We start from the raw sequence: 144179 nt of genomic DNA, 5'->3' as shown, positions 1-144179 counted from the left end.
TAGAAAAAAAAAAAAAAAAAAAAGAGAGATTGAGAGAATGGTGGATAGTCATGTATGTTTCGAAGTGAAGCGAATTTGAGTGTGGAATAAAGTTTATACACGTTATAAAGAAATATATCACTACAACAAAATAGATTTTTAGTGATATTTAATATGACTTCTAGTCGCAATAAAAATTGCTACAAAATCTTTTACTGTCATTTTCACATTAGCTATTGTATGCAGTGTCGCTAAAACATTTAGCCGCAATTATTTTAAATACTGGTAAAATTTTTTATAATGGTCGGATGTGAGACTTGTAAGATAAGGATTGTCTTCTACTTATATATATTTTTTAATTACCTTATTTCTAGTTGATATGTAAAACTTGTAAGATGAGGGTTGTCTTCTACTTATATATGTTTTTTGTGGAACTTGTAAGATGAGGGTTGTCTTCTACTTATATATGTTTTTTAATTTTCTTATTTTTTTAATTATCTTATCCATAGTCAGTCCCCTTAAGTTTAGGGACTATTGAGTTTGATAATGGTGAGTAATCTCATACCAACTTAGAATGGTAAGTTATAGGTCTAACCCAGCCTTACAAAACAAACTTGTAAGGTGAGAGTTATTATCCATTTATATACTCTTTAATTATCTTATTTCTAGTCGATGTGGATCTAAATTTTTTTTAATAAATAATTGTCGCTAATAGTAAATTTTGGTGTGATGTTAATACTTTTTTAATTATTACTATTATATATTAGTTATTAATATTTTTATTAAATAATAAAATAAAAGTAATTAATTTATTACCGTTAAATAATTGTCAGTAATAATAAATTTTATTGTATAGTGTATATTGTAATAACTTTCGTTGGACTCCATTTTATTTTAAGATATTTTATATTTAAATTTTTATTATTTTTTAAATCAACAACTACCATTATTTACAGTGTTTTTTTTAACAATCATAGGAAATTAAATAGAAGTTTCTATGTTAGATAAAAACATTAAAAAAAATTCATTATACAAAAGATTCTTAAAAATGTTAATTCATGATTTGGTATGAAGAAAACATTATTAAGTTATAGGTTTTAACAAAACTTTACCGTGATATATATTTCAATATAAAGTTATTAAACATACAAGATCATATGATAGTTGAAGGTATCCAAAAAAAAATCGTGATAATTGACTGTAAATATATTGTTTTTGAAAATAAAATTATCAAACATATTTTATAGAAAAATTAGGAATCCTATTCATGATAATAATTTATATTCACATGAAAAAATAGTTTAATTAAGAATGAAAGACTTATTAACCAATCACTACCTAGAATAATTTGTGTGCTTCTCAAGTCAGGACAAATCATATCAATCTAAGCAATGACGTATATAGATGGATTCCATATCACGCATCAATAGACATCCTATATTCAATTTCAAGTCACAAAAAAAAAAAAAAAATCTAAATGGCTGCACCTTTTTGTTTTCTTTACATTTTCTCCACTCTTCTACCTTAGTGTGACATTATATTTTTAATTCACAAAAGATGTTATTATATAATGTAAATGTAGTATACAATAAGTACTACACATTATTAAGCAGTTTTACATTATACACACATTAATATATATTTGAATTTATTTATATGAATAAATGTATATTAAAATCATTTTCGAACCTATTATTACTTGTACAAGAGACCAAATTTACCGTCCGAATGAACCACTTGTTGGTTAATGAATATAATATGTAATAGTACTATTCAAAGAAAAAATTGTATATTTCTATAATTAATGAGTACTTTTATTTTAAACATAATACTTAATTAATACTATTTCATTAATAATGTTATATACTCATTATTAATTGTGCTCAAGAATATTTTACTTATATCGATCGAGTCATACAATATCGATCGAGTCATACAATAATTACAATTATCGTATTGAAAAGCTAATTAAGTGGCTGCACCTTTTTCTTTTCCTTTTCTTTTTCTCCACTCTTCTGTTACTCCAACATTTTTTTTTAATTCACCAAAGATATGTCTTTAAGTACGAGATAAACCATCCTTTAAAGTACTATATATAATGTGCGGTCCCTTCCAAATCAAAGTCGTCTCATAAAGCTTCAGCATGCTAGCTAGTCCCTTAACTAATTATAGGTTACACATATATATGAAATTTAAGTCATGACAATAAAAAGAAATTATATAAAGAAGACAAAGTATAACCAATTCTAATTACATATGAACAAAACGTACTGTAAAATAATAAAAGTAAATAATATAAAATTACGAAAACCCTAATGGACCACACTATTACCCTATTATACTTGAACAATATACCACAACCTTAATTGGAACAACTAATCCCAATCTATCATGTGTGACTTGTCCCTCATAGCCAGACACCATATAAATATAAATACATGACAAATCAACGAATCTTGACAATTTACGAGATATATGAACCATATATATGTATATGTACACACATAATTAATTAACATAACATAAGACATTTTTATAGCAACACCATGTTGTTATTATTATTATTGTTATCGACCTCGAATCTTATTGCGTCCAAGTTTGATGCGACGCCATCTTCTAGTTCCATGTCCCACAAGAAGGCATATCCATCATCATGAGGTTTGCAACTAATTTGAGTAGTGTTGGTGCGAGAGAAGAGCAAAGAAGTGCTTTGGTTTGGGTTGAAATGATGATGATGATGGGTTGGCATGGAGGAGGAGAATCTGTTGTACCCACCAGGAGGCATGGTTTGGTTTGGTGGAGATGACGAAGCCAAAGTTAGGGACGAAGGTGGTGTTGTTGTCTCATACATGAGTTGTTTGGAACTGTTCTCTTCTTTGCTTTTGTGGAAGACTCTGCACAACACCCAGTCCTCCTGAAATGTAATCAACAACAATTTGACCTAATCATTTAGCAAAACTACAATGTGAAATCCAACTATACGCGTAAAGAAACTTTATCCTCACGCCAAAAATACAGGGCAAGCACAACAAAGTAAACAACACTTTAATTCTTTTATTACGTCACTCACTACTACAATCATTATCTGAATTCTGTATAACATGCTGCAAGCCAGTTATTTGATGCATTCTATTTATTTTCATTTAGGGTTCCCTTCTTTTGGACTCTTTCATTTGGAGACACCCGTCCACAGGACAACAAATATTGAGTCAACCAAATATTTTATTTTTAATTTTAAAAAAATAAAAGGGATGTTACAAGAGTGTTTTTATCTGGTGTTGCAGGTGTTTATAAAAGGTTTTCGTTTTTAAATGTATTTTTTTTCTTCTAATTTTTTATAAACGTGGATTTATTTGATTTTGGTTAGGGATTAAGTATAGGACAAGTTTATCACCTAGCTTGTTCACATTAACCTCAAGCCAAATTAGGTCTATTTGCTAAATAAGTTAAATTAAATTATTTTGAAATGTTTGTTTCGTTAAAACGAAATCAAACTTCAAATCATTCTTATATAAAATTCTTTTTAATTTAACAAACAGTTTGTTTAAATAAATATAAATAATATAGTGATAGTAATATATTGTTATAATTTCTGTTGTATTAAATGTTTATTATAAAATTTTGAAATTATATATATACTTATTAATCTATTAAAAAATTAAACTAGTTGGCCTACATATTAGTGTAAATCCATTAATTAATACGGTATTTGAAGGTATGTTTGTACGTTAGGCATTTAAACAAACTTTTGAGTGAAGACATAACTTTAATGGGAATGGTAAGACCTTTATGAGGCTTTGAGTAAACAATAAATTTTTTTATACTTCGAAATCATCATTAATGTAAAATCATAAATTTTGACATAATTCTTCTCAATTAAGAATCATAAAAATCTATTTAGTTGTTTATAAATATTTATAAATATTATTTAAAGATTTTTAATATATTAAATAAGTAAATAAAATAATATAATATTTTTATCGCATTGAAATTTTATTTTTATTTTAAAAAAGTTAATTTTTCATTTCTCCATTAGAATAATTTTATAAAAAAAATTATACAAAAATAAAATAATAGTTTTTAAAAATAATATTTTCTTAAATAACAAAATAAATATAAAAACTAACATTTTTAAGTCTCTACATCAAATTTTTTAATAAGAAAAAAAAAACTTTTGTATATCAACTCTCTGTTAAGGATCTATATCAAGTAAATAAGCTTGAGTTTTTGGCAAGTCAGACTCCGATATTACAAAGATTAATATTATTTAGCTTGTTCCGTATATAGTTTTGATCATTTTGATTGTTTTATAGTTGATTTTAATTTTTATAAATTTTAAAATTTCATAAAATGATATTTATGATCACTTTGATTATGTTACATTCATAACATGTAATAATGTGATGACATGACTAAATATATATATATATGTCACGTCATTAAATTAACGATGAAATGAATCATATAATTAAAAAAGTAAAATTTATGATAATTAAATGTAATATATATTTTCTTTATCTAAAGAACAAAAGCATCTATCTATATATCTCCTCTGCCCTTCCCCACCCCCTATTGCTAATTAAAGTGGATCAGATCCACGGATCCAATGCACGTGAGGGGAAAAAGAGATTGGAAAATTTGTCATGTCTTTTTAGGGAGAATCTATTCCCACTTGTTCATTCATCAACTTTCACCAACAAGGTCTGTCGAGTTGAGCATATATATAGACATCCTTCTCTACAATTACAACTAAATTCATTAATTACATGTGTGTGTTGGTTTGCTAATATGTTTTTTTTTTTATTCTAAAGGAAATATTAGTAAGTTGTGACTTTAATTAGATTTGTTAAAATATTTTTTACGGGTGTAATATATTAAAATATTTTAATTTTAAAAGTAAACTATAATGTCTTAGAATCCATGAGTATTAATATATTATTAATATTTGGGAAACACTCTTTGAGTATGCTTGTAACTTTCTAACATAGGATTATGGCTTTCTGAATTTCGTTACTTTTTTTTTGTGTTCTCTCTCACACACACACACACATCCTGTGCAACATTTTTTTTTTACTAATTTGATTCTGAGAACAATGCAATATAAATTTTGAAGCCATTTTCGTGTTTTTAAATTTTAAAATTTTTAATAAAGTTGTGGATACCAAACACAACTTATTCATGTGTTAAATATGTTTAGTACTTATACAAAGTTCTATGCACGAAATATGATTTTCTTTTTTCATATTACATGAACAGATAGCTCATGATCAACTTTTACAACCTGGAACCAAATATTATTAATTAGCATGAAAGTACTTTGATTACAAATTTTAAAGATGTGGCTATCACCAATAAATACAGTGTTAATTAATTATAAATGATTTCTGTATATCTTATAATGTTGAAAAACATTTGTTTTATACCTAAGGCAAAAAAAAAAAGTCATTCATTATTGCTCAAAATAATATCAGCGTTACCGTTAGGAGATTAGCTTCATTAATATAGTTTTTGTCTAATGAAAATCAAATTATTGGTGATCTATAGTTTATACTGACAATATGATGAATTTTAACATTTGATGTACTTCCTTCCAAAAAAAAATATAAATAAATAAAATTGATGTACTAATAAGATAAGATGTACTCCTATGTAGTGAGAGAATTTTGTGAAAGTCAAATAAATAAACGTTGACTTCTAATTTTTATCATTAAATATCAAAATTAAAACACGAGTGATATGATCATTTTAAAACAATTATGTAACCTTGAAAAAAGAAAATCTCGGCCATTTAAATATGATTGTAGATTTAAATTTATTTCTTTTAATTTACTCTTATAAAAAATAATTTCCTCACTGGATACATCTATTACTTATATATAAAATGATTTATTAGTAAAAGATATCTTGTTATTAGTACAAATCATTAATGTTTATGTTAATATTACTACTTTCATCCCTTTTTAAACAGTTATTTAATGAAACGTAATAAAAAAATTCTATTTTTTCATACAATAATTTTAATGTTTCTAATTATGTTTTTCTTCATTTTTGTTCCATAATAAATACATGTTAGTTGTAAGTGTAAATTAATTAAAAATTAAGTGAGATATAAAGTATACTAATTGACAAAATAATAATTAATGTAGTATTGAGCTTTGAAAATGACAGATAAATATATAAACAAAATTTTCCTAAAAAATCAAAAATTAAAAAGGAACAAAAGTAGTATGTTATAAACAAAGTAACACTACTAATTTTATATATATAAAAAATAAGTGAATAATTCATCATAATTAAGTTAGATCAATAAAAATAGTTAAATTAATCAATTTTAATTAATAATATTATAAATTGTTTTATATCATAAATATTCATAAAATTAAATAGTTTAAGTAATAATTGTATTTAATGATGTTATTCATAATTCAAAAAATAATTTTTATATTTAAGGTTGTGAGTTATACTGTTAATAGTTCAATTAATGTATCAACTTTCATAATAAATGAGTGAATATATCATTAATAAACTTTTCACAATAAATGAAAAATATAAAAATTTAATAATTAACACATTAAAAAGTGAGTTTATATTTTTTATAATTAAGACTAAAAAATATCTCATTTATTTGTTATGTGAAAAGAGGTAGTATTAAAATAGTATATAGGTTATGTGCTTGCATATATAGAATTATGTCTTGTTATAATTAATTTAAATTATTTTGTAAAGAAAAAAGTATATAACTCGTGTACATAGCAAGCTTTAATCCTTACACATCTAATATTTGTAAAACTGCTTGCGAAACATAAATAAAGGATTTTAAACACTAAATAGGACAAATAATCTTTTCCTAGCTTTAGTCACAAATCACCTCCAAGTTTTGATCTTTAATTAATTACATCAATCAAACCAACCACATCAAAACACTTTAATTAATTTATTTTTTTAAAAATTTATATTAATAAACATTAATCAACAACAAATCTTTACTAAGTAACATTTATTTTCGTAGTGATTCATATTGAAGTAACATTATCTACCATTTTCTACATAGAAAAAAATAAGTAACATTATAAAAAGTAAAGTCATTACTAAAGAACATATTTTCTTTTTAACAAATCTCAAAATAATATTTTTAAAAAAAAAATATCATGTTATAAGGTTAACTTTATAAAAAAATTACACCATTCCAAAAATTAAAATTAAAATTATACCAATTAAGTTGGTAAAAGAAAGGAAACAAAATTTAAGTTGCAGCCCACGAGCGAAAGTTAATTAAAGGAAGGAAAGTAGAAAGGAACCTTTGGAGGCATGTGTGGGGTCTCCAAGCGGAACTCATGCATGATCCACCCCGTTTTGATGCCATTCGGAGCTCTGTTCCTGTAGAACACCAACGTCTTCCTCATCCCTACAACCTCTTGCGTGGCTGGATCCATCACCGTACGATCCTTCCCCGTCGCTTTCCAGTATCCAGATGTCGTTGCCCTATTGGTCCGAAACCCCGTCGCATATTTGCGGTCCCTGAAGCTGAAGAAGTACCACTCGTTCGCGTTCAGCTTCGCCACCTCTACATTGCGCATGCATCAAAACATCACTCGTCAATTTTTAAGACAACACATGACATACACATACTAAGGTAAGGTAAAATACTATTAGTACTATGTTCAATCAATTGTGTCTTAGAATTAATAAATAGTTAGGTCATCATGTGTCGGCTAGTTCATTAATGACATGAATTTTTCAGGCTCCCAATCCTTCCAGAAAGAGGTGACAACACACCATAGTGTTTGATGACACCAACATGTAGTAGTGGTTGCTACTTAGAAGTTTCAACGTATTTGCCTGTTTGCTATATATGTGATTTCGTACCCTCTTTTTACTCTCTCTTCTTACCGTCTTTCATAGCTTCCCTTTCACGATATAGTGCATGAAAAGAGAGCACTAAATATTCTACGCAAAAAAGATCATGTATGTCCTTTCATGCACAAGAAAAAGCTTTTCTTGTATTTCACATACATATGAATAATGCTAATAATGAGTAAAAATCAACTAGCTAGATAGCGAGTCATGTCCAACAAAAAGGTAATTAATATGTATACACGTATGTCTGTGTCGGTGTATATTAATTAACATGATCAGTGTTGGTTGCTTGGGGAAAAAGTATTGCTTTGTAAACTTTGTTATAATAAATACTAGTTACTATGTTTGATATATATGTATATATTTATCCAAAGCGTAAAATTAAAGGGACAGTGTAACCAAAAGAAAATGATAAATAAATGAAGGGACACGATTATATGCATGAATAATCGAATAAGCTGCCAGCTAGGGCTCTATATTGTATTAGCCTGTTAGGGGTTGGTTTGGGAAACCTAATGATCACTAGCAGAATTAGTAGCAAACGAATCCAGCTATGTACAATGCATATTCTAAATATATAAAAATATATATAATAATTCTAAAAATATGGCCCAGACTGACTCATCATGATGAAAAAGAATTAACTCAAATAAATTCTATATGAAATGAAGAGTACTACGAACAGTAGGGTGGATGTGCCTTGTATATGTGTGCATATATTTTATGTTTGATTTGTAGCTAGCAGCCATTAAAACTGAAAGAAGAAAATAGTAGGAAAAAAGGAAGAGAACGGGCTTATAAAAAAAAAAAAAAACAAAAAAGGGGAGAGAATGGATTGCATGAAGAAAAAACAGGGGAAAAAAAGATAAAATAAATTAACCTTTTCTCTAATTAGCTAAAATCGATGGATGTATAAATTATTAAAATTAGCTTTTAGAGAAAATTAATAAGAGTTTCTAGTATAAGCTAAATTTAATTTATTTTCTTAATTGATGATAAGTACTAATTAATAATTATTTAAAAGTTTGTACAAATAAGGCCTATATATATTGCCTAGTAAAAAAAGAGAGACTATCGCCTAGTTTTGGAATTAATTTTTATTTCACGAGAACTTTTATATTAAAATGAGTATTAATTTGATTCTTAATTTACATATGAAAGTTCTTATAAATTTAAAATTTATAAAAAGTTAGATGAGAGCTTCTCAATTTTTTTTTAAAAAAATTAACTTATTTGATAGTTTAATTTCATTCATTTTATTTTCATCTTCCGTACGTAGTTATTGAAAAATTTATGCATGCTAATATTATAAGTAGCATATAGAGCTCAAAAGCATGGTTTGGATCTTCATTTACATACTAGGCCAAAGAAAGAACATGTTTGGTATGTGCTAATAGGGAAGGAAAAACGAAAGACCCAACTATATATACAAAAGACAAAACAATTATTCCGGCAAATATATCAAGTGGAATATATTAATTACATAAATAAATTATGATATAAAGAACTGGATGTTTTATAGTATAATTTATTAATAGAGGCAGAGTATTCATGAACAAGTTGGCATTGCGTTAATGATTAAAGAACTGAATGCATTGTCGTGTCTGTTAATGTGATAACCCTCTTCTCTCACCCCACCCTTTCATTTTCTTGCACTCTCATCTCTCTCTCTACTCTCTTATGGAATCAAACAAGCGTGTTTGTCACTTCTCCGTATTAATTTGACAATACATGCCAGACATGCTTGTCTCAGCATATGTTTATGAACGTAGCTTTAGACACAAGACAGGTTTATGATCAGAAAAGACTTTTTGTGAATGTGGAGCAACCCCTATGCATGAAATCATTCCATTTCTTATAACAAAGACATGAACACAAAGGAAAACAACAAATTTTAGAAATGAATATGTATATACCAGGAAGTTGCCATGGTTCGCATATGTGAAGGTCAATTTCAACCAAGGTACCCTTCAGAACTTGCTCATTTGCGATCTTTTTGTAGAGGTAGTGACACACCAATTCCTCATCACTCGGATAGAACCTAAACCCTGGAGGCAGTGAAGCACCAATGTCTCTGAGACCCATGATTTTGATGTTTGAAGGAAGCGAAATGAAAGGAGATCTAGGATATGATATGACAAAGTTGTGTAGAGAAAGAGAGAGAGGAGAATCTAATGAGTATTTTGTAGATGTGGATAAAGCTAGCTAGGAATGTGGATAATGTATATAATTGAAGCTTGGAGGGGTTACTCTCTCTTGGTATAGAGCCACAAAGGTTGGTGCCGCTTAAATATATATAGTTACAAAGATATCAGACTTTGCCGTTTCATTAGAGTTTCTTAATGCATATTCCAGCAGGGGCATGCTTGTGTAAGTGGTTAGTTATAATAGGAAGCTTCAAGAAAAACCAAAGTTACAAGAAACCTTGACAAATAAGGGTAGAACAATAATATAACTGACAGACACCTTCCAAAATGCCATGCCCCCCTTTTCTTTATTATTGAAAATTGAAATTTTTTCTTTTCTTCCTTATCTTCCCTTAATTAGAGGAAAAACTATTACATAGCAATAACTAATCAGAAGCTAAAGATAGTAACTTTTCCTTCACACCGTTTCACATAGAAAATCTAATCCCCTGTTCTCATTTCTTATCTTATTTCAGGTTCCTCTTATTAAAAAATATATTTCAGAATAAAATAAATGATCAGATCAACATGAAGTACGTGGATCAACCGGTGTAAAAATTTTCAACTCAATCAGTAATTTCAAATTCGATCAAAGTAAATCCTCATTGAGAACTGCCGTAATAATCTTATATGCTCAAACATGATTATAATTATATAAATTTAAATTACACTTCTGTACATTTTTTTTTATAACCTTATACTTGTAAAAACGTATATACCTTTCTATGATACAGTTTCCCTAATCCAATACTTTTTCAAAAACTTTTCTTTTCTTCTCTTTCCTTAAACAAAGTTCATTAATTTCAGCATCTGTGTTGTCTCACTTTAGAAGTACTTTTGAGGTGTTTTGTCCAAATTCCTCAAGCTAGAAGACCTCGTTGGTGGTAGTCCAACACTTAGATAGTTTTGGCTTTTAGGTTGAGTATTAATTTTTTAAAGGGTACATTGAATCAAGATTATTACTTGTAGATCGTCCTAAAATCACGTTTTTCGTCTTCTTTTCTCATGAGTACTTTCGTCATGCACTCTTTTAATATTTATGCTGTGTCTTTCTCTGTGGTGCACTTTTTTAATTTACTCAAATTCACAACGGACAAGTGTGGTTGTATATGGTAGGTTGCAAACAAATAAAAAGCTTCACAGTGATGCCAATCAGGGGGCATAGTAGAAAAGTTTGAGAACTGGTTTATTAATTTAGAATCATCCATATTTGTGTGCCCTTGATTATTGCTTTTTAATAAACTATTAAAAGTCCCAAGATTGAATTGTACACGCACGTGAGGTAAGTTTAATTAACATTACACGGACAACTCTATAAAACAGGGGAAATAATTTCATGTAGCTGGAAATAGAATTTAATGCCAATCATGAACTTGGGAAGTCCCATCTGTTCCGTTTTGGATCACAAAATGATAGTTTGGAATGATGCGAGAGTGTGGGGCAATCTGATTAATTGTCTTCCATATGGGGTCCTCTTGCCCTTGTGATGGAGGACCCAACAGTGAATTATATAATAAGGCCATGTTTTTGTACTTTGCATACTAATCTGAAATGGAGTTTCTAATAGGTGATTTGTTTATGATGTTTCTGGCTGGTTAATGAGGGGTGCAATATTGCAATAATAATGTAGATGAAGACAAAATGAATATTTGTCAAAACATGTATCATCTAAATTATATAATAATTAGGGGAGGCCTATGTGACAGATGATGACTACATTGCGATTCCTCCCCCCGATCTTTTCTTCCACTATTTGACCACACATAACAATTACGAGTAATAATATTCACATTTATGTATTCCATTTAGTTACTCTAAACATTTTTATTTACACGTTGTTAGTTGTTATACTTTTTTTTTTTCTTTTAACAGGCCAAAGTTTTGTATGTGTTCTTTAATATATGTATAAATCAGGCACAACGTACAAATTAGGGGTGAAAACTCAAAATAGATTTTAGGTATTTAAGTTTGATATTAATTATTGTTATTATAGTTCATCTTATTGATATATAATATGTAATAGTTGAATTGTCAAATTAGTTCGACCTGATTCATTAAGTCAAGTTTGAAGAATGAGTTTGTTGAATTCGATTTGACTTTTACATGAGTTTTTTTTTAATTTTTATTATCAGTAAACTTTTATCAATTTTTAGTTTTAGAATAATTTTTTTATAGTTTTAATTCCTAAACTCTCTTTTGATTTTCACTTCTCATTTTTGAACTTTTTTTTTCTCCTATTAACAGCTTTGGTCTAAGACATCAAAATATTTGGTTCATAATTTTTTTTTAAAGACTAAAATCAAATAAATTCTGTTTAATGACTAAAAGCATATTTAATCTTATTTTATTAATTTTACGTGTTACTTAAAAAGAAAAAATATTTGATCAAATAAACTCAATACTCTTTAGATCTAATTTTTACTTAATCAATTTAACTCATCAAGTTGGATCAAATTGACCTAATCTTCTTCAAGCTTAAAAATAACTAGCTTGACTTAATTTAATTTGGTAGATTAATAGATAAATTTGACATATTAAACTAATTTTGACAGTTGTAATAATATGTATAAGGATATATATATCTTTTAATTATTAATACTATGTTTCTTAAGTAATTAACCTCTTTAATTTCTTTAGGGTTATGCAAGATAAATTAACTCCGTGTACATGAATCTCACAAAAGGGGAAAAGGGACTTAAAATCTTACATTAATGTCTAACCGAGGAAGATGTATATATACATACGGGGATTACTTGTAAAATTGGTCACTTTGCACATTCAGATGATGGGCCTCTTTCCCCATCGCAAGAAAGGGGAACTGATCAGTGCGGTCCCATTGTGAAGTTATATGTGGCATGGAGGATGAGACAGTTATTGATAAAATATTGAGAACTTGCTCATTAATCCTTCAATATGACCCTGTCGGAGAAACAGTGATATTCTTGTAAGTGGGACTCACCACTCGGCCCAATCAAATAATCATTTTGGTTAGTCTAGTGTAATTAATGATATAAGCTACAAAAATTAATGAAGGTCTATAAATGTTACTAATCCATAGCTATATGTATAGTTAGATGTATCAACAGTACATTGATTTGTAAAGTTTGGCTAAATCAAGATTTGTCTTAGGTCCAATCCAATGCGAAAATGACCGAGAGGGCTTGGTAGGGAACACATAAATATACCAACAGTAATTTTTGTTCTTCACAATATATTTTGTTTGAAATGGAAACCCTAAATCAACGGGAGATGAGGATTTGGAGGACACATGTAATACGAGTGGCATGATACACGTCATGGGAAGGGCGTGACGTAGAAGATTATTATTATAAAATAAAATTATGACTATCCTTACCAAAGGAAAAGATAAAAATACAAATGATTGCGAAGGTTAGGGATTTAGTCTAATGATGGAACTTTTGTTGGGTAGAGGAGAATGATGTTGGAGAATGAGTGACGGCTTAATATTCCTCTCCTCTCTTTAGGGCCAATAATTTCATGCAAGGTGTGTCTTTTAAGTCTTTTTCGCATACCAAGCTAACTAAACTGGTTAATTTTACCTGCATAAGTTAATTTACCTATGAACAAATGTGGAATCTACGTTGCATTAGAATCTAGCTTTGTAAATTAAAGTTAAACAATGTTTCATTTTCTAATTAATTTGCATGATCATTTACTGATCTATTTGATTTCTAATGGGGCCTGTGATTATTATTGATCAGTCTCGAAGTTCTTTTGTTTTGTATAGGCTAGCCCACAAACAGTAATCAATCAATTCGAGCCAAGTAAGCATGAAGCTGTGCACATACCCACGTGGCATTCTCCCACTTTTATTGGCCTACTATTTTCTTTCATGTGGGATATATCATTATCAATGTCACTTCTCCAAGGTCCCACAAACACTGTTAGTATGTTATTTGCATTCTATTTTAACATTTTAAAAACTATTGCCAACGATTGTCCTAAGATTTGCGTGCCAAACGATATTATTTCATGGGCTTGTTAATTATTATTAATTAACAATTACACTCTAAGGCGGCATAGCTGAAATGAAATAATTAGCTCTCTCTCTCTCTCTCGAATCTCGATCTCCACACATTTAAAGCAAAAGTACGTATGGTTCTCATGTACTTTTCTAACATCTTATTCACATAAAGAAAAAGATTAATGTATTTATATAAAGCTTATGTTCTGTGGAAGTTGTATTTTTACACTCGCAATGATTCTAAGATCATATTCAGAAGAAAGATAGGAGGAGATGATAGTGGAGAGAGACAAGAGGGACAGGATAGAAAGATATTTCACTACTTTTTGTGGCAACTGCATCCGAAATAGGAGCATGCATATATATCCAATTCAAATATAGCAAACTCATTTGTCTATAGGTTTAGGAGAAAATAATTTACATTAAGTTATGAATTCAAATATCATATTTTATAGTTTCTTTGTTTTTTCTTTAAAAGTAAGAAGCTATTGATGAGATAGTGTCGAACCGGAATGCGTATATTAATGAGATAGCGTTTCCACGACAACTTTAACCATAAAAATGGCATTTTCAGCACTCCAATTCCAAAACCCACTTTTTAAAAAGAGAAATATATATCTTGTTCACTTTATATTTGACGCTTTTTGAAAATCTTGCTATTTTGCCTGATTAGATTGGGAATTCATGAATTGCCATTACTTTTACCCTACTTTATCATAATGAAAGTAACTTGCTTTCTTTTAGAAGAAAACTATCCAATATAGTTTGTTCTCTCTCGCGGATTAACTTACAGGATTTCTTCCTTTTTCATGTTTTGCTTTGGCTCATCATATCAATTGCACCTTTCCATGAAGAATATCTGATTGGCAGGGTTATTTAAATTCATGAATGGAAAACTAAAATTCTCATAATTTCATGCTGAAGATTTTTCGGTCCAACAATGATACTTATATTTCAATTTATGATCTCTGTAAAGTGTTCAAGTTCCTCGGTGCTAGCCCATTTTGAGTGACTGGTGATGGTTTTTAAATACTCATTTACTCAAGTTAGAGAAGATAACCCATATTTATTTTCTCTCATTAATATCTCCATTTAAAAGTATATTCTCACATTATATTGTGTGAAATTGAAAGCTCCATCATTTTTATTTTCCTCCACCATGTATATGCGTAATTTAATCACTGTCTTGTTCTAATTTAAGAGATGTGTGAATCGTACTATTAATTTATATAATAATTTTTTTATAACATTATTTATTATATCTTATATTTCTTTTAATTATAGAATTTACTGTACAAATTATTATAGAAATAACGTTTCTCGTAATTTAATCAAAGAAATGTAGTCTATGAAAGGCAGGCTAGCCTAGATATTCTACTTTGTCAACAAAGCTGATGCAACGTCTCCTTTGTTAATTAATTTTTTTTAGTAATATTTTGTAAGGGTGTAAGTGAGTCTAATGAATCCATGAATTTGGTTAAATCAACCCAATTCAACTACATTTTAACGATCGAGTTAAGTCATTGAATTGGGTTAAATATTTTTTTTATTTAATCAGTTATAATTGAGTTGAGTAATGAATTAAAAAAATTTATAATCTGACTTAATTCAAATATATTAATTATTTAATATACATAAAACAAGACATTGTATTAGAGACATACATGATACAGTAATTACGACTTAAGTTAATAATGTAATATGTATTCAATTCTATTACATAAAATTATAAATATAAATGATACATCAATTAAAACCTAACTTAATAATATAGTATGTATTTATTATATTATTCTTGTTAATTAGTGTTGTGTGAAAAAATATCATTTCACACATTATTTGTAATTGTTGTTAATAATTGAGATATGTATTAGAACTTGAACTAATTATGTATTTAAAAAATACACCTAAATATTTTAATTAATCAATGAAATTATCAGACTCAATCCGATTATATTAGATCGCTTAAAAAAATAAAATCTAATCTAACCTAATTATGTTTAATTAAATTAGGTTCCCGCTTTCACCACTAAATTATTTTGAGGAAGTTTATTATCATCTGAATTTCACGAATATGCTCCTACAAACTACAATAACTGGTGATTTGAGAATGGGACTGATGGCTCTCTGAAATGGATAAATGATTCGTGACCCACATTTTAAGACTTTATGTCATTTTCTGTGTAATAATTTGGTATAATTTAAAAATGTAGATGAACAAAAAATTAAAACAGAACCTCATTGAAAGATTCTCGTGATAGCTTGAAAAAATAGGAAATTGATTTCTACAAGCATAAGCATCGTCAATCACGTACAACGACCTCAAATATCATTAAGAAACGTGAGCACCATATTTTTAAAGGAAACTAGATAATCGTACATAATAATTATAATTATAATTATACAATAACAATATACGTTTAGATTAAATCCAACCTATCTTAATTAATTAGTTAAAAAATTGGAATCACGGGCACGGGGCATGGGAAAGTACGTTAATCATTTGCTAAGCAACTTGTTTGACAACTCGACGAAAGACGCCACCGTGTTGAAAGCTTACTATAGTCTATAGTGGCAGGCCGTCGTAATTAAATTAATAAATGATAACGAGAAAACAGAAACAAAATAATTTAATCAACAGGAATTGACAAATAGTGTTGGGTCTACATATGTCCATCAAAAAGATAAAATAATTTTTTTATAAAACCAAAAAATAGTAAACTATTTTATAACCTCACTTTATTGTTCATCTTCATAACCTAAATAATTCATAATTCAGAAATTCCATACTCGGATCATAGAGAATATAGATAGATAAATAAATAAATAAAAAAGAAAGGAAGGGGTAAGTAATTTACTTACTTCACTCAATAATTCAAATTTTAGATTAAATTTTAACTATTTAATTATTAAATTAAAAAATTTTAATATACAGGACAAGTTTACAGTTTTTTTTAAAAAATTATAAACTTTTTTATACTATTTCAAGTCCCGTCAATTAGAAAAGGGTCACCTACCATTCATTGCTACATGCACCATGGACATGAGGGGGTGTATTCAAGTCCCGCCAATCCTAGATCATTAAAAAGGGTCACCTACCATTTATCCACGTACCAAGCCCAATAGTGATGGACGTGAGGGGGGTGTATTGAGAAAAATTCAAGTCTCACATCGACTAGAGATTAGGCAATTAAATAGTATATAAGTGGAGAACAACCCTCACCTTACAAGCCGGTTTTGTAGGGTTGAGTTAGGCTTAATCCACTATTCTAACATATACTTCATTTTATTAATTCATTTGCAACTATAGGTTTTGGTCGTAGGAGAGGGGGTTGGTTGCACACTCTTAATGGTTGGCGGTTGGTCACAACAATTGGGGGTTGCAACTACATGTTTTGGACATCAGGGTGGAGATTTTGGTTGCATAACTCATTTTACATATATTTTTTGAAAGAAAAAAAACTATTTAATTGATTTCTGGTAAGTATGGGGTAGGGGTGTGCAAAAAATCCATATTGATCTGAACTGATTCATAACCGATCCGATCTGTATTGAAAAATTCGATCCATTTCGGAAAAAAAATCCTATATATAATATATATATATATATATATATATATATATAATGTTTTTTATACACAAAGATAAAAAAACTAAACAAAAGAAAAGATTAACAAAAACTTAAGTCCTACTATACTCAATTGCCATGTGTAACATCTGCCATGAGAATGTGTTGCGATTTGTATATATAATAACAATTTGGATAAAAAAAAATTTCAATCTAATAGTGATTTTTTTTAAAAAAATATTATCCAATTAAAAGATATTTAGAGACATAATAGTTGATTAATATATATATATATATATATATATATATATATATATATATATATATATAGTAAGTAGACTATTTTTCATGTAAAATTAAGAGAAATAAATATTGACTATTAAATCTCAATGAATGGTCAAGATCAAAACATACTTTTTATATCTCTAAATAAATATGAGACTTTTTTTTTACTAGTTCATAAAAATGTTTAATTTTCGAATATTAAAGAGATTTATAATAATTTACACGTCTTGCTCAATCAAAAAATTGAGTTAAATCCCTTAATAAATTGGTTAGTTTAGTTAATAATATTAAATTATTAATAATTTATTTTTTTCAAAAATATTCTTAAAATTATTGAAACTCATCATCTCAATTTTTTTACTTAATTATTATTTTTATCTAATTAATGTGTGCAAGGCATGGATATTCTTAAATCCTCAAAAGAGTGAGAGAATGAATTTATCTTATTAATATATAAAATTTATTGTAAAGTAATTAACAGTATTTTAATAAAAGAAATAATTGATACAAGAAATGAGTTGAATTTTTTTATAATAAAATTAAATTAAATGTTTTACATATAGTAATAGGGGAGCATAGAGTTATATGTGAATTTTTTTGAAAAAATGGATATTATCCTAAATAGCAATTGATATAAATTTTGTCCATCCATATAAAATTTTATGATCCAATTTACTAGCCAGTCTCACGTAAAAATAAAAAAATTCTCTCACTTAATATAAATAAATAAATAAATAAATATATATATATATATATATATATATAGATATTTATTAACATTATGTATAAGGACAAACGTTTATATCAAATTTTATTTTTTTAAAATTTTTTATATAATACAAAATTAACCTATTTAACCGTTAAATTATGAAATTTATGTATATCAAATTTTACATAATTAAAATTAATATATGTATTTAATTATAGAAGTACATAATGATGAGGTTTGCTAAAATTTCATCCTAACATCTTAATTTATTATCCAATTCCTTTCAAATTCATGTTCTTATTGATCTTTATAAATTTCTCATGTGATAATTAAATAAAAAATCCCATGATATATCTATTAATACAATTATAAATATCAATTAGTGTTATATATGAAACAAAAAAGTGTATCAACCAAATTCCTATGGATACGACAAAGCCCGCTAATCCTATTACATTGAGACTTTTGTATGTTTGTCAAATGATCGACAAAGTGTTAGAATAATCATTCATATATAAAGAAGTAAAAATAAAAAATAAAAAAGGCGATTGTTAGCATTGTATTGCATTTTATTTCAAATTTGCTAAATTATAAATTTGACACATATTTTTAAGAGCATATTTAATTCTCAAATTTTCTTTTCATTTTGCAGCATGAAGAAACAAGCAGAGTTCTAATTGTGATGAATCTTCAACTAAAAACAATGATTGAATAAATTTAAAATTTAGATACTAAAAACAATAAATCTAACTAAAAACCATAATAAAAAGAAAGAAAAAAAAAAAGATTTTGCTCGAATTAATAAGCTACAAGTGGTTTGTGTTCAGAAGTACCAAAATAAGACAAATGCTTTGCATCACCACTATGATTTTATGAATCTGCGTACAAACCCATGAAGGTTTGCTCATTGTTTCCCAAAGCTAGATGTTAAAATATCCAACACTTGGACCTACAACAAATAGCTAGTATAAAAATCATTCTCAGTTAGGATTACCTCTTGCATGTGTTTTAGATGACACCAACTCCTTCAAAACTCAGACACTTGTAACATTATCAAATAAGAGTAAGATTCATTTAACATGTGTTACATGAATTTGTCAACAGTAGGCCATTTGTAATAAAAAGCCTAATTATAATTTTATTGTCAAGTATTATAATTAAAATATAATTTCTAAAAAAAAAATAATGTGGTTAATAATTTATTTTTAAAAAAATAATTTGCAAATGCTAAGTACAAAAAAGAATGCAACAAATGTTATTTAAAAAGGAATAAGAATAAGAAAGAAGAAAAAGATCGATAGTACATATATGGGGAGAGATTACTCAATTCGGGTCAATTATTTTTTGTCAATGGTAAATATTTTTTCCTTGGTAAATATGTGAATAATCGTTTAAAAAGGAAGGTTAGACACATATATTATTGATGAAGTTTGTAAAAGTCATTGAACTAGAAGAAAAAAAAATAAATAAAAATTGAGACTGGCCTAATTCTTTAACTAATAATAAAAACCATGCCGGCAAGAAAGTGTTGGGAAGGTTATTAATGTCACTTCACGCATCCAATTAACGACAACATTCAGTTACGTGACCTATGGTAGAATGTATGGTTTTTTCTTACATTGGGTATACTTTAACACTTTGCATTATTTGGTTGGTGAGGTTAAACGTCTAATTAAGCCCACTCAACGTCCTCCTACAGTTAATTTTGTTAGTACTCGCCCGATCCATCACAATTTGGATTTTGGACCACTATTTCAAGGTTAAATTTTTTTAAATCAAAGTTATGCATTAGGTATTAGGTTTTAGGGTGTAGAGTTTAAAACTAACTTATTTATAACTAATTTTTAAAAGATTTCTCGTATTAAGTTTTTCAAAGTATATATTTTTTAACCCATCTGTCACAACTGAGATCACGACGATGTATAATAAAATATTTTTAACTTATAAACAAAACTTATTTCATTTTTCTCTCTCTTAAAAATACTTATAGATTATCCTTTAATTAAGTACTTGATGTACACAATATGAAGTACTCAATAAAAGATAACTTGATTTTCTTATGGGATACGTGCATAACTTGATTTTGAACCATACTCTTGGACTACAAGTAGGGATGACAAATATACCCGTACTCGCGGGTAATACCTGAACCCGTTCTGACTTTGACGGGGAATACCTGTTGGGATTCATCCCAAGTCCCACATCGGTAAAATGAAGGAACATTGGCTAGTTTATAAGTGTCCACCATTCCACATAGTATGAGGCCTTTTGGGAAGGAGCCCAAAAACAAAACCGTGCGGGCCTAGCCCAAAGCGGACAATATCATACTATGGTGGAAGAACAGGTGGACTATCAATCTCCCCCTCAGCAATTGCCCCGCTGGGTATCGAACTCATGACCTTGGCTCTGATACCAACACTACTACAATACAAGCTATCTACATCGGTTCTGTATCATCATCTACATCGGTTTTAGAACCGATGTAGAAGAGGGTGACGTAGTAAATGTATATAAATCTACATTGGTTCATTACAACCGATGTAAATCTATACCCCTCTATCTGCCGCCGAGAACTGCGTCGTCGCCATCACCGCTACCTTGTTGTAGCTGTAGTTGGATACCTGAAGAAATCAACATTCACCAAGATAAACAAACAAACAAATTAACGTTACGCGACTTGGATCTTTTCTGCTCCGTCTTCGGATCCACCTCCACCATCATCCTCCAAGCCAACACCAATCTCCAAAGCCCCAACAACACCTTCCAATTGGGCCTCTTCACCTTTTCTCCATCCCCATCCCCAAGCCCATCCAACTACGACGTCGCCATCTGCCACACCTCCCTCCCCAGCCCAAACGCAATCTGGGTCGCCAACCGCCGCACCGCTGCCCCGACCCAATCCCTCTCCTCCCTCCATCTCACCGCCACCGACCAACTCCTCCTAACCCACAACAACACCACCCTCTGGTCCACCCCCAATCACACCCCGACTCTCACCCTCAAGCTTCTGGACTCTAGGAACCTAGTCCTCCTCACCGCCGACGGTGTCATTTCATGGCAGAGCGCTTCAACTCCCCCACCGACACCTGGCTCCTCGGCATCAACCTCAGACGCTTCAACTCCCTCACCTCCTGGCCCACCCCAATCGACCCCTCCCCAAGCCCCTACTCCATCCGCCTCAAACCACCCACCTATGGTCAGTTCCAGGATGCACGAGTGACGCGAGGCAAGGACCTTGGAGTCGCAGGCGCCGCAAAGGAAGTTGAAGTGAATAAGGAAGCTGAGGAAGGAAAGGGAGGGGACTAGGGTTGCTCACGGGGTTCTATACTTTAAATAATTACAAAATTGACACCGTGCATTTAAATCTACATCGGTCCAATTAAAAACCGATGTAAAATTTCAATAATTACATCGGTTTTGTACATAACCGATGTAAATTTGCTTTCATATTTACGAATATGCCACCGCATGCAGTTTTTACATCGGATCTACCTAAACCGATGTAAAATTGACGATGTAGAATGGTCACTTTCTAGTAGTGCAATTGTTGGATCGAACGCTTACCACTAGACCAAAAGCTATATAGCTAATAGTCAGGGCGCAACTCTTTTTACTTAAGAGCGCAGCAGCCCAAGCGCCATGATTCGAGAGTGACTTGGCCCACCTAGCCTCCGCCACGGGACAATTGATGCAACCCGCAACAATACCCGGTTTAACCGGGTACGGGTACGGGTACAGGTAAAACCCGATATTTTAAATCGGGTACGGGTACGGGTATGTACTTACCCGTCCCGTACCGTCCCCGTTCTCATTTTTAATTTAATACTCACTTTCAATTTAATTATATTAAAAAAAATTAATATTTTTTTATGTGTGATTATTTATTATAATATGAGATAAAGAAATAACCTAATTATAATTATAATATAATAATTTTTTTTTAAATATCATTTTTTTTACAAAAAATAAAAAATAAAAAATTTAACGGATACGGGTACAGATATACCCGATACCCGACGGGGACGGGAATGAGAATGAAAATCTATACTCGATGGGTATGGGAACGGGGAGGGAGATGGGTTTAACTCACGGAGACGGAGACGGGTATCATGAAACCCGTACCCAACCCGCCCCGTTGCCATCCCTAACTACAAGCTTGTTTATAAGTATACTTTAAAATAATATAACACCAAGATGAAAGCAAAAATTAAATATGTGATATTTAGATTAATATACTTATTATCTTATATTTATGGGCTATCTTATATAATTATTAATATAAATTCAAAATATTATTTATAATCATCTCAAGTATAGTTTAATGGGGTTATAATTAGCAACATTATCAAAATTTAGAGGTGAAATTTGAAAAAAAAATATATATTTTAGGACAAAAATCGTTACAAAATAAAAGTTTTTGAACACAAGCTGCAATTAAGTTTAATTTTCTCTCAATATTTTGTTTGTATTTTAATGGACAATTGATGAAAGAGTACAATTTCTAACATTTTTAAAGTTTGGAGACAAAAATTATAATAAAAAAAATAAGTTTAAATATAATTTTTGTCTATGTAATTTATTATTTTTTTACTTTTATTTCCCAAAAAAAATTGTTTCATCCCTAACCTTTTATAACATTTAAAAAATAGTCTATGTTGTCAGCTTTTGTTAAAAAATTCTATGTGACAAATGAAATACATATTATATTCGTTATATTTTCTTTAACCATTGTCATGTAGGCAATAAATTGATTTAAAAATTTCTTTTTACATAAAATTTCAAAATGCATTTCACTTCATCATACTCTTCACACACACCTCTCTTTGGATTATGGAACGCTACATCTTACTATTGTCGGTGGTAAAGCTGGACTACTAACCTCCCTTCTCTAGTAAGATGTCTGCTCATTGTTGTTGTGACAATCATGATAGATGATGTCGACGATCTTGATGGTCTTGAGCCAATTGACATAGTTTTTCCTAGTCTTGGAAGAGACAAGATTAGTAGTGGCGCCAACAAAGTGATGAACGCTACATGAGTTCCTACACAATAGAGGAGTAGCTAAGCGTGAGGTTGAACTCCTCCATTGTGTGGTGCAATTGCATGTGACCTCTCAGAGGTAGTGATTGTTGAGGACAAACTCAACATTATTGTTAAGATCGTGGATCGTGAGAAACTACTCTTCTTTTGGAGGATTGGATGGCTTAGGGTTTGCGGTGTCAGTTTTGGATCGAAGAGGAGAAGCATGATCACGAGAATGAGGGTGAGGGATTTGGCTGCCGCAAAATGCATTTTGAAATTTTGTCTAAGAAATTATTTAAAGCATATTGTATGTGTACAATAGTGAATAAGTGAAATATAATAAATATAATATGTATATTGTTTGTCATATCAGATTTTTTTCAATGATACTTGACAATGATGACTATTTTTTTTAGATGTTATAAAACATTATGAATGAAACGATAAAAAAAATATAAAGGAACTAAAAGTGAAAAATGGTAAATTATAATGATGAAAATTATATTTTTTTAAAATATGTAGAGACAAAATTCTTAATAAATTGAAAGTTGGAACACGGGATGTAATTAAGCCTTTAATTATAAAACTAAATTAAGAATATTTATATAATTTTTTTTCATTTATTAGACATAGAGTTCACATACATACACGTCTCTATTGATATGATATTATTCATTTTTGAGTCTAAACTTTCATAAATTTACTTTTAAACATCACTTAAAAGAGCTCATCTTAATAAAAAATTGTGTTTTATAAATTTGTATTTCTCCTCATTTCTTAATGATGTGGGGGTTTCCATTCTAATATGGATGAATTCGATGTTTCATGTGTTTCACTTAATAAGGTCATACAATGAATTATTTTTTCCTAACTTTTATCTGGAAGAATTTGTTTATGAGTTTTATTTTTTTAAAAATTCAAACACATTTCATCTAGACTTAAACAGTTATGATTTTGTTTGTAAGTTTTAAAAATTCAAACACATTTCATCTAGACTTAAACTGTTATGATTTTGTTTGTTATAAGTTTTAAAAATTCAAACATTTCATCTAGATTCAATATAACCGTTATGGTGTCTTAATTTTTAATCATGCTTTTCGTCATTACTTTTTGATAGTTATCATTAATTTAGTTGCAAATTGTCATATAGCAAAGAATTAATTAGTAATATGATCTAAATGATCCCAGAAGTACGTTACTATGTATTTGGACTAAGAATTAATTAGCTGTCTTTCACTTCAGCGTAAGTCATAGCTGAAAATTAATTGGTCTAGGAGATCTTCCTCGCCAGGTTGATAATCGCCAACTTAACTACCGACATGTGTGAATATGAACCCAAAACGAGTATGATATGTTTACTATTATTAGAATTTTTGTAGGTTATTAATGGAAGAGCCTCATAATTAATTATTATTATTATTTTAATAATTATGTTATTGGTCAATAATTAATTTTTATGGGAGAGTTTGATTGACCATCTTTAATAGAGTTTTTTTGAATTACATTTTTTTTTTCATGTATAAGCCTCAAATTTAAGACCTTTCAATAACACTTGTACAAACTAATTGTTTATAATTAATGATTGATTTGACTATGAGGCTTTGGAGGTATATACATTATTTAAATGTGCTATCGTATGAAAATTAACCTCTCAATTCATGTCTGAATAATGGAGATAGGTAGGTGGAACAAGCTAGGGTTGTTATCAGAGAGTGATGGGAAATAGAACCCGTGATCCATAAGTTAGGAATTAGTGAGACGGACATGGCATGCAATGTGTAAATACGCAGAGAGAATTGAAAGAGATAGATATGCGTGGGTTAACTTAACTAACTAGTTCATATATCAATCTAATTGTACGGTAGGACAATATGATCAGTTTACTAACCATAGTTGGAGAGGATTTGTGATGATGCTCATCAGTGCTCACACACAGTGTTGAGTTAAGGTGTGGTGTTGCAAACTGACTCGTATCAAATAATTATTGGCAATTAATCCACACTTTTTTGACACGGGTTATAATCAATCATCAGATCAGATCAGAGCACACTCAATCAAGGCATTTCATAAACTCATATTAATTATTAGTGGCGCAATATCGCATACAACGGGTTAATTTCGAGCTTAATACTAGTATTATATACAAGCCTCCATAATTATTTGATTGTGTGTGTGGATATATTGTATTGATATGTTAAATTTTAGTGGTGGTTACGCATATGCATGTAACATTTTAATTTGAAGAATTTTTTTTTCTTAGACATTTTTATGTAATCTGTTAAAATTGATAATTAAGAATTAATTTGTGTTTTATAGATATAATTTTTTCTAACAAATATTATTTAATACAATTAAAAATTGAATTTAGAAAATATCTCAGGACAAATATTATAACCATTTGTCAAGAAACTTGGTTAAATTTAACACAAATATATATTGATGGGTTTAAATTTTTGTTATATAAATAACTTACGTTGTAAAAGATATGAATAAATCACCATATTTAGAATTAGATGATTTGTCGGTCTTTAAAGGAGATAGTAATTAGGTTAGTTAAAATATTTTTAAATTGACTGGAACATTGCTAAATCACGAAAAAAAAAATGTAAAATGATAATATTCTAATTATAGTTAATGACTAATTTCTTTTAAAACATAAAGATAATAGAAGTGAGTCAAACACTCATAAGCATGTCTAAAATTTATTTATATGTATTAACTATGTTGAATCTTGTTAGTATGTTTCTATTTAATTAGTTAGATTAAAATAGGATTTAATTCCACTAAAATAAAAGATATAATCACGTAGAAGAGAAAATATAATTATAGTCACTAATTAATTAAAAACATGTTATTAAAATTGTAATAAACTATAAATACATATATAACTTCAAATTTATTATAATTAATAATCATAATTATACTTTATCTTGTAAATCTCATTTTATTACTTTAATTAAAGGAGTCGTATATATATATATATATATATATATATATATATATATATATATATATATATATATATATTTGTATATGATAGTGTGATATATTTCCTTTAATTTTAAAATGACATTTGTATATTCTTATTATATATGTACACGTGCGTTTATCCTTACCAAATAATAAAAGAAAACCATATGAAAAGTGACAGTGCAATTTTAATAATTTTTAAAATACTTTATTATGATATACAGTTTTATTTAATAAAACTCAATTTTAACAGACATGAAATATGCGATAACCATATTATACTTAAATTTCAAAACTAATATGTGGTGATTAGTATCATGTCGAGTTATGTAAATTATTCACCAAAAAAGTGTTAGATTATAAATTGTTAAACAAGTAAAGTATATGTAAATTTTATTAAAAAATCTAATAAAATTTATCATTTAAAATAATCTATTAAAATTTATATGTTTTTGAATATTAACAATTTTTTTAAGTGAAAAAGAATCTTAATTGAATAAAATCAGATTTTGATATATTCCTAAAAAAATTATAATTGTTTTAATTAAATATCATCATATTTTAACGTGTTCTTAAAAATTATATTAATTGAATATTATATAATTTTTTGTATTAAAAATATTTCAAATTAAATATCACAAAAAAATTATAATAAAAAATTCTTTTAAAATTATTTAAGATTTTAATCCAATATATCCCTAATAATATCGATGTAAAGATTCAAGGATTATGGTAAGAGTTTTGAATTTTCGTTCTTAATTTTTGCTTTGTATTAAATCTCATAATTATATTGATAGAAATTAGGATCGATGATTTTGAAATCTAATTAAGAGTACGTCATATTCGTGTAGTATCTATGCGACATACGTAGTGACGACGTAGAAAGTTTATGTTATATTATATTTTTATTGGAGCCTCTTTCTAGTTTTTTTTTTTAATTATTAACAAATATTTTTTTTATAGGAATGTTCGGATCAATCCAATGAATCTCATTATCTAACCTAAATCAATTAGATTGATTTCAATTTTTTTTAAATCAGCCCTAAACCAAATTAATTGAAGTCCGATGTTAATAGTTTAGATATTGAATTTATATTTTTAAAATCTAAATCAAACCAATTGTTAGTTTTATTATTTTTTATTGGTTAACATAGTAAATATATAACTTTGTGTAGTTGGATAATTAGGTGTATGTCGGTAAATTTGATCACTTCTAATAAATAATGGAGGTATGTTAAACACTTTGGCTTATTTTTTTACATTAATTGGTTAATTTTCTTTTTATTGTATAGATAGAGTAGTATAGTGTAATCAATTATTCATGAGTTATTATTATTATTTTTTTATATAATTTGTGTTATTATTAGTGTATCTTAGTTATGTATATTCATTTACAGTGAGATTATCTATTAATTTTGACACAAAATTACATTTATTTTTTAATTTTTTGAAAATATTTTTTTAATTATATAATCAATTACCAAAGCTTAGATTTAGGGTTTAGAATTTTTTACATTAATCAATTAATTTCCTTTCTATTATTATAGATAGAGTAGTATAACTTAATCAATTATTCATGTGTTATTTTTTCATTATAATTTGTGTTATTATTAGTGCAGCTTAGTAAGGGTCATCATATTTTTTCCAATCCACCCGAACTCGAAATCTCTAATGCAAAAAATTGAGAAACTTATGGATTAAAGCAGCTTAACTATTTTTCAAGTTTAAATAATTGGTAGTTGTGGTAGGCTTCAGGTGAAGAAATATGAACCAATCGATATCCAAAAAGGACCAAATAACTAATAAATTTGTTTTTAAAAAAATCCTACCTACAAAAGTACCTTCATAACTTAAGTGCTTGTTTGTTTTTGTGTTAGGCATATCAGGATGTGAATCAACACAAAGGCAACAATACTTGTTTTTCTGTCAATTTCATATTTTGGATGTGAATTTGCTAGAAAATGTAGATCGTTGGCTCTAGTCCAAACAAACACTAAGTAAAAATGGAACCCTTGATCTAGTGCCGTTGTTCATTTTCTCAATTTCTCTTCTACTCTGAACTTTCTCATCTCCATTCATTCCTTCTTCCTTCCTTTCATCTTAAACCAATCTTCAAGGTTGGTTCTTTGATATCTCAACATAAAATTCTTCTGTTTTTTATATCTTATATTAGTATACTAGTATTTGTGCTAAGAGGACTATTTTTTTTTCATACCTCCCATGCCTAGTTTTTATTTTTGTTTTGTTTTCTTTCTTATTTTTCTATTTTTAGCAAGCAGTTTGAGACAAAAGCATGTAGAAGTGTATTGTAGAAACTTGTTACATGGATCACTTCTCAATAGATTTGAACCCACCATTTTTAAGGGCTTTGAGAGTTTACTAAGGGTATTGTGAGGTTTGGTTTTGAAATTCAAGTGAGGTCACTGTGTTGAAAGAATCTATTGATTAATCTGAAACTAACCTAACCATAGACATGATTTGTCAAAAAGAGACTTAATTTCATAGGCTACAAATCTTTGTAGTTTGGCTTTTTTAGACTCAAAACCTATGGAACTCGTCTGTCGATCAAGCATACACCTTAGTTACATTCAAATATATAATTTATATATATTATGATAATATTATCTATTAATTTTGCCATAAAATTATGTTTATTTTTAATTGATTTAAATATATTTTTATTTCCGTATTAAATTTAAGGTAAAAAAAATTAGTTCCTTAAATTTAAAACTAAATTTTTTAATTTTTATAATTTCAAAAAAAATTATTTTTATTTTTATACTCAAATTTTATTAAAAATTTATCAATTATTATCACATAAAATCTAACTGTTAATATGTATAAGTGCATAATTAACTTAATTTATCATTATCAGATGTTACTAATGACTTAAAAAAGTAAAATAACATTTTTAAAAATTATAAATAATAATTTAAATTTGAGAAATAAAAATAAATTTATTCTAAAATTAAGAAATTAAAAATATATTTAATTATTTTAATTTTAAAACTTTTTTTATTAACTAATCAAAGATTTAAACCAAATCAATTCTTACAATATTAAGTTGGGTTGTTCCAGATTTTATGTTTTCCTCATATCTGAACGAACCCGACATTCCTATGTTTTTTTATTTTTTCATCAATTTACATCTGAATCCTCAATCTTTTTTTTTTTTTTTTTATGTATAAGACTGTAACTGAATCATTTCGGAATTATTTTATTTTTGATGCGACTTCACACCTACCAACATCGTGGGCCTGATTTTACAGCGATTTTCGGCTGTCAATTATTGTTGATCGTTTTCATCCAAATATTGAGTGACTGTACTAAACTTAATATTTCGATCTTCGATTTTAGTATATTGCCCTTCTACACAATAATATAACAAATTAAAATAGTATTATCTAATTTTTACATGTAATTATTTAAAACAGTGTCAATTCCCCCTACTATATATATATATGCCTAGCAATCCACTGCATATTGAAGTATTTACTAATTTGTTTATTTCACATAATAAAATTCAAAAAAATAGTTACAACTTATAACTTATAACATGATTTATTTTATTTTTATTCTTATAATGGACTATAAAAAAGTTATATTCTTAGAAAATTTGAGAAATTATTTTTAAACTCACTTCTAACTCTTATTTCAACTTTAATTTTTATTTTAATTAGTTTAAATTTAAAAAAATCACCAAAAAATATTAAAATTCAACCATATATATTTTAAAATTAATATTCTTTGCAATAACACATTTCTAGTAATAATATTATTGGAAATGTGATTCTTAATTGAAAAAAATAGTACCAAACCTTGAATTCACATATTAAAATATTATTCATGATAATACGAACTTAGGAATATAGTATTTTTATATTTTTTTTGACAAGTGCACCATCGTACATATTCAATTGATTAGACAAAATATATTTTTTCCAACAGACTTACTCTATCTAGGGTTAAAAGACTATTCAGATTTATTGAGAATTAAAACAAAACTTTAATTTAAAGAAAAACTTGTAAATATTTTTTTAAAAGATTTTCAATTAATTAAGAATGCAAAAAAAAAAATTATGACAAATTAATATTGATAAAAATATTGGGATTTGATTTCTTTATATTATCCTTACATATGTCAAGCAATTCATTAGATTTTAATTCAAGTTAACCCTAATAATTATATTTAAACCTTAATTCAATAACTTTTTAAGTAAAAGTCTATTTCCTTCTATTAATCTTTCAATTTCTTATAAAGGTTAATCAATCAAATTATATATTAAAATTAGATGTCATATATAACTCTCACGTAATAAACCTTACATTATCCATAGTTATAAGTTTTTATTAAATTTTTCTTCTAATTGGTGTTTTTAAAAGAGCTTACAAAAAAATATAATTATCAGTAATAAAGTAATAAATAAAGTGTTTGAAATCAAAAAATTCAACATTAAATAAATTAACTCATTAAATTTCTTAAATTTATTTATAATTTTTATGAGTTTAATTTCAAAGAAAGTTAAAAGCATAATAAACTAATAATAACTGTCTGTGTATGTTTACAAAAATAAATCATATATAACAATTATCAAATAATTATATTAAATAAAAACGTTTGTAGGTAACTTATCAAATAAATGTAAAAATAACATATCACAAAGAGAGTCTATATCAATTGATCAAGCAGTGCACGTAAGTTATTATAAATTCTTTGATATTCAGTTTAATTTCTAAAGATAATAGATAAAAGTAGAAGACAAATTAGGATATATTAATTTAGGGATTCTAATTAATTTATATCTTAATCTTATTTCCTTTTATTTTACTTATAATAAAAAAAAGGATATATTAATGAGTTTTGAAAGCAGAATATACTGAAGAATAAATTATAGTGGCGGCTGGTGACAAATGACGATGGAGTCATTGCAGCTTGTTCTTGAAGCTCAAGATATTTGTTCCGTTTGCACTTTCTTTTTCATAAAACAACTTTGACCTGCGAAACTGAGGAGTCTATTATACGAAAGAACCAATCAATGATGAAAAAAGACTGCACTGAAGAATAAAGATAGAATCTAAAACTTCATCTGCATTATTTTCTAAGTTGTAACACCAAAGGAGATTGCTGAAAGGAATATTCCTCCTAAAAGATTCACAAATCAGTGTGGTAACTAGTAAGTTAATGATACCCAGTGTGTTTAAGAATCATATAAAATTGAAGTGGAAGAAAAAATTTATATTCACAAATTTTATTTTTTTTATTTTTATATTAAAAAATATATTTCTTTTATTGAACGTGGTTTTAGAATGATATTCAAATGCATGATGATTGTGAAGGTTATGGTTTTCTTTTTTTAATGAAATGAAAGTTGTGGTTTTAATGGAACAATGAGAAGCTATGACGTGCTTACCAAGTTTCGTTCTTCACTGCAACGTACGTCTTCGCATGCAAAACTATTAATTCCTTAAAATGTGCAGTGGAATTATTTTAGTACATTGACCCCTGTCCTCTCTCCAACTGTTATTACCTATGTATCAACAAAATATCATATTTAAATATGTTTTTATTTTTTGAATTTTTATCATTTTTTTTTATTTTTGAATAAATTTTATTTAATTTTAGTTTTTGAATTTTTTTCATAAACAAAAGGCTTTTAATATTAAACATCAAAATATTAATAGAAAAAAAATGTTAAAGTATGTAAAATGTGAGAATCAACCAAAAAAAATTTAAAAGACTAAAATAAGTAATTTTTTAAAGGAATAAAAATATTATATTATGTTGTCAAAATAATATTGTAAAGATAAAATGTTGTATTATTAGTATATAATTATTTAAAAATTTATAATCTTTAAAATAACATATAACGTTATATTTAGGAGAATTTGAAGTATAACTCAAAATCATTCTCAAAAGCTCAAAATACATTTAGTATAATTTCTTAAATTCAAAATCCTTGAAAGTCCCACAGGTTGAGCAGAGTTAGTGGAACAAATTAGGTCACAAAAATCGTTAGAAATAATAATTGAAAATCAGCCCAAAAATAACAATAAATTTATTTAATTATCTTTTTTTTTTTCACTTATTTAATGATGAAAAAAGTTATTTAATAGAAACATAATATTACAACAAATCGTGGATGAAATTGATGAATTTTTTATTTAATGAAATAAATTTAAACAGATTCATGATATATATAATTTACAACTGTTGTGTTGAATCCATGTTGATCCACATATATGTAGGACTAGTAGTTTTTCTTTCATTTCTTAGAAATATAAGAAAGTGGAGAAATGATAAGGTGAGTAATGGGCCGAGGAGCTAGGAGACCCAATACCTTGTTGTAATATAAAATTGGGAACTATTGTATTGAACCCAAAAGAAGAAAAAAAGTGGGGCTGGTGATAAACACACCTCCACTCTCATATAAACACACCCCCTTTTTAAAAAAAAAATATATAAAATGTCTAAATTACCCTTTAAAAAAAATGAAATTCTTAAATTTACACCTCCCTTCCCCCACCCTCCTTCCCCGCACCCCACATTTCACACCCCTCTTCTTCCCAAAACATCTTTCCGCTCAATGTTATTAAGCAATATACTTTTACAGTCATTCTGAATAGAAAAAAAGGACTAGTCCCACCATAATCAGCATAAGAAAGGTTCTTTTACAGTCATAGCATTTCGAAAAGTACTTTTACAGTCATTAGCAATCCGGAAAGTACTTTTCGGAATAGAAATTATTGTTCATATAATTTCGGAAAGAACTTTCCGTAATAGTAACTTTAATATTATGGAAAATACTTTCCAGAATTATATAACAAAATATTTCCGGAAAATACTTTCCGGAATAAGAATTTAATATTATGGAAAGTATTTTCCGGAACATTTTTATATAATTCCGGAAAGAACTTTTCGTAACAGTAAGAAGAAGAAGAAGAGGAGTGCCAGAAAGAGAAAGAAGAGGGGTGCGCAATGTCGGCAAGTGATTTTGTATGAGAAAAACTCTTACTTGTTATATGAAAAGAAAGATTAGTACAAAAATAACTTTTAAAATCGGGGTTTTAAAATCAGTCATAAGGTAGCCATTTTAAAAGTGACGCGGTGGCCTGTACTGCAACAGAACGGCCCCAGAACGGCCCTTGCTGCAAGCAGAACGGCCCTTGCTGCAAGCAGAACGGCCTGTACTGCTTGCAGAACGGGCCGTACTTCTTGCAGAACGGGGCGTACTGAAAACAGTACGGCCCGTTTTGCTGAAGAACGGGCAGCACTGAAAACAGAACGGGCCGTGTTGCAAGCAGTACGGGCCGTTCTGCTTGCAGTACGGGCCGTTCTGCTTGCAGTACGGCCCGTGCTGCTTGCGGGGAAGGGGGGTGCGAGGAAGGAGGGGTGTAAATTTAGGAATTTTTTTTTTTAAGGGTAATTTAGACATTTTATATATTTTTTTTTAAAAGGGGGTGTGCTTATAGGAGAGTGGAGGTGTGTTTATCATGAGCCAAAAAGTGGCTAACTCATTTGGACCATAAAAAGGCTGCAACCGTCTCTAAACTGGGCTGGAAACACGAACACAGCCCATGAAAACCTTTGGACAAAAATATTAACTTTAATGATCAAATATTCCACGGGCAAAAAAACAACAAGTGCTCAATTGTTTTCATTATCATTCTCCATAATCAGTGCGTGTTTGCGTCGGCTTTTGGACGTGAAAATTCACGTTCATGAGAAGCAAAAAATTGTAACTTCCACGTAAATTTGTTTCAAAACGTGGAGAGAGAGTGAAAAATTACGTTTATAAATTCAAACCAAACACACACTCAATTGTTTCCTACAAAATCGATTTTCGCATAAAACTTTTTTTTTCTTATTTACCTCTTTCCTTTTCCCCCCTCTATTTCTCACAAATTAGACATCCTTAAATTTGGCCCTATTTTAATCTATTTCACACACTCCTATTTTCATCCACCATATTTTTTTCCCTACTAAATACACCAGTAATATAGGGCAAGAAAAATCAGGTTTAGAATGCCATTTGAGGGAACCAATGAACTTTTAGCACACATTTGGTATGCTAAATTTACAAAGAAAATATTGCAAGATGATGAAAAATAGGGCGCTCTCCTTTTCTTCCTTCCTTTCAGATAGTGTCTGACAAGGGGAGAAGAATTTTCAAAACAAGCTCGTCTACTATAGCAATCTACCTAATTTGGGTAAAAAAGTAATGCTTTTTTTATTATAAGAATAATAATACCCTTGTTTATGTCATATCTAACTTTTTATTTGATGTATTGTTACTTAAGGTATTTATGTCATTTTGTACACATAATTTTCTTTCTTTCTTCTTTCATATTCTTGTTAAACAATTTAAAAATCATCTTGAGTTTTTTTGTTCACTCCTTTTCTTTCCTTTTTTTTTTTTCTCATTCTCCTTCTCTCATAAACCAAATGCACCATCAATGAAGTATTGTGATGTTGACCTTGAAGTACCAGTTTTGAATTACTTGTGTTGTGAGTTTCACAAAAATTTAAGATGTCATTGCATCGCTAATTCTATAATGATAATTTACAATGATTTTTTTCACTTGTTGTTTAACAATTAATGTAGGAAATGATGCAATGATATTATTTTAAAAAATTGTAACGTCTTCACACCAATTTTATCTGAATTTTTATAATAATTATACGAATAACTGATGTAAAAATATTTTTTTTACATCGGTTATATGTATAACCAATGTAAAATGTGATTTTAAAATACTTTAAATTTATTTTGTATTCATGCAAATTTAAAGAGTTTCTCTTTTTTCAATAATTCGATATTCCAACCTTTGTGTAATATGAACTATCGTTGTCTCTTTGCACTTCACGATCTCCAATTCCAATAACACCACCAACCTAGTCTTTATTATGTCCACCATCTTATCTCATTGTCATTGTTGTGCTAGATTAGTGTAATGCCTGTGTCGAATTAGAAAAATGTACTCACATTTCAGTTTTGGACATGTCGATGCAAAACTTACATGAAATTAACATTGTTTTAGACTAATATCTGAAAATTTGATAACTGAGATTTAAGTTGTTTTGAATTTTGTCGTCATTGTCATGCTTGAGAATTGCTATCTTTTTTTATCTTAAAAGGTGAAATCTTAGTTAAGTATTGAGACTATAATCTTGCTGTTGTGAATTGTATGAGGTGAATTTGGGATTCAAGATTATATCTGGTAAAAGGATTTTTGAAACAAATTTAAAATTTTTATGCCAATTTTTATAGAACTAATTTTAAAAATTAAGACTTTTTACGATAGTAATGTCTATGTCATTTCAACAATAGACATAAAATAGTCATTCTAACCAATATAAAAAACATGTTATGTAGTGGTGCATAAATTTAAAAAAAAAAAAAAAAAAAAAAACAACTAGAAACTAGAAAGTTTACTGGAAAATTCCTTGTTAATAAACTTTATTTCACATTCTCTTTTCTTACCCATTAACAAAGGTTGTTTTTATACAAGACAAACTTGTTCGGAAGCCCTACTCCTTCTGGTAAACATGGCTGGAAACGTTTTACCAATATATTTGCCAAGAATCGCAATGATAATGATATGCCACTTTTGATTTTAATTTGAGGTATTGCTGTCCTTGCCATTCCTAGGAAACACGCAAGTTTATTTTATGGCCAGAGGTATGCACTGCATGCAGTATACTAGCAGCAATATTGCAAAAATATATTTGTGAAGTATATAAATAATGGTTTTATTATTATTTTACACAAATAATGGCTTTGTTATTAATTAATTGAGGATTATATATTTTTATTCCATTTTTTATATTAAACGATGACATAAAAAGTCAATGTTAGATTAAAAAAATGACAAGTCACAATTAACAAATAACCTAGATAAAAATCCATTATGATAAACATCATTTAATGTAACTGAAAAATTGAGAAACTGGAAGAAGAAAAAAAAATAAAATAAAGAAAAAAGACTTCGATGGAAAAATAAATAAATTGTCACATGGTCAAATGGGCCCTTGAAGTTGAGGGGTTCTCCATTGTCACTACTATCTCCCATTCTCTGAATTGAATGAAAATTTGAAAATACTCGGTGCCATGGTAGTCGGACCTACCCTATTTATGCACCAAATCAAGGCAATGCACTTTGTTGTTAAATTTAGGTAAATAAATTTTTTTGTGTAACATATGTGATTTTTTTTTTCTGAAAAAGAAAAGGAACCAAATACCATGTATTTCTAAAACAAAGTCTTCTTTTTATGAACAAAGTTAAATTATAAAACCTTTATCAACATATTTATAATAAATTCAATTATCTTGTAAGTGTGTGGATTTTTTTTGGTATAATTACAAAATTTATGTATAATTTTTAAAATTTAATTGATATTATTCTCTAATCAAAATTAAAATTATATATTAATAATATAAATAAATATATATTAATGAGACTTACATCAAATATAAATATATAATATCAAAATATAATTATGATCAAAATAAAATTATGAATGAAAAAAAGAACTGCACTTAAAAAAAAATATGTAGTTGAGTTTTGTTATATTATTATATTATATTATGTGATGTACCATTAATTATGTAGATGAAAATAGATAAAACTACAGTAGAGTTCCTTGAGAAGGGCCTTGTGCTGTGTTTTAAGTCACTTTCCGTTGGCTCCTACCCTTTTGGGGATCCCTACACTGACGTCAGTAGCTGGCAAGTGGCACCTGTCGGCGATTCTCTTTCATCTTCCTTTCCTTTAAGTTTTTCCCACTTGCACTCTTTCTATCACTTCCTTGTTCTTCCAACCAGTGAGCCACTTGCACTTGCTTCTCTTAACTTTTTTCAATATTATTACATAGATTTGGTTTTGCTGTGCCTTTTTTTATTTTTATTTTTTATACTACTATCATTCTGTCAAAAATACTTTTTCTTTTTCAAATTAGTATTAATGTGTGTTTGATTCAACAGTGATGTTTCTTTTTTGAGGGATGTGCTGCAGGTCCCACAAAGAGCTAATCATGTTTCTGACATGCTTATTCTTTTGGGCTATTTTGTTTCAGTGATTTTTTTTTTCAACTTTCTGTGCAGTTTTTGTTTAGTGGTTCTGAGTCACATAGGTTCCTTCCAGGGGCATGAGTGAGTGAATTTTGACCAAGTAAGTGTTGTGTGAAGATTTTGTATCAGCTTTTGATTTTTGATGTTGTGGCAGTTGAAGTCATACTAAAAAGGTGATTCTTTTGCAGTGGCAAGCATAACAAAGGGAAGAGCAGATGTGAACTCAAGAAAAAGATTGGTCATAACTGTGTTGGTTTTGGTGATTGTTGGTGCTTTCTTCTACTTTTATTCTCAGAGTAATGATTCATCTGAATCTCCTGTTGAGTATGGTGATAAATCTTTAAAACACTTTGGTTTGGGAGGGGACAAAGATGACGATGAATCTTCCTCCATACTTGGAGGAGGAGAGGACAGTGTCATACCAAAGAGCATTCCAGTGAGTTAAAATTAAGATTTTGAACTGAACAAGTTTTATGTTTTCCCTTTACACTAGCCTAGAATGTTGGTTTCTACTACTATGAATGACACTTTCAACTTGTGTTTAAGGTCTGTGATGATCGTCTATCAGAGCTGATTCCTTGTCTGGACAGAAACCTAATATACCAAACAAGGTTGAAGCTTGATTTATCTTTGATGGAGCACTATGAGAGACACTGCCCTATACCTGAGAGGCGTTGTAATTGTTTAATTCCTCCTCCTCCCGGGTACAAGGTGACATTTCATCTCCAGAGATAAGACGGAACTAAGATAGTTCATTGTGTATGGAAATTTTATGTGCTTAAACTTTTAGTTTTTTATGTTGTTCTTGGTAATGTAGATTCCAATAAAGTGGCCCAAAAGCAGAGACCAGGTATGGAAGGCAAATATACCTCATACACATCTTGCAACTGAAAAATCTGACCAGAATTGGATGGTTGTGAAAGGTGAAAAAATAGTTTTTCCTGGTGGAGGAACCCACTTCCATTATGGTGCTGATAAATACATTGCCTCAATCTCTAATGTAAGCTCCTTACCTGGGTTGAAAATAAAACATGGATAAAATGTGTTTTAAGTTGCTTAATTTTTCAGTCAAATTGATCTCAATTTCTATATAAAAACAATAATTTTGATCCTTGTATTTTATATAATTGTTGAATTTCAACCCACTTTGTGTAACTCAACACCAATTTTGACCAAAAATTAAGAGACCTAAAAGCACATTTTGTCTATAAATTCACCTAATTGAGAGTATTTGAACATTATATTTATTCACAATTGTTCTTACAGATGCTCAATTTTCCAAACAATAATATAAACAATGGGGGAAGAGTCAGGTCTGTTCTTGATGTTGGTTGTGGTGTTGCTAGCTTTGGAGGATATCTTCTTTCTTCTGATGTGATAGCAATGTCATTGGCACCAAATGATGTTCATCAAAATCAAATTCAGTTTGCCTTAGAGAGAGGAATTCCAGCATATCTTGGAGTGTTAGGGACCCTAAGACTCCCTTATCCAAGTAGATCTTTTGAATTTGCTCATTGTTCTCGCTGTAGAATTGATTGGCTTCAGAGAGATGGTATACTTCTCCTTGAGCTGGATAGGTTACTGAGGCCAGGAGGTTATTTCGCGTACTCATCTCCTGAAGCCTATGCACAGGATGAAGAGGATAGGAGAATTTGGAAAGAAATGAGTGCTCTTGTGGAGAGGATGTGCTGGAAAATAGCTGCCAAGAGGAATCAGACTGTTATTTGGGTCAAGCCTCTGACAAATAGCTGCTACTTAAAGAGATTGCCTGGAACTCAGCCTCCACTCTGCAGATCTGATGATGATCCTGATTCTGTTTGGGGAGTTAAAATGAAAACTTGCATTTCACGCTATTCAGATCGTGAGTGATATTCTCTAGTTCATGTTTTTAGTTGCTAGATACCAGATACTGCTGACGAAAATGTTCTCAGATTCATTAGTAGTTCTAAAATACGATTATGAATAACATGAAACATATGATTAGAACAGTTCACTTTATGAAATTGCTTTTGCTATTGCCAATATTGAATTGATAGGTCCATGATTTCTTCCTGAGTCTGAAATATATGATGATACTACTACATTTTTGCATGTTGCACCATAAATTGCTGGTGTTTAGCTCTTGTATTTAATGTTAGTATAACCATATATTTTGCTGTTCTATGCAGAAATGCACAAAGCAAAAGGAAGTGGTTTGGCTCCTTGGCCAGCTAGATTGACTACTCCACCACCTCGTCTAGCAGAAATTCAGTATTCTACTGAAATGTTTGAGAAGGACATGGTAATTTAAAATCTATCTTGTTCACTATTTCCAATATCTTCAATAGAATTATTTCGTTAATCATAAGGAAGCAGCAACATAAGCTTGCAACTAACTGTAACAACAGAAGAAAAATATGAAAGAAAATACAAGATGGAGGGTGCACCAAACCCTGCATTAGTCACCTGATAAAGATAACTGAGATCACTTGTATTACTAGAACAAATTTGAGTATGAACAAGTGAAAAATCCCCATCTGTTGCCTTGGTGTCATTTCCCTCTTCATTTTCTTTCTGCAATGAGTGCCTAATTAACTGACAGTTGAAAGACAATCTAAATTTGACATCATATGAACAATTCTTTATATCAGTTGAATTTGTGAAGTTTTTTTATAATTTTATTCTCCAACGCTAAGATGATCATGCGCACAAAATGAATAAGCTTTAAAGGAAGCAATTATTCTAGAAGACTACAAGTAATCTATGGGTTTGTTTGGATATATTTTCTAAGAAGCACTTCTAGGAGAAAAAAAATAAGAAAGAAAATTGAAATAAGTTTTTCCATAAAGTAGAACTAGCTTATGCCTAAGTTAATAAAGAGTTTTTGGAAAAGCTAATTTGAGAGAATTTCTACAAATTAGTTTATGTTTAAGTTAATTTTAACTTATGGATATGTTAATTTCATTTTTTTTTCTTTCTATTTTTAATCTAACTTTGTGCAGGAAGTTTGGCAACAACGAGTTCATAATTACTGGAGCAAGCTAAGCAGTAAGATTAAGCCTGACACAATTCGGAATGTGATGGATATGAAGGCAAATTTGGGTTCATTTGCGGCGGCTTTGAAGGACAAAGATGTTTGGGTCATGAATGTGGTGCCAGAAAATGGACCAGAAACTCTCAAGATAATATACGACAGAGGACTGATAGGAACAGTTCACAACTGGTATGAGCTTGTCTCTTTATCAAAAGTTTTATCTTCACAAGGTTATATTTTGGCAACCATATTGAATTTGTTGTTTCATACTGATTGGGTGAAAACCAAGCATGATCTGATAAAAATCAATTTGTGCAAATATGAGTGATTACTAAAAACGTGAAATCTTCAATGTAGAAGTACCTTTTTATGACCTTATATTAATGATGTTGTTCATACAAATGCGACAGGTGTGAAGCTTTTTCAACCTACCCTCGTACGTATGATCTACTCCATGCATGGACTGTATTTTCTGATATTATTAACAAAGAATGCAGTCCAGAAGATTTATTAATTGAGATGGATAGAATCCTGAGACCAAAAGGTTTCATCATTGTCCATGATAAGCGGTCAGTGATAGAGTATATAAAGAAATACTTGTCAGCATTACACTGGGAGGCTGTGACCATGTATGATGTAGATCAAGATCAGGATGATGCCGTATTTATAATTCAAAAGAAGATGTGGCTCACAAGTCATAGCATCCAGGTTTCAGAATAGTCTCATAATATTCACTTAGAGGTTACCAATGCTAGGTATAAGATATGGCCACACTTCCTTCTATAGATTTCTAAATTCTAAGGCCTAAGCTTTCGATGTTGTTTATTTTTATTTTTTTGTTCCTTTTTTTTGGTTATTCTCTTCACTTGACGTAAGTCATAGTGAAAAGACACCTGGATCATCTTGTTTTTATTTGAATTTATTAAATTTTGGATTTTTTTTGGGTCCATGGATATGATGTCCCAAAACTAACAATCAAAGATTAATTTACTTTCACGGGACATGACTTTTGTTAATTAAGAATTATTTTAACATTGACAAAAATCGAATTTAGAAACACTAAGTTAATCCTTAATATACCAGGACAAACTTTACAACTATTGAGTCAAGAGGTTTGGTTAGACACTAATATTTGTATCCATTCCAAAGAAATATGCTCATTTTTAAGTTAATTTTTACGTGTATGATATTTAGTTTCTATTTTTACATTTTTCTTTTAGTTTATTACTGTTTCTCGTTGGCTAGTTAACATGCATGTAATGGGGTAGTACTATTTTGATACGGCAGGACACTGAAAAACATGCATTAATATCCGGATTTGAGTCATACCATAACATAGCTTGTTATATTTGAAGAAGAATAAAGGGGCTTGAGTAATATCCCTGAAAATAATTCTTCTCTCAAAAAAGAGAGCACAACCCTCAAGATGACTGAGTAATCAAACTGGAAACTATTAATCTATTATAGTTGGTGGTCTTTGTTGGTTTGTAATACTCTTTCTCAAATGTCCCAACACGCTCAGTTAATCATTTGCCATTCATAAGCCAAAGCAAACTCTGAATCGAAAATCACATTTGACCAAGAATGACAACTATTATTATAATTAGCAATTGTACAGGTGATTCAGACCATTATGCAAGTAACATTTCTAGAACAGCCATAGGATCCTATTGGCCACTTGGTGCTTTCGTATTTACTAAAGTCCCCTCTTCCCCTGATGGTTTCGAACTTTCAATCCGAGTTTCCATTTTCTCTAGGTGCACTCCTTAAAACCATAAGTACTTAAAAAAAAAGGTATCAATACTCCGTAGGAATACTTAACGAACGTGTAAAGCCTAAATAGAAATGTATGCAGCAGTTAAGTAATCAGAATCTGGAGCAATCTGATGCTAACTTACAGTTTAAGTCATTTCTAATCGTTTTTTTTTTGTCTTGGGCTGCATTTGTCGGAACTATGTACTCGTCATTTTTTTCTTATGGATTTAGAAATTTACAATTTAAATCAGCGTTCCCTTTCAATAGTTGAAAAACATAAATAATCGATGAACTTATCAAAACCTGCATTACCTTGATAAAAAATTTAATTAACAAGCTTTAAACATCTAATCGAAATCAGAGTTTCATGAAGTGGCTGTTGAGAAGTCTCATGATGTGTACACCGCCCTGAACAGCTTAACTCCAGCTTTGATGCAGAATTTTCGGAGATTTCTTACCGTGCTTAATCGGTGCATGTTTGATCAAATTTATTAGTAAAAGGATTACAACGATAGCAATGAAAATTAAACTTAAGTTCTCACACTTATATCTCAATTCTCTCTCCCTCCCACCACCACTTGGACCAAAAAGACCCAACTTAAAGGGGCCCAAGCCAAATCTTGTAGACAGTAAACAAGAATCCTAAAAACTACAACAGTTGACAGTCAATCAATTATCTATGAATCGCACTTCTTTCTAGATGAAGCTGAAGTGGGTAGCCAGAGATTACATGATATGGACCATGATAGCATATGGTGTTTGGGTGCGAAAAAGAAAAACAATATTAACCATTCTGTCACGGAGATATATGTCAACCATATGCTAGAAAAAGATATGTCAATGACTTTCATCAGGATAAGGCAAGATGAAGATAAAACTTTTTTCTCTTTTGATAAATAGCTCTAAATTTGTTACGAACTAGTACAACAAAGTCCTACAAAATTGGATTAGTACCATATTAAAAAAACACATTATCATGTCATGTCTTCATAAATGAGAAATCTTCCTTTTTTTCACTCATGCAGACTTCAACTTGGATGATGTTGAAGCGAGATGGGAAAGAATTCTGTGTCCCACAAACATCAGAAAAGCTCCCAACAATCCTAGAGTTTTGAGTGTAGTGAACAAGTCCAGCTGCACATGAACAAAAATAAAGTCAGCAGACTAGCATTTCATATAGAAAAAAGGTGGAATTAACCGTCGGACAATATTGCCCTGGCTGGAGAGGAGAAAATTGTTCCGCCAAAAAATAATATGAATCATTCTTACCACCTCATAAGACAAGCATTTTATTTAATCATTATGAAATTTACAGGAGACAGTGCTTCTCATTGATACTGAATCAACTTACTTTATATGGACAGATAAATATCAGCACAGAAGAAAATGAGTGAAACATGTTCAATAGAATCAATAAGCAGGCATACCTTCAACCAGAAAAGTACATAAAGCAATAGAACTGCAGCAACGCCAAGATGGAATAGGATGGCATATGTAGCAGGTACTGCTGAAGAAGGAAAATTCTTCAAGTTCACCCCCAGGCGTAACACCTGTAAATAATGTCACAGCAAATGACAAATTTTAACTGACATAAAGGAATATAGACCATAACATAAGAACATGGCAGGTAAACCAGTACAAATAACTTAATAGTTGCAATTTTGGAGGAAGGTGCCAAGCTCATCTACACTATGTCTTTCCTCCCTTCATATACGTAAGAAGTGAACATACATATAATATAGTGTTTATGCATAAAATTCCAAGCCTTTTGACTGAAAATATACAACTTGAATGTTTAGCATTAGCAACCAGAAGCCACCAGACCATACACTCATAGAGGCCAAGCTCATCTACACTATGTCTTTCCTCCCTTCATATACGTAAGAAGTGAACATACATATAATAGTGTTTATGCATAAAATTCCAAGCCTTTTGACTGAAAATATACAACTTGAATGTTTAGCAATAGCAACCAGAAGCTACCAGACCATATACTCATAGAGGCCAAGCTCATCTACACTATGTCTTTCCTCCCTTTGTATAAGTAAGAAGTGAACATACATATAATATAGTGTTTATGCATAAAATTCCAAGCCTTTTGACTGAATATACAACTTGAATGTTTAGCAATAGCAACCAGAAGCCACCAGACCATACACTCATAGAGGCCAAGCTTATCTACACTATGTCTTTCCTCCCTTCATATAAGTAAGAAGTGAACATACATATAATATAGTGTTTATGCATAAAATTCCAAGCCTTTTGACTGAAAATATACAACTTGAATATTTAGCAATAGCAACCAGAAGCCACCAGACCATACACTCATAGAGGCCCAACTTCATGCAGATAGATATAGAAGCCTAGCAAATTTAAAGTACTATTTCAAACATTAAATGTTGAATCTTTATGAATACTACTCTCATCCCTAACTATAAGATCCTTTTAACTAAATTACATTCTTTAAGAAAATTAGTTAATTTAAATAAGAACATTAAATCTATCAATAATTTAACCTTTTTTATCTTACCACTTTATCATTTCTCACTTATTACTGAAGAGAAGGATATTTATGTATCTATTTATCTTCTCTAATCCTAATAAGAGAGAGAGAGAGAGAGAGCTTTTATCAAATTAATTTCAAACATTTATTATCTTTTGTCTAAAAGAATTGTTTGTTAAATAAAGGTATTTTAGAAAAAAATATAATTAATGCAACTGCCAATTAGAAGAGAGTCTTATAAAAAGTGACAAGCAAAAAAGTGAAAAGGGTTTTGATAATTGTTGGTTAACTATTATGAGAACATATAATTCATTTTTTTTTTTTGATAAAATTCATTCAAATGTTAGTTAACTAATAAAGATCAGTCATTAAAGCCAATTTAATGTAAAAATAAATTGTCATTTCTCGAAAACTTCACTGTAGTTTCTCTTTCCACTTATCATATTTTTTTCATTTTCTACACTGCCCTTTTTTTCTTAAAGGCATCAACATGCATGGGTGCCACTTGCGAGGATTATTCGCACAACTTACCCCAACCAAAAAGCCAATAAATGGCAGGAGGGTCAAACTCAAGAAAGTAAGAGAGAGTTTCTGGGGTGGTCGCTTTTCAGGAGCCCTGAATAAGTGGGTTATCTCAGCTTTGGGCCCATATCTTGAGTAAGGATCAACAGGAAGTGGAGGAAGACGGGCCACTTTCTCAGGTGCTTCTGGAAGATCTAAATCAACATGACCTAGTGGCCTTAAGAAAGAGTTTTCCTGAAACCACAAGTAATTTTTTGCTTAGATTGCCTATGGTATTATGGGGCAAAGGGGAAATTAAGTAAATCAAGTAGTGCAAGGTACCATGGCAGCATCACCAACTGTCAGCTCAATGTCATATCTGCCTGAAAGGTAATAAAATTTCTCCACCAAACCAAGAAAATCCTAAGAGACAAAATTACAAACTATGAGCAAAAGAACAGTTATTATAATGAATGACAATTACAGCCTTCACAGAAACATACACACAGGTCACAACATTACAAGCTTATCAAACGCAGTTAGGGAATGTCAACTACTCAGTTTACAGTATAATTGCAAGCAGATCCAAAATAATAGATAAATAACCATCCCTTTCAAGTGGTTAGAGGTACAATTTTCCGAAAACTGCGCATGTTTTCTGATATTCAAAGTTATATGCAGTCATGCACCAAGACAAATTATCTGACCTTGGAAAATTATAACTAGCTTAATGAGTGCTCAAGAAGAGGATCTGAACCTAGGCAATGAAATGTATAATAAAAGGTACTTAACAAGAATAATCTCAAACTTCTTGCCAGTATTTCCAACCACAAAGATGTGTTCACGCTTTGTCTCATGCCTCAAATTGAAAAATGCCTGCAGAAGAATAACTCCTCAATAAACAGAGCATTGAAATGGAATTCATTTAGAAGGTCTAAGACAACTACTACAGACCTGGTGAGGCTTGAAAGTATGACCATGAGGTGTTGTCAATTGGAAAGAAAAGCGCAACTTTTGTAAGTGGTTAGCTGAGAACGAAACAACATCATTTCCAGCCAAATCTAGCCTGGAAGCAATTTGACAATTCAGTACTCAAGATTTAAATACATATGTACCAAGTTCATACATTAACCACAATGCAAAACAAGCATATGACAATTAGATGCGCTAATCAGTAATTAAGTAGACTGATTCTAAATATAACTGCAGAAAACTTTTTAAACCAAAAATAAGGCATACGTTTTCTGGTTTTCAACACTTCCAAGATCACTGTCAACAACTGCAATTTCTGCGTTGCTGACTTTAATAATGCCAGTGACAAATATTGGTACATGAATTTGGCCTCCAGTAGCATAAACTTTTTCACCAGCAGGTTCATCAAGTACAATCTACAAAATGAGCTCGAAATATTATAGTTGACAGGAATACACCTTGATGCAGCTGAGGAAAAATAATCACTAAACTTAACAAGCAGGTACCTCAAAAACAAACACATAGGCTCCCACATCCGCATTATCTGGGAAAACTTCCAAGACATGAATTCCATTTTTTTTATCATATTGGAGCTCCTGTATCATGAAACATGAGCAGCCTTTCAGACAACAGAAAGTAGAACACGCCAGAGATACGAAAGAATTCCGCAAACCAAATCATAGCATCATAGCACTATAAGGGGAAAATATCAAACACTTCTCAAATAAATCATTGAGAGTCATCCCTCACCTTATTCTCAATAATAGCTGAATCTTTAGCATCAGTGCGGACAGCTCGGACAAGATTAACTGTTAAAGGTGGTGCAGCTGAACCGAATACTGTAGTTACCCTAACCTGATTAATTTTGAAATAGAAATTTGTCATGTTTTGCTAAGTGTAAGTGAGAACTAGAAAAACTGCACAATTATAAAAAGGTTGATAAATAATTATCACAGCCAACTGATGCAATAGATGCTATTGTAGTACTGCAGATAAATGAATCAACAAGCAATAAATGGGGAAAAGAGCAAACAGGAGAATTTTTATGCTCCATAACAGAATAAACGGCAATGGCACAAAGGAGAGCATAACACATAATTTAAATGAAAGAACTAATAACAACAAATAGTATCCATTGGTAACAAAAGAAACTTAATCAAAACTAAGAGCTATATCAGTAATCATATTAGAGATTACTGAATTTTCACTCATCAATACTGGATTTTGACAGCAGGTGCTAAAAATGTATGCTTAAAGGATGGTTCAGGCAAAAAATGGATCAAAGCCAAAGGGCTACAGTACAGAATATTCTCTACTCTTCATTAAAAACGAAAGTGCAAATTTTGAAAGGTGTTCAGAAAACCAGTGTAAGCCATCAACCGATCATCATTTCCCAATTCCTACCTAAGATCTACTAGTTTTAATGCTTTTAAAATAAGGGCTTTAAAGACTTTAACTTCATTGAATACCTTGAGCTGATCTTTTTTGGATAATGAATAAACTGTTGCAGGAAGTGACAGTACCAATGGGATGGAAATCCTACACCACAAGAAGAAATCCAAGGTACATAGTGTTACTCAAGTTTGCTGGAGTTGACGAAGAGATCAATGTATCAATAAAGAGGAAGAAGAAGAAAAGAGAAATATCACCATAAAGCTGCACTTTACAATAATAGATTTTTCTTAGAAATGCACTTGCCTGTTGTTCTCTAGAAGAGCCAATGATTCAACTTGATTGAAGAAGTCCTTGGCATCTCCTGGGATTCCAATGCCTAGGAAAAATTTTGCTAAACCCAATATTTTATCCCCTGGAAGCTGGAATTGCAAAGCCAAACCATTAGCAGAAAACTCTAACATGATAAAAAGTTCTAGAGTAGTGAGTAGTCCTTTACACACAACATACATTTATTTTTCCAGAAGTTACAGCAGCAAATGCTGTAACCCCTCGAACAACAGAAGAAGTTGTGGAAAGAGAACCCTGATGCTCACGTCCACCAACAAATTTCTCATCAAAATAGAAAGTTCCATCATCTGAAAAAGTGAAAATCCATTCATCTTAGATCAGTAGAATGAGAAAAGTGGTATAAGGAACAGCAGAACCATTTAATGTGATAACAAACAACTAGGTTCCATATGGATAAGTTAAAATTGTTATTCAGAATTTTAATTTCAATTCCAATTATGGCAGAATTGAAATTGGTTCAGAATCATAAACTTACTATTTGGGTTGTGCAAAGAATTAGGGAATATAATTTGAACTCCAATTCTATTATTTGAAGGCAAGATCTAAATAATATATATATATATATATATATATCACACATTAAAAATGATTTAATATATAATAATCAAACCTTTTAAATTAAATAATATCATTATAAAGTAATGGAAAGGGCTTCGACTAGTTATTTTGTTATTCCATGGAAGTGACATGGAAGTATTATTCTAATACTAAATGGGCTTCTAAACATAAAATTGGAATCAACATGCCAACTTCTAATTCAGTGCTCAGGGAAGTTGGAGAAACTTTACGGGGAGGGAATTCAATTAGGGAGGACAGGGTATAAGAGTTTTCTATTCTTAATGCTGAAGGTAGTGAAGAGTCTTCCTGCAGACAGTGTTACTCAATATCAAGTGGTACTGTGTAGGACTGTTGCACACTGCAAACATGAAATTACTATACCTATCCTCAACCCGACAGGATATATTGCCACAAATAACAGGTCTTCAAGACTCAAGCATTTTGAAGAGATGTATCTTCTATCTTTAGGCCTCTTGGTTTATAAAATAGAACAAAAATTGATCAACAGTATAATTAGTAAACAATGTCCCACTGCACGCAACTAAAAATAGCGGGCAACTTAATTGAAGTCTTCCAGAAATAACAAACAGAAACTTTCGGTACTGTTAAAACTTAATATTTTTTTAGTTTATAGAAGAAGACAATTGAAACTTCCAGGAGGACAAGTTCCAAAGAGGTGATTGCAAATTTGCAATGCAACCAACATTTGAAACTAAAGGGACAAAATGCTGCAACGAACCAAATAAAAAAATGTAACGAAGCATAAAATGCGCTGATATAGGGAGATATATAGTATCTAGCATTTACCAAAGGCAAACTCTTTTAAAGGTAATCAAGGTTGCTACACACACACATTCTAGGTATATCCAATTTCATAAAAGAACATTAACAGTTTTCTTGTGAGATTTTATGAGGTTAAAAGCAAAGGTACACATACCATATTTCTCAATGCTATCAAAAAGCTTCAATATATCATTTTTCACTGTATTCACCTGAAAAAATGGAGCTGATATAAGATACTGAATCACTGATAGAAGTGCCAGAATGCCCAAGGCAAAGTATGTTAGCAAGATGCATCATAAACAACAAAAGCAAGGAAAGGAAAATCTAAACAGATAAATTGTCTGAAAAGTACGACACTAGAAAGTTTAACTTGTTTTTAAACTAGCAAGTTTAACCTTAGATTCACTATACATCCAATAAAAAGGCTAATTTTCCATTCTTGAAATCTTGATTTTTATCACTTTGCCTCACCATTTAAACTCATTTTCATTTACCAGTTCCCAGCTGGTATTATAGTAATTTAGTTAACAAATATTCTAACAAAAATTTCTTGACAAATTTTATTTGGCATACTATTTAGATTCAAATAATTTCATCCACATTAATTTAGAATTTAGACACACTGAAACTTTTCATCTAAGTAAGCTTAAAAAGTTTAAAGTTTAAAATAGTGAAGCAAGTCAAACAGCCAATTTAAGACTTAGAACTTTACCCTAGACTGATCAATTTCAGAAGATGCTAATGAGACCACTCCAGCCAATGCTTCGAGTGCTAATCCTGTGAAATACATGAATAGCTTGAGTTGTCATTATGGTCAATGGCAATATTTCCAAGAATTCCGTTCCGTAATACTAGTTTCAATGCAGAAAACAAAATCTGAACACATTTCCATATAAATCATTACCAGCAGCATAAGTACTAGACTCTGGATTATCAGAACTATAGCGCCATCTTCCATCACTTTGGCTCAGAGCCTGCCAATATTGCAGGACATGAAATCACATTGCACATGACAATTTGAATTGCAATTACAGCAACAAAATTTTATGTAAGTAGTGAAGCAAAATGAGTAAAACTGGAGGAATAGCCTGTCACCATGTTAGATGAGACCAGAATGGAAGTTATCTAGAAACAAACCAAGTTCCCAACTTACTCTAAACCTAAGACTAAGATAACAAAAACAGACCTTGATTGAATGGAAGGTCCCATCAGCATCAGTAAGAAGCACATCAACATCAGAAGCCTGATCCTGTATACATAGAAGGAAGAAATTAAAAGCAGGAATAAACTGTAATGTAACATAATATCAATTGAAGTCTGCAAGTCACAATAAAAAATAGCATAGTCTTCCAAAGAGACATTTACACTATTTAAAATAACATAATGAGAAATTTGGGCACATTAGAAGGACCAAAAGATTTTTTACATATCAATTAGATTAGCAAGATGACCAAGACCTAAAGCTCAATTTACTGTTGCTAGAAAGGACAGGAAAATAATCTTTAACAATGTACCACAGCAGTTCCAGAGGATTCTAATAGAAACTCGTGTAGAAGCCCAATGGACCAGTGGGGTTAGTAAGTAGAGTAGAGTCTAGAGAAATACCTTTGTAAGAACCAAACTTCCTATTGAATAGTACATGTCAACCAAAGTACTGGCATCATTGACAGCGGCTTTAAGTCTTGAAGCAACATCCTTTACAAGGTAAGCAAATTATAGCATCAGTTTCCAGGCTTGCAATTTAACAACACAACACCAATTTCATAAGCCATGACATTCAAGCTGCAACCAAATCATAAAATAACACCCGTAGCACAAAATTACCTTGAAAACACCTCCGTTAACCTTGCATTTTAATATGCTATTAACCTTTAACGCATAGAACAAATCCTTCACAAGGGATGAAGGCCCAAGATTTTCCACTACTTTCTGACAAGTGGCTGCACTCACATCGGGCTTATTCCCAACGGCAAGAATCTCAAAAACTCTCAGGGCCTCATAGGCATCTTCTAAACTGGTAACAAATAAAAGTATAAAAATTAGTTGTCTTATATAGAATTGTCTAAAATTTCAACAAAGTGAAACAAACCTAACATATCAATTCATGACATGGATAGGAAATTTACACCAGAGCTATAACAATCTTTGGATGTCTTATGATATGCTTAGATCACAATGTTGCATTTTAAGAGACAACAAAAATGACGTTAAAACAACTAACAAAACGATAATTAAGCAGCAACAGAAAGTCAGAGTCCAATATTCATCATAGTCTGCATTCATTCACGAAACTCTACTTAGACAAACTCTTCACTACTTTCACTGATTCGTAAAATTAAATCACCACGAAACTACAGTTACACTTACGAGGCTTATAATACAAGGATCCATGCATCCGCATATCAGAACTAAGCTAAACATCATCAAATTAAACTACACGCGAAAAGAACACAGCTAGAGAGGATTCAATTGACCTCGAAAAGGATCCATCGAAGAGCTCCGACGCGGCGGAACGGTGAGCATCGGAGACTGGGCCAGGAATCGTAACGGCTCCACAGATCGAAACAGAGAAAAGTAGCGCCAGTAATTGTCCTAGTTTTCTGGCCATTCCTGCAACGATAAATCTAAGAATTTAAACCAGAAAACAAATCGCATTTAGAATTTGGATGCGGATCGGAGTAGATTAGGGTTTTGAGATGGAAAAGATGAGAATTAAGACATACGCGGAAGCAGAAGGAAGATGGGAAGAATAGCACTTGGCAAGCGACGACTTCGACTTCGAGCAACGAGTGTTTCGAGTGCAACTGAAGTAGGAGTCGTCGTCTTTGGTAGATTAAGCTATACTTGTTAGGAGCGTAACCAGCTTAGGTCGGGCCGGGTTTCAATAAACCCGATACTCCAATCAATTAAAAATTAATGAGTTAAATTGGATCAGATTTGTGTAATTTTTTTTTATAATTTTAATCTAATCTAACTTAATTACGAATGGATTAGGTTAATCATATTAATATAATTATATTTATTTATTTATTATAAATTTAAATATTTTAAAATAGATATAAATTATTTAATACATTGTTACAAATTCAATATTATCAACTATAAAGCAAATAATAATACAAATTAAATTTTAAAATAAATTAATTAATTTGTTATATTATTATCAACTTAAAAAATCAATATTAGTCGATACAAAATAAAATTTAAAATAAATATATTATATTATTACAATACTATCAACCTAAAACACAAACTTGTTACTAAGTAAGAGTGATAATGAGTATTGTTATGAGTAAATGATCATTCAAATATAATAATAATAATAATAAATATTATTATTATTATTATTATTATTATTATTATTATTATTATTATTATTATTATTATATGTGACCAGTCTGGGTCGAGTTGTTGATAACGGATTGAAAACACAAAATTCATTATCCGACCCGTATAATGTTGGGTTTTGGTCGAGGTTGAGTTGAGCTTGATTCGAATACTGAAAAAATTTAATCCGAATTCATTGAATTGGTTTAAGTTAGTTTAGATTCATTGATTACCCATACTTATTTACACCCCTGTCATCTTAGTCATTACATCAAATTTAATTTTTGATAATGTTCCCAAAATCATGTTTTAATACCTCTCACCGCTGTAGGAATTGCTGTAAGATAATAAAATAAAATAAAATGTGAACTTTTTTATTAAAAAAATAAAACTTACATAATTTTATGATTTCTAAGAAAATACTGCTTTCCATAAAAAAAATAACAAAGTAGTATTTTAACTCACATAATAATACACATATTAAATATCTATTATAAAGAATTAGAATTTATAATAAATTAATATGTGCAAATAAATTTTATATTTCAACATATAAATTAATTTTATTGTATATTATATACTCCATAAAAGCGTTCTTAATCATTTAAGAGAAACTTCTTCACTTAAAATTTCTTTGCATAAGATAACCTCGTGTTAAATTTCATCTACAATAAAGAATGTTATAAAAAAAAAGTGTTGCAACCATTTTTCTAATGATAACTAATTTATAATAGTTATTTTTAATTAGTGATTTAAAAAAAAATGTGATAAGAGATTAGCAAATATCCATGAATTGTACCGGTCACTAAAAGTGATAAAAAAAAAAATCGTTAAATTGAACCCTGTAAAAAAATTAACTTATTCGTCTATTAAAACAAACCTTTAAAAAATGAATCAGTTAACTTGCCAAAGTAAACATAACTAATTTTAACTTTAAAAAACGTATTTTTCTTTCCTCTTTACCAAAAAAAAAGTCCAAACACTTTTTATCTCATCACATTTTATATCATTTTGTTTTCTCTTTTATTTCTATCTCTTGGGTTGAAAAACAAAAACGTACTTGTACACAAGTATTGTAGAGATGAAATTTCTCTTGATCTTTTATCGATTCATGTAACTGATGTTATCTTGCCACATTTTAATCTCGTTTTGAGAGCTGGCAAGCACCCAGTGCGTTGCGAGAACAAATATTTTTCTAAGAGTACTTTTAGAAGTATATATATTGACTGCAAACACAACTCCAAATCCACTGGTGCATTTCAACATTCGTCACTTCATTCTAATACGTGAGCCGGATTTTGACGTAATCGGGGTTCAAAACACATAAAAAGCATAAATGGCTCAATCACTTGACACCAGCACTAGTTCACAAAATACTAAGACCAGAACAAAAACACTTAAAAATTAGAGCTTCTATATCATTCAGTACTTCAGAGGTGACTGCTGGGTTGGTAACAATCCAAAACGCTTCTTCAGAAGAACTCTCTGCCTTGAATATTTGTCATCGGGTGAAAACCGGGCTGCATTTCAAGAAAATCAAGTAAAATCACTAACAAGAAAATACAATGTCACAATAATAAAAATATTGTTTTAACTGTTCAAAACAGGAAACAAAATACAATGTGACATTTTTATAGTTAAAAGCAAAAACAAGAAATGAAATAGAAAACAGTCGGCCACAATGAAGATGTTTCTCAGTCCATGATTTTCAACCAATATACATTCAACATGAAATATCTTCCAATCTAACAAGTTGAACGTTAAATAATGATAAATGATACTATGATAGAGATAAAAAGAAAATTGGTTATTATACATGCATGTCAAGCTGAAATTGACTCGGCAGTTGAGGCAAAATGATGAGTTGTACTAGGTTTAAAGGTGCTATTAAAAAAGAGAAAGATACGATGTAGAGGATAAGAAATCCCCAAGGGAAAAAAGACAAGATAAAGACTAAAAGGTGAAAAGAGGTCAAAGAAAGACAAAGATCAAAAGCCCTGCAAGAAAACATGCTAATTCTCTAAAGATTTAACTGTGACACTCCCCTAAAAAGACCATAAGCATAACACCACAAGGAAACAAAGGAAAGAAAGCTACATAATCCCAATTCCCGAATGAGCTCAAAAGAACACTGCCTGCCAGAGAAAACTAACATTTCTTTCCAACCATAAACACCAAAGAAACACAAATTGAGTGATATTCCAAAAATTTATTGGAGTCTTTGGAAGAGTCAAAGACTATAAAAGTACATGCAAACTGATAAATGCCCTTGATACAAACCCAATTTTCACTAAGAATACCAAACGCATTATTCCAGAGATTAGAAGCTTCCCCAAGAACAAACGTGAACCAGTTTCAGAACATGATCAATGCAATACATAGTAGTCAGAGTTACAGTCTACTAAACTAATTCAAACTAAAGTAAATCATTAGTACAGATCCTACCAAGTACGGAAGTCCAAACAAAGCATTTGACGTTGGAGGGAGCACATGATTTCAAAAAAGGCTTATCCAGAAGGAAAGAATCATTGTAATGAGACAAAATGAAAAACTGAAAAGAAAACGGGTGTGCAATCCAAGTACCGATGAATACACAATAAAGGTAGACACAAGAAGAGAACAAAAGAAAAAGGCCCAGAATAAAAAACACAAACAATACTGACTGCAATACATTATAGTATCAACAAAGAAATCACATAGAACGAGTTTTAGAGTCTATTCAGATACAAGTTTAGAAAAACTTTTGAAAGTTTTTCTACTGAAAATATCTCTTTATTTTCAGTAGAAAAGCTCTCAAAAGTTCATGTACCCAAATAGACTTTTAATCATCATAAATGACAGGAAACCGTAGTTAATTAAGCAAAATACCTGGATGAGCAGATTGTGTAGGTTGCCCTATCGGCGACTCTTTCTGCAAAAAAAGAAGAAAAACAGCAAACATGAAAACACAGTAAACCACACCATTTTTTGCTTATTACCAATCACCCATGCAAAGACGCAATTTCGTAAGAAACCCTAAAAACAAAAAATAAAAGGTGTAGCACACGAAGCAGTGCCTCAAAGTGAGCTAGGGCTAAAACGTCCCCTCAATAATTCAACTCAGATTAAGCGAATAGAATTACAACAACAGAAAAGAGAACAAATCTTTGTCACCTTGGTGGTGTAGACTTTGTCACCATTATCGTTTATGTAAAACTGAAGATACATGGTCACCGATGGCTTGTCACTGCAAAACCTGAAGTATATAACGTTATAGCGAGAAACAGAGTTAGCGTCGGCATCGTAAGTTGGAAACGATAATGAGAGAGGATTATGAGAAACATACCAGTGCGTGAAAGAACGGCAACAATGGTAGCCTCCACTCAACAAGAGAAACCTTCGATGGAGGCGACGAAAGGGTTTAAGGGTTTTCTGATTCTCTGGTCTACACAACACTAGTTGTTTTAACCATAATGGGCCTTCCTTTCAGTTAATGGGCCATTCATGGACTGATTTCAGATGAGCCCGTTCTCGACCTGGCCTTCTCCCTCCAACATTTTCTTATTGATTTTGCTGATCCACTCACTTTCAAAAATTGATGCATCAATTCACACCATGTTATTTTCTCAAATAATGCTACATTAATTTATTACTCTCTTTCATAATATTGTAAGTAATTTAATTTTTATATACCTATATTATAAATATTTTTTAAGTATAAATTATTTAAGATTTATATTTTAAAATAATCATTATAAAAATAAACCATTTTATACACACAAAAAAAAAACATGGTTAAATAAGATAGTAAGAATCATTTACAAGTTAGTATACCAAAGTCATATATATAAATAAACATTAAGTAGGTATTTAAATGTTTATTATATATTTCAAATATAAATAAATAATATATTTAAATAAATGAGAGTTCAAACGACACTGGTGTAACTTTTATTAAGTATTATATCGCTTAATAATTTTATATTAAATATAAATTTTGTAAATCTGATAAATATTAAATCATCTTTGATTAGACTATTAAGGTTAGCCTAATGGTTGAGTAGGGAGGGATTGAGATAGTTAGAAGCATGGGAACATAAGTTTAATCTTCATTATTACGATCATCTTTGTAATCTTTCTCACTTTTACAAAAAAAAAATCATATTTGATTAATATAAAATTTTATATATATGATTTAAAAATAAAAAATTTCTTAACTATTAAATTTACAAAATTCACATTTATTATAAAATCGTTGGAAAGTATTATTTAAATATATAGAGAGTGACATCGATTATATGGTACGTTGGATTTGTGATCGTGTTTTAGTTCATTGGAGTCAAGCCACACCATAACGATAACACATTGTATCCCGGCGTTCTAGGATCCTCTCTCCCACCAATTATGCACGATCATAACTGTTATTTACATGGTAATCCGAATTTTCAGCTTCTTCCCACAAATTCAGTTCTTCTCCGTTCTCAATCTTTTAATCCATCAACTGCTGATACACATATCATCTCATTTCTCTGCATTAAAACTTTTATTTTACATTTTTCCTTCCCAAATGCTTCAAACGGTAAATTAAGGTATGACAGGAAACTCTTGTATGTTTTATCAAGTTAGTTGCAGAAATTGAGACTGAACCATTTTTTCACTTTTGTTTTTTTAGTTTCGTTATTTTAATGCAAAAATGATGTACAGGATAATTATAGTTGGAATTTTGGGATTCAAAGTTACAAGGAAAGGAAGTGATGGTTGTTGTTGGTAGTGGTTGAGGTTGTGGTCGGCAAAGAAATTAAATGGATTCTGCGAGGAGTTGGTTACAAAAGTTTCAGCCACGTGATAGATTAAGGGCCTCTACGAGGAAAAAAGATGATACTCATGGTGGAAACGAAGTTCCAAATGAGCCTATGGATGAAGAAACTCTTTCCAATATCACAAAGCAGAAGGTTGCAGCAGCCAAGCAGTACATAGAGAACCACTACAAGGAACAAATGAAGAGCCTTCAAGAGAGGAAGGAGCGGTATGTTACATTTTCTCAATTTGGTCCTATCAGCTTGTATCAGTACTATTGTTATGTACGCCAAGATGTAACAAATTTCTATTAATGATATATTTCTCTGAGCATTAATAAGAAAATAAATTAAAATTATCGTTAAAGTCAATTTGATGATAGATTATAAAGTCCCTATTGTGTGTGCACTTGATAATGAAAGATTTTTCTATAGCATACTAAAAAGGTATAAACTTTGACACGTTTATTCACTTTTTTCTAGTGTCTATTTTTTAGTATAAATGTTGTGCATTTCATAGTGCATTGTAGTTTTCATAGTATACAAGTAATTAATAGTGCAAAAAATATACTATCTTTACTGAGCCTAGTTTAGCTAAGACTTAAAAAAAAAAAAAAGACAAATACCGTAATTAGTATGAATAAGGGTGCTCATTTAAATAAAAGGAGAATTAAGAATATTTCTTGATATATATTTTATGGCTTACAAGTTTAAGGTGATTTATGTGTTATGTGACTCAAATTCCGTGGAACTTGTTATTATTAATCTTATAAGGATTTAGATGTGTTATGGATGACTATTTTCAACCACAAAGAGGGTAAAGGAGTTTCATGAAATCCTATGTCATTGGTCAATGTAAATATACAATACTACTAAGTTATCATAAATGTATTATTGCGAGCGATGTATTTATTTCTTTCGTACTTTTGGTTGAGATGTCTTGTGTAACAATTAACAATAATTCTCATAATTTGGTTGAAGCATGTTAAAAATATCCACACAAAAAAATGTTCATAATATCAATTGGAATTATGATTGTTGGATTGACAAATATGTTGTGCAATTTTCTAATACATCGTGTATAACAGTCGAACCATCTTGGAAAAGAAGTTGGCCGATGCTGATGTCTCTGAGGAAGATCAAAATAACCTACTTAAATTTTTAGAGAAAAAGGAAACTGAATATATGCGTCTTCAAAGGCACAAAATGGGTGTTGATGATTTTGAGTTATTGACTATGATTGGAAAAGGTGCATTTGGGGAGGTATGTAGTATAAACACTATGACCAACTATTCTTTCTTCTTTTTGTTTCTAAATCTTTTTATAACCTTGTTCATCAACGATTCTACTTCTACCAACAATTTGAAATTTTTTCAGGTTAGAGTTTGTAAGGAAAAAACTTCAGATCATGTATATGCAATGAAAAAGTTAAAGAAATCAGAGATGCTTCGTAGAGGCCAGGTTTGCAATTTGTCATGTTACATCATATTCATCATTTCATCGACACAATATATAGTAGCTTTGTGTTAAAAGTTAGTGAAATCAACGCACTTCTAATTTCATTAACTATTCCAGGTAGAACATGTTAGAGCTGAGAGGAATCTCCTTGCAGAGGTTGACAGCAATTGCATAGTTAAACTTTATTGTTCATTTCAAGATGATGAGTATCTATATCTTATTATGGAGTATCTACCTGGTGGGGATATGATGACTCTACTGATGAGAAAGGATACCTTGACTGAAGATGAAACTCGATTTTACGTCGGAGAAACAGTTTTGGCTATTGAATCTATACATAAACACAATTATATACATAGGTATCAATATAGTTTGTTTATTTCATATTATAGTTGTGTTCTATATTAGAAGAGTGCAAACAATTCATTATTTTTAATACATTATGTGATTGGTTAAAATTTATAGAGAAGGATAAAATCAAGATAAATGCTCACTCAATAGAAAGAGATCCATAAAAATGTGCAGTTTCTAACACATTTAAATTAATAGTAGAAAATGTGTTGTTGACACTTTTTTCTCATTATGTTGTGTTTAATTATTCCACCTCATTTTCAAAATTAAAAAAATGATATAAAGTTTGAAACTATTTGATGCGTGAAGTTAAAATTATTTTTTTATTTAATAACATTTGTATCTTTTTGAAAGTAAAATCTAAAGCAAACTTAGTGAATCCTAAATTGTTCAATATGAACACTAGCCTAGTAGTTGGGTGGGGAGGGATTGGGATAGTTAAAAACATGAGGATCTAGGTTCAATCTTCATTGCGACCATCTTTGTAATTTTTCATGTCTTTATCAAAAAAAATTGTACAATATAAATTAATGTTTTTAATATGGCGTATTGCAGGGATATTAAGCCTGATAACTTATTACTTGATAAATACGGACACTTGAGACTATCAGATTTTGGACTATGTAAACCATTAGATTGTAGTACACTTGAAGAAACAGATTTTTCTACAAATCAAAATGCAAATGGGTCAACCCAAAATGACGAACAAGCAGCTCCAAAACGCACACAACAAGAACAATTACAACATTGGCAGAAGAATCGAAGGACACTCGTGAGTTTATTGTTATTGTGTGGAAGTCTATTTTTTGTTTATTATTATATGAAATTGCGTGTAATTTTAATTCTTGAAATTTTTCTTTACTTAATGATCTATTGATTTTCTTGTGTGTAAATGTTGCAGGCTTATTCTACTGTTGGTACACCAGATTATATTGCTCCAGAAGTTTTGTTGAAGAAAGGTTATGGGATGGAATGTGATTGGTGAGTTCTATGCTAGAGAATGGTAGCATTAAAATTGATTTCACTTTTTCTTTTGTGGTACATCTTTATCACCTAATAGAAGAGTATTCTTTTATTTAATTTAATAGTAGGTGATTCTTTCAAAATGTTTCAAGTAGCATACTTGTTACTTGTATAGTTGTGGTGCTACTTAGGACATTGTTCTTTTATAGTTGTGGTTTTGCTATATAAACATGTTGAATTTTATTCTTATGTGGATTTTATGAATAAATCTTATTGAGTTAAAGTTAAATATATATTATTTTGATATATATAATGATGTTTGTTATAATAAACTTCACAGGTGGTCACTTGGAGCTATTATGTATGAAATGTTGGTAGGATATCCACCTTTTTATTCTGATGATCCAATGTCAACATGTAGGAAGGTAATATTTCTAATAGAAATATTTATACTATAATTATAAAGACTAAAACTTATGCTTATTTCATTTTCTTTTTTAGTATTTTAAACCTCAAAAACACACCTTAATTAACCTTTGTTAGTGTTTTGATTCTAAACAAATGAAACTCCTATTCTTATTCGTATTAGTTATATTTTTTTTTATTATTATTAGCTTATTGAGAGTTTATAAACCTAGCAAGGTTGTTAGTCATGAGCATACATCAAAGCAAATTGTAATGTTTAAGATTTTTTACCCATATATTTTAAGTAATTTTATTCTTCACCTTTTCATTGTTTTTAACATTTTTTTATTGTTGTTTTTTACCATTTTGGTTGTAAACATAATAGCTTAATAGCTTAAAACTGTTTCATTTGATGCATTTGACCATTTAATATTGTAAACATATATGATATTTTAGCAAATTTATATTTTGTATTAGACAATAAAATTATCTAGTTTCGTATTTTATGCAGATAGTAAATTGGAAATCTCACTTAAAATTTCCCGAAGAAGCAAGATTAACTTTTGAGGCTAAAGATCTTATAAGCAAACTTTTGTGTAATGTGAACCAAAGGTTGGGCTCAAATGGTGCAAATGAAATAAAGGTGTTGTATGGTGTGTCCTTTTCTAAATTCTTAAATTTGCTATATAAACATTTGGATTTATAAGTTACCTTCTTATTGTGTTATCTTTCAGGCCCATCCATTTTTTGATGGTGTTGAATGGGATAAACTGTATCAAATGGAAGCTGCATTTCTTCCTGAGGTCAATGATGAGTTAGATACTCAAAATTTTGAAAAGTTTGAAGAGGTGTTTATTTGAATCTTTTAAATTCTTTATTATTTTGTGTTGTTATATATCCAAGGTTATTCACATTGTTAAATTATTCTCAGTTTATTTTTTCTTTTCATTTATGTAGGCTGACAGCCAGACTCAATCATCATCAAGAGCTGGTCCGTGGAGGAAGGTAATCTTAAAATCTTGTGTTTCTCTATTGCTATTTCTCATACAGTTTTCCATATAATTACAATATGAATTATGTTATTCTCTATCTTATAATTGTTTTAAAAATTTATAATTTGTTAATTGCTAACACTCTTTATATTTATTTATTTATTCTTATTTTTCTTGTTTACTGAATTTTCGCAGATGCTTTCGTCTAAAGACTTGAATTTTGTGGGATACACATATAAGAACTTTGAAATTGTCAACGATTATCAAGTTCCTGGGATGGGTAAATATCTTTTTGACCTTTTTTTTCTTTTAAAGTTAACAATGTTTACTTTTTTTGTTTTACATGTCTACTGATTATAAATTGAAAATAATATTAACTACTAACCTTTTAATTTTGTTCTTTTTTGTTTAAATATTTTGTACAGAATAATAAATGAGAAATAAATAATATTAAAAGTTATATTAAGTTACAAATAATTTTAATATAAACAAAAATATTTATTACATTTGTTAATTTTTATGTCATATTAATTTGAGCAAATAATATTAAAAAAAAAATATTGTGTAAGTTAATAATAAATTTTTTTCTTAATTTTTATTTTCTCTTGCTTTTCAGCTGAGTTAAAAAAGAAAACCTCTAAAGCAAAGAGACCATCTGTCAAGTCCCTATTTGGTATGCTTATATTTGTTGTAGTTTTTGCAAATATTTTTGTTTATGTTGTTTTGAGTACACATTTTTTGTTTTTTATTTGTAACATTAACTTTTTGATTCAATCAAATTTTAATAACAGATTCTGAGTCTGAGGCATCCGAAATGGTTGAGGGTCCAAATTCATCTGGAAGCATAATTAGGAATGATGGTCTACCCCCTCAACCTGAATAGAAGTCATAACTCAACCCTATAATAACATTTTGACCATTTTCATGCTTAATGTAATTCTTGGTGTTATTCCACATTTTGATTTGTTATTAGAAACATCAATAGTTATTGATTAGCAGAAAGGTGCAAACAAAATGTTGTTTGTATAGTTAATTGATTTCCCTCAAGTTGACTTGGATGAATCTCATAAGTTTTGTTAGTTTCTACAACTATAGAAATGTAAATCTCTCATTCTCTACTCTTTGTCAAATATACGACATTTTGTAAACAGGTAACAAATAGAAATCATATGTATATTTATGTTATGTAATTACATTATCGATAGCAAAATATTATTTTCAATAGATGAAATAATGTGTTATGTTACTTTCATGAAACCTTAACTCATTTAAATCAAAATTTAAATAATTTTAAGAAGTTGTGATTTAATATGTACTTTATTGTTGTTATTGTTACGTAAATATGACATTCAATATTTTTCTATTTTTTTTAATCATTGAAAATATTAACTAGTTTCATTAGTATGATACTATATGTTTTCATAAAAGTCATTGGAAATATTACAAATTAAAGATGTTTGTGAAAAGAGATAATATTGTACTTAATTAAAGTGATAATTATGCTGACAAGCATTTGTTAAAACTTGTTTACTATTATTATTGAGACATACTTAGTCTACGAAAGTGACTTGGAGCTAGACATTCTTGTATGGCATGTGATTTTTTTTCCCTCGTGTTATTAGATTAACATCCAAACATCCAATTTGTTGTGTTTTTTTAGTTTAATTTATTTTGTCCCAAGACAAAGAATGGCACAATTAATCTAAAACATGTTTTACTTAATTTACAATAATTCTATTGAATTGAACTTAATTTTGTTTAAGTTGATCCATTTTTTGTGTTGCTTTAATATTTGACCTTTAGATTTTTATTTACTAATTATGATAATATTAATTGACCGAGTATTTACAATTAAAAATTAATTTTTTTCCCAAATCAAACGAACTTTTAATTATAATTTTTTATATAATAATTTAATACTAATATAAATAATATTGTACGAGTACAAAACAAATACTTTTATACCATATATCATACTTTTACAAATTGAATAAGATTTTAGAGATTATAATTTTATAGTTTTATTTATTTATTTATTTTTATTCATATTGGTTTAGGTTCTTATTATTAATATACTTTTTATATATTTCTTTTTCCTTTTTTTATCGAAATAATTCAAATTTTAATTATTTTAAATTTTAAAATTCATCATCTTATTATCACAACCTAAGATTGAACCTGTAGATAAGGTACACATCTTTAATGTTGTAACAATATATTCTTTCTTTTATACTTATTTGTGTTATATATATATATATATATATATATATATATATATATATATATATATATTGTTTTTTACTTATTGTAGGGTAAAAATTAGTAACAAGATGACCTTAAATTTAAACTATACAAAATCTATCCAAATTAAAAATTACAAATAAAACTATTAAGTATCATCACCATCATCAGTGATGGATTTAACTATTTTTTAGGGTGGACAATTGCACTCCCCTGCTTAATAGTACATATCTAGTTTTTTTATTTTGCACTCTCTAATTTTGTATATTGACCTATTAATGATTATTTTCAATATTTATATTTTACTCTTCTTATATATGATGATAATTATTATTAATTTTTTATTAAAAATTTGTCCTTGTTAACTCAAGTCTTAATTCACCAATGATCATTATGTTTATCATTATCATTGTCATTATCATAATTATTATAATAATTGTTATTATTATCACCATAACCATTATTATTGTTACTATCACATTACCACACGTCATAATTATCATTGTTATCGTCATAATTATCATTGTTATCATCACACTATTACTATCATCATTGTCACTATAATCATTATTGTTATTGTCATCACTATCACTAATAATGATGGTGGTATAATGATGGTAGTAATTTTAACAATAATAATGATGATAGTGATAATAACACTATAATGATAGAAATAATTAAGAATGATATATATACATGTTTAAATAATGTTTTAGTATTTCAAATTTATTTTTAAATTTAAGATAACTTTTTTTAATCTCATAAATTTTAAATTGATTTTTATAGTCATTGTAATTTTAAAAATCTTTTTTTAAGTCACAAATTGAGACAAGTATGTAACATTAATTGAGTTTAATCATATGATGTTTTCACTAATAAAGACATTGACATATAGGGTTAATTTATGTGACAAATTCAACAATATGTGAGTTTTATTTGACAATTTTTTTTTTGGTTCGTTCCTGGAGTATCCACCGCATAGCAGTGACTAATCTCCTCGCTACGTTGAAGGTACCTCAAAGGGCGGGATAAAATAAAATTTTTCAAATTATAAAACTAAAAAATCAAATTTTAATTTGAAGGATAAAAAATCAAATTTTAATTTGAAGGATAAAAAATAATGTTCTACATAATATTTTTCTATGCATTACACAGACTAAAACATTAGTATATATTAAACATCATTAATTGGAATTATATCAACTCTTATATATTAATCACAAACATTTATCTTTAAGAGTATTCTTTAACGAGAAGGTTTGTAAATATTTTTTTAACTTTTTATCTAATTTAATTTTTATTTATCATGATTATTTATGTATTAAATATTAATAATTTAAAATAAATTATCAATAAAAAATAAAATAAATTTTATTATAATACAATTATTTATCATAAATTTAAAATATAATTTATATATTCAAAATATTTATATATATTAATTTTAAATATAATTTAAAAATCAAATAATATATATATATATATATAAATTAATATAAATTTTAATTATATATAACAAACATATCTATACATTAAAATATTCATTATGTATTGTTTTGAATTACTATAACCGGTTTAATAATGAAGGTTAAACTAGACATAAAAGAACTTAAGTTATTAATAGATGTCGTTTCAATTTTCTAAAGGATTTAAAAAAGAATCGTACCATTTTATATTTCCACATTATGATTAATGCCTTTAACAAAGTTTGAACATTTGACTTCTATTTCTATACAAATTTTTTGTTCAAGGGTACATTATACATTCATTCTTTTTTTATTTCATTCGTTGAAGTCTTTGTCATTATTTTATGCACTTGCATGCCATTTTTCTATATGCCGTGTCGTTTAGGCATATAGGCAGAAAAATCTGAAGCTCTGACCCACGATAGTACACAAACGCACGTTTCAAGTTGGCAACCTTACAAATCAATCATCATTAACAAAATGTTCTTTATTTATCAAGATTCAAGTTCCGAGAGGATTAGGTTATAGGAAAATTAAAGCGACAACAACTATAAGCTTTGTATTTCAAATTGTCCTTTTGGTTTGGTAAAGTGAATTGGACGGTTTGTGATTGTATTGGCATCACTTTTACCATAAATGTTTGTTTTTGGACTGAATTAAGATAGATGTTAATAATTTTGTTCCAATGGCCATGTAGCCAATTTTATATTTTAAGGTTTAAGGGATATACACGAATAGATGTAAAACTGGGTAACCACTCCTTAAAGGTAAATCTTATTAGGAATGTTTAGTAATTGATGCAGGAGAAATAATGTTATATAGAAATATATAAATTAATTAGTACATGTGAATTTTATAAAATCAGGGTGTAAAGTAAAAATTGTGTTACAATAATGATTTAAATTTTAAAATTTTAAAATATTATTTTGATATAATATTATATATTTTTAAGATATTGTTTAAAATTGAAAATGTTTAATTTCTTTATTTTAGATATGTGTTTTTTTCTTTTAAAATTAAGATGTTAATTAAATTAATAAATAAAGGTGTTTAAGATAAAAATAATGATTTGACATATAGAGGGAGTTACAACCCTAAATAAAAGAGACGGTTATTGAAGAGAGATTTACCAAATTTTATCATAAAAACTTATACTGAAATTTCGTCCGTCATAGAACTTGTGAGTTGAGTTTTTGAGAGATGATTATTGAAAAGAACACCTTAGTCTAATTACATCTATTTACTCTAAGCGACCTCAATGATGCTTTGAGTAATCAAAACCAAAAAAAAAAAATACATATGCGAATAACAACCACATCAATTCATACTTAGCATATCAACTAACCACATACAATACCAAATTTCATTTATAAACATCATTTACAACTTAATTTCATTACCAGATTCAACATGCATCTACATTCAACTATCTATCACCTTAAATTCTTACATATGTTCAAGAGACCTTAGAACTCAAACTTCAACAAGAAATCAATTCACTACCCACCACAAATTTTAGTGATTTTCAACCAAGTTTGGATTTTTCATAGATCAATAACCAATCAAACAACACGTATGAAAACTGAATCTAGCTTCCTTTACCTCTTCAAGATCTCCCAAACTTGTGAGAGAAGAAGAAGAAAAAGAAAAAAAGGAAGCTTCATGGAGTTTCTAACACCCCTAAATAAATTTCCCATTCTTCAAGTCTAAATCTCTGCTCAAAAATCTAACAAGAAAAAAATGAAGGTTTCGTAATTTTCAAAACTTCTCTTATTACTCTTTCTCTAACACCTCTAAAGAAATGAACTAATGAAACTCATTTCTAAAAAAAATCTTACATACTTTTCTTCTATAAATCTAACTTGATATTTGCTCAAAGACACTCTTCTACTAATACAAAATCATGAAAAATTACTTAATATTAAAGTTTTTCAATACTAAACAACATACCAACCATAACAACATATAATTTAAAAACAAGAAGAACACTAAAGAATTCGGTACTACAATAGTTATAAATATAAACAAAAAAAAAAGTTATTTATGATAATTTTCATTTTCGGTCAGAATATGAACCAGCATTATCCACACGAAATTAAAGTCCTCTTATAATTATGAGCTATAAATTAATTATCGAAGTACCTCAGTGTCTAACGACCAAGTCAGGTAAGCAATTTTAGATTTTTACCAAATCTTTACATGTCATTAACTTTTTTATTTTTATTTTTTTATAGTAGTAGTTATTTGTACTTCATCAAGACAATTCAAACCATCCCTCTCCTAGTCCTTGTTCAGTTTGGTTACATAGATCAAATGTTAAGCCAATGTTAAACCTCGAATGATTTTGCCTCGCTGATAATTAACATTTAACAATATGGAAAACACAACCGAACCGAAGTAATAATTGCTTCTAGTTGTCACCAATATGCTCGCCATGCATCACCTGATTGACATAAGCAAATTCCTACATTTTTTTTTCTTTTTCAGAAAGCAAATTCCTACATGTTAATTAAAAGTTTATAGCATTTCTTTTTTATATATGCTCCTGGCAAGAATTATTAGTGGAAAATCTTGAATCCAGAAAAGCCCTTCGTCTTCGAGATCGCAAGGAATTGTACTTGTAAAAAAAGATGTTGATGTTAAAATTAATGAGTATTTGGATGTTGTATTGAAAATTATAAATTAATATAAATGATTAAATTATATTTACAAGATAAGTGTTAAGAATAAGTTATTTTAATTTATAATTTTTTAAATACATACCTTTATTAAAAATATTTTAAATTAATTTTAGTTTTTTATTTATTTATAATTAAACTAGTTTAAACCGGTTTGAACGATTTTACTGATTTTGATCCATTATGAACCGATTCTATAGGGTTTTCACTAATTCATTGCAAAACAATTTTTGAAATCAGCTCAACTTATTAGGCCGAACAATTTGATCCAATTTTTAAAATCATACGAATATACTTGATACTTTTTTCTATTTACCAAATTTTATTTGGTCAAACAAAGAATTAATGATGTCTTATTGGATTATCAAATGATATATAATGAGATACGGTCAAAATATATAGGAATAAGATTATAAATATAGAGGTGGATAGATTACATATAGACAAAACGATCGAGAGTTGAAATAATATATAAAACATAATGATCATAAATTTGAACTTTATTATGACTTGTTATTTATAAATTTTATCAATAAATAAAAATTAGAGAGATTGGAGGTTTAAGTTGTAACCTTTTATATTAAAAAATGATTTTTTAATGGTAATATATAAGAATGACAAATAAATCCGTATCTATGGGTAATATTCGAACTCATCTCGACTTTAGCAAGAAATACCATGTTTGATCGAGTACGGGTATAGGTAAAACTTAAAATATACTTACATGTCCTGTCCTTGTTCCCATTCTCATCCTCATCTCCATCATTGATTTAATACCTGTGTTCAACTTCATTGTGAAACATTCGTGGTTGTTTAATTATTAAGAAGTTTATTGATTAAAATATAAGATACACAAACAATCCAATTACAATTGTAATATAACAAAAAGGCAAGCTAAAAATATTATGTGTTTTTTTTTTACAAAAAAATAATTAATTTTTTACGGATACGAGTATACCTGATTTCTAATGGGATGGAATAGGACAAAAATTACATACTCATCAGGTATCAAGAATGATGACAAGGATGGATTTGAATCGTGGAAACGAGAACGGGTATCATAAAACCCTTACACCCCTGACCCCATGCATAGTAATATATCATAATTAAAAAAGTTATAACTAAGATTAAAACTTTCTTAAATTCAATCGAAACCATATTATTATTATTATTATTATTTGTACCGTCTTGGTAAAAATCCGACTGATCTCTACTCAGTCGATACCCGACTATGTTATCAGGCCACAAGCCCTCTCGCCTTATCGGCTCAGGGCTGGAAGGCTAGTGTACCTTCTCGGTAAAAATCCGACTGGTGTACCCTCTAGGTAAAAACCCGACTTGATCCTCTGTTTGATTGGAAGCAACTCGCCTACAACCGAGTTGACATCCCTAAGCGAGCCGTCTCCACTCGCCTATAAGGGGACCTCTCGGCGCATACCCGATTGGACCCTTGGCACATGCATAATCGGTCAAAATCCGACTTGACTAATCCTCACTCGTTGCGCGGCATCGTAGCAAGAACGGTTGAGGAAATCCCTACGTTCACGGGGCCCATAAAGCCCATGGACGACGAAGTATAAAACCTAAAACCCTAAGGCTAAGAAGGCAGATTACACTTTTTGAATGCTCTGGCTTTGCGGCTTGATCTAGGAAAAACCCTAGTGCACCCCGTGGCCGGAACATTTTGGCGCCCACCGTGGGGCTACGGTGAAACTTTTCCTTACGCCCCAAGAAACACAAAAACCTACGCCCTATCATGGCGAGAGGCGGCAGCAGCAACAACAATTCACAACCCCCCACCATGGAAGAGATGATGGCCATGATCAACGGCCTACGAGAGGAGAATGCGCGTTCCAGGGAGAGAGAAGAAGCCATTCAACGTGAGAATGAGGAGATCAGGAGGAGGGCAGATGAGATGCAGGCCAGAATAACGGCTAATACCAGGACTTTGGAGGAGGATGTCATGCTGGAGGTCCCTAGAGATTTTCGACCATTCTCGGAAGCCATAGAGGCTGAGATCATCCCCAGGGATCATCGAATCCCTCAGGTCGAAGCTTTTGATGGGACGCAGGATCCCAGTCAACATTTGACAGATTTCCGGGCCCAAATGTTGATATGCGGGGGAAGCATGGAAGTTCGTTGTAAACTGTTCATGGGCACCCTTAAAAAGGCTGCACTTGATTGGTTTAGCGGCTTACCGGATCGATCGATCACCGATTTTGACGTGTTCAGCCGAATGTTCATGGCACAGTTCGCCGCCAACAAAAAGAAGCCGCCGATCACGTCGGATCTGTTTGATCTTAAGCAGCAGCGGGAAGAGTCATTGAAGGATTTCCTGCAAAGATTCAACGAGGTTGCTTTGAGGATAGCGTCTCTGGATGAGAAGATGGCCGTTATCGCATTCCAAAAGGGACTAAGGTCGGGAGCCTTCGACATTGCGCTGGAAAGGGCTAGTTGTCAGACAATGTCGGAGGTGCGAGCTTTCGCGCTGAGTCACATTAAGACGGAGGAGGGGCAAATCAGCAAGAGAGCGGCAGAAAACCGAGAAGCGGGGAATAACAACAAGGAAGGAAACAAGCATCTCCGGCCACGGTCGGATTGGAATAAGCGACACGATCGCTACAATCATAAGGAGGTTAACTACAGGAAGGCTGATTATGTCGCCAGGCCAAGGGCCGATTTGACGCGTCACAATGAAGAAGAAAAATTTACCCCACTTAATGTCCCCAGACGCCACGTATTGCATGATGTGAGCAGCGCATCGCTTTTTGAATTTCCCGCGCCGACTGACAGACAGTTGGGACCTCTCAAATCCGAGTGGTGCGAGTTTCACCGAACCCACGGACATGCGACGGAGAGTTGTTTCGTCTTGGGTAGGCAAATTGAACGCCTTATTAAGGAGGGTCGCTTGAAGAAGTTTATTGCCGGAAAGCAGGGTGAGGGCTCATCCGACAGACGGCGAAGGCCGGGGAATGAAGACACCAGGGGAGGAAGGCGAGAAGTGAGATCACCCCTAAGGGATCCCCCACAGAAAGTTACGGAAGCTCACCAGCAGGCCGTTCATGGAGACTTCAACACAGTCGCAGGTGGATTTGCTGGAGGAGGGCCGACTTCGGCGGCTCGGAAGAGATACTCTCGGTCGGTTTTGTCTGTGGCCGATTGGGCGAGGCCTTCTCGGCCTCCCATCACTTTTTCAGATGCCGACTTTGAGGGGGTATCCCCCCATGAGGATGACCCTATAGTTGTCTCGGCAATCGTCATGGGGTACAATGTAAAACGAGTATTGGTGGACCAAGGCAGTTCGGCGGACATCATGTTCTGGGAAGCTTTTGTCGGGATGAAGATTCCGGCCGATCGTCTCATGCCGTACGCAGGTACGTTAGTTGGTTTTGCAGGCGATCAAGTGACAGCCAGGGGATATGCCGACTTGGAGACAACATTTGGCCAGGGAGACGACATGAAAACTGTCACTGTCCGATACCTAGTAGTAAACGCTCAATCCTCCTACAGCATACTAGTCGGAAGACCAACACTAAATAAGCTGGGAGCGGTCGTCTCCACTCCTCACTTGAAGCTGAAGTACCCTTTACCCAGCGGAAGGGTAGGTGTTGTCTGCGTGGACCAAGACGTAGCGAGGAAATGCTACGAGGACAGTTTGAGGGCGAGGCGACATCTATACGTGACACAGGTTGATTGGGGTGTTCAGTCGATCGAGTTGGATCCGAGAGTGAATCATTTTGATACCAGACCAGCCCCAGCGGAGGATGTAAAGGAGGTTACCCTGACCGAGGGAAAAATTGTCAAGATTGGTGTATCCTTAAACAAGGAAGACGAGGAAAGCCTAATCACAGTGCTAAAGAGCAACATATCGGCCTTCGCATGGAGTGCCGGAGATATGCCGGGTATTGATCCTGATTTCTTATGTCACCACCTCATGGTCGACCCCAAGGCGAAACCTGTAATTCAGAAAAGGCGAAAGTTTGGAGAAGACAAAAGGAAGGCTATAGTGGAGGAGACAAGGAAATTGCTGGCAGCTGGCCACATTCGGGAAATTCAATACCCGACGTGGCTGGCGAACGTAGTAATGGTACGAAAAAGTAATGGAAGTTGGAGGATGTGCACAGATTTCACTGACCTGAACAAAGCTTGTCCGAAAGACTCATACCCACTCCCCAACATAGACTGCCTCGTCGACGGTGCTTCGGGATACGAGTTGTTAAGTTTCATGGACGCCTATTCCGGTTACAACCAGATCCGGATGCATCCAGCAGATGAGGACAAAACGGCCTTCATAGCCGATCAGGCTACTTGTTGCTACAGGGTCATGCCTTTCGGTTTGAAGAACGCGGGAGCAACGTATCAGCGGCTCATGGACAAAGTCCTGGCAAAGCAGCTAGGGAGGAATGTCGAGGCATACGTGGATGATATGGTGGTAAAGTCGGACAGCTTCTCTCGGCATTCCGCCAACTTGCAGGAATGCTTCGACACTTTGGCGCGTTATCAACTCAAATTGAATCCTGCGAAGTGCTCCTTCGGTGTCCAAGCAGGAAAGTTCCTCGGTTTCCTACTGACTCATCGTGGTATTGAAGCGAATCCCGAGAAGTGTTCCGCGATCATCAATATGAGAAGCCCGGCGACAGTAAAAGAGGTCCAGCAACTAACTGGAAGGATGGCTTCCCTCTCTCGGTTCCTCTCCAAGGTAGCGGATAAATCGTTGCCTTTGTTCCAGTGCTTGAGGAAAAACGACCGTTTTGCATGGACAGAGGAATGTGAGAAGGCGTTCGGCGAGCTCAAACAGCCTCTCACCTCGCCACCAATACTCTCCAAACCGCAAGCCAATCTCCCTTTACTGATGTATTTGTCGGCCTCCGATAGCGCCATCAGTGCAGTCTTAGTACAAGAAAGAGGTAATTCTCAAATGCCTATTTATTTTGTTAGCAGGGTGCTGCAAGGTGCGGAGACTCGTTACCAAAAAATCGAGAAGTTAGCCCTGGCGATACTGGTTACGGCACGCAAGTTGAGACATTACTTCCAGAGCTACGAGGTGGTAGTCAGAACAGATCACCCGATTAGGCAAATACTGCAAAAACCTGACTTGGCAGGAAGGATGATGAAGTGGTCGGTGGAGTTGTCGGAGCACTCCATCAAGTATGAACCGAGAGGCGCAATCAAAGCTCAGGCGCTGGCCGACTTCGTAATGGAATTAACCGCACCAGTGGGGGAGGTTCGAACTGAAGACACGCAGTGGATCCTATCAGTAGATGGAGCTTCGAACCTTGGAGGAAGTGGAGCAGGGATTGTTTTGGAAGGACCGGGAGGAATTTTGTTGGAACAGTCTTTGCGATTTGAGTTCCGGGCAAGTAATAACCAGGCCGAGTATGAAGCATTGTTGGCCGGTATGACACTCGCAAAGGAAATGGGGGCGACAAGCTTATCAGCACGAAGCGATTCTCAATTAATCACGGGACAGGTAGCCGGTACTTTCCAAGCAAAGGACCCTCAACTGGCCAAGTACTTGGAGAAGGTTAAGCACCTTTCGGAAAACTTCCAAAAATTAACACTTAATCATGTACCAAGAGAGCAAAATTCTAGGGCCGACCTGCTCTCCAAGCTCGTAAGCACAAAGAAACCAGGAGCTACTCGGTCAGTCATCCAGGAAACGCTGTCGCAACCAAGTATAAACGAGGTGCGAGGAAATGTCCTATTCATCCAGGAAGAGCTAAATTCCTGGATGGCGCCATACATTGAATATTTGACTCGGGGGGAGTTACCGAAAGACAAGAGGGAGGCATCCTTGGTGCAAAGGGAGTCAGCCAGGTTCGTAGTCATCAATGAAAGGCTGTATCGAAGAGGTTTTAGCTCTCCTCTCCTGAGATGTTTGACTATGTCACAAGCGCAGAGAGTGATGGACGAGATACATAGTGGAATGTGCGGTAGCCATATTGGTGGCCGAGCTTTGGTCTACAAGGTTGCCCGTGCAGGTTACTTCTGGCCGTCTTTGAGGAACGACTGCGTCAATTGGGTCCAGAAATGTGATGGATGCCAACGACACGCTACCCTGCACCATTCTCCAGCTGAGCGACTACATTCGATCTTGTCTCCTTGGCCTTTTCACAAATGGGGAATCGATATTCTCGGTCCATTTCCGATCTCTGTGCGGCAGCTGAAATTTTTGATAGTAGCAGTAGACTACTTTAGCAAGTGGATCGAAGCGGAGCCGGTGGCAACCATCTCGGCAGAAAAGGTCAGAACGTTTCTTTGGAAGAATGTGGTCTGCAGATATGGAGTCCCTCAAATGCTTGCATCCGATAATGGGACACAATTTGCAAGCACGAGAGTCCGAGACTTTTGCAAAGGAGTCGGCATCCGAATGACATTCACGTCAGTTGAACATCCACAGGCTAACGGCCAGGCCGAGTCGGCAAACAAGGTAATTCTATCGGGTTTGAGGAAGCGTGTGCAAGAATCAGGTGCTTCATGGGTGGAAGAACTTCCTTGAGTGCTGTGGTCATACCACACGACTGTTCATTCAACGACCCAAGATACTCCTTTCAATCTGGTATACGGAACAGACGCCATGATCCCGATTGAAATTGCAGAACCGTCAGTACGCGCTACAGCTTTTTCCGAAGAAGAATCCGACCAGGGAAGACGAATTGATTTAGACTTGATTGCAGAAACAAGAGAAAGAGCTAGAATAAATCAAGTAGCGGCTCAGAGAAGGGCAGCCTTCAAGTACAACACAAAGGTAAACCCAAGAAATTTTATTGTAGGCGACCTGGTTCTGAAACGCGCTCAAATAACTCAGATAAAAAACAAGCTGTCACCCAAATGGGTCGGGCCCTACAAAATTGACGATGTGGTCGGAAAAGGAGCTTACCGATTGAGGACCTTGGATGGAGGGCTAATACCGAGGACGTGGAATGCTGCAATTTTGTCCGAAGTTTAAAAATGAATCTCAATGCATCTAGTTGCCCAAATACCGACTTGAACACAGTCGGTCGAAAAGTTGATCGGGAATATTTCTAAGTTAATCAGGGATTTTGAAACATCTAGTCGTCCAAATACCGACTAGGAAAATGATGAAGAGTGCTTAGAAAGTTGATCTCCCATATAACCGTCCGAGTGTCGATTCGGTAAAATACCCGAAATTTTGCTAAATTCGAAGTGAACATCTAGTCGTCCAAATACCGACTAGGAAAATGCCAAAAATTTTCTAAGTCTTAAAATTGAATATCGAAACATTTAGTCGGCTAAAAACCGAGCAAACAACTCCTAAAAATCAGCTAAGTTTAAATCAATTTTGAGTCTACCTAGTCGTCTTAATACCGACTAGGGCAAATATAAGACCACCTAGTCGTCTAAATACCGACCAGGCTAGAGACAGAATTTTAATAAGTTAAATCTGGATGTCCACGGATCTACCCATCCAAATCCCGGGTAGGAATTACTAATAATTTTCCCGAGTGAAACTAATGAATGTACTCGCCAAACTGGCGAGTAGAAGGAACTGCTATTCGTTGAAGTTGAAACCAATGAAAGTACTCGTCTAAATGCCGAGTTTGAAGACGGTCAAAAGTTAAAACGTGATGTGTTTCCACCGTAGCGAGTCGGTCATTCACCGAGTATCTTCTCGGTAACATTTCCTAATTTAAAAATGGATTTTCCCACCAATTTGCCGGAAATTTTTTAAGTTAAATGGTGGACTTTCTCTACCTAATCGTCTGAATCCCGAATTCGTCAAGGTCGACGGCCAGAATCCAATGTGAGATTCCGAGTTTTTCAAACGAGTTGTTTATACTCGCCCCGCCGGCATTCATCCGATCAATCACGAGTTCTATCCTCGTCCAGTCGGAATCCAACCGATCAATCACGAGTTCTTCAAATTGTTTTATACTCGCCCCGTCGGCATTCATCCGATCAATCACGAGTTCTATACTCGCCCAGTCGGAATCCAACCGATCAATCACGAGTTCTTCAAATTGTTTTATACTCGCCCCGCCGGCATTCATCCGATCAATCACGAGTTCTATACTCGCCCAGTCGGAATCCAACCGATCAATCACGAGTTCTTCAAATCCTTGAAAATGACACATGTTATAAACCGTGAAAACAAACAACTTGAAATGCCATTTATTAAAAATTGAATGAGTGGTGCCTCGTTAAAAACCTTCTCAGCAAAAACCCCTCTCATTTTTACGGGGACAAAATACTGAGTTAGGAAAAGAGTGCACCTAGTACAAATGTTTGAGATTAGCTATAGTAAAAACGCAAATTTGCAGCATTCCACGTCCTCGGTATTAGCCCTCCATCCAAGGTCCTCAATCGGTAAGCTCCTTTTCCGACCACATCGTCAATTTTGTAGGGCCCGACCCATTTGGGTGACAGCTTGTTTGTAGACGACTAGGTGGTCTTATATTTGCCCTAGTCGGTATTAAGACGACTAGGTAGACTCAAAATTGATTTAAACTTAGCTGATTTTTAGGAGTTGTTTGCTCGGTTTTTAGCCGACTAAATGTTTCGATATTCAATTTTAAGACTTAGAAAATTTTTGGCATTTTCCTAGTCGGTATTTGGACGACTAGATGTTCACTTCGAATTTAGCAAAATTTCGGGTATTTTACCGAATCGACACTCGGACGATTATATGGGAGATCAACTTTCTAAGCACTCTTCATCATTTTCCTAGTCGGTATTTGGACGACTAGATGTTTCAAAATCCCTGATTAACTTAGAAATATTCCCGATCAACTTTTCGACCGACTGTGTTCAAGTCGGTATTTGGGCGACTAGATGCATTGAGATTCATTTTTAAACTTCGGACAAAATTGTGGCATTTCTGGTCGGTATTTGGCCGATTAGTCACATTAGAATTCAACTTTTAACTTAGAAAAAATTTCGTCATTTTCCTAGTCGGTTTTTAGCCGACTAAATGTTTCGATATTCAATTTTAAGACTTAGAAAATTTTTGGCATTTTCCTAGTCGGTATTTGGACGACTAGATGATTTGATATTCATTTTTAACTTAGAAGATTTTTTTAGTATGTTTCCCTAGTCGGTATTTGGACGACTAGATGGTTTGATAATTCATTTTTAACTTAGAAAAAATTTCGTCATTCCCTAGTCGGTATTTAGCCGACTAGATGATTTGATATTCATTTTTAACTTAGAAGATTTTTTTAGTATGTTTCCCTAGTCGGTACTTGGACGACTAGATGGTTTGATAATTCATTTTTAACTTAGAAAAAATTTCGTCATTCCCTAGTCGGTATTTAGCCGACTAGATGATTTGATATTCATTTTTAACTTAGAAATTTTTTTTGGCATCAACATAGCAATTAGATTTTGGCCGATTTGGCTTCGTCAAAATTCGTCATTACTCAGCAAGGATCAACATCTTCACACACACCAAGTCACTCAACTCATATCAAAGGTAACACATAGATTTCATATAAAAGCAAAGGGTCACAATAGTCCATACAAACGATTAACAAAAACATGAAAGTACAAAGGTAAGAGCAACATTATAAGGCACCACTCAGTCATCCTCGGGAGGATCCACCAATTTACCATTAACAATCTCCTTAAAGTAGCCCATGCCCCCAATATCGAGATCGGCGTACAGAAATTTTATTTGGGAAGTCGCTGCATCGAAGCCTTGAACAAATTTCGTCAAAGAGTCCATCTTCGCGGCTTGAAGGTCATTCTGGAGTTTCTCCACCTCAAGCTTCATCAAGGACAAGTCGTTCTCAAAAACATTCGCAGCATCGGCCGACTTGTCCCGGGCTAGGCGCATCTCGGCCAACTCGCTCTCCATCGCAGCCTTCTCGGCAGCCCAAGCTTGCTTCTCTCCTTCAAAGACGCGACGCCCTTCCAGTAACTTATCTCGTTCATCGGCCACCCACTTGAAGTCAGCTTTGCTCTTTTTCAAACTTTCTTCTAAGGAAGCAATCTTTTTCCCCTGCCCCTTCGTCTCCCTCACCAACCCACGAATCTTGTCTTCGTTGATAAGTGAAAGAGCAGAGAGGCGATTTGTCAGCGATTCAATGCCCTTAGCGATGGAAAAAGCACTCATTTTCTCCAGGTCTTCTCGGTCTCCATCCAGCAAGTCGGTTGTCCGAATATGAGCGCTGTGATTAAATTTCTCGTCCCAAAAAGAAGCCACATGGTCGCGATCAACTCCATGGTCCACTGGCTCCCAATTCTCGCCAAGACATACACTCAGAGTCCTCTCAGCGGACTGAACTTCCATGTCACCTTTCTCCATCTCGGTGGCCATTGCCGTCTCCAGGTTCACCACCGATACACCCTTATCGGTCTCCCTACGCCGTTTGTGTGAAGCCTCGCCGACAGCCTTCGACACAATTGCAGGACTCCCGGCCTCCACGATTTTCTCGGTCGCCGACTCCCCCACCACAGCAGCTTGGGAAACTTTTTGTTGTTTCCAGAGTTTCATCATTTCCCGGTTGCTCATGCTGGCCATTCTCTCTGCAAAAAGTACATAAACAAGTCGTGTTGGAAGTAGAAAGCTAAACGGAAAGGAAATTCTCAACATTCAAAACGATAGTATACCTATGTATATTTTCAACTCTTGAGGCCTACTCTCTAGATCTAGGAGTTTCCCCGTATTGAATAGGGTTTTCAACTCTTCAATTTTCTTAACATCACCCTGATCACTCTCGCAAAGCTTCGCGGAATCTAGACCACCAAATGCTCTCGGACTCTGATTCCAATGCAAAGGGAACCCCTCTAACACACTTTCATGACCCGGTATGCTACGAACTCGGAAAAAAGATTTTTTAAAGTCCTTATAGGATGACTGGAATAATGATAACACTCCCCGACCCGAAACCCCGCTAACAGACACCCAGCTAGTACGTTTGCTAATCCTACTCTCAAAGAAGTAGAAGAACTTATCTACAGTCGGGGCTATATCGAGCCCCGCACACAACACCTCAAAACCACGAACAAAGGCCCAACTATTGGGGTGCAATTGGGTCGGGGCAACACCCAAGGCCTGAAGTACCCCCTTTTCACAGTCAGTAAGGGGCCATCTCAACCTAATTTTAGAAATGAGAGTCGTATAACAAAACGTGAACTTTTCCGACGAGGGTGAACTAATACACACCGGTTCTTTGTCAACGCAGGGTTCACATATAACTACTTCATTCCCATCACGACAAACCACATGGTCTCTACAAAAGCTATCCATAGCCTCCCAAGAATTTATCATAGACTCACATTTTAATGCGTCATCTTTAACCCATCTATATAACTCCCCGTAACTCGCGACAGCCATGGCAAATATAAACTTAGACTAACCTACAACCCAAAGGTTTGCAAGAAAACCACTACAATAGCAGAATAAATACGCGTACCTAAGGGTCTCTCACACCACTTCACCCACTAAAAACAGGGACAACCACCGTCGACCGCCGTAGCTCCAGAAAGGAGAAAAAAGAGACCGCTGGAGAAGGAGACACGCGAAGGGGGAAAAGGAAATAACTCGAAAAAATGAGAGGCCGCCTCTATTTATAGAGGTGAAGGGCCGCGCGTGAGGGGGGAAAACCCAAAAGCCACAACGCGCGTGGGGCGTTGTAACCCCTAGGCCAAGGGGGCCCCACCTCATTAACCCTGGTAGCAAATGTCGTCACGTGGCTCCGTCATTAATTACACCCCTGAAACGCCGTCTTTGCAATAAATGCATGTCCCTTCCTCGACCAGAGGAAAAGACACGGCTTGTCAAGACCCGAGAGGTCCCCCAATTCCCAGGATGACATACGTACTGTTACGTTGCTCATCCGAAGAAGTATTCGGTCGTTACCCGACTAAGTTACTAGGCCACAAGCCCTCTCGCCTTATCGGCTCAGGGCTGGAAGGCTAGTGTACCGTCTAGGTAAAAATCCGACTGATCTCTACTCGGTCGATACCCGACTATGTTACCAGGCCACAAGCCAAGGCACAAGCCCTCTCGCCTTATCGGCTCAGGGCTGGAAGGCTAGTGTACCGTCTTGGTAAAAATCCGACTGATCTCTACTCAGTCGATACCCGACTATGTTATCAGGCCACAAGCCCTCTCGCCTTATCGGCTCAGGGCTGGAAGGCTAGTGTACCTTCTCGGTAAAAATCCGACTGGTGTACCCTCTAGGTAAAAACCCGACTTGATCCTCTGTCTGATTGGAAGCAACTCGCCTACAACCGAGTTGACATCCCTAAGCGAGCCGTCTCCACTCGCCTATAAGGGGACCTCTCGGCGCATACCCGATTGGACCCTTGGCACATGCATAATCGGTCAAAATCCGACTTGACTAATCCTCACTCGTTGCGCGGCATCGTAGCAAGAACGGTTGAGGAAATCCCTACGTTCACGGGGCCCATAAAGCCCATGGACGACGAAATATAAAACCTAAAACCCTAAGGCTAAGAAGGCAGATTACACTTTTTGAATGCTCTGGCTTTGCGGCTTGATCTAGGAAAAACCCTAGTGCACCCCGTGGCCGGAACATTATTATTATTATGTAACACTGTATATGAATTGATTTATTAAAGGATCAACACCCTTATAATATGTTTGATAAAGACTAATATATTAAGGTACTAAAATTTATTTAAAAAATTAATTTTTCTTAACGTGTTTTTCATTCACATTCGTAAGGAATTAAGCTCCTCATCACATATTTAAATAACAAGATTATTTATCAACCATGATATACCATGCTGATAGTTTGTCATATTTGCTATATAATAATAATTAAATTTATGAAATATCACAATTTAGGTTTATCTCTTAAATGTTTAGTTGTTGATCATTAAATTATAATATTTATTGTAATTTGATATTAAATAAATAATTTGATAATTAATATTCAATAATTTTAAAACTAAATTGTAGTTTCTGTCTTCATTTTTAATTTATTTTCATATATTCTTACTAATTTTAATGAAATGAAAATGAAACTAAAAGTGTAATTTTTTATCCTTATTTTTTAATCCATTTAAATTTATTTTTATTATTTTTATGAGATAAAAATAAAAATTAAAAATATTCAAAGTCTTTATTAACTTTGTCCAAATCTTATTTAAAGAGACTCATCGAGTATTATTCGAATTAATAGTTATGGATCAATAACTTGTTAAGTTATTAATAGGTATAATATAATCTAAATATTATTAAATATTAATTATTATATTATGATTATAATTATAATTTTTAATAATTAAAATAAAATATTTAATAATTAAATAAAATTTCACGTTTTTCAAAATTTAAAACTAAAATTATAAAAACTAAAACTTACATTAGATATTATAAAAAGTAAAAATACAATTTAACTTCTAAAAAAGCATCCTGGGAGAGTGCATATGTATAGACAACTCAGAGAACAAGTTGTTATAAGATAAGAAACAAGTTGCTACGAGATAAAGCAGTTATAACAAGCAAACAAATGTAGCTACATTAGTGCATAGTGCATAAGATAACAATCCTATTAACGGGTAAAAAACACAAAATAGTGAAAATACTTTTTCATTATAAAACACTAAAAATATATATATTTTATCAATTGATTGCAATCGTGTACTCTATGAATGATACAAAACTTCATCATTATGTTTTTGTTGGCCAATTCATTAATTACTATCTAGCTTTTCTTGAGAGAAATAATAGGACTTATAATTGATCGCACGTTCCTCTGTATATACTATAGTGACCCTTTTAGGTTTACAATAATTGCTTTTACTTATTCAATTCCTCTTATCTACACGGCTATAGATTTATGCAATCGTGCCACATCCATAGGAAAATCATTATACCAAATTTATTTTAATTAAAATAATAATTATGTAACTTATTAATAAATATTATTGTTAATTAAAAAAAATATTAATATACGAATAGGTGGTGCAATTTTACACAACATTTCAAGATAATTTATTTTACTATAAGTTTCACCCTTTATAACTCACGTAATCCAAATAATTGCTCACATTAGAAAAAAAAAAACTATCAATTTTTTTTTTATAAGGAAAGACGTAACACCTTTTTCCCTATAGTATGTATAAAAGCATACATGAGGATGAATACAGTTTCTTTACACAGCTGTAAAACTCAAAGTATGTAAAAGTCGAATTGGGAATGATGCTATGGACAACTACTACGGCTAACATTGGGTTGAGTACGAGTTTTATGATACTTGTTTTTATTTTTGTGAATTAAACCTATTGTCATTCTCATACCCATCAAATATATAATTTTTATTTCTATCCTTGTCACAGTTGGATATCGGATATACCCGTATTTGTATCTGTATCCGTTAAAAATTATTATTATTATTTTTAAAAAATATATAATATTTTTAAATTAATTTTTTATTATATTATAATTATAATTATATTATTTTTTATCTCATATTATAATAAATAATTATATATAATAAAATAAATATTTTTTAACATAATTAAATCAGAAATGGATATTAAATTAGGAATGAAAACGAGGACGAGTACGAGTACAGAAAAGGTATGTGATGAGTAAATATATACACTATCCAATTTAATATATCAAGTTTTATCCCATACTCAGTCAAATTGAATATTTTTTGTCAAAGTCGAGACAGGTTTAGGTATTACCCACAAGTACAAGTATATTTGTTATCCTAACAACTCTGGAATGTGTTTTTTTTTTTTTTTTATGATTCAAAATACTAGGCAATTAATGAAAAGAAAGAGAGATAAGTAATTAATAAAAGTAATTAAAAAAAAAAAAAGAAACGAAGGGAAGCAGTTTTGACTTTTGACTAGCATGAGGAGTAGATAGAGAAGGTAGCGGTTAATCCGTTTAGTCACTATCTACAATTTGTTTTTTTTTTTTTTTTCTTGAAACACAGTTTTACTGGAAATTTTTTTTAAAAAAGCATAGATAAAAAAGTAAAGAATAATTAAACTAAAAAATTAATTTTTAAATAGAACCCCAAAACACACCAACGATTACTATAATCTCCTGCCAGCTTTTCCTTTTTCTCATTCTTCTCTCTCTCTCTCCAAAGTCCATACTTTTTGATTTGTGGAATTACTCTTGTTCCTACCTGGTTCAGCACACCCTCCTCAATCTCCTCCTCTTGTTCTTTCTCTTTTTGTTTTTTCATTATAATAAAAAAGATTCAGTTTTGTGTGTTGTTGCTGGTACCCATTAGCATTTTCTGTTCTGGGTCAATGCGCTCATCTTCTTTGCAAATTAGGGCTTCAATCCGTGCTCTGGAGTGATCGATTTTGGGTATTTGTAGGAAAGTAATGTAGCTAGAGAGGGTTGTGTTTGTTCTGAATAAGAAAAGATTTCAGCTTCATTGTGGAGGGTGTTAGAAATTTTGTAAATTTTGCACCTTTTTTATTTGCCCCTGATTGTGGATTTGTTCCATATTCCCCTTTCACGGCTAATCGGACGAATAGATTGAAAAATTTCGCTGGATTTGAGTGGATTCTTCGATAGAGCTGGGAAATTTTGACCTGGTGGACCTCTTTGTGCACAGAATTTGGGAACAAATCTGAGCCGGAAAGGCTTGCTGTAGTTACTGGGTGTGGGTGTTTTGAAGGTCTTTTATGATGGATCATGTTATTGCTGGGAAGTTTAAACTGGGAAGGAAGATTGGAAGTGGGTCTTTTGGGGAGCTTTATATAGGTACTTGTTCATGTTTTTTTACCCCCTTTTCCTTTCTCTAAGCTGTGTTTGTAATCTTCCTTTTGCAGTGTTATCATAGATTGTTATATGGTTTGTAACAAATTATTGTTATTTCTGTTCTCTGTGTCAGCTGTTAATATACAAACTGGAGAGGAGGTAGCTGTCAAGCTGGTATGTTAAACTCTCTTCAACTTTTTAAGCGTCTTTTATGTCTGGATGGGGCAAAGTGATCAAGTAGCCAACACTCTTAAACGAATTTCTAGAGATCCATAGATGCGTTTCTGTTTCTGATTTCATGTGTCTAATATGTGCATGTATGAACTAATCACTAGTCACCTTGATTTACTCTGTGGAGCATGTTTTTTACTTTTTAAGACAATGTAATAAATGTATTGCGCATTTTACATTTTACGACTTTTTAATTCCGTTTTGTAAATTGTTACTTCAGATGATGAAGTGTGCTATACTTTTATTTATTTTTTATCAATGCTATGGGAGTTCCAATAAGGATCCGGCATTTGATGTGAGATATTGTTTAATATTGTTGGAGTGAATAACAAAGGAAAAAAAAAATCTTTCTCACTCTTTTACTGAGAAATGCTTGAGATTTTCAAGAAATCAATAAGATTACTTTATGGATTGCAGTGGCATGTAAAATGCTACATTATCTTGTTATAGATGCATAAAGTTCGCATTATTATGCTGCAGTTTATCATAGATTGTTTGTCATATTCTTTCTTTTGTTGTGTTTTGAGATTTTTTTTAATTTTTTATTTTATATCAGTTAATGATATTAGTCTGCTCATTATATTCTGTGTTTTTGTTCTTAAATCACTTGTTCTCTCCTCATAAAATTTCCAGGAACCTGTGAAGACCAAGCATCCCCAGCTTCACTATGAGTCAAAATTGTATATGCTTCTTCAAGGAGGAAGTAAGTCTGAATCTCTATTTCCTTTTACCATTTTTGGGACTAATTGTATTAGTTAATAACTTAATACCACGTGCTTAAGTTTCACATTAAAATTGGTTCTCAATAGTTGTGTGTGTATTTGTGTCCTCTCATCCCGAGTCTGGAGGATAGCGTAATTGATGTCCCAATGCTTCTTCTAATGAAATCTAAACCAGTAGTCTCAAGCCATTCCCTCAAAGTAATGTAAGACTGAAAAAGATCAGAAAACAATTAAGATGTTTCCTTTTGAGTAATCCAATTTGGTTTCTTATTGAAGCGGGGATTCCCCATCTCAAGTGGTTTGGAGTAGAGGGAGACTACAATATCATGGCAATCGATCTTCTTGGACCTAGTCTAGAAGATTTGTTCAATTATTGCAACCGGAAGCTAACATTGAAAACAGTGTTAATGCTTGCTGATCAATTAGTAAGTCAACATGGCAACTATTATCTAAGCAAAGTACCCTGCTTAGATAGTGTTACTAATGTTTTACTTGTTTAATATTATTGTTCAGATTAACAGAGTTGAATATATGCATTCTAGAGGTTTCCTTCACCGTGACATTAAGCCAGACAATTTTTTGATGGGCCTGGGACGTAAAGCAAACCAGGTATATTGTTTTGTTGATGGCGCCTTCTTTCAATTTATTATTCTTAGAGTTATCTTGCACTATTTGAATTATAAAATGTGCATTACACACATGACTAAGAACTACTAAAACAAGTAATTTCTTAACATTTATATAAAAACAATTAAACAACAACCAAAATCTTCCAAAACAAACTATAAATAAGGGGTGTTCCTCCAGCTGAACCAAATTATTCTTTTATAGTTTCAAGAGAAGTCATAAAATGATGGTGATATGCTACCAGTTTGTGTAAGAAGTTAAGTTGCATAAACTTGCTTCAGGTTGAACAAGAAAAAAAAAGCAGAATATGTATCTTTGCTAGGATGAGAAAGAACCCAAGAAAAATACAACGGTCATTTGAAAAACTGTGAGAAACCACTGCCCAGTGGTAACTGGTTATTCTATTTTGTCCTGTTTGATACCTAATTGGTTAAGAGTGATTAAGTGGAGGTTTAGGAGTCATTTTCTACAGCAAATAAAACCACGAGGGCAGCACCTCACACCTCATCCTGCCTCTGGTTTTGGCATGTCATGGCCTTCTACAACTTGAAACTCACAAGCATACACGCAAAGTGATTGGGCATCTCATTTCATCTGTGGCTCATTTCATGTCATTGCAATGAATTTCACCATCTTGTACTTATAGTCTATTTCAATGGAATCCTCTTGGGCGCTACTGAAATAAATGATTGACAGATTCTGAAATGATCCTTTCTATTTGATCATGCAAGTATCAATTCTTTTAACTATGTTCTTGTCTTGCTGGGTATGTCATTTCAGGTGTACATCATTGACTATGGCCTTGCAAAAAAGTATAGGGATCTTCAGACTCATAGGCACATACCATACAGGTATATTTTGTCATCATTATTTCAGGATATTAAGGTGTAGTATATATAAAGTATTAACAACACTTAAAAGAAAACATAACCTTTTGTTGCCTTATTAATTGCATTTGCATGTCTTCTTTGGATTTAAGCATTTACATCAAATCACTTTTATAGGTATTGTGCCATTTTTCAACCGGATAGTCTTTACCTAAATGTAATTAGTACTGGTATAATTCATTTTCATAGTAATAATAATAATAATTGGGATCACTGTCAATTATCTTAAATGTGGTTGTGTTTACAGCCTTGCATGACTTGGCATCTATGATACCAAATATTCCAAAAATATACTCTTTCACTTTAATTTTCATCATAGTTCTATTTCTTAAGTTTTTTTTTTTTTTTAATTTTTAAATTCACATTTCTTTTGATATAAAGAGCTGTCTTTCTTGCATAGGGAAAACAAGAACCTTACAGGCACAGCTCGGTATGCAAGTGTCAACACTCATCTTGGAATTGGTGAGTAAGATGTTGTGTTAGTCCATTCAGATTGGTTTTGACAACCAATACTTAGAATTAGTTTTTATGTTAATTTTATTTTATTTTGCTGGCAGAACAAAGCAGAAGGGATGATCTGGAATCTCTTGGTTATGTGCTCATGTACTTCTTAAGAGGAAGGTTGGATACCTGATAGACGCATCCACTTTACCCTCTACTAGTAGATTTTGATATTTAAATATTATTCTTAGTTTTTACTGCAGTTTATCAAAAAGTATTATTCTTATTATCTCTTTTTGTTGTACAATTTTTTTTTCAGTCTTCCTTGGCAGGGACTGAAGGCTGGCACCAAAAAACAAAAATATGATAAAATCAGCGAGAAGAAAATGTCAACTCCTATAGAGGTATTTTGTTAGCTGGATCAGTGTGGATTTTGGATAATTTTGATATTCCCTGATCCCTCTTGATCTAGTTTTTGATACTTTGAATTTGCTTGGATGTTGTTGAGTGGTCTGATATGTATTGGACCTGGATAAAACCAGAGGTTTAGTAGACAAGCTAGGGGTCTAAGAGCAACTCCCATAATTGTTTATAACTGACTTGTGAACAAAATGAACTGTATGTTTCCCTTATGCATTAAACAATTTTTACTAATCTACTAATATTGGATGCTGCTATTGACTATATGCTCTCAGATTGTTTTTCACGTTTTAAGTCTCAAATCATATATTTTTGTACTCAACAATTGGTATAGCTTGCACATTTTTCCCTTTACCTTTCATCTTCTATTTCAGCTCACAATTTTGTTGGTCTTTGTTGTTTTGCTGTTAATATTGTGCCTGTATAACAGGTTCTCTGCAAATCATATCCCTCGGAGTTTGTATCATATTTCCATTACTGCCGATCATTGCGGTTTGAGGACAAACCTGATTATTCATATTTAAAGAGGCTCTTTCGAGATTTATTTATTCGAGAAGGTCTGATACACAAGTTATCTAATTTGTATATTAGCTTAGCATTCTGTATATTTTGATGGAAACCTAGTGTGTTAAATGGTTGCAAATTGATCTGGACATTGTTTGTGCAGGCTATCAATTTGACTATGTTTTTGATTGGACTATATTGAAGTATCCACAGATTGGTGGCAGCTCTAGAGGGCGGGTTAGTACTTTTATACCATGCTTGTTTGGATACTGCTTTCAAGTTGAGGTCACTTACTATAATTGTTTTAATAACAGCACGACAGTGGCAAGGCAGCCATGCATGCCGGACCATCTGTACAAAAGCCAGAAAAGATATCAGGTCCATTCTCTTTCATCCAAATAAGATGATGAAATTTGCTATCCTACAAATTTTTAACGACTAGGACCATGGTTGGTCAGAAATTTTAATGTTAATGTATTACTCTCGTCTTCTGAATTTCAGAATATAGATACTCTGAAAGCATTAAACTATATTTGTCTTTTTCATCGCTCACATCAATAGTGGTCATTTTACTTTTTCCAAGTTTATTTTGTATAATCTTAGGTCATTCATTTTCTTATTTCAGTTGGGAAAGAGATTCGAGAAAAATTCTCTGGTGCTGTTGATGTTTTCTCCCGGAGGAACCCAACAAATTCTAGTCCACGCGGTGATCACTCCAAACATAGGGGTTTTGAGGAAGTAGCAGTACACAAGGATGGGGTAAAAATTGTTTTTAAACAATAAGATTTCATTATTCATCACATGAAGATTACATTATTGTTTTGAAAAACCTAGGAATTTTGTGAAGATGTTGCATGCATACCTTCATCATTGAAGAAATGGTGAAAGTTTTCATTTAGATAATGAATTAGTTTGTTTACGTTTAGTCCTTTAATTTGGATTTGAGTTGAACATTTTAGATAACTTTGGTTTCAAGTGTGTGATGTCATCTCTAGTGTAATCAATTGCAGTTGGATTCCCCACATCATTTCCTTACAAAACAAGCTGTCAAAATGAAGAATTGAGAAAGTGTTGAGAAAGTAACAAAAATAATTGAGATAAAACATTCTAAACAGGGAGAGAGACAAGGAAGAGGCATGGGCTGTGCAAGTTACAATTAATGATAATGCTATTTGCAGTGATGTTTGCTGGTTTGGATGCCATTTTATTTGCATGTTTTGGAACTAAAGGCTATGGAATCTATCAATATCATATGCCTTTATCACTCTTTTTTTGTTCATCTTTCGCATTTCCAGTTTTACTTATGCCTAAAACCTACATAGATTTCTTTATATTGTCTACTCACGTGTGCCTAATTTTGGTTTTGCCTTGTCTCTTAGTATCATGATCAAGAGAAGGGACGCAATTCATCTCGATATGGCAGCAGCTCAAGGAGAGCCATAATCTCATCGTCTACCCGGCCAAGTTCCTCCGGCGATCATACTGACAGTCGTACTGGCCGGCTAACCTCAAGTGGTAGCCGTCCAGCTACTGCACATAAAAATATTCAACCTATGTATGAAACCAAACAGCCCTCTTACACGCGCACTGGATCCAGCAGAGGCAACCGCGATGATCCTCTCCGGAGTTTTGAGCTCCTCTCTATCAGGAAGTAACTAGAATATCCAGTTTCAATTTGCCACAAAGACATTTTCTAAATTTTAGTGCACCTGTTTATCCGAGAACCATTGATCTCAAGCATTATGGAATCATGTTCATGTATATTATTGAATTGCCATGAGCCATGAGGTCATAATCAACTTCACTTGCTGTTACATTTTGTGGACCAAGGTGGACTATTTTCTGCCCCCTAGATATGCCTTCTGAAGAAGGTTTCTCGGATGTTGTATCATGTTCCTAAACATGCTCCTGAGAACTCAACCAGGGTCCTTTTTCTTTTTATTAGAAAAACTTGTTTTCTTTTCCATAAATCAAAATAGATGAAAGTAGAGTTGTAGTTTATGATAAACTTGTTATGGTTTCTTTGCAATGAGACCCGACACTACCACTATGTTTCCCTTGTTATGAGAGTGGAATTATTAATGTTAGAAATTGGTCTCAAGCTACAATAGCGGTTTGAGATCTTTCATTATTCATTTCTCATGCAGGTACGGTGGGGTGGATGGCTGTAATAAGATAAAATATTGACCATTAAATTAAAATACATAAGGTTACATAATATTTATTTGAATTAACGCATACTTTAGTCTCTAAATTTGAAAAGTGTTGTCATATTGCTGTCTGAAACTAAGAAATTATTATTAAGTTCTTAAATTGAATTACTTATTATATATATATATATTATCATTTTATTCTTGTAATTTTGAGTTTTGGTATAATGTGATTGTTAATTTGTACTTTTTGGAACATATTTTATAATTTCTTAATTTTAGAGATTAATGTGACGTATTTCAAATTTAGTGAACTAGTTAGGTGTTTGCTCAATAAATTTTAACTTTTACATTTCTTTTAATTTTAGTCGAATAATTTGAATTTATTCTTATTATAAGAAAATGACTTTCATCGGATATATTCTGTTGAGCATATGGTATAGGTGGTTCTAGTTTTTCTTACGAATTTTTCTTTATATCATTATTTGCTTTCTTTATAGTTTTGAAATATACCAAAAAGAAAGTGTTTTGAAATACAGTTTCCTTGTAAGTACTTTACTCACTGATTTTAAATTAGGTTCTCATTTCACTTTATTTTTTAAAATGTTAATTGTAAAATTGATTTAATACTAATTTTTAAAAGCTAGGTTTCTGTTTGTTTTGGTGTCAAAAAAATCAATTCTTGTATTTTTTTTTTAAAAGAAAAATGTACATTTCAGTGTAGAGCTATGGTTGATATTAAGTTGGATTCATTCTATTCATTTTTAACAATTTAAAGTTAATTTTATTAAATTTTAAAACAAGTGAACCTAGAACAAGTATTTGTCAATTTTTTTCCTCTTCTATTAGTTATATGTATTTTTCACCGGGGATAATTTTGATAATTTAATTTGAGTCAGGTATGACTGTTATGTGTTAAAAAAAAACCCTTTCCAAGTATTTACGAATGTGGCCAAATAGTTTTATATTTGTCCTTTTAGGTATAATAAATAAAGACCTGAGAGCAAGTAGAGTATTTCAAGCCGAATAAATTGGTTATGGTTCCAATTATTTGAACTACAAAAGGAATTTTATATATAAATTTTATGTAACATAGCATATATCCAAAATCGAGACAAGATAATTTTTTTTTTTTTAGAAATTAAAAGAAAATATTTCAATATTTTTAAAGACCAAAAATATTTAACTCAACTTAAAAAAAAACATTTTTAATTAAAGGTTCTTTAAAAAGTTGAATTTATGGACTCTAATTATAACTGAAGATGAATCATATAATATGTCTTGCTTTGTGAGAAATTTACCACTGAGGACCAGTTTGACCCTGCCATTACGAATGAAATTTAGTCAATAGTGATAATTCAAATAATTTTGGTTTTTGTTAACCGAATTGGCCACTTTTTGTTTCATAATAGTATGAAGCATTAAAGCAAATATGACAGCATAATTTAAACTGACGCACTAGAGAATGCTTGTATTTTATGCCAAATGGTTATTCCTAATTTAGGTTAATTTATTTATAGTAATGCCTTTGTAGTTTCTGAAATCAACTCTTGATAATGCGAGATCTATATGAGCCATTAACTACTGTTTGACATTACCTTGGAATCAAAGAATCTACATATTTTCAATGTAACATCTTTCTCCCGTTGCCTAATTTCACTCCTAACAAGCACCTACAGGTTACAAGTAAAAGCTTCTTCAGCCATATACAACATAATTCGACTTGGCAATTCACTTTCAAATAGCATCAAACTATACGTTATTCTTTATATCCCCAACTATAACTTTTAGTAAATTGCCATATCAGAAATTTTGATATATCATCATTCATACATGATAATTTCAAGGACGTATATACACACTAAACTTGTGAAATCCCAAGAGAACATAGTTCAGGAAAGAATTTTTGCTTAAAACTTCGAGGTCCAGAATCACATAATCCCAGGCAAAATTTATGGGTTCCTAAGAGCTGCCAAACGCTTCTCAAGTTCGTCAATGCCCGAGCTGCAGTGGCATCAAATTTACAAGGTCAAATAGATTTGCTATAAAAAAAAAAGCAAATGGCTAAAGAAATTTTAATTTATTCATGAAAACAGACACAAGTATCAAAATTAAATCTTCAGAAAAGAGATGGTTAGACAGACAATACCTGCTGACATTTTCAGTATTCTTTGTTGCAACCCTCCCTTTGGGAGCCGCTGATAACTGCCAAAGAGATAAAATACGACAGAAATTAAGTTGAGCAAAAGCATTATGACAGATGAGATGAGTGCAGAGATTAATAACAGCTTATTCCTACCTGTGAGGCAACATCCACACCAATTTCGTCCAGCACCTACAAAAAAAAAAAAACAAAATAGGTTAAGTCAATTTGCCATCAGTTTCTTTCTGTAATTTCAAAAGATGTCATCCCCAAACTATAAGACCTTGAACTTATGCTCATCTCTAGACTCGTTATTCTTTGTGAATCATATACCATTCCTTCTAAACATTGTAAACTAAGCCACAAGAAATCATATTATTATTAATTTTTAATTTAGGGGCTACTGTGGGATCCTAAACTTTTTATCTCCCTTAATTATCAAAACCAGATTATGAATTAGCCTGATGGTTTCAATTGACCTACTTACTTCACTCCACCTAGGAATAAGTAAGGCTCGGTTTTTGTTATTGATTCTCGATTGCTCCAAGAGTGTTATTGCTGTGGTTAGGACCTAAAATTGGACCCATGATTCTAGCATCACTAATTTTTATGGATTGTAATACAAGATACATTTATTATTCCTCCTAGTAAAGAACTTTATGTGAAATAAAAGCCATGTTAAATATAATAAAATTCTTTAATTATTTGAAAAGTTAAACGAGGAAAACCCTGAAAACATAGCAACACATACTTTTTTTTAAGTTGCAATAAAAGGCAATAGAAAGAGTACCTGATTCGTCAGCTCTTCAGTCTCCTCTTCAGCTTCATCATTATCCAAGGCATCATCTATGGCATCTGACATCATTTCAGTCTGCTCATGAAATTATATACCATTAAAGTCTGTATGTTGGTGAAACAGAACAATTGTTCCCACTTTTTCTAACTTGAAAAATTAGTAACGAAAGCATCTTACAGTCATATCCATCTGTGCTGATTGTTTCTGGAAGTCCTGTATAATTTTAGCTTGCTTTGCTGGTGCCATTTGCTGCAATGAGTATTCTAATTTAGTAGTAGTATAAGGAAAAAAGGAATGAAAAATGATATAGAGACTAGTTTATGGACTTCAATGTCAATATTTTGTTTATTTCATAGGAAGTTAGAAAAACTGCTATCATTGCTGTTTTCCTGATACAATATTTTTCCTTGTAGTTTTTCCTCAACGATGGATATATCCACACCATCTTTCTTTTACTCACTAAAAAAAGAATTTCTTTAATAAAACCCTATGATATACTTGCAGTAGCTTCACATATCCGTATTGGATCTATATCTAATAAAATACTTTTGGATACTCACTGATATATATTTTTAGCCTTTAAAAAAAGTTATGAAAAATCTAATTCAACCAGATACAAAGACATTGAAGTATAAGATGGACACTCACAGAAATCATTGTCTCTTGAGGAACCAGAAATGGAAACTATGCTTTTAATAAATGATGCTTAAGAAGAGAATCAGATTGATACCATTTCTGTTTCTAAGAAATAGGCAATGATTCATGATGACAATGATTCATAATTTTATTCAGTAATGTTGAAGAAATATATTCTTAATTTGGATTAGCAGAATTGCATGTATCATATACATTAATGATTCATAAGTTTATACATATGCAAATATGTATCCTGCATGCATCATATACATTAAAAATACCTGTATCAGCATATCGGTATTAATCATATTCAATACACATATCACATCTATGCATCACAGATAAAACCTAGCAAAATATTGCTCACACGGCCCAAGAACAAATATATTATGCGTGGACATTTAAAGTACAAGATTGAACGTGTGACCTTATTCATAGCTGCCATTGCCTTAGTAGCACCTTTCATGCCAACAGCAACAGAAGAATGGGCATGCATCGCCTGCATCAAATGAAAAACATAGCTAAGACAGAGCAGATAAATCATATACTTGCTTAAACACAAGTAGCAAAAGAAGATAAAAATAAAAATAAAAAAAAAACACATCACAAGAACAAAGTCTTCACCAACATTATATACATACCTGCGTGTGAGTTGCTATACCTCTCATCTGAGCTCTACTACCTTGAAGATTAGCAATTTGTTGCCTAAGCCTGACTAACTGGCGAGCTAAAATTTTAGTTGCTGCCTGAGAAATACAGTGGCAACCAAAACATCCATTTTTATACTCTTACTAACTACTGATCAATAAAAAATAATTTTTTTTTAAAAAAAACCTCCAAGTATGAGCATGAAATGCAGATGATACCTCATTTCCTGTCTTAGCAGTTCTCTTTATCTCAGCAACGAGTTTCTTTTCCTAATAACACAAACAAATAACCCATATTTGATATATAACATAAAAAGTTGAGACTGAATAATCACATTCACTAGTTAAATAACTATAACTTACTTCCAATTGTAATGCTCCAATTTCCTTCTCTACACCTGAAATAAGGAAATATAAGATCAACACATAAGTCCAAATGCCACACCTCTGACCAGAAATTATCATAACTCATAAGTCATATGCACAGAAATAGAATTGATGAAGCAAAGGGTTTATGAGGATGATTGAAACATTACCTCTAGTGGCGTTTGCCATTTCTCGTTTACTCTCCCGAAGAGCCTCTGCAGGAAACGGAAACAAGGGCTTTCAACCAAACCAAACCCATGAAAATTAATTAAATTAGGAGAAAGAAGAAGAAGAACCTTTGGCGGTGGGTTTCTTGGTGAAGATGTTCATGGCGATCGGTGTCCGCGTGCCACCGTCGAAGGGAATTACGAAGAGATCGTAGACAGAACAAGAAAGATCCTCGTAACTTTGTTAATCCTAATTTTCATCTTTTTTTAATATATATACTTCTCCCTCTTTCATTTTTCTCATTCAATTCCACTCTATTCTTTATTTTTAAGATAATAGAATTAGAAACCGCGTTGTTCCACGTATACAAGCATAACAGTTTTATAAAATAATTCTTCATTATAGTTTAATTTAAACTTTATACTAAATAACCTAATAAATTTTAATTGGTACGAAGTATATAAAGGTTAGTCACACTTACATACGTAACATACCCATTAAATTCAAATAATATTTACTACTGAGCGTCAATTAGAGCCCAAAACTAATTTAACATTTAATTTTGTAAGAAATTTAGTTCTCTATTTATGCAGGCCCAAAGTAATTCAAGTTTTCAACAATCAACATGTTTGTTGGTTGAATATGGAATTGGAAGACCTTTCTACCAAAGGGCCTGCTATTCGCACAGCGTGTTTTGCTGTCACCACCACTTGACATTATTTTCTTTTAAACTTTTATGGAAACATCTTTTACATAAATTAGTTTCTATTATGTTAAGATATATAATAGTGAGAAATAATCTTTGTTGACTAATGACTATCTTGTCAAGATACATAATAGTTTTTTTAATCAGGTATCTCGGCAATATTAAAAATAAAAATTAGTTTCTATTATGTTCGCGTATACAATAAAAGAAAATAATTTCCGCTGATTATTTTGACAAAATAAGTGGCCATATGTCCCCTTTTGCAAATCATTAGTCGTTACAACTATTTATGTCGTCCCTTAGCACTGGTTTACCTTCGACAATTTTTGTTAGTCATTGTTAGAGCTCATGTCGCGTTCGTTCATTATTGGTTTGTGCTTGTTCATTGCGTTGCTGGTTCATATTTGTGCCCAATCAATTCTTCATTGGTCTAAATACGACTTTGTTCTTGGGTCGTTTTCTTTCTTTTTTTTCTTTTTTTTTTTTCTCTCATTGTTGTATGTACACTTGTCTTCCTTCCCACTAAGTTGGTTCTTTCATAATTCATAGCAAAATTATTTTATTTTATAGATATGTTTTAAATTATAATTATATAATATTATAATTACAATATATACATATAAGTATTTTTACCATTTTTGGTTTAAATTATTTTTTTATTAGTAGTAATACTATATAAACGTATAAGTTATATAATATTATAATTACAGTATAGGTATATATCCAAGTTCATTACTTTGTTTTACCAATTTGATTTAAATTAGTTTTTATTAGTAGTTATACAATAATATAATTATAGGTATATAAATGTATAAGTTATATAATATTATGGTTACAATACAGGTATATAATATTATATGACTTTATTACTTTGTTTTACCATTTTGATTTATATTTATATTTTTTAAGAGATGGCTATTATTGAGAAATGGTCTTTTTACAAAGAATATGATATTTAAAAGACAAAATTTGTCAAAAGAAACATTGTTGAATGATATTTGGTAGGATAAGGTTGATTACATACTTTCTTTCATTAGTCTTATCTATAATGTTCGACAAATTCGAATATAACTTCTCTTTATTTGATATATAAAACATGAGATTCAATGATTGAAAAAATGAAAAAGGTCATATATCAATATGAAAAAAATAAGTTGAAAGAATCAACCTTTTATGAAGTACTAAAAGTATTAATTGAAGATTAGTTGTGTTTGAATTGTAATTTGTAAGATATTAAATAAAAATATACACATTTTAAACTAATCAGATGAGTGAATGTTTCAATGAATTACTAAAAAACTGAGTTATGTTTAACACAAGGTTTTTTCAAACACGTCCCAGAAAGGATAGAGGTCCATCAACTAACATTTGAGAGTATCAATGACCGCGTAAAAATGTTTTTAAAAGAAAACATGTAATTTCTTTATTAATTCTCGAGACATGAATACTTTACAACATTAGTCAGAGTAATTGCTTATAAAAATATTTGTACATCAATCATCAAAAATTGAATAAAAAAGAGCACTAAGATACATTAGAATTTGAGAAGAGGGAGAGTACTGTTCTAAATTCAATCAATAACTAAGCAACACTAATATAAAAAAGACTTTTTTTTTTAATATATCAATTTTTTTTTTATTTTTCTGAATAACCTCACTCTCATTTTATTTATCAAAATGACCCATTTACTATTTAAGGTGAGAAATCGGTTGGGGAACCAATTTCTCACCTTCGATTTGTATAACATGTAATAATTTGCGGTGAGAAATCGGTTAACGTAAAACCGATTTCTCAACTGCGTGATTTTGTTTTTTTTTTTTTTTTTGGTTTTTGGTTTTTTTTTTTCGTTTTTGTATTTTGTATTTTTTTTGTTTTTGGTTTTTGTTTTTTTTTTGTTTTTGGTTTTTGTTTTTTTTTTGTTTTTGGTTTTTGTATTTTGTTTTTTATTTTCGTTTTTGGTTTTTGTTTGTTTGTTTTTTTTTTATTTTGTTTATTCAGATTTCTAATTTTTTATTTTCGTATATTAATTTTAAATATTCAGTTTTTTTTATAATTTTTTTAGTATTTTCAAATAAAATAATTTAGTTAAGTTTGTAGAATAAAAATAAATAATGAAATATTTATTAATTAAAAAGATAAAATATTTATATAAAATACTAGAAAACAAAATACAATATTTGGAAGGTTTGATGACATTTTAAGGTTGATGACTTGAACTTTCTTGACGGTAAGAACATTTTTTCTTTGAGTGACCTACATTTCTGCAGAGAGAACATCTTTTTGGTTGTCCTGGTTCAACCATATCCATTTCAGTGCGTATTCTGGATGACTTTGGACGACCTTTTTTATTTCTAATCTTTTTCGGATTTGGTATGATTTGCGGTTCTTCACAATCCGGCCAATAAGATTCATTAGGCAGTTCACCAAATAATTCGTTATACACATTTGAAACATATTGTAATGTGTATACCGGATCTATGTAAGATTTATAATCGTGGTGAACATGCTTACATGCATCAACAACATGGGAGCATGGCATGTGTAGCTTTTGAAATTTTCCACAGTCACACCAGTTGTCATGTAGTCTAACCGTGAAAGTTCCAGTAGGTCGTGTTTCCCTTGAGTTAATGGTCTCTTGCACCAAAAAACGTGTACTGTGACGATCAAATTCGAGGACATGATGAGTATTAGCCTTTGATTCTGCATCTCTCATGGCCCTATTCATTATTTCCGTGTAAACTTGGTCAGCCCTAAGTTTAACATCGACTTCCTTCCCCCTTTGGATGAATAAGGCATTACATCTCTTATAAGTCGACATGATGATTGCAGAAATTAGCAAATTTCTTGTTTTTTTAAGAATGGAGTTAATTGCCTCAGCCAAGTTAGTAGTCATGTGTCCCCGTCGTCGGCCACCGTCCCATGCAAGAGTCCATTGTTCTTTTGGTATGGTGTTGAGCCATTCAATTACACCTTCAGTTTCTGGTTCGCTCCTTAGCGTGTTGCAGTAGTAATTGAATCTTGGCTCAGTCATCCCATAAGCTGTGAAATCAGATTAGGAAAAAATGAACAATTTAGTAATGTTGAAATATGATGAAACAAATTAAAGTAATTAATGATGCTAAGTACATACCCATATTGATGATTAATTTTTTCCGTTCTGTATTCTTGAAATGCCTCATGAAGTTTTGAGCTATATGGCGAATACAGAATACATGCACTGAATTCTCAGGTGTCCAACCACTGCCTTGTCTAGCGTAGGCATTTTTGATAGACTCGTGCCTGTCCGAAATTAAGCAAAGGTCATCTTGAGGGCAAACATGTCTTTTGAGATAATGTAGAAAGAAAAACCATGCCTCTGCTGTTTCACCCTCAACAATTGCAAAGGCAATTGGAAAGATTTTGTTGTTACCGTCTTGAGCCACGACCACAAGGAGAGTTCCTTTGTATTTGCCATACAAGAATGTGCCATCAACTTTCCATCGATATAAGGTTTAAATTTCCAAAATACTCTATGGAATTGAACATAATGATGAACCATCTCACCTTGTTGGTCGTATAGTGGCCTTGTTTTCTTCTCAACAACAAATCCATTAAGAAATCCACTCATGGCACTAAGCAACTTGGGTAAATCATGGTAAGATTGTTCCCAGTTACCATGTAAGTCTTCAATTGCCTTTTGCTTTGCCATCCAAGCTTTGCGGTATGAGATCGTGTACCCTTCAGCACTTTTGATGTGTGCTATTATTGTTGGAATAGAAATGGATGGATCACTCTCCACCAAAGGATTCTAGAATATGGACTGCTTGTACTGCTTTAACTTCATTTGCAGTTGTAGTCTGGCATCAAACTGATAAAGTCCAATTGCAATTGGCTTATGGCAACCAATCCCCAACGAAGCTCATAATCTTGATAAAATGCACGACATAGACATGAGAGGACATAACGACACCAACTGGGCTCAACAACATGCAGACTGGATTTCGATTTGGAAAGACAGATGCAAACATGTTATTTTCGGGGAACCACTTCAAGGGCCTCTCCAATACACTCCGGAGTATTTACAATGGTTTCGTGCTAATTCTAAATTATTTCTTTGTAGCCAGTATTCTTCATCTCATGCATCCACTTCTAGTACGCAACTCCCAACAACAACTGCAACAACATTCCCAATGGCTGGAGATAATCACCCACCTTATAGTGTGGAACAACATCCTCAGTCTTATCCATCATTTCATAAGCACCATGAACAATTCATGTACACACCACCATCAACAACAACTCCAACAGGGGACTTCATGAGCAATCTTTTTGGCGTTGACGTACACACGCCACAAAGTGCATATAATTACATGCAAAGCATGAATTTCCCTTCATTTTCGTCTTATCACTCTGAGGTCGGTGGAAGTGGTTCGTCAAATCCAGTTACCGATACTGTTAATATAGAACATGACGAGGACCAGGTTGAACCACAACAACCACGCATTGGTCGTCGAAACCCAACAAGGAACCGACAACCTCCGAGGTGTGGAACGGGTGGGCACAGACATCATTAAAGTTGGATTGTAATTTCCTGGATTGTAATTCTGTTGTTCTTTTTTATTTGATCTCCTATTTTGTTATTGTATTTTGTTTTTATTTCAAGTTGTTCATCTCAATTAATGTTGTTTTTATTTAAAGTTGTCATTTATCATAATATTTTCTTTTTAAAATATTTTATTTAAAATTAATTTTATTCAATTTTATTCTTTAAATTTAATTTTAAATACATTTTTATAATCTAAAGTTAATAATTATTTCATTATTTATTTTTATTCTAAAAACTTAACTAAACTATTTTATTTAAAAAATACTAAAATTTTCAAAAATTTATAATTAAAATATGAAAATAAGAAAATTAAAAATCTGGAATAAAAATCAAAAATAACAAAAAAAAAAACATGAACCAAAAACGAAAAAAAAAAAAAAAACGAAATAAAAAACAAAATACAAAAACAAAAAAAAAACAAAAACCAAAAAAAAAAACAAACAAAAAAAAATAAACAAACAAAAACGAAAAACAAAAAAAAACAAAATACAAAAACGAAAAAAAAAACAAAAACAAAAAAAAAACAAAAACAAAAAAAAAATCAAAAACAAAAAAAAAATCAAAAACAAAAAAAAAAAAACAAAATCATGCAGTTGAGAAATCGGTTTTACGTTAACCGATTTCTCACTGCAAACTTTTACATGTTATAAAAATTGAAGGTGAGAAATCGGTTCCCCCAACGGATTTCTTACCTTAAATAGTAAATGGGTCATTTTGATAAATAAAATGGGGATGAGGTTATTAGAAGAAAAAAAAATTGATATATTAAAAAAAAAAAGTCTATAAAAAACAAAACTCCTCTAATTTGGGCAACTTTTCAGTACATGTTTCCTAGTCTCTCTCTCAAATTCCCCATCTTCTTCAAATGACCCGTGTTTGTTCCTAGATTTGGAACTTGATCTAGAATGGCCTTCTTCATTAGAATCGGTGTCTCTACAATGGTGGGGGTGTTTTGATCTCAATTTGGAGGAACCACCACCAACATTGGAAGCGTGTTCTTTCGAAATTTTGTGGCGAGACTTTTTGGGTGGCAAATGGTCACCCCCTTGGAGTTGGAGTGAATCAGCATCGGTGTGCATGGGTTGTGAATGATCATTGCATGAGTCATTTGGCTGTGCATGTTTGGATGCTTTTTTAGGATTCCTTGGTCTGTCTGATTTTTCCTTTCCATGGGACTCTCTTAGGTGCCCCATTGAATTTGATTGTTTCTTAGATTGCTTGGATAACTCACGACCACGTGAGTCCTCATGACCTTGACAATACAATGACTTTGAACCTCTTTCCATAGAACCTCTTTCCATTGAACCTGAGTAATAACATATATATAACAACTAGATTCAAATATATATTTTTGGTGAAAAAATTGTTGTTGGGGGCATTCCCACATGTTACCATGTTAAGACTACCACTAACATAAATTATTTAAGAAAATTATTATGCATGTTTAAACTAAAAGAAATTTTATCCAATTACTCAACTGAACTGTTTGGTACCAAGGAATTTCTATGAAGAAGATTGCCCACCAAGCACTCTCTTAATAACACAGAAAATTGAACTTAAGCCCATGAAAAAATTGAAAGTTAATTCTAAATTCCTTGATCAGTTGTATCAATTTACATTTTTTTTGTCTGTTGACATTAGATTGAATTTTATGTTTTGTTCAGAAAACAGAAATTGAAAAGTCATACCAACTTATGACAAGTGATTAGTTATTATCATTGGTTGATTTATAGCTTTTTAATTATTTGTCATTCACTCATTTCATCTAAATTAAAACGGTTTGGATTAATTTGATTTTTAAATTGGACAAGAAAATGTTTTGCATGAATCATTAAAATTGGTCTCAATAGTAGAGAGATTAAGATAATATACACATAATTTTATATTTAAACATTATTGTTATTAATATAATTCTAATAAATAAATAAATAATGGAAGCATAAAATTATAATATGTACCTTCAGGGGTACTTTGAACTGAATCGCCTGATCCTTTGCTACGAATGTCTCCATTATGATTTTGTGCAGATGAATTTCCTGGGACAGATTTAAACTCGTTCATCTGAAACAAGTGAAATAATGCTCCAATGTTTTTTTTTTTTTAAATGATGCGAATTTCACACGCAAAGACACAAAATAACACAAGTATTTATAATAGCCTTGGCCATAATCCCAAGAGAAATCAACAAATAGAAGTTATAACAGTAAATGTTATACAAAAAAAATTCTCTTAAATATAATGATACACTAGCCACTAGGACAAGGGTTGATAATAAAAACAATTTTACAATGCGTTCAAACTTCAAAAAGAGAGTAGTTAATTGATGTTCCACAAGTTTTTGTTAATGTTAATTACTTAATTAAGAGTTGAAAATTTTGGGAAAATAGATAATTACCCAACTGGGATTATTATCAGAAGGACCATGACCATCCCATCCAATATGCGCCACATGCTTTACATCCGTTGGATGACCAATCTGAATTTCTTCTTTGTCCTCATTATCTGCGAAATTCCTTTAATTAATCACCATAATCTTTCTTCAATTTTACAACTTTATATTTGAAAAATGGAAATACATATAAGATATATTTGGATAAATTTCTCTTGAAAAAAAAAACTTCTAATCACTTAATTTAGAAATAAAAAATGTTATAAGTTTTTTTAAGCTACATAAATTAAAATAAGTTTATCCAAGCATGCACAAAATAAATGGTTAGAAATTAATACAATAATTAATTACAATAAACCACGTACCGAATATTTGAGAAATGAATCTTAGGCCTTTAAGGATGCCCTTCACCTTGTTGTTATTGGACATGTCAAACAAATCTTATGCGTTTTGAATTCTCTTCACACAAGTAATATAAAGCTTTACTTAGACTTCAGTAAAACCTGGAAGATAAGAATTCAGCAATTAATGAATTTGAGACTCAAGATATATAATAAGTTAAAAGGAATTTCATGAAGAGGTTATTATATATTTCACACTCACGTACGTAGTAAAAATTCTCCTTGAAACGCCATTAATTCATTGTTGAGTTGAGTGAATGTTGCATAGAGAAACCATCGATGGGTATATTTATGTTACGTCTTTTTTTCTTCTGAACCTGAAAATATGGTCTAGTTATTTTATGTCATTTGCAGAAATGGAAGAGTTGTTTAAAAATTTGACATGAAATGGGTCATGGGAGAGTCTATGATGGGAAAAGGAGGAATGAAGGAAATGAGTTGTTGTTAAAAGCAAACCCATTTTTACTTTGGTTTATTCTATGGCAATAGTTTGCTTGTTGATTTCCCTCCAATCAAAACCAGAAGCCGATCGAAATTTCAGGAGTGACAATGAGAATATTTGAAAGGGAAAAAAAAGAAGATCAAACTTGAAGGTGCTAAATTTAGAAACCTCTCTAAAATTAAATTAATGATTGGATATTTTAAAAGTAGAGGAAGAAATAAGTCAGACTATTCATAGGATCATAAAACCTAATTTATAAATTTAATACATTTTAATGATTAATTGATAATGTAATTTACCATTAATAATGTTATTTTATTTTTGTATTATTAAGGATAATTTAGATTCAAATTAGATTACAATTGATAAAATATTTTTTTAAAGTATAAACTACAACTATCATAAAATATTTTGATTAGATCTTGAGTTGATATTAGATGTGATATTAATTGATCTTATATATTTATAAAATGTTAAAACTCAAATTACTAAGAAATAAAATTATCATTATATTGTTGTTTTGATTTTATTTATTTTTATTTATCCATAATTTTGGTTCTTTTATTTTAAAATAGAGATATTTAGTTTTTTTATTTTTTAAAATATGGAATGTTGATCCTCTTATCAATTTTATATTCATTGATCATTAAATTTTGTCATTACCTTATCAAACTATTATTATTTAAGTGACGTCATATTTAATGATATGATGTTTAAGGATAAAAATTAAAAATAACATATAAACAATCATTGTTTGCATATATTTTAATGAGTGGTTGATGTTTATTTTATTAATAAAATTTTATTTGTATAATTTATTTTAATTTTTTAATTTTTAGATGTGAAGTTACTAAATATCATATCATTTAAGTATGAATAAATGTTAAAATTTAACAATTAGTAGATGTTAATTTGATGAGAAAATCAAAATTGTGTATTTTTAAAATTAGAGAGACTAAATATCTTATTTTAAAATAGAGAAACAAAAATTGCGAATTGATGAAAAAAAAAAAACCAAAATTTTAATTTAATCTAAAAATTAAAAAATAATTTATTAAAAAAATTAATTTCATATTTAAAACTATTATTTTAGTCTCTATTACTATGTGACCTTTTTAACCCCTTATCTATTCGTTTGAAACTTATGTAAACATTCTAGGTACATCCACAATTGTATATAATACTTTATTTATATGAGATATTTCTAAAAAAATTTATAAATCTTTAAGATAAATGATATATGAATATATATATATATATATATATATATATATATATATATATATATATATATATATCTTAAAATGGTTATTAGGAAAAAAATAATGACTTTAGATTTTATAAGGATGAAAATAAAAAGACAGATATTTTACAAAGTTCATAACTAAAATTTATTTATTTTATAGGGATCAACAACAATATATGAATTAAAATATATTTAAATCTAAAAATATATAATAAAAAAAATCACAGAATAAAAAGAAATTATATCTGTGATGGAACAACGACCGGGAGAAGATTTGGCCTAAAATGATTGTAAATGACGTGTCTTATTTTTTTGATTTACATTGCTCTATTTCACTTTTTTATCCGATTTTTGTTTCCTTTTTATTTTAATTTGAAAATTAAAGTATATGTTCTTAATTAATTGTACTAATTAAAGATAATATGTTATGTATGTGCCTATATATAAGAATAACTCTATTTGCATCGCTATTCTCTTGTAGTAACCAGACCTAAAAGAAAAGAAAAAAATGAATAGAGTTTACGAACTCTTGGTTTGTTTCTTTACTAAATCTAAACCCAAAGAAATAATGAACGATGGATTTTACAAACATCCCCTTCCTTCACCTCCTGCAATTGATTTTGTTTCAGAAGAGGGCAAGGTAATGCTTATGCTTCAAACCTTTCTCTTTCATTCTTATTCACTTCCACCATTATTAATTTCTGCTATGCTTATGTTGATAGTGTCGTCAAATTGTTAATTTCTCAACTTAACAAAGTCTTTTATTCAATGATTATAAAGTTATTGAATTATGGAATTGAGTTAGTCTTTTCAAGTTTGATTTTTAATAATATTTAGTCAGAAAAAATTATATTTTATAAACATAAATTAATCTTTAATTATCAGTTTTAATATATTTTGTAGATGCTTATAATAAAAAAAATATGTCTAATTTTTTTGTTATATATTTTTTTTTATTGCAACAGTTAATTCTCATATTATTTGTCATTGCTGTAAGCAATTTTTATAATTAAATATTTAAATAATAACATGTAAAAAAAACAAAGAATGACACAATAATAATCCGTGTCCTCAATGCATGATATACGTATTAGAATTTTCATACCATCCAGTTTTTTTCCTTATTATTATGGAGACGTTTTTCTAACTACAATATTCTATTTCCAATTTTATCAACAAAAATATTTCTTTCGAAACTAATAGTGTGTTTGGATAGAAAATTTAAATGGAGTAATTCATTTATTCAAAGAATTTTAAATTTTTTGAGGTAAAATATCTTGTTTGGATGGAGAATTTATAAGGAATTTGAAATTAAACATTTGTGAAATTCTTTTAAATAGTAGAACTACAAATTCTCCAAAAAAAGTAAGAATTTAAAATTTTTCATATTTTTTTCTTCTTATTTCACTGATATATTTTATTTTATGTCTTATCTCTTCATGTTTTTAATTATTGAATATTCAAAAATATTTTTAAAACTATTAAATATTATCTAATATTAATTTTTAAAATTATTAAATATTTAAAAATTAGCTAATATTTATTTTTATAAAATTTAATTTAAAAATCTCAACATATAAATATATTTTTAAAATCAATTTTACCATGGTGGAATCAAATTATCATATCCAACCCAACATTTTAAAATTTGAGAAATTTGAATTGACTTATCCAAACAAAATATTTTAAAAATGATAGAAATTAAAATCAAAGTAATTCAAATACAAAGAATTTAAAATTCTTTAAATTTGTAAAATTCTTCATCCAAACACACCATAAAAATATTATTTATTCATAAGAATGTTATTTTCATGAGTATGATTAGTTAACATTTATTAATTTCAGAAAAATATTTTTTATTTAATTAAAAATTTGAAAAAACATAAAAAATGCGGGATAATAAAGTTTAAAGAGGTAACTATTTAGAAAAATATATAACTTTCATTCTTACTTAAATGAAAGATATATACCTGTCTTCTACCACGAAAATGAGAATCATGTTAAATATTTAAAAATATATATTTTAATATTCTGACGTCTTTATTTTGAGAAATAAAAAAATTACATGAACCAAAGTCCTCCTCTCGTAGAAAAATATGTTGTTACTTAGTGTTTTCCATATCAAATTTCATTCCCTGTGAATGTGTTTCCTTACGAGGCAAGCTTTCTCTCACATATCTCATTTTCACTAATGGAGGAAGGATTATAACATGTTTCCTTTTTAAATAATAATGTTTAGATGTTAATTAATAAAAGCGAAACGAAGTTAAATGTGTTTTTATTCAGTTTTTTGTATTGAATAAACTGCAGCAACTTTTTCGTGAAGCTATTGAGAATGGAACCATGGAAGGTTTCTACAAGTTGATTTCTACTTTTCAAACGCAATCTGAGCTCTGTTTTTGTGGCCTCGCGAGCCTGTCCATAGTCCTCAACGCTCTTGCTATTGATCCTGGAAGAAGATGGAAAGGTAATTATTAATTAATTAATTAATTATATAATTTTTTTTTATTTTAATTCTTTCTTTTTATTACAGGACCTTGGAGATGGTTTGATGAATCTATGTTGAGGATTTACACAAATATTGAAAAGGTGAAAGGTGGAGGCATTGTCTTTGGGGATCTTGCGTCTTTGGCTGGTTCTGCTGGAGCCAAAGTTGAATTTTTTTATGCTAGCGAAAACACCATTGAAGATTTTCGTAAATATGTCATCAAGTGTTCAAGTTCTGATCACTGTCACATAATCGCATCATACTACAGATCGGCCCTCAAACAAGTATGTTAACTTTAATGATTGATTTATTGTTACCATTCACACTGATTTTTGCTCATAATTATTGACTTTAATTTCATGACAGATTGGAGGTGGTCACTATTCTCCTATAGGAGGATATCATTGTAAAAAGGACAAAATACTTATTTTGGATGTAGCACGTTATAAGTATCCTCCTCATTGGGTTCCACTTCAAGATCTTTGGGAAGGCATGAATTGTATTGACGAGTGTGTTGGGCTATCTAGAGGGTAAATTTTTTTCTAATCATTTTATACAATTTTTTTTAAAAAAATACCATTTAAAATTATTGAATTAAAATTTTAATTATAATCAAAGAATAATAATAATTATAACACCTATGAAATGATAGTTAAGTTTTCTACGTTTACTAATGATGTTGTACCAAATTAATCTAGTCCTACTATATATTGGTATATAATAATGAAAGTTGAGATAAAAACTGCAAATTTGCTTGAGGGTTGGTATTACTGTTTTTTGGATCTATGGAATTATAATAATAGCATAAATTTTGAATCGAGGATCTCGTCTATACTAACTACTTTAACCTCTCATCATTAGAATGACTCTAATAGTTCCAATATTGGTGTTAGTGAACATAAAGAACCGAGTATTTCTTTTATTTATTTAAAAGAACTATGTAATTGAGATTGTAGCTGATTAATTTAAGCAATAAGAAAATTTAGTTTTTCTTTCCTGTGTTAAGATGATGCTTGCTCAACTTTTTAGTTTTTACCCTCTTCAGGTTTATGCTTGTATCAAAGCCTCCCAAGGAACCTGACATTATACACTGACAGGAGGAGGTAGTTATGTCTCATATGTTGTTCTTTTTTTAAAGTTTGCATTGCATGGAAACACCTTATTCTGCTAATTCTATTCTATCTTCAACTTATTATAAACAATTCTGCATTTCAGGTTCTGCAGTTTTGATGCCAGCTACACCTTCTCAAGAGGTTAACGTAGATAATAAGGATGCTGATGCGCCATGTTGATGTTAAGACAGAGAGCCAAAGTCTCTTATAAATTTGTTTTATGGCCTCAAATACGATATATTATTAGATAATTTAGTGTCGTTAAGTATTTATGATGTTAGTGAATTACTACATGACAAATATGTAAGCTTTTTAATTTTTTAATTATGTAGAGACTATAATTAATAGTACTATGTTGTTTAACTCCATCAAATGATTTCTTATAGAATATGTTCGATTCTTTTCTTATTTTAATTGTTTCATGACACTTCGGGTAGAATAGGATCATTTAAATCGGCTTTTACCTATATATTAACAAGCGAAGACTGTTCCATTTTCTAGCAATGATTCAATACCACCATTTTCTAATTACATTTGTTCATTGGTTTATCGTAATTCACTTTTGGTAATAATATGATCTTTCGGATTAAATTCTTGTACTTTGTTTTAATATTGTTTATACTTATTTGTTCCAAAAAAAAGTAATTTTTTTGTACTTATATAATTATGATATTTACTTATGTGTGTAGACGTGTAGTGTCCGTGAAAAGTATGATTGATATCATTTTTTTTTCAGATAATTTTTTCTAATACTCTGTAGTATTAACTATAATGAGACATTTGTTCCATGAATTATAAGTTCTTTATCGAGAACGTAGTCATAAGAATGTAATATTTTTATGTTTACAATAAGTTTTGAAAAATTAATTCTAAGTATTATTTATTTCTGACAAAGTTATTTTACAATAATATTTTTTACACTTTTATTTCCAATGTTGAGAGGTAAGAAAATAATATTTTTATGAGAATATGAGAAGTTATATTTTAATACACTTGTAACTTCTCTTTTTAATTATTTTTTATTTTAAATATATTTTAAAAAAATATTAGAATACAATCAAACATATTTTCTAAATATACTTAGAAACAATATTATAGTTAAAATATTTTTGAAAATGCGATTCCGAAAAATATATTATAGCTTGAATAAATGCTTCATAAGCTCTTAAAAATTAATTACCGTTGTTGTAAAGAAAAACATTGAAAATGTTATTATTGGAATTCACATATGCTCATCAACACAATCTGTTGGTAGTCTCAAAATGGGTTTCATACGCAGCGGTATTTGTGGGATGGGTTGGAACTAATTTGCTTGTATATGAAATATGAAACTTTATTAAGTTCAACTTAACAAATATACCATATGAAGATCTGACAGATATATGGATAACATCATAATCAATTTCACTTGTTAATATAACATACTAAATATATCATATATGATATTTTTTTTAATAGATTGAGATATTTTTTTTATAATGGATTGGAGTACGGAGTATTCTTTATATTTCCTTTAATTTCAATTATTTGACTTCTAAAAAAAAAGTATAACATACTAAATTTTAATATTACATGTAGCTAAACAATAAAAATAAATAGTTTACGAATACAATTAACTAATATTTAATATATATATATATATATATATATATATATATATATATATATATTTCAAGATTGATGATATTGATATAAATATAATATTATGTTAGATAAATATTATTAATTCAAAAAAATTATATTATTAACTATTCATTATTTAAAAATTATTAAATAATAATACTAGGCTAATTTGAGTCGACTCAAGAGATAACTCAAATTTATTCTTAATATATATTGAGTCTAATTGTTAAACTTAAATTTATCAAAAGTCTATTTAGTTTGGATTGAGTCAATAAAATGAGCCTGGGTCATGAACACTTCTAGTTTTACAATTTAATATATTTACTTATTCACTAGTTCTTTCTGAACCTAAATTTAATGGTTATATGAGATTTTTGATATGAGAATATAACTTAACCAGCCACAACTTTGATTTTTATTTGAACCAAGGGGTGTTTGTTTAATAAGCATGAGATAACTTCTTTTTTTTTTTATTTTTTTTTTTATATCATTTGATGGATAATTGTCGATCCTTTAACAAATATATCAATATCAATATGTAATCAGTAGTGAGTATGAGTCGTATCTACAAGGACATGACAGATCAAATTTCACAATTAAGCTAGTTAAGTAAAATTGACATTCATGATTCTATTAACATAAGTTACAAGGTTGGTGATGTAATATAGAATTTAAATTAAAGATAGATCCAAATGCACATTAAAATAATATTTAATTCAATTGATTTAGGCTATTGGGACAAAACTTCATCAATCAAGGTTCAGGGTAGTCTTTAATATATATAACATACATGTTTAACTCGTATTTATCCTATCAACACAATTCACTTAAACACTTAAATATTGATTCCTCAATATTTAGTTCTAGGCATCTTCACAAATCAATCTCTTGCATGACTAATGAAGAAAATTTGCATCAAGTTCAACAATAACGTGTTGAATTTTATTCCTAGCAATCCAATTCATTAGGTGATTCAATTCACTTTTTGATCCAAGGACCATTTTCCAATCAATCAAAGATCATAAATCATGTCACAAGCAATCAAGACGAGATAAACATAATGGAAACTGGAGCTTTATTTAGGAGCAATTGGTCCAAGTTCCCTCGTAACATTAAACTTCAAATATTCTAGAGAGAGCATTCCAAAGTAGACAAAAAAAATTTCCCTTCAATTCAAATATTTTTCCTTTTATAATAAGGGAAATGCCTTATTTTTGTCAAAAATTGTCTAGCCAAATAAATTTGCTGAGTGGATTTAAGGTTTATTCACTTAAGGTTTCTTTAGATTCAAATATTTTCTCTTTTATAACAAGGGAAAATGCCTTATTTTTGTCAAAAATTGTCTAGCCAAAAAAATTTGCCAAGTGGATTTAAGATTTCTTCACTTAAAGGTAATAAATTTGTCCAACCAAATTATGTTTGAGCTAGATAATGGAGTTTGTTGCCTCAATTTGGTTAGACTACAAAAACTTTACCCAACCAAATTTTACCCTTTTGTTTTTCCCTCCAATTTTACCTTCAAAATGTGATCCAGTTGTATTTATCTCAAGTCTTTATTTTTTTTTTCAATTGATATAGGTCGATACTAGCACAAAAAAACACAATTGGGATTAATCAACCGAATGATTATAAATATAACATGTAATTTACTAATTATATTACTTACAAAAGTTAACTAATTTTTGAGATTTAAATAAAGAAAAAAGTTAGGAAGTCAAGTTAGATGTCTTATTTGAATAACCATTTCAAGTAAATTTGAAATTTGACAACTCTACCAAGTTTAGATCCTTGCTTGCCCTCGAGCAAAAGAAGCAATTGTCCCACAACTTATCTTACTACTAAGAACAACTAAGTTAACAATCTTAAAATTAATGTCAAGTAACAAATTTGAAAGAATTTCATCTCATCACTACCTTCCCACTTCTTGTTGTTATGGCTTTGCAATGCTCCTTGGGGTTGGTCTTGGTATTGGCTGAAAATGGGCCTCCAGACATGTCAGCTAATTGTTTAGCTAGCTGACCCACCTACACCTCCAAATTCTTGATGGATGCCTCTGTGTTCTTCTGATTGTTCATAGACACATGCATGAACTGGTTCAGAGTATCCTCCAATTTGCTGGTTCTTTCATGCATAGACGGATAAGCAGGCTGTTGTTGCTGTTGTGGTGGTGGCCTATTGGATGGTCCAGCTTCATTCCTCCATCCATAACCTTGGTTGTTATTGTTTCTTCTCCAACCTTGATTTCCCTGCATATAATTGTTAGTATTATAATTACGGGAATTAAAATTACCTCCTTTTTGTTGGTTGCCCACATAGTTGACCTCTTCTTCATTTGGAGTTTCAGAACAGTGACCATTAACTAACCACGTCCTTCCAGAAAAATCACACTTTAAAGAATAATTTGATTGAGTTGAAGAAGAAGCAATAGCATGAAGCTGTTGTGGAATCTTGGCCATCTGCTTAGTCAGTGCTTCAATCTGTTGAGACAGCAGCTTGTTCTAAGTAAGGATTGCATCATTAGTACTAAGATCAAGAACTCTTCTTTTATGAGATTGATGTCTTCCATGCTCTGCTTGGTGATCAGAAGATGCCAAAGATTCTATAATTTGAGTAGCTTCTTCTGGGCTTACAGTGCCACCAGCTGCTGCATCTAATAACATCTTCACCTCAGGTTTGATTCCATTAACAAAGAAATTGAGTCGAGTTATATCTTTAAACCCGTGGTTAGGACATTTTCTGAGCAATGACTTAAATCTTTCCCAGGCTTCACAAAATGGTTCATCTGCACCTTGCCTGAAAGTAGTAATTTCTGATTTTGATGGAACTACTTGGAGAGGATTGATATTCTTCCAAGCTTTCCATGCAAGGACTGAAATGCTCCATGAGGTTGAACTCCTTGAAGGTGGCGGAATCACCTTGGAGGATTCTCCAATGGTGGAGAAGCACCTAAGAGAGGTTCGGTTACCTCTTGAAGAAGTGAAGAAGCTTGAGAAACCAAGCTTATAGGAGAAGGAACCTTGAGAGAGAACCTAGGAGGAGGTTTCTCACGAAATTGACTCTTGAAAATGAGAGAGAAATCTGATTTCTAATTCTCATAAATGTCCAAAAGTGAATACAAGAGAAGGTTTTACAAATATATAGGGAGAGGTAGCTTCTAGGAGAAGCTAACCTTAACCATGGTTCACTAGAAACCATGGTAAGGTGTAGCTAACCATCCATGGTTTCTAAAACTTGTAGGAGAAGCTATCCTTGACCATGGTTCACTTAAGAACCATGGTAAGGTCAGCCCAACCTACCAAGGTTTAGAAACTTGGAAGGGAAGCTTCATAAACTAGAAGGAAGACTTAGTAAATTTCGGCCAAGAACAAGACAACATGCTAGACGGCCAAGTCTCCAAATTGCTCCAAGATTTATTTCAAAAATATTTGATTTGGTTTAGAATCTATTCACAAACTTGTTTTCTATTCACAAATGTGACACCCTCTACCCCAACATAATTACTTAATAAGCATTAACTATATTTAAAAAGTATATTAGAGTGATATAAAATAATAAATATCATAAGGTAGAAGATGCACATTCGTAATTAACATTTATACCAAACTCAAGAAGTCATAATAAAACAAAGATTATAAATTAATCCCAGTAAAGGTGGCAGTGCCTCCTAGTTAGGAATCAATTTATAATTTTTTTGTATCATACAAATATATTTAAATTTCAAAAGAAAGAAAATAAAACATTATTATCCCAGAAAGAAGCCTAGCTAAGCCCGATGTCACATCCTATCAGAGCATGCCCACTTAAGCCTCTAGACTTCATTACCAACATCCTCATGATTAAGATTACCTGCAACATAAATATAAACATATACAAGAATAACAAGAGGAGTGAGAAACTTCTCACTTAGTTGCAGGTATAGAAATAAAAGTTAAATAGCATACACACACGCAATATAATTCACATATATAATCAATCTCACATATATGCTTATGTATAATGATTTTCTTGACTTGACTCACTAATGTATGCATGTGGCGCCATACGGAAGTTTCAGAATTTATCACTGGTGACCCAAAGGTACACCTATCACTGGTGTTCATACACCTCGTTAGCATGTTACATCACTGGTGTCCCGAAGGCACACCTATCACTGGTGATCATACACCTTGTTAGCATCACTGGTATGCGGCCTCAGCGGCACACCTGGAATAATATATGCATATGATGCATGTCATACATTCATAGACTCAACATTTAGCATATTACACATATAAGATTCATATTTCATAATTATGATTTATTTTATTAATCCAACTTTAATAGTCCAATAGTCCAACAGTCCAATAGTCCAATGGTCCAATAGTCCAACGGTCCAATAGTTCAACAGTTCAACGGTCCATTCATGGATCGTAGGTCACAAGTCATGAGTACATATTTCATACAGTCATATCCTCATAGGTCCGCATAGGTCTCATATATACTTCTTATACTCAAGTCATAATAAGATCTTCATAAGTTCGCATAGGTATTTTTATTCTAAAACTTATTCTTTTTTAACATCAATTACATATTTATTAATAATAATATATTAAGATCTTATAAGTAAAGTAGGAAGCTTAAAAGGTAATATAAGATAATAAGGAGGCTCAGCCTTCCATTTAAATAACAGATTACAAATTTATAAATACTTAGGAGGCTTAGCCTTCCATTCAAATAATAGATTAATAGATTCTAATATGTAAATAAATAGGATATAAAACAAATCACATCAATAATACATATTCAAAGAAATAAATAGCAAGCAAGAGATTGGGAGCCAATCCAACAAACAAACTATTTAACAATTATTCCCACACCCCCAAGCAAGGTTTCCCACTCCCCCCTTACCTGGATAAGTAGGAGTTGGAACTAGCGCAATAACTCTCTAAAAACTTGGGCAGAATCTCCTCTTCTCTTTCCTTAAAAAGGAATCGGAATTAGGGCAGAATCTCTTCCTCTTTCTCTTTAAACACGGCACTGGAGCAGAACCTCCTTTTCTTTCTCCTTCTCTCTCTTACTTTCTCTCTCTATTTCTCCAGAATTTCCTTCTCTCTAGAATTCTAAATTTTCAAAACCTTAGGCCCCTATTTATAGAAATTTTGAAGTTACTATGCACTATGCACTATTCATTAAAATAATATTATAAGTTACTATGCACTATTCATTAAAATATTAAAATTAATTAAAAAATTGAAACTTGCTTCCCTCGTGGTTTCCTTAGCAGCCATTTACTGTTCACATATACGTATACGTGAATAGTAAAATACGTATATGTAAATAGTAAAAATACGTATACATAAATAGTAAAATACGTATACGTAAATAGTAAAATACGTATACGTAAATAGTAAAATACGGGAATAAAATACTTATTCACATAATAAATAACTCTTTTCATTTGAATAAAATTTTGGGATATTACATTTCTCCCCTCCTTTAAGAAATTTCGTCCCCGAAATTTTCCTGAAATAGAAAAGGATAATCTTCACGCATCTTGCTTTCTAACTCCCAAGTAGCACTTTCTTCAAAATGTCCTCCCCAAACTACCTTAACCAAAGGAATTTCCTTTCCTCTTAGTTGTTTCACCCTCGTATCATCAATTCTTAAAGGAACTGTTTCATAGGTAAGATTATCTTTCAACTGAATGTTGTCAGACTCAATGATATGGGAAGGATCATGGACATACTTTCTGAGTTGGGAAACATGAAAGACATTATGAAGATTTGAAAGAGATGGGGGTAAGGCAATTTGATAGGCTACTTTACCAATTCTTTTAAGGATTTGATAAGGACCAATAAAACGTGGAGTAAGTTTACGGGACTTCAGTGCTCTGCCCACTCCTGTCCAAGGAGTAACTTTAAGGAATACATGATCACCTTCATTAAACTCAAGGTCCCTTCTCCTCTTATCACTGTAACTCTTCTGCCTACTCTGAGCTGCTCTCATTCTCTCCTGGATCATCTTAACTTGTTCAGTAGTTTGTTGAACTATCTCAGGTCCTAAGATAGCATTCTCTCCAGGTTCTACCCAACACAAAGGTGTTCTACATCTCCTACCATATAGAGCTTCATAAGGTGCCATCCCAATACTGGAATGGTAGCTATTGTTGTAGGTAAACTCTATCAAAGGTAGGAAACTATCCCAACTACCCCCATGTTCTAAGATGCAAGCTCTCAACAAGTCTTCCAAAGATTGAATAGTTCTTTCGGTTTGGCCATCTGTTTGGGGATGGTAGGCTGAACTCAATCTAAGCTTAGTGCCTAGAGCCTCATGTAAACTGTCCCAAAATCTAGAAGTAAACCTAGGATCTCTGTCAGAAACTATACTAGTAGGAACCCCATGTAATCTCACAATTTCACTTATGTACAACTTGGTTAGTCTCTCCAAAGAGTATCTAATGTTAATGGGAATAAAATGGGCAGACTTAGTCAATCTATCTACAATGACCCATATAGCATCTAAGTTTTTCGCAGCTTTAGGTAACCCCACTACGAAATCCATAGAGATACTATCCCATTTCCACACAGGCACATCCAAAGGTTGCAGGAAACCTGAAGGTTTTTGGTGTTCTACCTTAGCTTTCTGACATACCAGGCAGGCATACACAAATTCCTCCACTTCCTTTTTCATCTTAGGCCACCAGAACATCTTCTTAAGGTCTTGGTACATCTTAGTGGCTCCTGGATGAATACTAAGGCTACTCCTATGTCCTTCTTCAAGTATTGCTTTCTTAAGTTCAGGCACACTAGGAATACACAACCTATCTCTAAACCTCAATACTCCATCTATTCCAATTTTAAATTCACTTTCCACGCCTTGATTTAACTTCTCAACTTGACTCAATAAGAAAGGATCTACCTTCTGACCTTTTCTAATTTCATCTATCAAGTTATTAGTCACCTTCAAGGTTCCCAACCTAATACTCTTAGAGGTTAGTTCACACCCTAAACTCATATCCCTAAATTCCTCAATCATGTGCAATTCCCTCATCATTAAAGAAGAAATTCTCAAGGATTTCCTACTCAAAGCGTCAGCTACCACATTAGCTTTGCCTGGGTGATAGTTCAACTGAAAGTCATAATCCTTAAGAAACTCTAACCATCTTCTCTGTCTCATATTTAATTCTTTTTGGTCAAACAAGTACTTAAGGCTTTTATGATCACTAAACACCTCAAATCTAGATCCAAACAAGTAGTGTCTCCACAACTTAAGCACAAATACTATTGCAGCTAACTCGAGATCATGGGTAGGATAGTTTTGCTCATGGGTTTTAAGTTGTCTAGACGCATAGGCTACTACCCTTCTCTCCTGCATAAGTACTCCACCTAAACCTGATTTGGAAGCATCACAAAATACCTCAAAAGTCTTGCTAGGGTCAGGTAATACTAACACAGGGGCACTAGTTAGTCTTCTCTTAAGTTCTTGAAAACTCTCTTCACACTTAGAGTCCCACACAAAAGGTTGGTTTTTCCTAGTCAATTTGGTCAAAGGTAAAGCTAATTTAGAAAAACCCTCTATAAATCTCCTATAATACCCAGCTAGTCCTAGAAAACTCCTAATCTCAAAAACTGACTTAGGTGCTTTCCATTCAAGAACCGCCTCTACCTTAGAAGGATCTACAGCTATCCCATCCTTGGATATCACATGCCCTAGAAAATTTACACTCTCCAACCAAAATTCACATTTTGCCAATTTAGCATACAACTGTTTCTCCTTAAGGGTTTGAAGAACGATCCTAAGGTGCTCAGCATGCTCCTCCCTATTCTTAGAATACACTAGGATATCATCTATGAAGACCACTACAAATCTATCCAAGTAAGGGTGAAAGATCCTATTCATGTAGTCCATGAAAACACTAGGTGCATTAGTCACACCAAAAGGCATCACTAAATACTCATAGTGCCCATAACGAGTCCTAAAAGCAGTCTTTGGGATATCCTCGGATTTCACTCGGATTTGATGGTAACCTGATCTCAAATCTATCTTACTAAACACACAAGCTCCAACTAGTTGATCCATAAGATCATCTATTCTAGGCAAGGGATACTTATTCTTAATGGTCACCTTATTCAATTGTCTATAATCTACACACAATCTCATACTTCCATCTTTCTTTTTGACCAATAAAACAGGCGCTCCCCAAGGTGAAACACTAGGCCTAATGAATTGTTTCTCTTGTAGTTCCTCTATTTGTTTCTTAAGCTCATCTAACTCTTTAGGAGACATCCTATAGGGTGCTATAGATATGGGTGCGGTACCTGGCACTAAGTCTATACTGAACTCAATCTCTCTCTCGGGTGGTAAACTAGACACATCCTTAGGAAATACTTCAGGAAATTCTCTCACTAAGGGAATCTCATCTAGCTTACTCTCAGTCTCAACTGTTAATGAAGATAAGATCATGTATACCCTTTCATTTTCCTTTAAACAAGTTTTAATGTTAGAAGCACTAAGAAATTCCGTACTCTTACATTCACCAAATGAAATGGATTTATCAAAGCAATTTAAAAGAACATGGTGAGAAGATAGCCAATCCATACCAAGGATTACATCTAATTGACTAAGAGGCAGACAGATTAAGTCAATTAGAAACTGTTTTTCAGAAATTGTCAAAGGGCATTTTAAACACACTAGGGATGTAGTTACAGGACCATTAGTAGGGGTTTCAACAACTAAATCAAAATTTAACAAAGACACAGGCAATTTCAGTTTTTGGACACAAGAGATGGAAATAAAGGAATGAGTTGCACCAGAATCAAATAGTACAACAAAAGGAGTCTCAGCTATGAAACAAGTACCTTGTATCAAATTTTCTGACCGAGCAGCTTCAACACCACTAAGAGCAAATACTCTCCCTATAGTCTTTGGTCGTTCGGTTTGCGATCCTGATCCAATGACACGTGTTCTTGGTGGTTCAGGACATTGAGTACTGATGTGTCCTTTACCATTGCAGTTGAAGCAAGTAACCTCCTTGTCACGACACTCTGATTTAATATGACCGATCCGTCCACACTTTCCACATCTTCCTGAAGAAATAGACACAGACCCTCCAACACTACCAGTAGTGTTCACAGTGGACGATTTAGTTCTATTGGCAGCAGCCATATTTCCCTGAGATCTGGTAGAAGCAGAATAAGGCTTACTCTTACCAGAAGTATTTGAATTCACTGCACGAATAGGACCTCCAACTCCCTTGTAAAAGACAGAACGTGCACGATTATCACGGTCATAGATTCTACTCTTGTTGACAAGCGTTGGGTAGTGATAAATCTCTTGATAATTAATTGCAGTTTTTATCTCAGGACGAAGGCCATTCACAAATTTAATACATTTAGCCCGTTCGCCACCCTCACCATGATAATGGGTACAATAACGGACCAAGGCATCAAATTTTTCAGCATAGTGTGCCACCGTATCATTTCCTTGCTTTAACTCGAGAAATTCAGCTTCCTTCTGGCTTCTCACATCATCCGGGAAATATTTCTCAAGAAAAACTCTTTTGAAGTTTTCCCAATTTAATTGCATTCCTCCATCTATTATCCTTTGAAGTGCTCCTTCCCACCAAAAATGGGCATCAGCAGTAAACATAAAGGTAGCCAACCTCACTTTCTGAGGAAAAGGACAATCCATAGCATTGAAGATCTTTTCGATCTCCATTAGCCAATTTATTGCAACATCTGGGTCATATCCTCCTTTAAAGGTCGGCGGGTTATTCTTCTGAAATTGCTCCAACCAGTTAGGAACAACTTCAGCCATATTGTTGTTGTTCATTGCTTGGGCTAATGCTTGGAGAGCATCAGCAATCGCACGATCATTTCTACCAGCCATAATCTGGATATATAGAACTTTTAATAAACACAGACAACTATAACATAATATATTTACAATCAATAAACATAGTAGACACATAACTCACGGCCGATAGAATCGACCTGCTTTGATACCACTAAATGTGACACCCTCTACCCCAACATAATTACTTAATAAGCATTAACTATATTTAAAAAGTATATTAGAGTGATATAAAATAATAAATATCATAAGGTAGAAGATGCACATTCGTAATTAACATTTATACCAAACTCAAGAAGTCATAATAAAACAAAGATTATAAATTAATCCCAGTAAAGGTGGCAGTGCCTCCTAGTTAGGAATCAATTTATAATTTTTTTGTATCATACAAATATATTTAAATTTCAAAAGAAAGAAAATAAAACATTATTATCCCAGAAAGAAGCCTAGCTAAGCCCGATGTCACATCCTATCAGAGCATGCCCACTTAAGCCTCTAGACTTCATTACCAACATCCTCATGATTAAGATTACCTACAACATAAATATAAACATATACAAGAATAACAAGAGGAGTGAGAAACTTCTCACTTAGTTGCAGGTATAGAAATAAAAGTTAAATAGCATACACACACGCAATATAATTCACATATATAATCAATCTCACATATATGCTTATGTATAATGATTTTCTTGACTTGACTCACTAATGTATGCATGTGGCGCCATACGGAAGTTTCAGAATTTATCACTGGTGACCCAAAGGTACACCTATCACTGGTGTTCATACACCTCGTTAGCATGTTACATCACTGGTGTCCCGAAGGCACACCTATCACTGGTGATCATACACCTTGTTAGCATCACTGGTATGCGGCCTCAGCGGCACACCTGGAATAATATATGCATATGATGCATGTCATACATTCATAGACTCAACATTTAGCATATTACACATATAAGATTCATATTTCATAATTATGATTTATTTTATTAATCCAACTTTAATAGTCCAATAGTCCAACAGTCCAATAGTCCAATGGTCCAATAGTCCAACGGTCCAATAGTTCAACAGTTCAACGGTCCATTCATGGATCGTAGGTCACAAGTCATGAGTACATATTTCATACAGTCATATCCTCATAGGTCCGCATAGGTCTCATATATACTTCTTATACTCAAGTCATAATAAGATCTTCATAAGTTCGCATAGGTATTTTTATTCTAAAACTTATTCTTTTTTAACATCAATTACATATTTATTAATAATAATATATTAAGATCTTATAAGTAAAGTAGGAAGCTTAAAAGGTAATATAAGATAATAAGGAGGCTCAGCCTTCCATTTAAATAACAGATTACAAATTTATAAATACTTAGGAGGCTTAGCCTTCCATTCAAATAATAGATTAATAGATTCTAATATGTAAATAAATAGGATATAAAACAAATCACATCAATAATACATATTCAAAGAAATAAATAGCAAGCAAGAGATTGGGAGCCAATCCAACAAACAAACTATTTAACAATTATTCCCACACCCCCAAGCAAGGTTTCCCACTCCCCCCTTACCTGGATAAGTAGGAGTTGGAACTAGCGCAATAACTCTCTAAAAACTTGGGCAGAATCTCCTCTTCTCTTTCCTTAAAAAGGAATCGGAATTAGGGCAGAATCTCTTCCTCTTTCTCTTTAAACACGGCACTGGAGCAGAACCTCCTTTTCTTTCTCCTTCTCTCTCTTACTTTCTCTCTCTATTTCTCCAGAATTTCCTTCTCTCTAGAATTCTAAATTTTCAAAACCTTAGGCCCCTATTTATAGAAATTTTGAAGTTACTATGCACTATGCACTATTCATTAAAATAATATTATAAGTTACTATGCACTATTCATTAAAATATTAAAATTAATTAAAAAATTGAAACTTGCTTCCCTCGTGGTTTCCTTAGCAGCCATTTACTGTTCACATATACGTATACGTGAATAGTAAAATACGTATATGTAAATAGTAAAAATACGTATACATAAATAGTAAAATACGTATACGTAAATAGTAAAATACGTATACGTAAATAGTAAAATACGGGAATAAAATACTTATTCACATAATAAATAACTCTTTTCATTTGAATAAAATTTTGGGATATTACAACAAACTTGTTTTCTACATCACCCCATCTTGTCAAACTTTGATTCGGGTGAGATTGTAACCAAACTTTAGCTTTTCCTGTTATAGAAAATGGAAACAACCTCAAGTATACAGCTTCCTCATCACCTTCAGGAATTCCCATTGTTCCACATAACTCATAGAAATTTGAAAGGTGTGAATATGGGTCCTCATGATCAAGGTGATAAGTGCTCAAATTGCATATTTTTATGCTTAATTTGGCACTCTTTTTGGGAGAGATGTAAGTAATTTTGGTTGTATTTGACCCTCCAAATAGATGAACTAAGATTAATCTAAGGAGTTACAAGAGTGTAGTTTCTTTGGTTGAAAATATTTACTTTTTGTGTAGATTTTGATGAAGTTGGAAATCCAAGGCTATAGCTCCAAAGCCAAAGCTGCAGCCATGAAGCCTAAACCAAAAAGAAGTGTTCCAGAGAGTTAAGGCTATAGCTCCAGATTCAAAGCTGCAGCCACGAAGCCTAAATCAATTCCAGAGAGTTGAAGCTTCAGCCATGAAACCAGAGCTCCAGCCTTGGAACATTCTGGGCAGTCCAGAAATTCAAAGATACAGCCCCCATTCCAGAGCTACAGCCTTGGAGCTTTGTGCGTCTTGCAACATTCTAAAGCTGCAGCCACACATCCAGAGTTGCAGCCTTGGGTTAAAAATCCCAACTTTCACCTGGATAGAACATATTTTAGGGCAAAAAAAGGAAGGAAAAAAGGGATCGAAACGAAACAAAACAAAAGAAAAATAGAGAGAAAGATCACCCAGGAGAAGAGGAGAGCTTGAAGATTAGATTTGAAGATTGGCTTGCTTGGGAACGAGGACCCATCTTCATTTCTTCTCTTCTATTGTGTAATATCATCTTTTTATTTGTTATGGCCCTCACCATGAGTGGCTAGTTTCTCTTGGGTTGGATTCAATGTAACTACTAACTCTATTTCTTCTTAGATCTATATGATATTCAGTTCTATTACTTGTGTTTGATTCTTCTCTTAATGCTTAATCCGATTTGATCACCCATTTTATGATATTAGGTTTTTGAACTTTGTTGGGAAACATTTTCAAAACCCTAAACTGAATCATTCACCTAATAATCTCTTGTTCTAGGAATAGACTTGATTTTGTTAGCCATTTTGATTTTGTTAGGACTCAATTTTGAGGAATCTGGTTGAGTTAATTATTGAACATGGAAGTAATAGAAGTGGAGTCATATTTATTTGATGAAGATTAAAAGAGTTAGAAAGTACATTTGAATCCAATCTCTTTCTCATATAAGGTTTTCTATTAAATTCATACTATTGCTTTTAATTGCTTTATTATAAACTTAAATCAATATTTCCTTCATGTTCTCTGTAAACAAGAAAGGAAATTACTAGTATTCCCAAATCCCTGAGGACGATATCAAATTACTACAACGAAGCTTGGTCCGCTTGCCAAGAGTGAAAAATCCTTCACCACAAGGCCAACAAATTGTTGTGAGCTAACTAAAGTAAGGAAGGCAGACTTCATCTCCATAGCTCTAAAAGTATTTGGAGCTGCAATGCTAGAGAAATGCCTAGGACCATGTTGTTGTGCATAATCACCTAGGGTCCTTCTAGGAGGCCTAGCTGGTCCATGTCCACCATTATGAGTGCTTGTTCCTTCTTCAGCCATTTCTGTTTCAAGGTGTGGTTGATTTGATGAAGTAGAAGAACTCGGAAGATCTTGCTGTTATTTTTGGATTCTCTCTAACTGTCTAAGTCTTCTTGTTCTACTGTTGTTCCTCCTTGCCGTTCTTTCAATTTCAGGATCGAAATGCAATTCTTCGGCTGGAGTTTTTCCTCGCATACAATTTCAAGAAGTCTGCACAGCAAGGTGAGTCCACAAAACACAACAAGACAAATATCTCTATATATTATAAATATTCACACAATGAATTATTTACACAATTGCAAAATCACAAGATTAAGAATTACTAAATAACACCAAATTCCCGGCAACGGCACTAGAAACTTGATGAGGTTTTTTTTTTTTGCAAACACACCACTTGGCAAGCAGACCAAGTTTCGAAGTAGTATTCAAATATCGTCCTCAGGGATTTGAGTGTTTAGTAATTCTTGCTCTAACGATTTAAAAGAGAATGTTGTTATAATTGCAAATGAGTAAAGATAGAGTAAAACAACACAATAAAATAAAAGTAGTAAAGACAATGATTAATAAACAAGGATTGGTTCAGAGTACTTGCTAACTCGTAGATCTTCTTAAAATAAATGCGATTCCAATTTCATTATTTCCACGTTCATTAAGTAATCCAACAAGATTCCTCAAGGTTGAATCCTAAAGTCATTAAGCTCAAACATGATTCCTTTATGTTTTGAGTTTAACACTTTGCATTAAGAACAATGACTTGAACAATGTGACTAACCAAATCAAGTCTATTCCTAGAACGAGAAATGATTAGGTTCAAGATCCCGTTCGGGTTTTCAAAAATGTTTTCTAACTGGATTCAAAAACCAAAAATCATACAACGGATGATCAAGCCGATATAAGCATTAAGATAAGGATGAAGCACAAATAATGAGATCAAAATGCATATATTTAAGAAGAAGAAGAGTTAGTAGTTACATCCAACTAATCCTTAATGAGTTTAGCCACACATGGCCATTACAGGATCAAAAGAGTGAAAGAAGAAATTACAAAGTAAAGGATGAAAAAATGGAGTTGATCTTCGTTCCCAAAGGATTCAGCTTCCAAATTTTTGTTCTCCCTTCGTTCTTCCTTCTTCACGTCCCTCAATCCGTTTTCTTCTCTCTTGTTTCGTGATGCTCTGTTTTTTCCTTTTTTCCCTTTTATATGAGCTTCAAAACAGGGCCAAAAAGTGACTTTTACTCCCACGGTTGCAGTTGTAGATCCACGGCTATGGCTGTGGAGAGTCCTTCAGGGTGAAGAAACCTCCAAAGCTGCAGTTGTGGTTTCACAGCTATAGCTGTGACAACTCCTTCAAGCTTAAGGAAAGCGCTGCAACTGTAAAGCCACAGCTATGGCTATGGATCTATGGAGTTTTTTCTGGGTCCTGGGTGCTTCCATGGCTTTAGCTGTGAGTCCGCAACTTTAGCTTCAACTCTCTGGAGCTTAAATTGCATTTCAGATTTCCACAGCTATAGCTGCAGATCCATAGCTATAGCTGCAGATCCACAGCTATAGCTCCAACTTTCTGGATTTCTAATTCCTTCCCAGACTTCCACAGCTCGAGCTCCAGATCCACAGCTATGGCTGTGGATCTCTGCCTTGCCAAAAATCCTGCAAAAAATGAAGAAATTCCTTAAGATTTTGCTACTACTCCTCTACTCTTATAGTATAACTTGATTCTTTAAATTAAGGGGTAAAATAGCATATATAATATTTACAATTACCAAAAAGAGTACCAAAAGTTGAGTGCAAATCATGCCTAAAAGACATTCAACAAGCACTAAAAATTGCACTAATTCTCGTTAACCTTTTGTGAAGAATCAAGAACTTTCAACATTGAAGTTCATATGGTGCCCACTATATTCAACAATTCCAAAACAAATTGACAAATCTCTTAGAGATCAAAGATTGAACAATTCAAAACCTCAATCAGGTCAATAATTTCTCACTAGTGTCTCACTTGGAATTCAATCAAAATTAGAGGTAATTATTTAATTCAATTCAACCAATTTATTTGTGGAAATCAACATTTAGTTTCATCTCTATGTCATCACAATTGTAAAACGAGGCATGAATCACTGACGTCTTTAAAAGCTTATAATGAGATTAGACTTTAAAAGAAATTAATATTTTTAGAAAATAAAGTTCACCTAAAGGAATGAGAGATTAAAAGAAATTAATTTATTTGGAAAACAAAGCTCACCTAAAGGAATGAAAGAATAACAGGCATTCTCATTTAAATATTCAGTACATTTCTTCCAATTCTTCTTCAATCCAAAAGAGATATCTCAACACTTTCAATATCAACCAAAACGTTTCTAAAGAAACTATCTCCTTTCTCTTTCTTTGTCAAGCGGAAAGAGAAGAAAAAAGAGAGATTTTAGTATAATAAAAAGATGATTATAAATTATAAGCTAAATTAATTAATAAATTTTTATAATTTCATCAAATTTTTAACTAATTCTCTGAAATTAAAAAATATTCCATATAATTTAAAAATATTATAATTAAATCCTTATATATTGACATAGATATAATTATGTTATTTTTATTAATATATATTTAAAAATAATTACCATTTTATTTAGATAAATATATTCCTTAATAATTATGTTATTAGTATAAAATATTCGCTATTAAAAATAATAACTAATATCCATAAGAGATTTAGACAAAATATACATATGAAATATAATAAAAATATATAAAATATATACATATATTGAATTACTCATTTCTTTAATATATCCCGAATAAAATCCATTAATAATAAAATATATCCTGAATAATATATATATATATATATATATATTTTTTTTTTGTAGTGTAATAAAAAATTGTCAATGGAGTATCTATTAATATTATTACAATGTGACAATATTTAATTAGATAAATTAACGAAATTGCGACGGTGTTAGTAAATGTTGAGCAGGGATTTAATTATGAAATTCGATAAAATTGTAAGAATTTTAATATTATTTATCTTGAATTCTATTTAGTTGAGAGGAGGAGAAAAAAAATTAATGAAAAGGAAGAGAAGTAACTCTTTTTTTATTTGATTCATAACGAAAAGAAAGAAACTTTAAAATCTAATTTATCTTACACTCTTATAATTCTAAATTTAAAAATAAAAGTAAGAATATTTTAAATATTATATTGAAATATTTTAAAACTCCTTTATTTCTTCTTCAAATTTCATTAATATGTGTTAGCTAAAAATATATATTGAAGAAATCTATTTTGCTTTTAGCGACCTTTATACCACTTATAAATAGCAATCCATATAATGTGGTAATATTACATTAATTTTCTCTCTCCAAAATGTCATAGAAAATTTTATTTTATTTTTAATTTATATAAACATATAAGTATAGTAATTAAAGATATGACGATGAATATGAAAATGCAGCAACTATATATTCTGATATAAAATAACTAAAGTAATTATGTACAATATAAACATGTGTGTCTGTATTTATATGTGTTTTAATTAAGGTAATTAAAAGAATTATGAGTATATATATATATCCTTCTTCTCTTTGTTTTTCTCTACAACGATCCATTGCACGTCTTCATTCTTCAATATTTTTCAACTCAATTGTTGGCTCTGCCGTAAGGGTTCATCTTCAATAACAAACATATATCGGTAAATTAACGTTTTTCTTTTCCTACTTTTCATTTTTTATTTCTCCTATTTGATATTTCTACTCTTTTTTCTTTTTTTTTTATTATTTGTTTCTTCAATACATCACATGCGTACCTCATTGTTAACTTTTTCATTTTTTTTCTTCTCTTTTGCATGCAAAGGCGAGACTTTGATATAGCGAGAATGGAGATAAGTAATGGGTAAATTATATTTTTTTTCTTCTAATTTTAAAATCGTTTTATTTATTGTTAAAAAGGATGTTATATACCAATTTCATTCCTTAATATGTAACTTTTTATGTTTTTATTTTCTTGATTTTTCCTTCATTAAGCGTTTAACGTTTGTAATTATATATATATATATATATATATATATATATATATATATATATATATATTAATGATTTATTATAAATTTATTATTTTTAATTTAATGATTATTGACATACTTTGACATTGTGAAGAGATGCTATTTTAACTGTTTCATATTTTTTTTAATGTTTTATTCATTTTTTAATTATGATTTAAGTTATTTGATAATTAAAAGTGTTGAATATGTTCTTACATGAATAAAAATGTGGTAAAAGATGAAGATGAACCTTCTATCGATGTGTGAGATAAAAATAATTTAATTAATTAATAATGAGATTTAGACTTCAATCAAGATTTAAAGGTTACGTATAATTATTTTAGAGAAGATACAAGAACTTTTTTTTCATTAAAGGTGTTGAGTATATACATAATAATTTTTAATTGATTATGTGCCTATTAAAAATATGTATAATAATAATAATAAATATTTACATAAATTCAAATAATTTTTAATTTTTATATGTCTTATATGAAATTATTTTTAACTATTTATTTATATCAATATTTTAGTTATTTAGAAATTAGGACTTGAAACAATAATTTAAATAATGTATTTTTTTTTCAAGAAAAAAATATTTTATAAATTAATTTTTTTGCATGGACTATTGATTGAAGACTAAGTCCCACTATTAATTAATTGAATTATTTTTATCTCATACATATCAATGAAAGACTTGTCTTCATCTTTTACTTTTATGTAAGAAAATATTCAACACTTTTAATTATCGATTAATATTACTATAAGGGTCGAGACACTTCGTGTCTCTAAATTATATACAAATAAAATATTAGAAAGTTGCGTATAATTATTTAGAAAAAATATAATTTTTTTTTCATTTAAGAAATATAATAATTCACTAAAAAATGAAGATCAATAATAATTATATACTCATCCCCTTTATAATAAATATAAATACTCAATACATGTATAAATTACATATTATTACCCTAATTACATTAAAAATATTTACACTTTTGCACACACGTATCTATAATATCTTAATTAATTGTGTAATTAAAAAAATAGATGATACATAAATAGATATAATGGATTATGATAATCTATTATACATAATAACATTAAAAAAAAATATTTGCACTTTCACATGGGCATATTAAAATATCTTAATTATTCTCATGTACTTAATTGTACAATTCAAAATTTAGAGAAATAATAATTGATTAAATTGTTAATTGTTTCTTGCATTATTTTGATGACTTATAATTCTTTTGATCGCTGTGTTCTCATCTCCTCCAGACAAATGAAAAAAGTGAATGGATATTACAAGCGACCCCTTTCTTACCCTCCTGCTGTTGATTTTTCTTCCTCCCATGGCAAGGTATAAACTTTTCTTTGTCATCTTATATAGTTCCTATGTTTGTTATGGACGATGGCATTGTTAATAGCTAATGCCACAAATTGTGTACACACTTATCTTGTTTGATATTATTTTATGATCATGTGTTGGTTTTGGTTGATAAAGTTTTCAATATTACGTGTTGGTTAAATGATAATTGATAAACCTTCTAATATTATGTGTTGGTTAAAATGACAATATTGCCTATGAAATGTAACATGACATTGTTTCTTCTGAAACTACGATGTCCCACATTATCTCTTAAGTTTTTTTTTTACTTTTAATTTTAAGCATAAGGTTTGTAGATAAAAAAAATTGTCATCTTATCCAATGAAAAAAACTGGTCAAACATTTTCATCAACTTACATATTTTTATTTCTGGTAACGAGTCCCATATAAGATAACAAAATTGATTAACTTTCTAAAAGTAGAAATTAGACCGGTGTAGAAATGTAGAAAACAGGTAAACCCTGAAATAGTGCAATCTAGAAAAAAGAAAAAAGAAAAAAAGTTTGCTGTAAGAACATGAAAGATTGTAAAAATGTATGGCAGATAAAACCAGATGCTATGAACATAGAAAGCGTTGAGTTGAGTTAGGTTTTGGAAAGGGTTTTGTTTTGAGTGAATGGCGACAGCAGGATTGTATCACGCCTTCTCCCTTCTCCCCCCGCAGTAGAATTCGCTTCCTCAAAAGGAAAGGTATCAATGGAAGTAGATAAAAATAACATAAATTATGATAATAAGTTAGATAGAGTATATATGCAATTATGTGTTTTCAGATTTACCCACATTTTGTTGATTCAATTTCAGCAACTTTTCTGTGAAGCCATACAGAATGGAACCATGGAAGGTTTCTTCAAGTTGATTTCCTATTTTCAAACACAGTCTGAACCTGCCTTCTGTGGCCTCGCTAGCTTGTCCATGGTTCTCAATGCCCTTGCCATTGACCCTTGTAGGAAATGGAAAGGTACAATTTAAACTCATTACGCATCATTCACATGCTCTTTCTTATAAACTTTTTTATAAATACTTTTAATTGGAATATCAATGCTTTAGATATGTGGTCGTTTTCCAATCATGGTTGGGATTTCACTTAATAATACCATTTACATTTAATGCAAACTTTAATATTGATGTGAAATTTCTGCTCTAAATGGAGAAGAGTATCAATCATATATATGTAGTATTGTAATTAAATTTTCTTCAAATAAGATAAATAGTGGAAGAAAACTTCAACAAACATTATTTCATTTTTTTTTCTTAGAAGTATTTCCAAAAAAGTTTATCCAAACAGAATGGATTGCCCTGAATTTTGCCTTTGGGGTGATGCAATTTATTTTGTAGGGCCTTGGAGATGGTTTGATGAATCAATGTTGGATTGTTGTGAACCGCTAGAGACAGTCAAAGTTAAAGGCATCAGCTTTGGGAAACTTGTGTGTTTGGCTCATTGTGCTGGGGCAAAAGTTGAAGCCTTTCGTGCTAGCAGTAGTAGTATTGAAGAATTTCGTAAGTATGTCATTGAGTGTTCACGTTCTACTTCTAAAGATTGTCATGTCATCTCATCATACCACAGAGCTGCTATCAAACAAGTATGTATTATGGTTTGTAGAATTTTGATATAATAGGAAAAAATATTTCTTATCACCTCTTACACTGATTCATATAATTCTTCTCTATTTATTTTGGTAAATACAATTGGAGCATATATGAATGAAGAGTAAATTTTGATTTTGTGTTTTTAACAGACTGGAGGGGGTCACTTTTCTCCTATCGGAGGATATCACCGTGAAAAGGACATGACACTTATTTTAGATGTTGCACGTTTTAAATATCCTCCTCATTGGGTCTCTCTTGAAGTTCTCTGGGAGGGCATGAATTATGTTGATGACACTACTGGACTAACTAGGGGGTAAACTTTTTTGTTTATATTTTATATTATTTTTTTAATGATTTTGATACCTATTAATTTTAGTCCTACTGTTTAGAGCAAAAGAGTTAGATAATCTGCTTAACGATAACATTTTTTCTTATATGATTTAAATGATATTTGTTTTGCTCAATTTTTTACCCTCTTCAGGTTCATGCTTATATCAAGGCCTCACAGGGAACTTGGCATGCTTTATACTCTGGTATTTTTCTTTTTATTAAATAATGAAATGTCATTGTGTGTTTATATTATTGGGTGGTTTTTTATTTCTGCATTTGTTTTAGATATTTTTATATTGATAAATTATTTTACCGTCAATTAAATCCGTATGCTAATAAGAAATAAACAATAGTTGAGTTAGGTTTAATACTTTAATTCATATGGTAAAACTAAGTTCATACAAAAAGTTGGAAAGTTAATTTGCTCTATGCAGGTCGTGTATGTTTGTAACTTGTATCTTTTTTACTCTGAAATTATATAAATACAAGATGTCTGTGTATGTGCATTGTGTCATTTGTATTTTGTATTGTTTATATTGGTGTGTTGGATGTATTTTTCAGAGTTGCAAACACGAGAGTTGGTTTAAAATTGCAAAGTTCTTAATGGACGATGTTCCAAATCTATTAAAATCAGAGGATATGAAAGATATTCATCATATTTTTTCAAGAATAGTCACATCACTTCCATCTAATTTTGAAGAATTCATCAAATGGGTCGCAGAGATCAGGAGACAAGAGGACGGTGGTCCAAGTATAACTTCAGATGAGAAAACAAGACTTGCTGTAAAGGTATAATATGTTTAATCTCATTATTTCATAATTACTCTATTGTTGCTTATTCATTTAGATTTTATAAAATCTTTTGCATCGTCAACTAATAACATGTTACATTGATATAATTTTTAAGATAATTATATTAAAAGTTAATAAATTTATCATACCGCGATAAGTTAATAAATTTGTTATACATGGTGATTTGTGTTATACATTATTGATGCATCCGTTTTTTCTGTATTCATTTTACTTTGTAATCTCATTTGGTAACTTTTTGTTGTATAGGAAGAGGTATTGAAACAGGTACAGGAGACTGTGCTTTTCAAATATGTGGACTCGTTGTTGGCAAATTCTTGCAATAGACAGATATCAGCTTCGGTCAATGGAAACACGTTACCTGTCATTGCTGCAAGTATTTGTTGCCAAGGAGCAGAAATTTTAGGTGGAAAATCAGACTCATCAACAGGTTATTGGTGTCAAGAGACACATATGAAATGCTTAAAAGCTGAAGATGATAAGCCGATAACAATGGTTCCTGAGACTGTGGTAAATGGTAACTCCGAGCATGGGATTGATGTGTTGATTCCTTCATCATCTGGGAAATTATGCTACAGTTGCTCTAATCCAAGTAAGAACATTAGCATGCACCCTGCTGGCACTGATGTGCTAACAGTGCTTCTACTGTCCTTGCCATCTACAACATGGGACGGCATCACAGATGAGCAACTTTTGGCCAAAATACGTGATCTGGTTCCAATTGATAATCTTCCTACTTTGCTTCAGGAAGAGGTAGTTATCTCATCTGTTTTTTTTTTAATTATATTTTGTCATTCATATTTTATGATTTTACAAATTTTGTCACCTAATATTTAAAATTACATATTTGTCACCAACTTTTTGAAATTTTGCCCATATTAACAATCTCTTAATCAATTGTAAAATTATGAAACATGTAACATGATGGGAAGAAGTGCAATTAAGCTTATTTTTCTAAAATGAATTGAATAGCATGACTGTATTATGCTATTCTACTCTATCTTCATTCTTGAACTTCGACTTATGATAATCAACTTTGATTTCAGGTTTTGCAGTTGAGACGGCAGCTACACCTTCTCAAGAGATGTCAAGAAGGTAAGGTGGATAAGGATCTTGGTGCGCCTTTTTCTTAGCATCCCCTCATTTTTGATCGTTCATTCTCAAGGCTAAGCCATTGAGCCAGAGTCTATTGACAACGGAAACATATATTATATAGAGCCTAGAATACATCCATTGACCTTGTGTCACAACCGAAGTTTTTTCTTCTTCTTTTGTACCTTTAATTCAGTGCTGCTAATTACATTATTTTTTTCCAGTTTATAATATTGATTCACTTTTGGTGATAGTATGAAGTTTTCGATTAAATTCTTGTACTTTTTAAATATTGTTTAGTTCTTGTATGATTATGACATTTATTAAACAAATTATAACAAATTAAAAAAATATACTTTATCGTTAAATTATCATGAGGCTAGTGACGGATCTAGAAAATTTATTAAGTGAGGCCAATAAAATATTTTATAATATTTTTTATTAAAAATATATTAATTTTTTTTAAAGTATATTTTTGTGATAAAAAATTTAATATACCTGTTTTTATAAATTAAAATTTTCTCATAAATAGAGTGGCAAATTCTTTTTTTTTTCTTTTCTGTCTGATATTATATTTAAGTATGATGTAATTTTTAGTGATTTATTTAATTTTAGAGGAACAAAATGATATAAATTATTAATATAAAGATAATATAATTAATATTTATTTTCTTTTATATCTCTTCTAAATTTTTACGTTCAATCAAAATAAAAATGTTTTATGAGAACAATGCCTATTTTTTTATAAGAGTAAATATATTTTTATTAAATTTGTTTAAATAAAAAATAAATAAAAATTTTGTGTGACAATTACTTTCATTTCTCTTAATTTGGATTCTCTCTTACCAACACATAATGAACATATATAAGATTAAAAGAGTTAAAAACTAAAATAAAAATTAAAAAATAACTTATATTTGTAAACTAAATTATGACATCTTTAATAAATAAAGAAGTAATAAATATTTCAGTCAAAAAATAAAGTATATTATAATAATATAAAAAATTAAGACAATTTTATCATAGAAAAAAATAATTATTACAAAAAATATTACATATAACCACATATAAAAAGTGTTATTGTAATTTATTTTTACACTTTTTAATAATATATTAACATATATTGTATTTATAATATATATAAAAATAATTTTTAGTGATAAGTATCATATTTTTATAAAATATGTGTCATTATTTAATATTTTTTTATAATAAATTAAAATATAATTTTATATATAATTATGAAAAGTAAATAATAATATATAAAAATAAAATAAAGAGAGAAATTTTAGTGGTGGCAACTGCCCCCCACTTTGATATGCATGCATCCGTCACTGGCCGACAAACCTACTTGAGACTTAAAAAAAGTTAAACATAAACTTGATATTTTAAAAACCTATTTTATCGATGGGAGTATATATTTCTATTTTCATTCTTCGGACCGACATGGCTAATAATTTAATGCCTTTCTAAAAGATATGTAAAAAATTACACATAAACTTTGTAATGACCCGGCTGGTCACTATACACAACACAACATACCAGAATACTACACAGAAACAAACAAGTATATACATATAGGATCTAGAATATATATATATACAAGGTCCAAATCCGTTTAGAATCAAAGTGTACAAAATACATCCAGCAAAAGCTAACTAACTAGCTAAATACATCAAATGAATGAAACTCCATCTGATAGCTGCAGACTCTCCTCAACAAAACACCAACCTAACCCTGCCCTGCTCCCATACATAGTATGATCATCGCAACCCACATGGAAACAACAAATGGTAAGCTAGCGAAAAGAATCAACATACATATGTGAAATATGAATGATAAACAACTACAACTATCAGTACATCAGCCAACTTAACATCAGCTTAAAATATCACAGCATTCAGCAATAACAGCAGCGACATAGCGGCTATAGCACCACAATAGTGGCTAATAACAACACCGGCATAACGACTATAATATCACAATAGTGGTTAATAACAGCACCGGTATAGCGGCTATAACAACACCTCAATAGTGGCTAATAACAGCACCGGCATAGCGGCTATAGTACCACAATAGTGGCTAATAACAGCACCGGCATAGCGGCTATAACAGCACTACAATAGTGGCTAATAACAGCACCGACATAGCAGCTATAGCACCATAATAGTGGCTAATAATAGTACCGGCATAGCGGCTATAACAACACCACAATAGTGGCTAATAACAGCGCCGACATAACGGCTATAACAGCATACATCTCAGCACAGCACAACAATATTAACATCCAGCACAACAATATACATCAAATACAACTTTAAATTAGCATAAACGACATTCGGCACAGCTCAGCTAATGGAACCACTTGGAGAAGATAGTTGTTCATCCAAGTCTCCATGCAAAGGACCGAAGAACTCTTGAGGTAGAAATCCTTTGAGGTGGCGGAATCACCTTGGAGGATTCTCCAATGGTGGAGAAGCAATGGAATAGGTTCGGTTACTTCCTAGCTTGTGAAGGAAGCTTGAGGAACCAAGGCAAAGTTTGAAAAAACTTTGATAGAAACCTTAGAGAGAGTTCTCTACGGTTTTCAAGACTCTTGAGTGAGAAAGAAATCTGATTTCTATTTCTCAAAATGTTCAAAAGTGGTTACAAGTGAGGAGAAAACAAATATATAGGGAGAGGTAGCTTGTAGTGCAAGCTAACCTTAACCATGGTTCACTATGAACCATGGTAAGGTGTAGCTAACCATCCATGGTTTCTAAAACTTGTAGGAGAAGCTAACCTTGACCATGGTTCACTTAAGAACCATGGTAAGGTCAGCCTAACCTACCAAGGTTTAGAAACTTGGAAGGCAAGCTTCAAAGCTTGAAGGAGAAGCTAGCAATTTTCGGCCAAGAACAAAGGTGAAGGCTAGGCGGCCAAGGCTCCAAAATGCTCCTTGATTTATTTAAAAAATATTTGATTTGGTTTAGTTAGGTTCATCATATGATGATGAGACCTAGCTAAATCAAATCTATGAAAAATTAGGAGCAAAATGAGTCCAATATGCAAAATTTTGCCTAGGCCCAGTTCTGGCCCAATTACTAGTCACACCCTCAAGCATTGCTAAATGCCACCCCTTTTTTCCTACTGAAAAAATATCAAATGAATGTATCAACAAAGGATGTTAAATGGAGTTAAACTCTCCAAGTAACCCACCCTAAAAACAATATACAATCGCTAATAAAAACAAGTAAAGTGTCTCACAAATACAAAGGCAAAAATAAGTCTATACAAAGAAACTACTATATGTACAAACATATGAAAAAGGTCTTTAAGATCATCCCATTCCTCTTGGTTCTTTTAAGATATCACCTCTTGGATTCCTTGCCCTTGGCCATAGTCTATCATCCCCTCCCTCTTGAAAAGGATTTGACCTCAAATCTCGAGGGTCTTCATGATTATTGGCCATACCTACAAATATATAATAAAATTCATTAGAGGTGATATTTTCAACAAATAAATGTGAACGATATATGCTAGAAGGAATCCTTTCATGGAACCTAAAGAAATCTATGATACTAGACCTTCTAATATAATGAATAGGATCCTCTCCTAAACATAGACTATGTATATTACTAAATCCTAAAAATGTGCTAAAACTAAAACTATATCACACTAAAGACTTAATCCTAAAAACTAAAATATCTTGCCTAAAGTACCCTATGTGGTAACCTAGGCATTTCCTAGAAAATAAGGAAAATACTACTAAGAAATTTCCTAAACAATTTTGGATTGTATTATTTGTTGGATAGTTATGAAAAGAATTTGTCACAAGGAACCTTGAAGGTTCAGATGTTATATCCAACAAATAATATATTCCATAAATTGGATGCATTATTGAAACAACTAAGGTAGGAAAAGTCCTACACAAAGGAAGGCTATCTACCTTGGGGACCACCAAGGAAGTAGCATGAGAAGTGGAACTAAGTGAAGTCCACTTCTCCTTCACCAAATCTTGAAGTTGAGACTCTTTTTCTTTAAAAATAATGGATTTATGAATCTCCTCCTCAAGACTAGTGGCAGAATGAGGGCAAGAGTTAAGATCTTTATGAATAAAGAGAATTTTTTTCATAGGATTTTTAGTACTAAAACAATTCTCTTTAGTCACAAATCCTTTAGAGGATATTTCTTCCTCTTTACTCTCCCCTGCACAAAGTTCTTTCTTTCTTTTTTCTGTTTCTTCTTTTCTTTTGATTTTCATTTGTCTTCTTCTTTTGTGTTTTCTCATGTCTTCTTTCAATTTTTCTTCTTCTTGTTTAAGAATTCTCAACTTCTCATCTAGGATAGTAAGTTTGGCCTCTCTTTCAATTTTCTCTTTCTCTTTTTGAAAGGCCTCTTGCTTCTTCCATAGTTTAAGTGATTTTAGCTCTTTTGTTAAGTAAGAAATGCTTTTAGGAGAGCTATCACTTCCACTATAGTTGGATTGTTGAGACATTTTAAACAACAAGATTTTTCTCTTCACACAAAAATAGATTTTAAGAAAATAATATTTTTGAAGTGCTTAGACTTGGCACTTAGAGGTCTAAGAGTACAAATTGAACTATGGAGGGAGGTGAGCTACTAAAGAGCCACTTAATAACCAAGCCTCTTCAAGTAAAAATCTCTAAACCCCCTTGTACGTTTGCCTTGCACAAAACAATTTTCACAAAGATATTTTTCAAAGAAAAATAACAAGCAAGTGCCTAAAGTGTATAATTAATCAATACTTGAAAACATAAATGGCAAGAAAACATAGATTGCTTGAAAACTTAAAATTGCTGAAAACATAAATTGCATGAAATCTTAAAGACAATAAAACATAAACTAGGCGTTGAAAGCAATTAAACCTATTTGAGAGCTTAAAAGGCACCAAAGACCTTCAAGGACCCTCTCACAAGTACTACACGGTTTTACTATTAGAACACTTAAGGAGAGATGGAGATATACCAAAGGCACTCCAAGAAACTCCTTAATAAAGGCCTTGTACAAAAATGGAGAATTAAAAATTTACAAGAAAAATGAAATGCAAATTTACACCAAATGAAATGCAAATTCACACTTAAATGAAATGTAAATTCACACCAAATGAAATGTAAATTCACAATCAAATGAAATTAGTGGCTGCACTTAATTTCAAAGAAAACAAATTAGCCACTAATTAGAGACAAATTTTAGAGACGGATTTTGTAAGGAAAATAGGTTTAGTAACAAAACTTTCCGTCACTAAAATTAGTCTCTAAAGTTTACAAAATTTTCAAAATTTTGTTGCTCCTTCTCTTCCAATTTCAGCCACCAAGCATGCAGCCCTCACAAGTGTATCACTCTTCTTTTAGAAGCAACCTTGACTTTGGTTACTTCTAGGTGTTTGCAAGAGACCTTCCACCAAGAGAGAACAAGCTCCCTAAGCAACCACCAAAGCCTTCAAGTTGACTTCCTTTGACTTGGCCTCCTACACCTTTTAAGAAGCACTCAACCACCTTCAATTGTTGGAATATTAGTACTAAAATTGAAAAGGCACAATTTATAATGGTTACACCAATTGGTAGAATGAAATGAGAGAAACTAGAAGGGGTTCCATAAAAAGACAAGCAAAAATTAAGGCAAATTTAGAAAGCTAGCACACAAAGGATAACCTATCAAAGGCACTAGAATGGATTACAAAAAACAAAGCTAAGATTAGAAACAAAATTAAGACACAAAATATGTGGTTGGACTGAAAATTAATAGGCAAAGATTTCACCAAAACCGAGAGCTAATTCACACAAATTTTTCACTCCTTTTGGCTTTTTCTTTTGCTATTTTCTTTCTTTTCTTTTTGTAAAATGTTTTTCACTTATTTTTCTTTGATTAATCAGGAGTTTAAATGCCTTTTGAACAGTTATAGGTCTCGGCCTTAGGCTAGAAAAACTGCAGCAAAAAATAATTTCACAAAACAAGAGATGTTCACAAGCATGTTTTCACTAGTGCATCACAATTTTATAGTATTTTTAGGTCAAATTTTTAGGCACTATTTTCTTTTGTTTTTCTCATGCATTTGGAACACATACACCTCTGTTTTGCCTCTGTTTCTAATGTATAAAATTTGTTAAAAGTTTCAGCCACACAATAAGACTCAAGGAAACCTAATAGGAATTAGTGTTTAGTAATTTTTTTGACAAAACTTTTAACAAGTCATAATAGAAACCTAACTCTAGGAAATTTGCTAGAACTAATAGCAAATTATTAACACAAATATGTAAAACAAAAGCATATATAGGTAAGGTTCATATTCAAAAAGAAAAATACACAAAAAATTTCGGACACAAACAACACACAAAAAATTAGGTCAACAAGTTAGTCTAGGAATTTTCAACATGAAAAGGACTACACATGACTTCTATGACAAAACAAGTGATTCAAAAATAAAACTAATGCAATATGAATGTTGTCCAATCACGGACACATGTTAAGGAATGGAGAGACTCAAACAAACATAAAAAAAAACGCACAAGAACAAGAGTCCTAAAAGCACAAATCGAATTGATTCACAAGAATTAGAAACAAGCAAAATATGAATCAATTACTTCTCATGAGACATATAAGATCCATCAAAATATGAAATAAAACTAGATCCATACAGCAACAAAAATTTAGACAAAGATAAGAAAGGAACAACACGGATTCAATGAAGAAAAAATTAGAAACACATAACCACAAGAGCACTAGGCTCTAGATACCAAAACTGATGGAACCACTTGGAGAAGATAGTTGTTCATCCAAGTCTCCATGCAAAGGGCCGAAGAACTCTTGAGGCAGAACCCCTTTGAGGTGGCGAAATCACCTTGGAGGATTCTCCAATGGTGGAGAAGCAATGGAATAGGTTCGGTTACTTCCTAGCTTGTGAAGGAAGCTTGAGGAACCAAGGCAAAGTTTGAAGAAACTTTGATAGAAACCTTAGAGAGAGAGTTCTCTACGGTTTTTAAGACTCTTGAGTGAGAAAGAAATCTGATTTCTATTTCTCAAAATGTTCAAAAGTGATTACAAGTGAGGAGAAAACAAATATATAGGGAGAGGTAGCTTGTAGTGCACGCTAACCTTAACCATGGTTCACTAGGAACCATGGTAAGGTGTAGCTAACCATCCATGGTTTCTAAAACTTGTAGGAGAAGCTAACCTTGACCATGGTTCACTTAAGAACCATGATAAGGTCAGCCTAACCTACCAAGATTTAGAAACTTGGAAGGCAAGCTTCAAAGCTTGCAGGAGAAGCTAGCAATTTTCGGCCAAGAACAAAGGTGAAGGCTAGGCGGCCAAGGCTCCAAAATGCTCCTTGATTTATTTAAAAAATATTTGATTTGGTTTAGTTAGGTTCATCATATGATGATGAGACCTAGCTAAATCAAATCTATGAAAATTAGGAGCAAAATGAGTCTAATATGCAAAATTTTGCCTAGGTCCAGTTCTGGCCCAATTACTAATCACACCCTCAAGCATTGCTAAATGCCACCCCTTTTTCCCTACTGAAAAAATATAAAATGAATGTATCAACAAAAGAGGTTAAATGGAGTTAAACTCTCCAAGTAACCCACCCTAAAAACAATATACAATCGCTAATAAAAGCAAGTAAAGTGCCTCACAAATACAAAGGCAAAAATAAGCCTATACAAAGAAACTACTATATGTACAAATATATGAAAAAGGTCTTTAAGATCAACCCATTCCTCTTGGTTCTTTTAAGATATCACCTCTTGGATTCCTTGCCCTTGGCCATAGTCTATCATCAGCTCATCGTCTAACAACAATTATCAGCAAATTTCAGCACATAAGACATCATCTTATCCGCGCCCGGCGCACTCATGATCGCGCATGGCGTGGCACAACTAGAGAACACTAGGGGTCATCGCGCCCGGCGCAAATTCTATTGGGCCCGATGTGATAGGAGGAAGAGACCTCACAAGGTCTCATAAGCCCGGCGTACAAACCCGTGCTCGGCGCAAGGTAAGCAGAGACCTCCCCAGGGTCTCACGCCCGACGCAATATAAATTGCGCTCAGCGCCACCTCTGGCAGAGACTCCCAAGGAGTCTCTACGCCCGGCGAGACAAAGTCACGCCCGGCGCCAAACCAGAACCACAAAGCATAAGTCACCTAATGATATCGCGCCCAGCGCCCTCTCACCACACCCGGCGTGGGCCATCCAGAGGCTCACATTCTCAAGCTCGCCCGGCACATACACCACTGCGCCCAGCGTGCTTGCCCAATAAAGCCCTTTGATGATCACGCGCCCGGCGCGATGAACTGCGCCCGGCGTGATACCCAACAGCAACTCACCAAGTTCGAAAATTTCTTCAAAATCTGCACAAAATCAGCTTCCCAAACACATGCAATCGGTCCAAAACATCACATTTTCATCAAACAATCCAAAAATCTCATCTTTTCCCACATGCAACCACTCTCAATAAAAACCCCAAGATTTTCATCAAACCCCGGAAACCCAAAACCCCATGTCCTTCAATCTCAGCTCAAAATTATCAAACATCAAACAATCAAGGAGTTCCTAGAACTCGTTTTCAGCCAAAACGCAGCAAAAACTAACTTTCTTTACCTCGGTACAAGAATCCGAGCTTCCGGGGAAGAGAAACGGAGAAGAAGATGGAAATGAGCTTGAACGGGGAAGAGAAGAAAGGAATGCCCGCACCACAGCAAGTCCACCCCTAAGAATCATCACCTAAGCAAGCACCACAACCACGAAGATCAGAGAAACTCAAATGGTTCAGAGAGAAGGAAGAAGAGAGTTCTTGAGTGAGTGAGAAGAGAGTTGGGAAAGAAAAGAAAAAATGGAACTGGGATCTCACAAACTTCATATTTTAAAAACATACAAGAGAAATTAAGGACAAATTTAAATAAATAATGGTTTAATACGTCAAATATTTTTTAAATTTAACTAAAAAATTAGTTTTTAAATAGAACCCCAAAACACTCCAACGATTAATATAAGAGCAATGCTTCAGCTTCCCAAATAATTAGCCGAATTATTCTCTGGAAAAAATTATTTTTCACAAATTTTAAATTAAATTAATATTTAAATTAAAAAATTAACAGCTGTCAATTTTTTCACTGGAAGATAATTCGGTTATTTATCTTGGAAGCTAAAGCATTTGTCTTACTGAGCAATATTTTAGCTTCCGAAATAATTAGCCGAATTATCCTCCAAAAAAAATACCTTTAACAAATTTAAATTAAATTAATATTTCAATTAAAAATTAACAGCTATCAATTTTTTTACAATTCAGAGGATAATTCGTTATTCGTTTCGGAGGCCGAAGCATTTCTCTTGTTATAATCTCCTGCCAGCTAGGGGTGAGCAACGGGTGGGTTTGGTCGGGTTTGGTTGAAAAATGTCTAACCCATTGTAAACCGACTTTGAAAAAATGTGACCCATATCCGACCGACTGAGCTTTCGATTTGAGGCGGTTCGGGTTGAAACGGATTCAGATTTAAGCGGGTGGGTATAATCGGGTTTGAATTTTTTTGTAAACCAATTTATCTTAAGGAAGATGAAGCTTAAAACGATAAAAAATATTTTTAAAATAGTGTATAAAAATATAATGAAGGTGACAATAGATGGTGTAAGTAGATTCGTAGTTGAAACATTTACAAACTAAAGAAGCAAAAATAAAAGATAACAAAATTCATAGTTGTTACATGGAAAAGAAATATAAAGTTAGATTACAAAATCATAAGAAATCATAGTCCACACAAAATGTACTCAAAATGGAGATAAGAAGATGGAAAAGAAAGATAAAGAAAGAAGCAAAAAGATAACTCTAAAAATGGACTAGTGTGTTGAGAAGTTGAATGAGGAAGAAGAAGACAAAATAAATATCTAAGTTATGAGAAAAAAGAAAAAAAATAAGTTACAAATTGATGGCTATATTATACTTGAAATAAAGACTTTTAAGTTTGGACCATTGTTGTTTAGTTATACAAAAGTAATAAAAATTTAAACTTATCTCATTTTCGGTTGGATTCGGTTTTTGGCGGGTTTAAAAATTCAAAACCGAACCCGCCCAATATAACTCGTATAAAATCAAAATTTTAACCCGATTTACCCATAAGACCCACCCGAACCCACCCAAAAACAATATTTTTTATCGGATTTTTCGGGTTCGGTTCGAGTGTCGGTTTAATGCTCACCCCTTCTGCCAGCTTTTCCTTTTTCTCCAAAGTCCATACTTTTTTGTTCTTTCTCTTATTGTTTTTATAATTATAATAAAAAAGATTCAGTTTTCCTGGTTCAGCACACCCTCCTCAATCTCCTCCTCTTGTTCTTTCTCTTTTAGTTTTTTAATTATAATAAAAAGATTCAGTTTTGTGTGTTGTTGCTGGTACCCATTAGCATTTTCTGTTCTGGGTCAATGCGCTCATCTTCTCTGCAAATTAGGGTTTCAATCCGTGCTCTGGAGTGATCGATTTTAGGTATTTGTTGGAAAGTAATGTAGCTGGAGAGGGTTATGTTTGTTCTGAATAAGAAAAAGGTTTCAGCTTCATTGTGGAGGGTGTTAGAAATTTTGTAAATTTTGTACCTTTTTTATTTGCCCCTTATTCTGGATTTGTTCCATATTCCCCTCTCACGGCTAATAGGACGAGTAGATTGGAAAATCTCGCTGGATTTGAGTGGATCCTTCGATAAAGCTGGGAAATTTTGACCTGGTGGACGTAGAAAGCCTTGAGTTAGGTTTTGGAAAGGGTTTTGTTTTGAGTGAATGGCGAAAGCGGGGTTCTATCGACGCCTTCTCCCTTCTCCCCCCGCAGTAGAATTCGCATCCTCAAAAGGAAAGGTGTCAATGGAAATAGATAACAATGACATAAATCATGATAATAAATTAGATAGAGTCTGCAATTATGTGATTTTATATTTACCCAATTTTTGATTTCAGCAACTTTTCTTGGAAGCCATTCAGAATGGAACCATGCAAGGCTTCTTCAAGTTGATTTCCTATTACCAAACACAGTCTGAACTCGCCTTCTGCGGCCTCACTACCTTGTCCATGGTTCTCAATGCCCTTGCCATTGATCCTGGTAGGAAATGGAAAGGTACAATTTACACTCATTATACATCATTCACATGTTATACTTAATACAAGTCTCTACCCTCCTATATATATATGCAATGAAGGAAACTAACAGAACTAACTAATAGAAAGCAGAAAATAACCTACAGGGCTGCTGTCTATTTTTATTCTCCAATATGTAGGGCCTTGGAGATGGTTTGATGAATCAATGTTGGGTTGTTGGGAACCTTTAGAGACGGCCAAAGTTAAAGGCATCAGTTTTAGAAAACTTGTGTGTTTGGCTCATTGTGCTGGGGCAAAAGTTGAAGCCTTTCGTGCAAGTAGTAGCACTATTGAAGAATTTCGTAAGTATGTCATTGAGTGTTCACGTTCTGAGGATTGTCATGTCATCGCATCATACCACAGAGCCGCTATCAAACAAGTATGTATTAGGGTTTGTAGAACTTTTGACATAATAGGAAATTATGATTTCTTATTTTCTTGACAGACCGGAGGTGGTCACTTTTCTCCTATTGGAGGATATCACCCTGAAAAGGATATGGTACTTATTTTGGATGTTGCACGTTTTAAGTATCCTCCCCATTGGGTCCCACTTGAAGTTCTCTGGGAGGGCATGAATTATGTTGTTGACACTACTAGACTAACTAGGGGGTAAACTTTCTTGTTTATATTTTATACTATTTTTTAATGATTATGATATCTATTAATTTTGGTTCTAGTCT

At 31.6% G+C, this 144179-nt stretch overlaps 13 protein-coding genes, 1 long non-coding RNA gene and 1 other non-coding gene across 24 annotated transcripts in view; 7 read left to right on the top strand and 8 right to left on the bottom strand.

Moving 5' to 3' along the window:
• Window positions 1-2170: 2170 nt before the first annotated feature.
• LOC109790100 (NAC domain-containing protein 21/22) lies at window positions 2171-10206 on the bottom strand. The gene is made up of 3 exons (XM_020349203.3): window positions 9753-10206; window positions 7278-7543; window positions 2171-2893 (listed from the first exon to the last, which is right to left on the bottom strand). The coding sequence occupies exons 1-3, from the start codon at window positions 9919-9921 to the stop codon at window positions 2513-2515; spliced, it is 816 nt and encodes a 271-aa protein (XP_020204792.1). The 5' UTR covers window positions 9922-10206; the 3' UTR covers window positions 2171-2512.
• Window positions 10207-37242: 27036 nt separating this feature from the next.
• On the top strand, window positions 37243-41589 carry LOC109790101 (putative methyltransferase PMT3). Of its 2 annotated transcripts, XM_020349204.3 has the most exons (9): window positions 37243-37382; window positions 37663-37729; window positions 37818-38065; window positions 38176-38340; window positions 38447-38629; window positions 38896-39490; window positions 39798-39910; window positions 40611-40831; window positions 41053-41589. In XM_020349204.3, coding segments are annotated over exons 2-9 (1836 nt in total). In that variant the 5' UTR covers window positions 37243-37382; window positions 37663-37728; the 3' UTR covers window positions 41363-41589. The 2 variants fall into 2 exon arrangements, with proteins under 2 accessions (XP_020204793.1, XP_082915424.1); XM_083059298.1 differs by lacking the exon at window positions 37243-37382 and having other exon boundaries at window positions 37389-37729.
• A 1674-nt stretch (window positions 41590-43263) lies between these two features.
• LOC109790098 (dolichyl-diphosphooligosaccharide--protein glycosyltransferase subunit 2) lies at window positions 43264-52339 on the bottom strand. Of its 2 annotated transcripts, none has more exons than XM_020349201.3 (20): window positions 52181-52339; window positions 51932-52067; window positions 51282-51471; window positions 51063-51152; window positions 50644-50706; window positions 50362-50431; window positions 50170-50234; window positions 49612-49666; window positions 48276-48403; window positions 48072-48187; window positions 47843-47912; window positions 47124-47228; window positions 46880-46969; window positions 46641-46789; window positions 46356-46467; window positions 46194-46277; window positions 45744-45824; window positions 45432-45656; window positions 43825-43947; window positions 43264-43531 (listed from the first exon to the last, which is right to left on the bottom strand). In XM_020349201.3, exons 2-20 carry the CDS (start codon window positions 52063-52065, stop codon window positions 43415-43417), a joined length of 2067 nt encoding a protein of 688 aa, XP_020204790.1. In that variant the 5' UTR covers window positions 52066-52067; window positions 52181-52339; the 3' UTR covers window positions 43264-43414. The 2 variants fall into 2 exon arrangements, with proteins under 2 accessions (XP_020204790.1, XP_020204789.1); XM_020349200.3 differs by having other exon boundaries at window positions 51932-52081; window positions 52181-52329.
• A 1635-nt stretch (window positions 52340-53974) lies between these two features.
• On the bottom strand, window positions 53975-56260 carry NOP10 (nucleolar RNA-binding Nop10p family protein). The gene is made up of 4 exons (XM_020349202.3): window positions 56110-56260; window positions 55938-56019; window positions 55653-55695; window positions 53975-54304 (listed from the first exon to the last, which is right to left on the bottom strand). The coding sequence occupies exons 2-4, from the start codon at window positions 55989-55991 to the stop codon at window positions 54207-54209; spliced, it is 195 nt and encodes a 64-aa protein (XP_020204791.1). The 5' UTR covers window positions 55992-56019; window positions 56110-56260; the 3' UTR covers window positions 53975-54206.
• Window positions 56261-57066: 806 nt separating this feature from the next.
• Window positions 57067-62950, top strand: LOC109790097 (uncharacterized). Of its 3 annotated transcripts, none has more exons than XM_083059297.1 (14): window positions 57067-57195; window positions 57468-57789; window positions 58648-58822; window positions 58937-59020; window positions 59135-59376; window positions 59924-60140; window positions 60270-60349; window positions 60672-60756; window positions 61248-61379; window positions 61471-61584; window positions 61694-61741; window positions 61924-62008; window positions 62345-62401; window positions 62520-62950. In XM_083059297.1, exons 2-14 carry the CDS (start codon window positions 57566-57568, stop codon window positions 62609-62611), a joined length of 1635 nt encoding a protein of 544 aa, XP_082915423.1. In that variant the 5' UTR covers window positions 57067-57195; window positions 57468-57565; the 3' UTR covers window positions 62612-62950. The 3 variants fall into 3 exon arrangements, with proteins under 3 accessions (XP_082915423.1, XP_020204788.1, XP_082915422.1); XM_020349199.3 differs by lacking the exon at window positions 57067-57195 and adding an exon at window positions 57220-57352; XM_083059296.1 differs by lacking the exon at window positions 57067-57195 and adding an exon at window positions 57257-57352 and having other exon boundaries at window positions 57436-57789.
• A 6919-nt stretch (window positions 62951-69869) lies between these two features.
• Window positions 69870-74612, top strand: LOC145958809 (uncharacterized). Its single transcript, XM_083076356.1, has one exon. The coding sequence runs from the start codon at window positions 69870-69872 to the stop codon at window positions 74610-74612; it is 4743 nt and encodes a 1580-aa protein (XP_082932482.1).
• A 2074-nt stretch (window positions 74613-76686) lies between these two features.
• LOC145958881 (uncharacterized) lies at window positions 76687-80042 on the bottom strand. The gene is made up of 2 exons (XM_083076419.1): window positions 78686-80042; window positions 76687-78601 (listed from the first exon to the last, which is right to left on the bottom strand). The coding sequence occupies exons 1-2, from the start codon at window positions 79410-79412 to the stop codon at window positions 77652-77654; spliced, it is 1677 nt and encodes a 558-aa protein (XP_082932545.1). The 5' UTR covers window positions 79413-80042; the 3' UTR covers window positions 76687-77651.
• A 3060-nt stretch (window positions 80043-83102) lies between these two features.
• Window positions 83103-89746, top strand: LOC109803437 (casein kinase 1-like protein 6). The gene is made up of 14 exons (XM_020365012.3): window positions 83103-83786; window positions 83917-83957; window positions 84648-84717; window positions 85013-85161; window positions 85250-85345; window positions 86144-86214; window positions 86651-86712; window positions 86808-86871; window positions 87011-87095; window positions 87542-87668; window positions 87779-87852; window positions 87930-87993; window positions 88241-88374; window positions 88995-89746. The coding sequence occupies exons 1-14, from the start codon at window positions 83708-83710 to the stop codon at window positions 89268-89270; spliced, it is 1392 nt and encodes a 463-aa protein (XP_020220601.1). The 5' UTR covers window positions 83103-83707; the 3' UTR covers window positions 89271-89746.
• A 1589-nt stretch (window positions 89747-91335) lies between these two features.
• On the bottom strand, window positions 91336-94810 carry VPS2.3 (vacuolar protein sorting-associated protein 2.3). The gene is made up of 11 exons (XM_020365180.3): window positions 94650-94810; window positions 94524-94568; window positions 94351-94385; window positions 94207-94257; window positions 93982-94086; window positions 93768-93839; window positions 92882-92953; window positions 92699-92779; window positions 92065-92100; window positions 91915-91970; window positions 91336-91769 (listed from the first exon to the last, which is right to left on the bottom strand). Exons 1-11 carry the CDS (start codon window positions 94681-94683, stop codon window positions 91718-91720), a joined length of 639 nt encoding a protein of 212 aa, XP_020220769.1. The 5' UTR covers window positions 94684-94810; the 3' UTR covers window positions 91336-91717.
• Window positions 94811-97354: 2544 nt separating this feature from the next.
• Window positions 97355-103121, bottom strand: LOC114916168 (uncharacterized). 2 transcript variants are annotated; one of them, XM_083059294.1, is made up of 6 exons: window positions 102805-103121; window positions 102567-102704; window positions 102208-102314; window positions 101771-101873; window positions 98358-101118; window positions 97355-98266 (listed from the first exon to the last, which is right to left on the bottom strand). In XM_083059294.1, exons 2-5 carry the CDS (start codon window positions 102628-102630, stop codon window positions 100613-100615), a joined length of 780 nt encoding a protein of 259 aa, XP_082915420.1. In that variant the 5' UTR covers window positions 102631-102704; window positions 102805-103121; the 3' UTR covers window positions 97355-98266; window positions 98358-100612. The 2 variants fall into 2 exon arrangements, with proteins under 2 accessions (XP_082915420.1, XP_082915419.1); XM_083059293.1 differs by having other exon boundaries at window positions 102809-103118.
• Window positions 97425-98915, bottom strand: LOC145958808 (uncharacterized). Its single transcript, XM_083076355.1, has 3 exons — window positions 98581-98915; window positions 98358-98506; window positions 97425-98266 (listed from the first exon to the last, which is right to left on the bottom strand). Exons 1-3 carry the CDS (start codon window positions 98913-98915, stop codon window positions 97425-97427), a joined length of 1326 nt encoding a protein of 441 aa, XP_082932481.1.
• A 3699-nt stretch (window positions 103122-106820) lies between the features above and the next one.
• On the top strand, window positions 106821-109534 carry LOC109803796 (uncharacterized). Its single transcript, XR_014434424.1, has 3 exons — window positions 106821-107062; window positions 107145-107881; window positions 107994-109534. It is a non-coding gene; the product is annotated as an uncharacterized LOC109803796 (transcript).
• Window positions 109535-119592: 10058 nt separating this feature from the next.
• Window positions 119593-121915, bottom strand: LOC145949391 (uncharacterized). The gene is made up of 2 exons (XR_014427604.1): window positions 120919-121915; window positions 119593-119877 (listed from the first exon to the last, which is right to left on the bottom strand). It is a non-coding gene; the product is annotated as an uncharacterized LOC145949391 (long non-coding RNA).
• A 6636-nt stretch (window positions 121916-128551) lies between these two features.
• LOC109803580 (glutathione gamma-glutamylcysteinyltransferase 1-like) lies at window positions 128552-134138 on the top strand. Its single transcript, XM_020365214.3, is given in 9 exon segments — window positions 128552-129200; window positions 129203-129255; window positions 129367-129523; window positions 129901-130145; window positions 130302-130465; window positions 130634-130685; window positions 131044-131271; window positions 131542-132045; window positions 132339-134138. Coding segments are annotated over 9 exon segments (1509 nt in total). The 5' UTR covers window positions 128552-129181; the 3' UTR covers window positions 132426-134138.
• Window positions 134139-142632: 8494 nt separating this feature from the next.
• Window positions 142633-144179, top strand: part of LOC109803358 (glutathione gamma-glutamylcysteinyltransferase 1) — a 3993-nt gene continuing 2446 nt past the window's right edge. Inside the window, exons 1-4 of one of the 5 annotated variants that reach the window (XM_020364895.3) lie at window positions 142633-143223; window positions 143323-143479; window positions 143640-143878; window positions 143945-144108. In XM_020364895.3, the coding sequence (XP_020220484.1) occupies window positions 143149-143223; window positions 143323-143479; window positions 143640-143878; window positions 143945-144108 (635 nt within the window). In that variant the 5' untranslated portion in view covers window positions 142633-143148. Of the gene's footprint in view, window positions 143480-143592; window positions 143879-143944; window positions 144109-144179 lie in introns of all 5 variants that reach the window. The other 4 variants (XM_020364894.3, XM_029272425.2, XM_020364896.3 and 1 more) reach the window with 4 other exon arrangements.

The sequence above is a fragment of the Cajanus cajan genome, chromosome 6, assembly GCF_000230855.2.
Source record: "Cajanus cajan strain Asha chromosome 6, NIPB_CcT2T_4, whole genome shotgun sequence".
Lineage (NCBI taxonomy): Eukaryota > Viridiplantae > Streptophyta > Magnoliopsida > Fabales > Fabaceae > Cajanus > Cajanus cajan.
Note: the sequence above shows the minus strand (reverse complement) of the source record. Positions and strands in the feature narration are given on the sequence as shown.

Coding starts and splice junctions, on each gene's coding strand:
- LOC109790100 (XM_020349203.3), bottom strand. CDS start 9,921: ATGGGTCTCAGAGACATTGGTGCTTCACTGCCTCCAGGGTTTAGGTTC. Junction 7,544..9,752: donor CGAACCATGGCAACTTCCTG/GTATATACATAT, acceptor TGCGCAATGTAG/AGGTGGCGAAGCTGAACGCG. Junction 2,894..7,277: donor CCCCACACATGCCTCCAAAG/GTTCCTTTCTAC, acceptor ATTACATTTCAG/GAGGACTGGGTGTTGTGCAG.
- LOC109790101 (XM_020349204.3), top strand. Junction 38,341..38,446: donor CTCCTCCTCCCGGGTACAAG/GTGACATTTCAT, acceptor TTGGTAATGTAG/ATTCCAATAAAGTGGCCCAA. Junction 39,491..39,797: donor CATTTCACGCTATTCAGATC/GTGAGTGATATT, acceptor TGTTCTATGCAG/AAATGCACAAAGCAAAAGGA.
- LOC109790098 (XM_020349201.3), bottom strand. CDS start 52,065: ATGGCCAGAAAACTAGGACAATTACTGGCGCTACTTTTCTCTGTTTCG. Junction 50,432..50,643: donor GGACCTTCCATTCAATCAAG/GTCTGTTTTTGT, acceptor CAATATTGGCAG/GCTCTGAGCCAAAGTGATGG. Junction 46,970..47,123: donor CAGCTATTATTGAGAATAAG/GTGAGGGATGAC, acceptor TTCATGATACAG/GAGCTCCAATATGATAAAAA.
- NOP10 (XM_020349202.3), bottom strand. CDS start 55,991: ATGTATCTTCAGTTTTACATAAACGATAATGGTGACAAAGTCTACACC. Junction 55,696..55,937: donor ACAAAGTCTACACCACCAAG/GTGACAAAGATT, acceptor CTTTTTTTGCAG/AAAGAGTCGCCGATAGGGCA. Junction 54,305..55,652: donor TACACAATCTGCTCATCCAG/GTATTTTGCTTA, acceptor CTTGAAATGCAG/CCCGGTTTTCACCCGATGAC.
- LOC109790097 (XM_083059297.1), top strand. CDS start 57,566: ATGGATTCTGCGAGGAGTTGGTTACAAAAGTTTCAGCCACGTGATAGA. Junction 59,021..59,134: donor AGATGCTTCGTAGAGGCCAG/GTTTGCAATTTG, acceptor TAACTATTCCAG/GTAGAACATGTTAGAGCTGA. Junction 62,402..62,519: donor ATCTGTCAAGTCCCTATTTG/GTATGCTTATAT, acceptor TTTTAATAACAG/ATTCTGAGTCTGAGGCATCC.
- LOC145958809 (XM_083076356.1), top strand. CDS start 69,870: ATGGCGAGAGGCGGCAGCAGCAACAACAATTCACAACCCCCCACCATG.
- LOC145958881 (XM_083076419.1), bottom strand. CDS start 79,412: ATGGCTGTCGCGAGTTACGGGGAGTTATATAGATGGGTTAAAGATGAC. Junction 78,602..78,685: donor AGAGTTGAAAATATACATAG/GTATACTATCGT, acceptor TACTTTTTGCAG/AGAGAATGGCCAGCATGAGC.
- LOC109803437 (XM_020365012.3), top strand. CDS start 83,708: ATGATGGATCATGTTATTGCTGGGAAGTTTAAACTGGGAAGGAAGATT. Junction 86,215..86,650: donor CATAGGCACATACCATACAG/GTATATTTTGTC, acceptor TTTCTTGCATAG/GGAAAACAAGAACCTTACAG. Junction 88,375..88,994: donor TAGCAGTACACAAGGATGGG/GTAAAAATTGTT, acceptor CTTGTCTCTTAG/TATCATGATCAAGAGAAGGG.
- VPS2.3 (XM_020365180.3), bottom strand. CDS start 94,683: ATGAACATCTTCACCAAGAAACCCACCGCCAAAG. Junction 94,258..94,350: donor TTGGAGCATTACAATTGGAA/GTAAGTTATAGT, acceptor TTGTGTTATTAG/GAAAAGAAACTCGTTGCTGA. Junction 92,954..93,767: donor CAATGGCAGCTATGAATAAG/GTCACACGTTCA, acceptor TACTCATTGCAG/CAAATGGCACCAGCAAAGCA.
- LOC145958808 (XM_083076355.1), bottom strand. CDS start 98,915: ATGGCAAAGCAAAAGGCAATTGAAGACTTACATGGTAACTGGGAACAA. Junction 98,507..98,580: donor TTGAGGGTGAAACAGCAGAG/GCATGGTTTTTC, acceptor AATTTCGGACAG/GCACGAGTCTATCAAAAATG. Junction 98,267..98,357: donor AAAATTAATCATCAATATGG/GTATGTACTTAG, acceptor CTGATTTCACAG/CTTATGGGATGACTGAGCCA.
- LOC114916168 (XM_083059294.1), bottom strand. CDS start 102,630: ATGTCCAATAACAACAAGGTGAAGGGCATCCTTAAAGGCCTAAGATTC. Junction 101,874..102,207: donor CTGATAATAATCCCAGTTGG/GTAATTATCTAT, acceptor CACTTGTTTCAG/ATGAACGAGTTTAAATCTGT. Junction 101,119..101,770: donor AGTTCAAAGTACCCCTGAAG/GTACATATTATA, acceptor GTTATTACTCAG/GTTCAATGGAAAGAGGTTCT.